At 33.4% G+C, this 144179-nt stretch overlaps 6 protein-coding genes and 1 long non-coding RNA gene across 10 annotated transcripts; all 7 read right to left on the bottom strand.

Moving 5' to 3' along the window:
• Positions 1-6288: 6288 nt before the first annotated feature.
• Positions 6289-7877, bottom strand: LOC132743800 (uncharacterized). Its single transcript, XM_060732365.1, has 3 exons — positions 7717-7877; positions 6961-7080; positions 6289-6702 (listed from the first exon to the last, which is right to left on the bottom strand). Exons 1-3 carry the CDS (start codon positions 7766-7768, stop codon positions 6533-6535), a joined length of 342 nt encoding a protein of 113 aa, XP_060588348.1. The 5' UTR covers positions 7769-7877; the 3' UTR covers positions 6289-6532.
• Positions 7878-17247: 9370 nt separating this feature from the next.
• On the bottom strand, positions 17248-19738 carry LOC132743799 (uncharacterized). Its single transcript, XM_060732364.1, has one exon. It carries the CDS (start codon positions 19663-19665, stop codon positions 18529-18531), a length of 1137 nt encoding a protein of 378 aa, XP_060588347.1. The 5' UTR covers positions 19666-19738; the 3' UTR covers positions 17248-18528.
• A 10453-nt stretch (positions 19739-30191) lies between these two features.
• On the bottom strand, positions 30192-41948 carry LOC132743810 (uncharacterized). The gene is made up of 3 exons (XM_060732376.1): positions 41789-41948; positions 31022-31141; positions 30192-30639 (listed from the first exon to the last, which is right to left on the bottom strand). Exons 1-3 carry the CDS (start codon positions 41838-41840, stop codon positions 30470-30472), a joined length of 342 nt encoding a protein of 113 aa, XP_060588359.1. The 5' UTR covers positions 41841-41948; the 3' UTR covers positions 30192-30469.
• An 8400-nt stretch (positions 41949-50348) lies between these two features.
• LOC132743798 (uncharacterized) lies at positions 50349-61295 on the bottom strand. The gene is made up of 8 exons (XM_060732363.1): positions 61142-61295; positions 57050-57122; positions 56453-56630; positions 55755-55867; positions 54980-55178; positions 53840-54049; positions 52816-52947; positions 50349-52484 (listed from the first exon to the last, which is right to left on the bottom strand). Exons 3-8 carry the CDS (start codon positions 56592-56594, stop codon positions 51262-51264), a joined length of 2019 nt encoding a protein of 672 aa, XP_060588346.1. The 5' UTR covers positions 56595-56630; positions 57050-57122; positions 61142-61295; the 3' UTR covers positions 50349-51261.
• An 11144-nt stretch (positions 61296-72439) lies between these two features.
• Positions 72440-139549, bottom strand: LOC132743807 (uncharacterized). 4 transcript variants are annotated; one of them, XM_060732372.1, is made up of 7 exons: positions 139061-139549; positions 85577-85634; positions 83739-83903; positions 79001-79186; positions 77956-78183; positions 73347-76453; positions 72440-73283 (listed from the first exon to the last, which is right to left on the bottom strand). In XM_060732372.1, the coding sequence occupies exons 1-6, from the start codon at positions 139367-139369 to the stop codon at positions 76218-76220; spliced, it is 1182 nt and encodes a 393-aa protein (XP_060588355.1). In that variant the 5' UTR covers positions 139370-139549; the 3' UTR covers positions 72440-73283; positions 73347-76217. The 4 variants fall into 4 exon arrangements, with proteins under 4 accessions (XP_060588355.1, XP_060588354.1, XP_060588357.1 ...); XM_060732371.1 differs by having other exon boundaries at positions 83739-83906; positions 139061-139547; XM_060732374.1 differs by lacking the exon at positions 139061-139549 and adding an exon at positions 87362-88118.
• Positions 89806-92307, bottom strand: LOC132743806 (uncharacterized). Its single transcript, XR_009627622.1, has 3 exons — positions 91412-92307; positions 90784-90966; positions 89806-90555 (listed from the first exon to the last, which is right to left on the bottom strand). It is a non-coding gene; the product is annotated as an uncharacterized LOC132743806 (long non-coding RNA).
• LOC132743797 (uncharacterized) lies at positions 125786-131946 on the bottom strand. The gene is made up of 4 exons (XM_060732362.1): positions 131781-131946; positions 129764-129955; positions 127826-128038; positions 125786-126058 (listed from the first exon to the last, which is right to left on the bottom strand). Exons 1-4 carry the CDS (start codon positions 131899-131901, stop codon positions 125856-125858), a joined length of 729 nt encoding a protein of 242 aa, XP_060588345.1. The 5' UTR covers positions 131902-131946; the 3' UTR covers positions 125786-125855.
• Positions 139550-144179: the final 4630 nt, after the last annotated feature.

Raw genomic sequence — 144179 nt, 5'->3', positions numbered from 1 at the left:
ACTTGTATCCAACTGCTATGGAAAAAGTCTCTCAAGGTATTGACATTTTAAATCACCACCAGAAGTTAATACGTCTTGCTGACTCAAGTGACGCTCGGTAGCGTGTAGTAATGGAGTATGAGGCCCATCCTCTTGCCGAAAACGAAGATGACGAGCAAAAGATTTTCAGGTCACAGAGAGACGCTGAGCGTAAGCTCAGACAAGAGAGAAAAGCGAGAAATACCCGTTATTCTCCGTTTTCACGTTACGGGCGTTATTTCCAAGGAAAAACGTTAACATCTGAAAAGAGGATATTGCCGGCTCATTAACCAGAACCAGACGAATGTATCTGTTGGCCGTAAACCTTGCACTTGGTTCCAGTGCGGATATCCCGGTTATTGGCGGAACAACTGCAGGGCTGGTTTGAAAAAACGACGGAGGAATTGTGAACAAGGATATACAGTTTTTAAATGTTGCTTCGAAGACCAGTCTGTGGCAAAAAAAATATGTTTGAAAAGGGAGATTACATTTTTTTTTCATTTGGAATTAGAAGTGCATACCGTCATAATAATGATCTCTCCTTAACACAGAACTTATTTAGGGTTTTCATTGGAAGTTAATAATGTGCTTCATTTTTACGTTTTTTACGTGCTTCCTTTCGGAATTTCGACTGCAGGTTTGATTTTCACGAAGGTATTGAGAGTTTTAGTTAGTAAATGGCGTTCCCTTGGATACAGAATCATTTTGTTCTTAGAAGATTGTTTTGCAGGTGATAGTTCGTATGAAAGTGCTTTAAACTTGTCAGATTATGTGCACAATGATTTATTAAATTTTGGTTTCATACTCGCAGAAGATAAATGCCATTGGATTCCATGGCAAAGGTTAGTATGGTTAGGTTATGTTTGGGAAACGGTTATTTCAAAGGAACCGACGAACGCATATCTAGTACAGAGCTCTTGTTGCAAAAATTCATTGACGAAACTGGTCAAGTGAAGACAATAGTTCCAGTACGTATGGTAGCCAGGTTAGTTGGTCAGTTGATTTTCATGATGACTGCTGTGGGTCAGAAAGTACGATTACGAACCAGGTCGTTATATGTCTGTGTGGTACGTCGGGCAAGTTGGGAGGCCCTGGTTATGATTAGTGCAAAAGCATTGATGAAATTTTATTTTTGAACGAAAATTTGAAAATATTAAACAAATTTGTTCTAAAGGAGGCTGGAAGTGCTAAAGTGAAAATTGTTGTAAATTTCATATTTTGTGACGCCAGTGTAGCTTGTTTTGCATGTTTTATTGTAGGCGTTATAACTAGTCATGTGATAGGTTGTTGGTCTGAATCCGAAACGGGTATGCGCTCAACATGGAGAGAGCTATACAGAGTAACAAATACTTCATTTAAAAGCCTGGAAGGGCGAGATGTTATTGTAAATACTGACAACAAAAATGTGGTTTCAATTTTGAAATCCCGTAGCAGAAAGCAGTATTTGCACGACGTTGTGGTTAACGATACATGTTCGCAGCAAAGTATAAATATATTACCGAAATGGGTTTCAAGAGATGATAACAAGGAAGCAGATTTTTATATTGATGTACTGATAGTGACGATTGGTCCGTTTAAAGTCACGTGTTTGAGACACTAGATAAAAATGGGGTCCTCATACATTTGATTTGTTTGCATGCAGTACAACACACATATAGAAAGTTTTTCTCAAAGTACTGGTGCCCAGGGACTTCCGGCATTAATGCATTAGAACATAAATGGATCAATGAAAACTTTTGGCTTGTACCGTCTCATAGATTAGAAGTTAATTGTTTACATAACATATTTTCAGGCAAACGCACATGCACACTTGTAAATCCAATATGGATGTCGGCGCCGCCATTTTGGCCTATTCTCTTCCCCGAAAGAGTATTGACAAACGGAAGTGTTTTTGAGCATTTAATCTTTCCCACAGAAAAAGCTGACAAAGCGAGTTTGGGGAAAAATGGCATTTTTGACGGCAGAAATTTAGAATTCGGCTTAATTGCTGTCAGATTCGTGTAGTACATTGATTTTTATATTTTTGCAAGCCTGAATATAAAGAGTTGTATAGATGCAAAAGTACATGAAAGTTGGTAGCGTCATGGAAGATTCAATGAACTGTCGACTAAGATGTCTTTACTGTTGGTTAAGTCGAAGAGTGACAGCACAGTTTTAAAGTATTATTCGTATTTTTAAAAAAAATGGGAGGATTTCATTACATCTAAGGGCGGTGTAGCAATACCCGCTGAGCCAACTCATGTTGCCTTATATCTTACAGAATTAATTGACAATCATCCAGTTCTATTGTTTCAAATGTTGTTTATAGTTAAGAGTGGGCTTATTCTTTGAGAAATTAACACGATCCTATTGATAACTTGTTTGTGAAAATTTACTTGAAGCTTTAAAAAGACTGTTTTCAAAACCTAAGACAAAGAAGGGTGTTGTAACAACTGACAATTTAATAATGTTGTGTGATAAATACATTCAAAGTTACGATATTCTTGTGTTCTTGTGATTTAGCTATGATTCTAATAGCATTCGCAGGTTTTATGAATTAAGTAGCCTTAGGTGTAATGACGTTCTTTTCCAAAGGCGAGTATGTAGTTTGTCCATATACAATGTTACAACGTTACATGCGTGTTCCAGGTTTATCTGTGACAGATGATACATGTTTATTCAATAAAATAGATAAATACAGAATCCCTAAAGAAAGCCCAACACGCCATGTTATCGGTCAAAAAACATCTGTAGACTAATTTTCAAAGATAAGCCACTTAGTTACACGCGAGCTAGAAAATGTCTTATTTTGCGTTTAAAAAAAAGTTATTCAAGATTTGAACATAAGTATTCATTCACTTCTAGCGGGAGGTACTATTGCGGCCACTAACGCTGGTATAAATGATCTGCTGGAAAAAACACGGTCGATGGAATTGTGAAAATATTAAAGACGGATACATTGGTGATTCTTTAGAAAAATGATTGTTAATCACAAAACCATTGCATTTGTAAAGCACGTTTCCATTTTCCAGCCCGCTCTTTTTGTAATTCTAATTTACTCGTCTGGTATTAGTTTTGTTTTGTATTTGAAACGTCTTTAGTCAAGAAAAGACTGTTTCCTTTATCTGATACCATGTAGTTTGGTTTGTACATGTAATTTTCGATCTTATGCAAATTCACTGACCCGTCGGGACTTCTTATCAGAATTTTGTTTTTGTAGATGTGTTTTGAAGGAAAAATGAGATATATGAAATACGAGTTTCATTTCGATTTTATAGCATTTAAGGTCCGGGTAATGAGCAAAATCAAAAAGTGTGAAACATCATTTTTGCATGTCTTACCTTAAAAAACATATACGATACCTTCTGATCACTTTTCCTAGGCTTCAGCACCTTGCCTTCAGCGGTTACATCTTTTAATTGTGTTATTGGGCTAGCGACGTGGGCATCTGTGACCGTGCCATTTAGCCACGTCCATCAAATTTGTATTTGCTTTTTAAAGCAGTTTTGCACAAACTAATTTAATGGCTAATGCCTTTTAGTCACTAGTAGATAGTTGAAGAATCAGTATCTAATATGTACGATTTGTACATACCGTTTTAATGCCGCATGTTTTCGAGGCTGTGGTCCGTTCGATCTTAGTTATTTGTTCTTAACATAATCTCATATTCTTTACGTTTATCGTTTATGAAGAAAAAATATCTAGTTATCTCTTTGGAGAAAAATTGATGAATTCTTGAGCTATGCTTCATTGCTAAGATGTGGCTCCCTCATTTTTTTTAAGATGATGCAGGCGAGTTATAGTGCAATTTAGTTAATTAAGTACGAGTTAATTAGCTAACTGGTGGTTATGTTCGTTTGTCGTTTGTTGTTTAAACAAATACATCTCGTCTTTTACAGATTTGTGGAACAAAGTTATATGAACATGACATCAGTATCACGTTGACATAATTCAGAAATAATTCATCATTCAATTGAATCTATTTTTGCAACGTTTAAGGGTATCAAAAATAGATACATGACTCTATATTTGAAAATAACTGCCGTAAACACGCTTTTATCCGATACTATCAATTGAGATTGTACCGAAATTAGTCCAATATACATTTCAGGGGAAAGATGAAATCAACAGCACTTGAACAAAAACTCGTTGATTCATGTGCGGTTCAAAGATAGCATGAGATTTTACTGATAAACGCTGTAGAACGTGGAAATTTGGTTAATATCTAACTAGATTTTATTAAAACACTAAAATGCCTTTTTTAAAAATGAAAAATGGATGCTCATTCCCCTTCTTTCTCCGGTTCCTACTGGGTAATACTTACATGACAAAGAAAAAATAAGAAGAATAGCTCATTTCCAAATTGTACACATAAAGTACCTCGTTGTTACAAAAAATAATATAATAAAATCAATACTGTCACAATGTTTGGAAGCTAATATGTAAATTATGTCAACTAATATACTCGTAACATAATACTGTAATAACGAAGAGTGACCATTGTATAGAATGTATACAATATAGAAATTATTTTTACAATTATTAACAATTTATCGAAATCTCCATTTATATTAACAAGAGCTGTAATCATCGCAATTTACAAGGAGCCAAAGTAAATTTGACCATATTGCTTAAATTTACTGACAATGCTAAATAGACTCATTATTGTAGTTAGTAATAAACAGATTGATTAACCTACACCTTTTAAGGCACGTGATTGGAGAAAGGGAAAAACAATACAAAAACTGTGTTCTATCAATTCAATTTCGTCCACGAGATGGTTCTGTGTGCCTTGATGCATGTAACAGCGTTTATTGATCGTAGTAATTCCTTCGATGTTATTCACAACATTTGACAGATATTTCACATAATAAGTTGTTTTTATTTTTTTAAAGACACATGTGGTGTAATATTGTTCGCGTCGTACTTACTAAAGAAATTAAATGCTTTTCTATCGCCAATCGTCTAAATTCGATAGACCTAGTGCTGGATTACACACACACTTGCCAACATTTGTGGGCTAATTGCACCAAAGCATTTGATCACGCTTAATAAACCTTTTAGGTCTTGTAGGAAAAAATAACTTTAAATTGTTGAATCTTTGTGTAAAAGAAAATAAAGTCTAAAACGGCAAAATTGAAAATGTTTAGTCGTTGGGATAGATGTCTGTAACATTTTCCATTTCGCTGTTTCAATTGTTCTTTGCAGATTCCGTTTCTCTCCTTTTTAGTATTGAAACATAATGTCACATTCATGTTTAAGTGTTAGGAGTTGCTGAGAGTTGGCGAGAGGGGAGCAGGAAAGTTAAAGTATGTGACCTCAAAATAGCTATGGCATTTATCCATTCAAACATTTTTGGTTAATATGTAAAGCACTGATTTTCTCTAATATGACGATTGCAGGGTTTCGAAAGGAGAGAACATATATAAGTCAATAAATTAATGATGAATATTTTCTGTCATAATTAGTAAAATAAACATACAATATCTACAACACATATTTGAATCATTAACGTTAAAGCCGATCTCTTAGTTTGGAATATTTTGTAATCGATACATTGATCTTGCCTTAATATTTTTAGGAGCGTGTTCGACATAGTGGTGTTATCAAATCTATTTTATGCTAAGAATTCATAAAGGAACGTGTTTAGTTTTATATGTAACCGAAACAACAACCAGAACTTAAAATCCATCGATCGTTTAATATATGTAAAGTTGTGATATGCCTGCACCTGACTAAAAGTATTTGCAATTTTGAAAACTTTGAGTTTCGATCTCCAAACTGGCTTGAAAATCAACTTCAAAAACTATAAATTTTCTATTTCAATTTTTAAAAGAATTTTAATTTTTGATCTTTCAGACGGATTAGCTGGTTCGAAAATACAAAAAAAAAATCAGCTAATGAAAATCTTGTTTTACGATCTTCGATCAGGCATTCAAGTACACTTATGGGTTTATAATTTTGACCTTCAAGCTAAATCAAATTGATTATGAATAATATCGATTTTAAGTTGCTCGAAGTTCAAAACTTCCTCGAAATTTGATTTGAAATTGATTTCGGAATATCGATCTTCGTTATCAGTGCTAAAACCTTGTTACTTTAAAATCTTCATCCCGATATTGTAATCATAATTCAAAAAAATCGAGTCGAGCATCCATTTATGACAACAACAATCAATCAATCAATAACAATGAAAGGGAGAGTGACGTTCCCTTAACGCAGCCCCAACAACACCCACAGCACACAGGAACATTGGTATGGACCAAGCAGGGTAAGAAACAAGAAAGAGGGTACAAAAACATTTTCTTTTATTGGTGCACACTATAATGTAAATATTGATCTTGTTGGTTCCAAACTTAAAAATATTACTGAATTGACATATGATAGCCTAGGTATCTAACATTGCAAATACTTTCTTAATGAATGTCCTTGCTCAATCACTTGTGATTTAACGAGAAGACACAAAAGTGTGATAGTAAAAAGTCCGTCAACAATACTAAGAAAATATTATGTTTTCATGTAAATCGTTCGTCGTTTAGAAAAACCCTAGAAACATGATGAGAGCGGATATGCAGACGACAGGAAACGAGACGCTGAATCCAGAGGCACTGTTACACAAGTCAGACGTACACGAACATGCTTGAGCGCTATCCTTTTCTTCACACGTGTCGCCTTCACTGATATCTGAACAGCCCCTTCCCACAACTGTTTAATGATAAAAAAGTCATGAAACGTTTCGTTTGTAAATTGAAAAAGTTGGACGTACACAATTTTAATAACCCGATTGTTCTGATAGGTATGATTGTCGTTTAAGCACACTTTAAGACCAATTGTATCAAATTGTACAGCAAATGAAGTACAAAAATTAATCTTTATCATTTTTCGTACACGATTATGCAAATACCTGTTAATTATCGATCAAGGTTTGTGTTTGATAGTTTACATAGTTAATTCACCACTTACCATCACCAAGTTTACCCTTTATACATGATCCCGAGCATGATACGGTCGAAGCTGCGCTTTCGTCGAAAGGGTCGTTACAACCTGAACACTGGTAACACTTTAAAGACTGCACGCTTAATACTGAAAAAAAAAGAGGAAAAATCTTTATAAAAAATATCGTGAGTTTTTAGCGTCAAAGGTTAATTTAAGTCAATAAAGAAAATTTAATTCAGTCATTTTATCATTGTTAGTTATTACACTGCGCAAGGGTTTGTCAGTGCGTCAATGCGGGACGGGGGAGGTTTATTGATGTCATTAAAAGGCAATTAGTGCTGTCGAACTTGTATCTAGGGAATTAGGAAGCGGCAAAAGGCATGTTATCTTACGAAAGAGAAGATATCATATGATATCTTACTTTAAAGCTCCAAGGAGTTTTGATATTATAAATAAAAAAGAGTTTCATGTAAACGAATGGGATGTATCTTTACTTTTGAAGCCAAGTGAATACTGACAACAAAAGCTATTAAAATACACTATGAAGACTACGACAGAAGGCAACCGTGACAATAAGTAATATAGAAATTAAAATTCTTATCAAATCAAACTATTGAAAAAATAGTTTGTGTGCAAAGAATTGCATAGATAAACGTTGTCGTTTTTGTTTTAAAGGTAAGAAACATTGTCCAATTATTAACGATGAATAAATTTTATATATTTATCAAACCAATATCTATCATATTATAAATTAAATATATTGTGTATATAATAAGTACTTACCAGTCAGAAGAAAAATCAAAATGCCAAACAACAATGTATTTGCGCTGTTCATATTGAAATGATAAATAACTCGTTCTTGCAACCTTAGTTCAACGCCGCCCAGACCACAACTGAACCAAACCTTGATGTCAATCTTGTCGCACTACTTTTTTTTGATGTTGGCGGTAAACTGCCTGTTAAGATTATTTCGACATGAAACTGTATCTTTTAAAGCGGGAATTTTCATGTTATTGTAGGATACCGAAAGAAAAACTTTTTTTTAAAAAACATTTTCTAAATCTGACATTTACATGAACGCGATTTTGCATTATTCAAAGATTTATAATCAATCAATCAATCGATCGATCGATCGATCGATCAACCAACCAACCAATTCATCAGTCTGTCATTTAGTCAAAATATTTATCAATTAATCATTCAGTCAATAAATTCACCAATCAATATTAACTTATCAACCAGTCAATAAATTCGCCAATCATCAATCAATCAGTTCATTAATCCCTCAATTAAATGAGCAATCAATTAATGTATTTAGCAATTTATCTACCAATCAATCAGAATATTAATCAATTCATATGAAAGTACACATGTTAATTGAAAAAGTACTTTCGTGTTTCACTTAAATGTTTGCATAGGTAAAATACTGTTTTAAATGCATTCAAAAGCCTTTTCGATAACTTCGTTTTTACCAAGTTCTGCTTTAATATCTATGAATTAATTGTGGAGGATCTCCTTTAAAATGGACTTTATTGCATATAATTTTTCTTATTATGGATATAGATTATGGGCTTTTTTTTTAAAGAGTAATTATATTTAGAACGCGTAGGAATGTATCGTGGCGTTTTTCAACAAACAACCGAACTTTATTATTTTCATGGTCGCAAAATTGATTTAAACCATTTTCGAAAAATGCATCCCGTGAAGTTAAAACTTAAAGATAACATATTTGTTAGAGACGCTATCAAACCGTTTAAAAGATTTATTGATTTAATACAAATGTAGATAAATTAAAAGAAATGCCTTTTTTGAAAATGTTTCACTTAGATTGTTTTAACAAAAAAGGACCAATCAATACTGAAATGCAGATACGACAAGACATGTCACAAACATGCATAAATTATGCAGAAGTTGCACTATATTTCTTTAAAGTACTTGAAAGTACTGATGGAAAGCTAATGTATATATATTTGGGAATGGAATTTTCAAAACATATAAAAAAAATATCATACCTATATTTAGTTTGCACTCGAGAAAACATTTTTAGGCATGTGTGGGCGGGGGTTGTGACAGAGTAGGATGATAGGCCCGAACAATTAATGCGATAAAGATCATTGTATCACAGTTTTTCACGGGATTTTTTTGTTGAAAATGTGTCAGAGCTAAATCGTATACATACATGTATACATACACAGTGCGTTAACTGGAGTGCCGGTATTAGTCATCCGCACTCCAGAGCATGCTTAATGATTAGCTCATTTTTTTCTGGGGTTTACTTCTTGTGACGACAGAGAAAGGGAATATTATAGAACTATCATATTCAGATAATCGTTCATTGGTTAATTTTGTCATACGCTGCTGTTCATGGAATAGAACTAACGTCTCACATTGATGACTGCCGTATATTGAACTTAGTCAAATTGCATCATGTTTACATGCTGAATTATGTTAAGGTGCGTGGACGGTAGCTTGCTTTTACCACTACCGTTTATGAACAGACTCAATCAATCGAGATTGTAATATTTCCAATTTTGTCGTTTCGGCGTTATTAAGGAATTGCCACGGTACAGTTTCCTGATCTCAACAATGCTACAGGCGATATAGAGTTAGCTCTGCCGACTTTTGCCGTCGTGTTCCCTCATGTGTTTGTTTTGTGTTCTGCATGGATCCTTGCATGTCGTCATGTGTTAGTGTATTTTGTTGGGAGATGCGTTCATCGGTTGCCGCCCTTCTTTAGCGAACTTTATTTTCGTACTTTGTGAGCTCACTCTTTATTCAGTTTTTTTTTAATAAAAAATACTTATTGTACGGAAGAGCAAAAAACGTTATAAGAGCATGCCATAATAAATCAATATTAATCTATTAACATAATTAAATAATAATTTGAATATTCAAATATGATAAACCAGATCGAAAAAGAAAGGTGGTTTCAATGAACGCAACCCGCAAACGACCCGTCAACAAAACAAGCGGCAAGGAATCATTTATTATTGGTATTCATGTAGAATGAAAGGATATAAAATTTGAAGAAGAAAAAAACAGTTAAATCTTTTAATGCTTTTATGACTGTAAGTTGTCGGTCGAGATCTATCGAAAGAAGTCCATAAAAAAGAAAATATCCTTTTGCGGAAGAATTTTTTAACCGAAATCAATGATTGAAAAAAGAAAACACGTTGATTCATGCGCAGGTCAAAGATAACAAACGTTTTGGTAGATTAAAGCAGCAGGACATGGGAAATTATTAATAAAAAACCATTTCCATAACACTTGAAAAATATCCTTTGATATGAAAAGAAGAATGCTCCGCTTTTTTATTCCTGCTCTTGTCTATCGCATTTCTATCAGTTTTGATATGACTGGATGCTTATAAACTGCATTCTCATTTTATTGCCATATCAGCGTTGTTTGTGACGTGTGGAGGCTGTAAAAAGTCGCCCCGTACATTAAATCAGAGACGTTTTATTTCCCATCATTAAAGATCGTTCAATACGACATTATTGTTGTGTTTGTGGTATTTTTACTGTCAAATATTTGGCTTTTTTGATTTGGGTGGTTCCAATATTTCTACTTGAATAATGTCGAATCACCTCAAGGATATGTTGCTTGCCTTTTAAATTTGCCTTTGCCTTTTGACGTCTTGTCTTTAAAATGCAGGCTTCCTAAACTAATATTCCCTTTCAAATTACCATTTTATTTAGTTTCGTCAATTGCTTTTTCGTTGAGAACACACACATTCTTTTACTTGAGGACCATACGCCTTTTTTCATGGAGTGGAGCGAAGTGTCACTTTGAAGGTTTCATAATAACCGCCTTATGAACACATCTGCGTATGTATCTGAATTCAAAATGTTGCCATTACAGGTTTAAATGTTGAATTCTGCTTAAGCCGGTGCTAGGGGGCGTGGACGGTAGTTTGCAGTACTGTCCATATACAGACTCAATCAAACCGATCCTGTAGCATTTTTAATTTTGCCGTTTTGGACTTTCTTTAGGGATTTCTATTTTGTCTCGAGAAGGAAATTAAAGAAAACGATAAGTTAATAAGACGAGTGAAGGGGAAGGGGGTCAATATTAAAATAATGAGAAAAAACTATGGGCGAAGGGAATATACTTACCGTAGACGATAATTCTGCTTTAGCTGGTACATGTACAAAGGATCTTGCATTTTTCAATAATGCCAATGAACAAACTCACACTAACGGATTTTGCAGCATTTTCAGTTGTCCACTAAAGCTCTTATTTTCCTATTTGATGAAACACTACGCCTATTTGCAGTACTTACCGTTCTGGGGGGGGGGGCAGAAAAAATGCTAGGCATTACATGCTTGACACTTGTTGTTCACTCCATAAAACCTTAAACTATCCCGGACTATTGTCCATCCTGTAAGTTTTGAATTCACACATGTTACATTATAAACTTTGCAAAACATATAATAATACTACGTGTTACCTCATTTCCTCATTTTCACAAGTTCATTAAGTATGTGTACAAGATCATGAGGGGGAAGGCAGCCTCGGCAATATCCAACCACGGAGGAACACCAGAAAGGCATTAGGAGGGTACCGTTATCTTCAAATGGATTTCATCAATAAAAAATAAATGTGTGTTATTTAAATTCACCTATCGACTGAAAATATTACACTGTTACACAAATTAGAGTTTCACTCATTAATGCAGTCCTACGCAATTTTCGGAAACAACAAGAAGGGGAAAAATGAAAAAAAAAAAGATAATTTAAAATTAATTTATTAATCAATCAATCAATCAATAAACCAATTAATTAACCAATTAATTAATTACGGCTTGCAATGAAACAGCAATTTTGCATATGAAATGTTTCGCTGCATTTACAGATTTTGAATGTATGTTCGTTTCCTCAGGACTGAAAAGTATTTGCATTGTATTTATTTATAATATGCATCACAACGCATGCCTGTAATAGAAATCCAAGACTTGCCAAATTGTACAATATATTTGAACAGTTTAAAACATTATGTGACCTTGTGTTTAATTTAACTAAAATTCATTTTTTGTTACATATTAAGATGAGGTAGCAGGTCAGTATGATAAGGGCAATCTTAAGAGCCCTTTGCTATGGGGAAAAGGATTAAAGTCCTAACATTTAGACTGTGACCTATTTAATCGTTATTAATGCAAGATTAAGCAGGTTCAAAATTCATTTTCTGAAAATACAGAATTTCATGTAGGATTAAACAGATAAGATAAATAAATAGAAATATTAAAATAAGGCCAAATATTTGCATTTCCGTGTGCAAGGAATCGCCGTTCAGTCCGGTATTCGATTTCTTTCCTTAATGAACAATAGAGCTTTTTTTTAAAACATTGCAGTGAAAAAACGAAAAATGAGAATACGCATAATAGATAGTGATATGTTAATGTGTACTCTTATTAATGAGATATTTTAAGGTTGTGTAAAAATACAAAATTACAAAAAATACAAAAAAAGCAAACAACGAAAACAAAACAAAAAACAGTCAACCGATAACGATAACGGTCCCGGAATTCATTCGTATGAAAAAACCAAAAGACCAGTACCATTTCTGGTATTATCGGTAGATTTTGGTATTTCCATTTGTGCCTTTCACACTGTTAATATATTGATAAATTACTTTTGGAAACTAGAACTATCGCTGAATGCGATTCATACCCCCACCAATGTCCTTGACAGAAGACAATTTGGAAAGGTGGTTAAGGGAATAACTTAAGTGACACAAATACATAAAAAGAAATTATCTCTGGTGAAAAAAGACTAATTGTACAGGTAATAGTAAAAATATCTATTATCAAATCATGTTCGAAACAGTTACAAATAACCTTTCATTTTCCCAATATACTAAACTTTTTATAAGTCAATTTTTGACCTTCAAGTGTGGCCTTGACCTTCAGCTGGCACAAGGGTAAGATGGGTTCTGCACATCGCCCAATTGGAGTGAACATTTGAGTAAAGTTTGAAGAAAATCCTTCCATTAGTATAGAATTTATAGAGCGGACACAACATATTGTCTAGTATTGATTGTATGTATATTTAAAGACTTAAAAGGGCATAACTTTGTCAAAATCCAATACAGAGTTATGAAACTTGACCTGCATATCGTAATTGTGACACCTCATATATCTTTTAAGTTTCAAGCAAATACCTATGCTAGTTTCCGAAATATTCAAGAACATGTTTTAATCTAAGAACATTTTCTAAGTCAATTTTTGACCTTCAAGTCTGACCTTGACCTTTAGCCTGCACAAAGGTGATATGGATTCTGCACATAACCTTGTTTAAGTGAACATTTGAGAAAAGTTTGAAGAAAATTCTTCCATTAGTATAGGATTTATAGAGCGGACACAACATATTGTCTAATATGCGATTGTATGTATATTTGAAGATTAAAAAGGGGCATAACTTTGTTAAAATGCAATACAGAGTTATGAAACTTGACCAGCATATCTTAATTGTGACACTTCGTTTATATTTTAAGTTTCAAGCAAATACCTTTCCTAGATTCAGAAATATTCAGATATATGTTAAAATTAAAGAACATTTTCTTAGTCAATTTTTTACCTTCAAGTGTGACCTTGACCTTAAGCCGGCAAAAGAGTGACATGGGTTCTGCACATAACCTTGTTGAGGTGAACATTTGAGCCAAGTTTGAAGAAAATCTTTCAATAAGTGTAGGACTTACAGAGCGGACACGACATACTGTGTAATATTTGATTGTTTGATATTTGACCTTCAATTGTGACCTTGACCTTGAGCTGACACATGGGCAACATGGGTTCTGCACATCCCATTGTTGAAATGAACATTTGAGCCAAGTTTGAAAAAAATCTTTCAATTAGTGTAGGACTTACAGAGCGGACACGACATATTCTGTAAAATTTGATTGTTTGATATTTGACCTTCAATTATGACCTTGACCTTAAAATGACACATGGACAACATGCGTTATGCACATCCCCTTGTTGAGGTGAACATGTTAGCCAAGTTTGAAGAAAATCTTTCAATTATTGTAGGACCTACAGAGCGGACACGACATACTGTCTAATATATGATTGTGTTTGATATTTGACATTCAATTGTGACCTTGACCTTGAGCTGACACATGGGCAACATGGGTTCTGCACATCCCCTTGCTGAGGTGAACATTTGAGCCAAGTTTGAAGAAAATCCTTCAAGTGGTATAGGAGGTATAGAGCGGACACGAAAATGGAGACGGACGGACCGACCGACCGACTGACTGACCGATCGACCGACCGGCGCGACAAAGCGAATCCATTATAGCCCCCCCCCCCCACATTTTGTGGTGGGGGTATAATAATTGTCTGAGGTTTTTGTTTCATTTGATGAAGGTCTAGATCAACTTTTTTTTGCAAAATTTCAGATCATTCGCTCACTCCATTTTCTTATTGTGAAAAATATCCCCAAAATTGCGGGAAAAAAAACAACGTGCAACGCTTTTCATTCAAATTGGACTGAAAATAGCACAAAATACGTTTTCTATTGATTTTTTTTTGTATTTTTTCTATAGCTATGATTTGCTTATCTTTCTATTTCAAGTAGAAGCTGATCTATGTAAGAAATTAAAATTTTATGTTTTTTTAGGCTTTTGGACTCAAGTGGAGTTCATTATAAATCATTCATTATTCAAAAACAATATACTGGTAATATGAATTGAAGCAAAAACATTGACTACGTAACAAATGACTGTACTTAATTCTTGCCGGCCTCTTCCTGCTCCGCTACACGGGATTTTGTTTATGAAATTTTATGGAATTTCGGATAAATTTAATTTCTGTTACCTATATTTGGGTTCAAAACAAAAGAAAAACAAACAACATATATTAATAGTGAATCACTTTTATTTTACATTAATATATCCGTTTAGAACTACAACTGTTAAGTTTACTTTAAAAGGTAAAACATTATATTATTTAAAGAAATTAAATAATTACAAGGCAGCATAAAGATACATGTATCTATGGATGTAGATATTATATGGTGATATATACCCAGATATGACGTCATTGACTCTTGAGATGCACACCCTACTAAAAGTCCAGACTTTGATTAAATTAAAGATAACATTTTTATTTATTTAAGTTGTTTGATGAATGATCATAGATACATTTCGTTATCATTTTATCAGTATTTGAACAAAATAATTTGATTGTATCCATAAAATTGTCAACATATGCATACAAACTTTTAAGGTCGTACGTAAAAACAAAAAACTAGGCTCTCGTTCAAAATTACTGTAAAGAATGGAATAAAATTTTATCAGAAGAGACATTAATATTTTGTTTAACTATTCAATTTCCAAGTCTTCAAAATAGATTTTCATCAACCGAAAACCTGTACAAGTGATTACTGTCGTTGTTTTGCAAGTACCGCTAACATTTCAAAACACTCTTGTATCATAGTTTGGTGACTTTTCCGTTGATAATGTGCCAGATTGTCATCATATAAATGATATACACGCACAGTGCGTTAACTGCCGTGCAGGTATTTGTTACCCGCACATTGATTGGCTCTTTTATTTAGGTTTACTCCTTGTGACGGCAGAGAAAGAGAAAGCGGTAGAAATATCATATTCAGATGCTCGACCATTGATTACTTTTTTCCGTGCTTTCATATTGTGACAACGGGGACCGTGCTTTTTTATTTTTGCCCTTGATACAGAAGAGAAGAAACATCGAAACACGAGGATATCTGTTTTTAACGAGTAGGCGTTGTAAAAATCAGATTGCCGAGTTTTTTTTTGTTTGTTTGTTTGTTGTTTTTTTCCAGAAGGTCTATTTAGATGCAAGTTAACCAGGTTTTCCTCGGCTATGTATATATGTATTTTCAAATATACTTCTTGTTTCTATATGTAATAGTTTCGGTTAATATTATCAATCTTACACACCGTGTGAAAAGAATTTTAGAAGGAAACTTTCTTGTTTGCTTATGATATGATGTTACGGATACATTTTTATTTTTATCTTGAACGACACTTCTTAAATATGATAACAAATGTGATTACTTTGGGTCTGAATTTGAAGTGCTAAACATGTTTGAATCACAGGCGACATGTTAGGTATTGAACAATGTTAAAAATAATTAACAAGAAAAGCATTGATGCAAAGCATCAAAGGGCGTCCAAGCAAGAAATACAGCAAGTGAAGATGAACTAGTACACATATGATGACAAGATATTCTTATAAACTACCAGAAATGTATATCACTTATGAATGAACGGACGAAAAACATTGTTCATTATGAACTTTGATCGGCATGCTAGAGATTAGAATATTACTTGTTATTTCTTTATGATCGTGGTTATTAATAGCAACGGATATACATGTATGCAATCATTTAAAATCCATATGTGTAACGCATGATCAACACGTACCACACCTTTGTAATTGTCCCTTATTATGTTATCGCTATTAGCGTAGACCACCTCTTAAGGTATCTGTTCACACTTAAGTTAGTAAAAATATGACACTGGTTATATTACCATGTTGATCATGTTGAGCATAATTGTTTATTGTACATTAATTGTAATATCTATTAATTTTAATAAAAAAAATACAAATTTTATGAATATTGTTTTCTTTTCTTTTTAATTTTATGTGCTATTTTAATACTGAGTTTTTTACTACTCTTTTTTTATTAAAATTGTAAAATAAATTTTAAGAATTCAATTGTCGTATTGACCGACGATTATAAGTCAAAGCTTATCTGGTAAAAGTCAGTAAATTATGGTTTATCTTTCAATATATAATATTGTTTATTCTTAAACCATGTACATGTACTTTTGTATTTTTCTTTATAATTTTTTAAATTATCAATCAATTGAATAGTTCATAAAATCTAATTTGTAACTTTGAATAATTCCTCGGCATCTTTACTAAACACGGATAACAAATTAAATAAAATGTTTCACAGTTGATAATGTCATTTTAATACCATAAAAATGTAGCTTTTCTCAATTATTGTACATATCACGGATTTATATTACATATAAATCCGTGTACATATTTATTGTTTTTATCTCATATAGATAAAATGAAACATGCTATTGTTGTTGTTTTTTCTAATTGTAACGATATCAAACATCTACTCCAAAACCGGGAGAGACCGGACAATAAACGTGTGGTACTATTCGCCGGTCACTAGTAAATCCCGGTCAAAATAGACCGGGAGAGACCGGTAATGATAGGAGTGATAAATAGATATATCTATAAATAGATTTTTGGAATATTTAGGTCATCAGCTGATCATTCTAGGTAAATGTATAAACAATAACATACCATGATAACCCACTGTGTACTACAAAATGATAAATAAAAAACCCCGAAGAGCGCGATTTATTGACGGAAAAGGTTATTTCATTTGAAAATGTTTGCATTGCGAAATTCTCCAGTTTGCTATTCATTGTAACATATCGCGACATTTCATTCTTAATTAATAATCAAGCACTCTCATACCGATCGGAATGATCGGCTTTTATTATGACCGACTAAAAGGCTCGAGAAGTTGCTGTCGCCCTTTCACAAAATCTGATTTCATTCCATAAGGGCGCCGCGCTTCGGCGCGGACGCCAAATAGTGCAGACATATGAAATCACTCCGTTAAAAATAACCATAAACGTCACCACGACTCATCCAATCATATCGTCAGATGCCCATTTTCAATTCAATTTCCTGATGGCCTTGTGTTCAAGTTAAATTTTAATACAACTACTGTTACATATAATTAAATTCATCGTGTTTTTTGTACATCAGCAAACTTCCAACGAAAAATAAAGAGAAGACATTCGATAATTGAGTAGGTTTTAAACTTTATTCTCCTTTTTCACAATATGATAAAATTTGACCAATTACCTAAACCATCATTTGCTTGTTGTTTTTTGACAATAAGTGAAAATAGCATGACTTAGTGTTTTGTATGTAGTCAAAATACTACTTTGTTTACATTTTGCTACTTTATGACACATTATTTCACGTGAGCGTTACATTTTCTAGCTGGTAAACATCTTAATTGCTCTAAACGCGTCATATAAACGTTATAAAACTCATGTTTTCCTTTCTACAGAATAAAAAAATCATTTCTGGGGCATAATGTGTCCTTAATAAACCCCTTTACGCTTTGATTTCATCAAACTGGAACGTTCTTGTTTTAAGAAATACATAAGTTTACGGTACGTCGGAGCTGATTTGCGTTCATTTGAGTACATCTTGTATTTTTGCAGACGACAAAAGATCAGTCATGTGGTATTGCCAGATTATATTCACATATTTCACCGTCATAACACGGTATGATTTCATTTAAATATGTTTATTACATATATGTATTTTTTGTCATAAAAAATAACTTTTCATTATTTTTGGGCGCAAATTACTGTTTAGAAATGGCTTTTAATATTGTATTAGAACATTCCGTTACTAGAATTTATCATGAAATTTAGCCCGATATTACAAAAAAAGAACCAGATAACTTTTCAATATTTTTGGGCGCAAGATACTGTTTAGAAATGGCCTTAAATATCAAAATTACGATATTCCGCTCACAAAATTAAGTAGATGATCAAAATGATCTACAGTTTACCTCCTATTCGCCATGCAAAAGCGCCTTCTACTCGAATACCGTACATTATCGCGCCAAAAGTGACATCTCTTTCAGTATGACTTAATGACGCTGAGCCGTATGTCGTCCATTTAGATTCCAAGTCAATATTAATGACGTTATAATCTCCGTAATGCGGAATTGTAACCAGTGTCACTAACATATTAGAAATTTCTTTCCCATCCAGAAATAGTCCGTATGGGTCATGACACACGCTGATGTAGATTGTGACCCCAACTCTCATAAAGTAGTCCGGAATAACAAAGCTGTAGCCAGAGGCGAATGAATTCAGCGCAGAAACCATTGATGGATCACCTAGACCAAGGTCATCGCTTACAACGTCAAGGGCGTATTGAGTGACAATGACGCCTTTATTTGCTGCGATAGAAAGTGGTTGTGAATCTAGTTCCATTTTGAAAAATTCAGTTAAAACATCAAGTGTTTCATTTGCTACCAGTTCACCATTTGCATTTCGAACAGTTAACACAATATTGTCCTTAGCGGCTTTAATTCGGTATGAGAACCCTTTCCTTGGATTATGTTGGGCAACAATGTAGGCGTGGCCAAACATTGATCTGGGCGGGACTTGATTAACAAGATGATCACAAGAGGCTGTCATTCCGGATGGAACATAACCGCATTCTGAGCCAGAAATCATGACAACATTGTCAGTAGCTGATATAGATGTCCCTCTAAGATCCTTTTCCTGTAAAAAGTAGGACTCTAAATAACCCAACTTGTAAAATACCCTCCCTCTTTTGTTGGTGATTGTGACGTTGATAGTTGTGTTTTGTGTGCCAATTATGGCGTACTGACTGGTCTTGTAAGTTCGATGGCTCTGTTCCTCAACTAGATATTCAGAGGATAAACAATTTACTGGATACACTATAGTACCGTCGGCGGTTGTATAGGACAGTCCCCGGCTATTTACAGCAATAACCGAAATTGGCGTGTCTGAAGTTATGTGCACGCCTTTTCTCGAGTGCTCTTCAGCCATAACGAGGGTCGTATCTTCAAACTTCCATTTATATGCACCCTGTATTAACAATGATTCTTTGTAGGACAAAAATGGTATGGTCACCGTGACATTATCAACCTCCGATGCCATTATGTACAAAATAGATCTTTCCGGCCCCACATTGTGTAGAAAGCCTGTGATAAATTTTGTACCAGCCAGGTCGCAACCTTCAAAAGTAAAAAAAGTGCGGTTATACATCTACATATCAATACCGCATACTTCAATAGCTTGACTGTTTCAACTCAATGAAAAAGAAATCCCAAAATGTAAAAGAAATCGAGAAAATTCAGAGACGTGTATGTAATTATCTATTGAATAAAGCTTCACTGTAAAACATTTTAAATAAGAGAACACATCACGATAATTTTTCAGTTGAACAGGTAATAGTTTTTGTGTTTTTACCAGTAACTAATGTGAATGCTGAAAACAATTATACATATATATAAACATATAATTTTACCCAGGAACTTTCATCTGCTAATCCGCACGGTCATTTTTCTGTCACAGACTGCACTTCCTGGAATACAGGTTCCATTCGAGCATCTAAACTCCGAATCTGTGTAAATTCTAATCATCGGTCAAGGACCTAAAGTGCAAATGATTTGTAAAGTCTGGTTGTTTCAGTATCCGTTCTTAACACATGACGTTACTTGTTTTGTACGTAATTTAACAACAAAGTAAGTTTTTAAACGCTATTGCAACGTAAAGACTTGATTGCACGGCTGTGCATATATTTTGGCGTGACGTTATTTGCGTAATACAAACATAGCCCTAACCTAAGCGTTACTATTAAAGCGCGTCAATGTGATTCTTCTGTAAGCAGCCCATGTGACAATAATACATGTATATTCGTGTAGTTTTATCACTGAAGTTATTGAACTCCTATGGCGTTGAATAGAATACATGTTATAATCAAAACTTTCAATTAATTAAGTATTGAACTAGCATAATATTATATAAAATATCCTTTAGATATTTTCATAAGTGTAATGTAACATCTTTGTGACATCATTTTTGTCTGTACTTTTTATTAGAACGACGTTGTACACAAGCGTGCATAAAACGTAAAAAAATATTTTATTAACTTCAATGCGTTTAGTCATATGCTTAAAAGAATCTCCCCTTCGTTGTCATAAAAATGATTATTAAACGTTAACAAGTCAAATGCTGATGCTGCACATCAAAGACGCCGCCGAATGATTTGAACAGTCAATCATCATTGAAAATCGTTCTCTATTACAGTTGAATATCCGAAGTACAAATCAATTTTTTCTCTATGTTCTTGGTATGTGCTCGTTGTTTAATAATAAAGTTGGATATTTTTTATGAAAAAGTAGAACCTAATGCATGAATTCATAAAGTGATGCCATGTCTGAAATTCTAAAATGTCTGTTGAAAAAAAAAGATTAAAACGTCTGGTTGAAGCAAAATAGATTGGATAACAACTAAAATTGAAATGACTGGTATACTTAAAATGAATTCAAGACAATATGTGCCGAGAATATATCCATTTAAATATTGGTACGAATTGCATAATGTCCGAATGATTTTAAAGACGAACTGTTCTGCAGTGATCTCCCCTAACTGGCCGTAGCGTTACAAGTTTACAGCTGCAGGAGAACCGCCTCTCTGATAACTTGGGCGTGGTTTCGGCTTTGTGACTTCGACAAGTAATATTGATTAAAGTTGTCTTGGTTCCCTTCTGCCCCGTCAACGAACACTAAATGCTAGCATACGGAGCATCATTTTAAATGTTCGCGACAATTAAAGGCGGAGCCGAATTTCAACAGATGCGGAGCAAATGAAGTAAGTGATTCTGCATTAGTCGTAACCTCTTTCAACGATTAAGTTTTAGAACGATCGACTATAGACTGGCTCATTGGCACGTTATTTATTAAGTAGATAAAAAAAGATACTGATTGAAAGAATATGATATTTAAACATGGTACTATAATTTCAGTAAGACGTTAATTCTTATACCTTAAAGCTCTGTTTCATGTTGTACATCAGAAAAGCTATAATTTTTATTAGAAAATATGAGAACAATGTGATTTTGTTAAAACAAAAGAAAAATAATTACACAAAATTAAGTCTAAAATTTCCCCCATTGCCGTATGGACAAATGCATATCTACAAGACGCCGCTTGCAATGGGACGTCTAATGATTTGAAATTATTTCAAATAACAATTTCCATTCGTATATAATTGCCCGTTGTTGTAGTATCATTATTACCACTGTCGATTGTTCCATTGCCGCTATTGATTGTTCCATTACCGTCGTCGATTGTTCCTTTGCCACTTCCGTTCTTTGTTAGATTACCGCCTTCAATGGTTGTTCCGTTAGTTGTTTTATTCCCATCTATCCCAAACTATTTAGAAGTAAACGAAATTAAATATACATTTAAATATATCCTTTCAAATGAAATAATATAAAAATATTTAATTTTTGGCAAAACATTATATAGGTACAATTATTAAGAGATTTGTGGCCCATCGGTAGCTTTGTCTTGATTAATATATCAAAAAACTATATTCACTCGTTCATTTGTTAGTCCGTCCAGACTTAAAAAATGAAAGGAACCACAACGAACTGGCTGGTTTATGTTGACACTTAACTTATTTATGTGGGAAAATGCCACATAAAGATAAAAAATATGTAGATCACAAATGTTGACATGTCTATCATTCAGTCCGTACCTGTCCAGAAGACATGAGAAAGTTTGCTTTTGTGAATTTATGAGGAATACGAATTTTTAACACACTGCCTTTGTCTTATTTCGTTTTATAGGGATTGACGAAAACGAAATGTGAGGTTTAAAAAGATCGAATGTTGATCAAAGAACTAGTCACATTTTGTAGCTTTGATAAACAGAACAGCCAGTTTTTTGTTTGATCTATTCATTTGTTTATGTATTTATTCATTATTTATTTATTTATTTATTTACATGTATTCATTTATTTATTTCAAAATCGCAGCAATTTTGGATTTTGACCATTTACGAAATCAATACAATATATGATTGCGACATATGAACATTTTAATTATAATTTGTAATATACGGGTATATGTATATCAAGTTTAAAGGATACAAACCCACATAAGGTAATATACATAAAATAAAATAATGTACAAACTAACAATTTTTCCATCGAGGAAATACAAAAGCGTCTGAAACACAATTGTGTTTTATTTATAATATTATTTTAAAACTAATCGTATATTCGTTCATATTTTTCATGATTAGCCTTTGCAATAAAGATATTAGTAAACAGATGTAGTTTAACACTAGAAGTTTTCTTGTCGTCATTACTATGCCAAAGATATATTACCTGTTCCGCCATTTTCACCGGTCTTAAGTTTTCTCATAATGGCGTTCTCTTTTGATGGTTTACGCAACCAGGACCTGAATCTTGACAATCGTGTCGCCACCATAACATTATTGGAACAGCCGCTGTTATCTATATGTATACCAATCTGAACACTCGCCCCGCCATTTAAAGTGCAGACGATAGGATTACCATGTCCCGTCTGTAAATAATGTTTATCGTTTGTATAAATCAATATTTGAGCGAAACCTACATTGTTAAAAATTCTGGAAAAGTGATATCCCTGTGGCGCAATTAAAAATAACAACAATAAAACAACTTTTGAAAATTGCATTCGTGGTTTTATTGAGTTCATGCCTTATGTTTACAATGTTTACAAGTTGTTCGCACATGTCATCATATAACTTTGATAAGTTAACATGTGCTTTGCACATGTCATCACGAAACTTTGAGAAGTTAACATGTTGTCTGCAAATGTTATCATAATAATTTGACATAAACGCACGGTGTTTGCACAAGTTATCATGATAATTTGACAAGTTAACAGTACGTTTTGACATGTGAGCACGATTCAATATATATTTGTTACTTTATTATAGTCTGATCTATACATACATATACAATTACAATAATATACATACAGTAAATTGTATAGTCATTCTTTTAAAAATCATAACAGACTGTTTTAGTTTATAAGAGGGGCAACTCAACAGTCCATATGACAGAGATCTATAATATCTACTGTAGATTAACCTCCCTTATTTACATAATTATACACATTTACTGTTACATGTCAAGATAAGCACATCATAATTAATATCTCTATGACATTTACAAGTAAAACAGCATATTCCAACCATTGAATGTTATACTTAAAATAATTAAATTGTACTAATATTTATATCTACGACATAACTATATGAGTAATATCCTTAGGGTTGTTAATATTAAAATGAAAGAATGAAATCTCATTACTGTACTAAACCCTAAATGGTTGTCTCCCTATAAATGTACTAAAATCATCTATACATATTTCTTATATTTTGTCTTTATACATTCTAAAAATTTTATAACAACCACTGACCTCAACTAAAAAGATAACATGTCCTTTGCACAAGTCATCACAATCAAATTACAAGTTAACATGTTGTCTGCACAAGTCATTATAATAATTTGACAAGTTAACAAGGCATTTGCAAAAGTCATCACGATAATTTGACAAGTTAACATGCTGCTTGGACAAGTCAGCATGATCCTTTGAAAAGACATAATGTGAATTTCACATGTTAACATGCTGAAATGACATAATAATATCATCGTTTCACAAGACAGCAAAAACACTGATCCCATAAGACAGTACAGTCACGGCGTTCCATATTATCAGTTCCTACTGAAAGTGAAGGCAACTAGAACGACAATCTGCACAGGAACGATGCGGTGGTTAAACTGTGCTCTGGTAAATTCAATGTGGCTTACTGCCGTGATCCGGAGTGAAAACTACAAACACCAACATCACATTTTGCTGTGATAAGGAAACACTTCAAAGCTACATGCTCTACGCATTGGACATAGAAAAATAGAGAGAAAAAATAATAACCGGGCATTTGTTTTTATTTCCCGCCTTTCTTACAAAGCATATTTGTTCCTTTCTCGTCTTTCCAGAATTGTATTGTTAGCATTGAGAGTAAGTTAGAAGATGAATAGCAGTATCTGCAAATATATATATCTTTCTCAGGTATATAATTATGCTACTTAAATACAATTTTTTATAATATTATATAGAATTTTTTCTGTATATTTTGTAAGTGGAATAGGTTGCGCGTTAGGGCGAGGGGTAATTTCTCCATGACAACTGATCTCGGACACTACGTTTTATGATCATTTGATTCAGGAACCATGTTGGATTAGTAGTCGATCACTTGCACTCGCAGTGATATAAATAGTTAATGGTCAGTTATCCGGGAAAGCATGTTAGGTGGATCAAGCGCCGAGATTTTGACAAACCATAGTGTTAAAACAGACGCAAAATCCGCTTATCTTTTGTTGTCAAGCGAATTTCATTTCGTTTAAACGAACGATTATTTCGTTTAACGAAATATTATTTAATTTCGTTTAAACACAATATGAATTCGTTTTATCGAAACAAAATAAAACATAATTATAAGTGACCAAAAGGATGTAAAGTAAAACTGATTCGGCTCTTTTAATACGGAACTTTCATGTTTTGTGGTCTTTAGAAGATTATACCAAAGTATATTTGTTCGTATCGATGTTCAAAATACCCTTTGTCCGTACTTTTAATTTGAAAGGATCAATTATCACACAATCTGGATACATATCCTGTTATACCTTTAAATTCAAAGAATCTAGTTGAGAATCGACCCTTTATCTTTTTTGTTTTACCGTTTCGTGTAGTTGTTTCTGCCGAATACACCATCGCTGTACCATTTACTTTACCTTTTTTCTAGGCATGCTGAAGTCAATAACATATAGTGACATTATGGTCATTTTTGTACCGTCAAATATGAAAGAAAATCAAGATCAACAAGAAAGGGATGTACTCAATGAACTCATTCCTAACACAAGCGCAGTTGAGCTTAATTGGCTATACATGTATAATTCAAAAGACTGACTATAATAAAGTAAATTTATTTAATTAATAATGTTATGTATGCAACATATTACATGTATATAATTTATATCTGACCAGTTGGTATTTCCAATATTATCATTGTTCTATTTTTAGAACATAAACTACATGTATGTACTAGAACTTTCTTAACTGTTGTAGAAAATTCTAGATTATAATTCGTGCATTATATTTAGATAGAAATTTCCAGATTATTCTTTGATTGTTGATAGTGCTAGATTATGATAGAACATAATAGACTTTTCTGGAATGTTCCTAGTTTATATATATATTACGGGATATTTTTCATTTGGGTACCCTTTTAAGTCATCAGTGATCTTTTAAGTCATCAGTTACCTTTTAAGAAATCAGTGTATTTGGAGTATTATTCAACTTGGATATAAAGTGATTTATTGGAGCTTGGATTATTTTAAAATAGTTTAAATTATTCTTGTGGATTTTATTGTGGGAATTTATTCTAAAGTGTTTTTGGATTTTACTTGGATTTAACTGTGTTATCCAAAAAGGGATCATTCCAGGATCAGACTAGACATTTAAGATTTCATTTTTATTTGGACTTCAGGTATTTGTAAACATAATTTGTTATTTTATTTTCTTTAATAATTTTTCTGTAATAAATTTGTTATTGTTACAAGTTTGTTGCTGGCTTTTCTTTCTCGTTACGCCTGGTTCGTAACAATAGTGACAAACTTTTCGGATAAAAATGAAAATTGCCTAAAGTATAAAAAGGCATATACATGTATATATATATATCGTTATCCAAACAAACAAGATGGCAACCGAAAAGAAAGTTTTTTCTTTTGTTTTCATTCTAAAATCCGTGATGTTCTAGTATAAATCGTCTCCTCAATTTTCTGGACACACAGGATTTTATTTCATGATACTTCGTCCCGTACTTTATCTGAAATGTGTGTCACAAGATTCGAAGCGAGAGCATTTTCCGCCGGTTTGATCGTGATAACGTTTCATTCACATTATGTATATTAACTGAAACTACTGACATTAAAAAGTTGTAATATGTCGTCATCTAAGCATTCATGTCCATTCTGACTAGAATAACCACTGTAAATATTAATATTGTAGCATTTTCCGAAAATGATAACGTATGGCGCACAGAATATCAGTGAAAGCGTATGCATATTGAAAAGTCTGAAATTATATTTAAAAAATTGATTATTTTCACTGTGAGATTTTCAAATTTAATTTTCACGGATAAATCAGTATTCCACTCAAAAGCAATACATAAATCAATATAATCTCAGTTTTATGTTAAAAATGGAAGAATAAAAATATTTTATTGGTGTCATAACAATAACCAGGTAAGTAATTTTACTGAAATACTAAATGGACAGAAGTTAATATTTTGGCTAATTATACAAATTAGTTGATCTACTCTCTTTGTGAATAAAGAATGAATAGTTTCTGATCATTTTAGCAACAAGTAGAATACTATTGAAGATATTTGTTTGTTTAATGCAAGATGAAATTTTATTTCATCGAACAGTATTCTCAGGAGTGACGTAGCCACGAGTAAGAAAACTGTTTTTAAAGCCCACGAGATGAAATAAAATAAATTACATCTTACACAACAAACAAACACATTTTCTTTTTATTTTATGCTTAGAAGTAAGTTTAAATGAATTTCCGCAATATTAACTTTAATTTTAAAATCAATATTCCCCACTGGTAGCCTCTTTTGTAGCCTTTTGTCGACTTGCAAGAAGTATTTAGCTGAAAATAAGTTCAAAAATCAACGTTAAATGGCGATGATATTTTTTATTTTATTCCAAAAACATGACTGATCCCTTGTTTTAAACAAGAGGGCCAAGATGGCCCTAGATCGCTCACCTGACCCATCGAACTCATCCGAACAATTTCCTAAACAAGCATTCTGACCAAGTTTCATGACAGGTGAGTCAAAAATTTGACCACTAGAGTGTAAACAAGGATTATCCATATTTGAGCATTGTGACCTAGTTTTTGACCCCAGGTGACCCATAGTTGAACTTGACCTAAAACTCATCAAAACAAAGTTTCAGACCAATTTCCAGGATTCTGGCAAAAACATTAGCCACTAGAGTATTAACAATTTTTTTCTATTTTCAGCTCATGTGTCCTTGATTTTCATCCGAGATAACCCATGTTCAAAGTTATCTGAGCAATTACCTAGACCAGATCCTAACCAAGTTTGGTGATACTTAAGTCAAAAATGTGACCACTAGAGTATTAACAAGGTTTATCTATATTTGGGAGGTGTGACCCCCGGTAATCCATATTCAAACTTGACCTAGAAATCATGAAAACAAACTTTCAGACTTATTTCCAGGATATTTGGATCAAAACAGTACCCACTAGAGTGTTAACAAGATTTTTCTATTGTTAGCTCCTGTGACCTTGCTTTTCATTCGAGATGACCCATGTTTAAACTCATCCGAGCAATGACCTAGACAAGTATCCTGACTAAGTTTGATGACAATTAAGTTCAAGATGTGACCACAAGAGTGTAAACAAGGTTTTTCTATATTTAGCTCCTGTGACCCAGTTTTTCATCCGAGATGACCCATGTTCAAACTCATTTGAGCAATTACCTAGAAAAGCATCTTGACAAAAATTAATGATGACTGAGGCAAAAATGTGACCGCTAGAGTGTTAACGAACAAGTGTGGACGGACGACAGACGACGGACATTCAACGATCCTAAAAGCTCACCATGAGCCAGCTTATGTGAGCTAAAAATACAAACAATTCTCGTGGAAGGAAAAATCACACAATTCGACTTTATTTCCGTTACATATGGCTAATTAATATTAGACCAGGCTTTGAGTAATTAAAGCGGCCGCCATTTTTAAAAGTTGTGTATTTCACGGGGTTTGATTCAGAGGGATATCATTTGGATTTGTTAGTCATACATCTTTTTATAAGAAAGGAAACTTATTTGAGGATTGTTACAGACAATAAATAATTGTTGACAGATGTGTAAACATTCAAAAAGCGGCTAGGAATTAGGAAAACATGGAATTGTTGAAAGGCTGTCTTACGAACGCTGGGTTGTTTACTTGTTCTTCAGGCTGATGACTGTCATTGCTTTTCAAGTTTTCATATTGCATTAGGATTTTTTACTCGTAGGATACTTAAATATTGCCAAATGTCACCACTAGCAGTTTTGCATATAGAAGGAGGTGTTTTTTTCTGACTGCAAAAATGAAACAAAAATTTAGAGACGATATTTGGTGATTGGTAATTTGAATGAATTTAGGTAAGTTATTTTCTTTTTATTACTTTTAAAATGAAAGTTTATTTATCAATTCCAACTTTGCTTTTCTGTAAACAGCCCTGACAGTGTCAGCATTGTCAGCAAAAATAAAATTGAGGTACCACATGGCGAAAATCTAAAAAAAAGGTAGTCTGTCGACGTCATTGTAATTGTGAAATTATTTTTTGATAATTTTCACTGTGAAATTATCAAATATAATTTTATCGGATAAATCAGTAATCCACTCAAAAGCATAAAAAACTTTATTTTTCGATTTGAAGATCCTGCAACACATTTTTTTATCATATATCATAAACATAATGATCAAATCACGGTTTATCAATATTGTAAGTTCCAATAAGCATGTTTTTGTAAAGATATTACCGAATTTACATTTTATGTTAATAAAGGGAGGTAATTAAAAATGTATTTTCTATAAAGTCTAAGTCAATTTTTTCAATAAGAAATGAATGCATATATCTTAATGCTTACATAAAATGTGGATAAATATTTGCAGTACATATGTTACATAGTTTTCTATGTTTGAAAATTGTTTTAAAAGCATAATTATATTTAAGATTTCACTTAAGTGTGGTAACAACCTTAATTACAAAAGGAATATCTTGTTATCGCATAAAATCGTTTTAGGAGTATTTTCGACATGACGTACTGGAGTGATTCAGATCTATTGCATGCTAAAAATTCATAAAGGAACGTATTTAATTTAATATGTTATCAAAACAAGAACCAGAACTTAACAAATATGTCGATAGTTTTATATATGTAAAGTGGTGCTATGCCTGCACCTAAAAGTATATAAAATTTTGAAAACTTTGAATTTCGATCTTCGAACTGGCTCGAAAATCAACTTCAGCACGAAATTCAAAAATATTATTTTTCAACTTCAATTTTTAAAAGAATTTTAATGTTTGATCTTTCAGCTCGTTTCGCTGGTTAGAAAATACAGAAAATTCAGCTAATGAAACTTTTGAATTTCGGTCTTGGACCACGCTCAACATTCAATTACATCTATGTGTTTTTAATTTTGACCTTTCGAGCTGAATCAAAGTTCAAAGTAAACTCGAAAATGATTAATATCGATCTTAAGTGGCTCGAAATTCACAACTTCCTCGAAATTTGATATGTAATTGATTTTGGTTTTCGATCTTCACTGTCAGTGCTAAAACTTCGCTACTTTATAATCTTCATCTAGATATGGTGATCATAATTCCGAAAATCGAGAATTCCTTAAAAAACAACAACAGCAATCAATGAAAATGAAAATGGAGAGTGACATTACCTTATCGCAGCCCGAACAACACCCACATACACACAGAAACATCGGTAAGGGACTCAGCAGGGTAAGAAACAAACAAAGAGGGTACATAAACATTTTCTTTTATTGATGAACACTATAATTTAAAGAATGATCTGATTTGTTCCAAGCTTAATAACATTACTGAATTGAAATATGACAGTCCAGGTATCATCTTACATTGCAAATACTTTCTTCATCAATGTCCTTGTTGAAACACTAATGATTTAATGCTCAGAAAATACCTGAAAATGACAGGAAAAAAAGACACAAACGTTTATAAGAAAAAAGTCCGTCAACAATACTAAATGCATATTAAAAAATTGTTTTATATAAATCGTTTGTTCGTTTAGAACAACCGTAGTAACAAGATGAGAGCAGATATGCAGACGACAGGAAATGAGACGCTGAATCCAGACGCACTGTTACACAAGTCAGACGTACACGAACATCCTTTAATACCGTCTTTTTCGTCACACGTGTCGCCTATATTTGTATCTGAACAGCTTCTTACCACAACTGTTAAATGATAAAATAAAATTATGAAAGGATATATTTATAAACAAAGAAGTTGGACGCACTAAATATATCTCAATCACTTATCTCTTATAAAATACTTTAAGATCGCCCGAGAAAGAAAATGTGGTTGTGATCGTTTATAAGCGGCTATTTCAAATACGGTTATTTCGTGGTAAAGCCATTTATAATATTAAGGCTTTAGGTTTGAATTTTCGTTCCTTTTTTACAATTTTTTTTCTATACAATTTTTTCGTTTTGACACATTGTACTGTTGAATTAAAGTTTACAGTAAATGACATAATATTAATTAATTTTCTATGAATTTGTGTATTTATTTATATATTTTATAAATAGATCTGGTGTTTACTTCTTCGTCACTTACAATCACCAACTTTGGCCTTTAAACATGATCCTGAGCACGAAACCGTTGATGCTGCGTTTTCATCGAAAGGGTCGTTACAAACTTCACACATGTAACATTTTAAAGACTGCACGCTTATCACTGAAAATAATGAAAAAATCTTTATTAAACTAGAAATGTGTCGTCCCGCCACGGATGCCCCCGCATGCAGCCAAAATTTCAACTGATAATAATTAAATTTTGTTTATTTCATTCCAAGTTCAAATTCAGCCCTTAAATTATTCAATGTTAACTAAAATATGAAAAACAAGATCAACAAGGAAAGGCGGCGTTCAATGAACGCAACCCCCATATGACCCAGCAACAAGAACCAATGGCAAGGAGCCCAGGTGGACCCCAAACATAAAAAGGACAGGGCAACGACACGTTAATCATTAAATGATAAATAATTTGTAACTGATTAGGAATTCAAAGAAAAATAATAATAGGCCCACAAAGGGGAAGGGGACAGGAGACCGGGGGAAGGGGGGGGGGGGGGGTAATCAAAGAAATAAAAACTAGAGGCAATGGGGAAGATACTTACCGTAGACGAGAAAACAACAAGGGACACAAGCAAAAGTGTCACCAAAACAGTATGAAACAACATAGACATACATCTGAGGAACACAGTGGGGCGCCGCCTTGGAACGGTCAGCAGCATAATAATGACTGCTGGGGAGTTTAAACCGGTTAATGGTGCACCAAACCTCGCTCTTAGCCCCACCATGTTCCTATAAACGAGACAGTGTAAATAAAATGAATCCCGCCAAGTGAAATTCTAACAGTTGTCATGGTTACAAAAGGTTAAATAAGTAAAACACTAAAATGATCATGTAGAAACATATAAAAGTAAACCCAATGACCATGACAAAATTACTCAATGTCCTAAAGGAAGACAGAGCAACAAGAAAATCACCTACAAGGGCCCGACGAAGCAAGGCAGAAGACGAACATTAAGACAATTCAGTCCCAAAGGGCTTTACGAACTATCCATCATAGAGTCTCCCACTTGGTCCGTCAGATGCAATCAAAAGAGGAAAGCGTAGTGTCCAACTGTAAAAGGGTTGAACACTAAACATGCAGTATGTCTTAAAATAGTAGGGTCATAACCTCTTTAAAGGGAAAGACAAGGTTAGAATAAAAACTTGATTGCAGAAAAAGAATACTATGAATAATAAGTCTGCAAATTTTCTGCCGCCAAATAATAATATTAAACAAATGATAACAAAATTTAAATTCCTAAATCACCGATTTCTACAAGTCAGTAAGCGCGGCCATGTTTGTGTATTGACCGTATAAAAACAGGTGCGCGTGATGTCATTTCCCCACATCTTTAGATTCATGATAAATCTAGTTGAATCGTAAGGAAATATTAATTAATGACCAGACAATTTAATTTTCACAGGAGGTGTAGAGGAGATTTTTTATGGTTCAAAATACGTAACAATATAAAAAAAAAATAAATAAAAAATAAAGAAACGTACGGCTAGCCAAAAGTTCTAGCCATACGTGAGTCACGAACGACTAGCCAGGATGCACTGTACGTATTGTCTAGCCGTACGGCACTTTTCAAAATTATATGGAAGTCAAACGTTATAAAATTGTTGATTTTCATGCTTATCATTTGTTGTTTTATTTGTATGAATTATTAAATCATTTTTGTTAATTTTAAGCACATGGATCGAATAAAAAATGATCGGAGTGGAATAAATAAATAAAAAGAACATTGAATGAAAAAAAAACGGTGAAATGCAAAAATAATTATATAATTTTCAAAACAGTAGATAAATATCGAACATAAAAGCACAGTCAATCAATTAATTAGCCTTGATTAAAACCTATCCAGGGACTGACAATAGAATTTTAGAATGCCTTTCACGGAACATGCAAACTTTCCTTGATGGACAAACTTCTATACAGTACCGTCGGTAATTGTCGCAATTATCAAGAGCCTAACAACAATCATTTTCAGTGTTTGTTGTTTTTTTTTCATATAAAAGGTGTCGAAAATTAAACTTAATGAAACAAAAAAGGATTATTATCAAAATTTTGTAAACTATTTCAATTGGTGTAAATGCAAGCAAAGGCTATTTTTTTTTCTCGACATCTTGCGATGACAAAGATCGATATATATATAGCGATCAAGGCGATTAATCTCTAAAAAGCTAACATCCAAAGACAATTAATGCTGTTTCTTGGTTAAAATCCTCGCTTAAAGTCATAAAATAACATATGCATTTTCGACGTCCATAAAATTTTGAAAAGTGCCGTACGGCTAGCCAATACAGCGTGTCCTTGCTAGTCGTACGTGACTCACGAACGGCTAAAACTTTTGGCTAGCCGTACGGGCCCGTACGCTAGCCACTTCCATTATAAAAACCCTACTAAAACGTGTTCTTAATAGTACATATAATTAAATTTTTGCAGTTTGATTCTGACTTTCAAATTTAAAGGTGTGAACATATGTTATAATTGATGTACACATTTCAAAAATATAAGCAACTCTTTTGAAAAGTAAATTTTTAACATGTCTGTCAACGTATGATGCTGCGCATCGTAATCGTAGCCTAATATTAACTGCAGGCAAATCATTTTAATTGGCTGCTCAAAAGTCTAATTTGCATAATTTATTCACACAGTTGCTGGTTCTTACTACTTATGTCTATTACTGCGCATTGTCCATTTTAATTGTTCCTAATTTGCACCAAATGCTCCTGTCACACTGTGTACTGACGATTTTTATTGCTCCTTGTATGCCTCTGTGCCGACAGACCTTTTCATCATGCACAATGTTGCCCTGATTGGTTAATCACCCTTGTCAAATATTCTAATGACGAAATAGACATCTATTTTTTTACGCTTCATCAGTGAACTGAATGACCTTAGGAGGAATTAGGTACCACACCTATCAAATTATACTGTAGTAAATTACAGCACGTCATAAAATAGCAACACATTTTTTTCAGTTACCAATAATCATTTTAAATATTAAGTAGATTTATGATTTTTTTGTTTTATTGGATTAAATTTACGGTAGTAGAAATGCGTATCTGTCGGGGAAAGGAATTTGGTATGTAGATATATATTGGATTTAGTTGATATTTTACCTGAAAAAAAGATACATGACCGGCGATATACCCTATTTGGACAGCTTGTCTAGCGAAAATTAAGTACAAAATAAAAGGATATATCGTCAATTTGAAGAAGTTTCTCATAGTACCCAAATTAAATTTATGGTTTATCTTTGAAAATTAAGCAGTCATTGCTTAAACCATGTGGTGGGATCATCAGCAAGCTTGAATATCGGAGAAATAATAATTAATGTCGCGGCGTCTTCAATTAATTAATTAAAGCAATTCAGTTCCATATGATGTTTTCATAAATAATAGATAATGTACGCAATAAAATTAATAAGTTCTTCATCAAGATATATTTCAGTTGTACCAGCGTGTACACCTATACCGGAAGTGGGTATTACACGTCACAATCTCGGTCTCGTCTGTCTCGCGAGAATGACAGAACGCCAAAATGGCGGCGCCTATGAACTTATTTCTCAAGTAAAAAATAGTGTCTTAAAACACGAATTTCTCTCTTATAGGGTTGATTTCAATAGGAAAACTGTCATGGTTCCTCTTTTTAAATGATGAATATTTATATTAGACAGACATCAATCATTCCATTCCTATTCCTTTAAATAAAACGTTTAATGATTTTAGTAAAAACAGCAGAAAAATTACCATGACCCAAAATCTTACGAAGTTTGTAAACCACATCGCCATAAAAACCAGGCTGGCTAATCCCTTGTCGCAGAAGAGTTTTTAAATCACTATTGAATTTAGAAATTAAATCAAAGTTACGATTGTAAAATTTAGTAAAATATTTCCGTAATTTATGATAGCGTTAGCCCTGTTTTAGAAGCTTGCTGGTAATAAAAATATTCCGATCGTTGAAATCCTTTACGTTGTTACAAGCTCTAGCAAATCTAATTAACTGAGAAACATAAACCCCGTAGGATGTTGCATGGGGTACGTCTCCATCCAAAATGTGGATAATTAACTATACAAAAGTCAAAGTCATCTCTTTTATCATAAATTTTCGTGTGAATAGAATTGTTATTGATAGTAATATGAAGATCCAAAAATGATGTACTAAAATTTCAAGAGTTCGTTTCATTAAGTTGTAGTTCATGCGGATAAATGTCAGACACCATTTGATCAAAATAAGGATTATCTAAATTAAAAATATCATCAAGGTATCTGGCCATATTTATATAAAGTTCGAGGCCATGAAAGTATTCAGTGTTAACCTTTTGCAATTTGCATATTTGTAGCCGAAATGATGACTAAATATATTTCCACAAAAGTAAGAAATCCAACGTTCAAGAGAGATAACTTTGGCCAAAATCATTGAAAAATGACTAAATTAAATCTTGACCTGCTTAGTCCTAAGACGTATCTTTATGTCAAATTTGAGTTTAAAGTGTATAACTCATGGGGAAATAATGTACGGAAACTAAACATTTCTAATTTTTCAAGTTCAAGTTCAAGAAGGATTACTCTGTGAGAAATCATCAAAACATGATGAAATTCGAACTTGACCAGCATATTTCTTTGACATATCCATATATTAAATTTAAGTTGAATATGTACAACTGTTGGGGAGAAAATGAACGGAAACTGAAAATTCCGCTTTTTACAAAATAACAGGGGCATAACTCAGCCAAAATTAAATAAACCATGACCAAATTCGAACTTGACCTGCGCATTCCTTTGTTGTATCCATATGTCAAATTTGCGTTGAATGTGTCAAGTTGTTGGGGGAGATAATGAATGGAAACTAACAATTTCTTCTTTTTTGTTAAATTTAAGGGGGATAACTATCTCAAAAATCATAGAACCTTGACCAAATTCGTACTTCGAACTTGACCTGCACATTTCCATGGCATATTCATATTTTAAATTTGAGTTGAATGTTGAACTGTTGGGGGATACTGAACGGAAACTGAAGATATCTTATTTTTTCAAAGTGGAAGGGGCTTTACTCTTCCAAAAATTATCAAACCGTTACAAAATTGAAAATAGACATGCCAAAAATCGTTGAATGATAACAAAATTGGAGCTTAACCTCTGCATTCCTTGGAGGTATCCATATGTCAAATTTGAGTTGAATGTGTACTACCGTTGGAGAAATAATGAACTGAAACTGAAAAATTCTTATTTTTCTCACAGTGAAAGGGAATAACTCTGCATGACCAAATTCTAACGATCTTCGCATTCCATTTGACATATGCCAAATTTAAGTTGAATGTGTACAGTTGTTGGAGAGATAATGAATGGAAACTAAAAAAGAAATTTATTAGGGGTATATCTGTGTCAAAAATCAATGAACCATATCCGAATTCGAACTTGATCTGCACATTTTTATCTTAAATTTGAGTTGAATGTGCATAACTGTTTGGGAGATAATGAACGGAAAATGAAAAATTCTTTTTTTTTTCAAAGTGAAAAGGGCGTTACTCTTCCAAAAATTATTAAACCGTGACAAAATTGAAAATAGACATGCGCATTCCTTTGACGTATCCATATGTCAAATCTGAGTTGAAAGTTTTCGTTGTTCGAGATTTTTTACTGAAACTAAAAATTGTTATATGTCTCAAATTGAAGGTGCATAACTCTGCCAAAAATCATCGAACCATGACCAAATTCGAACTTCACTAGCGCATTCCTTTGATGTATCCATATCAATGTCAAAATTGATCCGAATATGTACCACCGTTGGAGAGAAAATGAACAGAAACTGAAAATTTCTTATTTTTCTCAAAGTGAAAGGGGCATAACTCTGCCAAAATTAATTGAACCATGACCAAATTCGAACTTGACCTGCGCATTCCTTTGATGTATCCATATCTCAAAATTGAGTTGAATGTGTACTACTGTTGGGGGAGATAATGAACAGAAACTGAAAACGACATAAAGGGGCATAACTGTGCCAAAAATAATCAGACCATGACCAAATTCGAACTTTACCTGCATTTTCTTCATTTTTATGATACATTCATACGTCAAAAGTTAGTTGAAGGTGTGCAATTGTTACCAAGAAAATGAACGGAAACGTTACCAAGATAATGAACGGAAACTGACGATAACGGAAGGACGGAATAGCCGGACGGGGTTACAGTATATGCCCAAGCCATTTTATGGCTAGGGCATAAAAATCCTTGGTCGTGATAAAGCTTTTTTAACGTCAAAGGTTAATTTTGGGTAAAAAAAAATTAATTCAGTTATTATAGCAATGCTTAGTTATAACACCGTGCAAGAGTTTATCAATGTTATATGAACTGGGGGAGGGGGTTGATGGCAATAAAAAAATAGTGATGTCGAACTCGTATCTAGGAAACTAGGAAGCGACAAAAGGCATCTTATCTTACCTAGCAAATTATTTCGATTACAACAAGAGCCATGTCACCATGGCCATCCCCCGCCGAATGTGTTTGCTCATTGGAAAAATGTATATGTAGTAGAGCAAAATAATTCAATTCTAAGAGGTATTTTGGTAATGAAAACTGATGGCTGAAGTGATTACAGATTTGAAACCTACGTGAATTCCGATGCTGAAAATAACAAAGGGCAATAACTAAAAGATAATGCAGGGTAGGTTATCATTCTTGTGTGCTGCACTCCGCCTCAATGAGTTCAATCCACCTAGAAGTTTCAAGTTTCAAGTTGATACCTCTTACACTTTTGAGATGATCTCTGGACAAAAAGTATGAAAAATAGCAATGGGCAATAACTCAGAAATTATAAAGGGTAGAGTTATCCTTCTTGCGCACAGCATTCCTCCTCAATAAGATTAATCCACGTATGAAGTTTCATGTTGACATCTCAAACACTTTTTGAGTTATGCTCCACTCAGGTGAAAAATTAAGTATGAGCTAGATATATCCACGTTTCATATTGATATCTCAAAGGCGTTTTTAGTTACGATCTGGACAAAATTTAAGTTGAAAAATAACAAAAGGCAATAACCGAAAAATTATAAAGGGTAAGGATATCATTTATGTGCACTGCACTCCTCCTCAATATGATCTATCCACCTAGGAAGTTTAAAGTTGATACCTTAAATACTTTTTGAGATATGCTCCAGACAAAAATGTCAGACGGAAGGACGGACAGACGAATGGATGGAAGGACAGACGAACGGACAGAGACTTAGTTATATTTTGAGTTTCAAGTGCATACCTTTTATAGTAAATACTTAATGAGTTACTGTCTGGACAAAAAATAAACATGGAAATTAACCAAGGGCAATAGACATCTCAAAGATTTTTTGAGTTATTTTTTTCCGCTCAGGAATAAAATAAGTATGAAAAATTACAAAGGGCAATAACTAAAAAAATATGGAAGGGTAGAGTTAACATTCTTGTGCACTGCACACCTTCTGAGTGAAATTCATCCACCTATGAAGTTTCATGTTGATATCTCAAAGGATTTTTAAGTTATGCTCTGGAATAAATTGAGCAAAGGACAGTTACTGAAAAATAATGCATGTCAGGTTATCCTTCTTGTGCGCTGCACTCCTCTTCAATGAGATCTATCCACCTATGAAGTTTCAAGTTGATCCCTCTTACATATTTTGATATAATCTCCGGACAAAATGGGTATGAAAAAGAACAAAGGGCAATTACTCAAAAATTATATAGGGAAGAATTATCATTTTTGCACGAAGCATTTATCCTCGATAAGATCTATCCACCTATGAAGTTTCATGTTGACATCTCAAAGCCTTTTTGAGTGATGCTCCACTCAGGTGAAAAATTAAGTATGAAAAATAACAAAGAGTTATAACTCAAATATTATGAAAGTTAGAGTTATCGTTCTTGTACAATGCATACCTCCTAAGTGAGATCTATCCACCTATGAAGTTTCATGTTGATATCTTAAAGGCTTTTTGAGTTATGCTCTGGACAAAAAAAATAATTTTGAAAAATAACAAAGGACGATAACTCAAATGTTATGCAAGGTAGAGTTATCATTCTTGTGCACTACACTCTTCCTAAATGAGATCTATCCATGTAAGTTAATACCTCAAATACTTTTTGAGATATGCTCCAGACTAAAATGTCGGACGGAAGGACGGATGGACGGACGGAAGGACGGACGGCGAAGACTTTTTCTAAAACCCCCGCCGCCTTTCGGTGGGGGATAATGAACAACCTTTAAATACATAATTTAACGGAATGAAATTTTTAACATACCTCCATCTTAACAAGTATGTAATTTAAAGCGAGCAGTATGTTTCAGTTCTAATTTGGTTTTAATATTCATCATATTTTCAAATATTAAGCACAGCACATGGTTTACTCCCGGGAAAATAATGAAACATTTTCTAACGAACATACACAACAATAAACAAGAGGGCCATAATGACACTGTGTCGCTCACCAGAAACAACTGCTTTTCAGTGGTGGAATGAACTTGATGAAAGGCAAGTCCAACTCTTTCGGCAAGTTCAGCTCAACTTTAACTTGCCCCTGTCACGGTTCAGAACTGTTTACTATTTAGGGAGATGATGTGTAAGCGGCCGGATAGCTCAGTCGGTAGAGCCGCGGTACGGTATACCGAGGGTCCCGGGTTCGAGTCTCGGTCAGGCTGCACATTTTTCTCACCCTGTGACACCCCTCTAGTAATATACTTTCACAACACTGATTGTCTTAATGTTGGTTTTTCTTCATACTAAACAATAGGGCCACTAAGGTGGCACTAGATCACTCATCTAACCCATCATTTCATTATTCACTATATAGATTGAAATATTTTGCCCTAATATCTTGGAAAGGCTTTGTGCAAAATATCTATGTTGCAAGTGTGTACCTATGAGACTATGTAGAATAAATGCAGAATAAATGACCACTAGAGCAGGGTTAATTTTGATGGGCCATTTTTGTTTAACTTATGGGATGAATACACAAACTTTCACATGCAAAATATGTAAGGTGTAGATGTTTGAAGTTAACAGTTTGGGACAACAGTTTTTTTAATTCAATACGCGCCCTGCTCCAAATTTCAAATGTACATCAAAAAAAATCTGTACATCAAAAAAAAAAAAAAAAAAAAAAAGCAACAACAACAAAAGTCGGTAAAATGGTTTCAAAAAAATCCATAACAGCTCAACTGAAACTAAAATTCAATTTTTCACATGAAACTTCAGGTTCAACAGTATATCCAGAAACACCTGAAATAAATTGTTTTTCTATACAGTCAATTGAACTTTGCCTCAGATTCTATTCTAGCATGTCAAATGAACGACAAAGTACAGATATATTTACTGTTCAGATACAAAGCACATGACTTCAAATCATTTCTTAAGCAAACATGTCATAACATTAAGACTTTGTCTTTGACTTTGGAAAAATTGCATAACAGGTACACACTTCGATATAATATGCTCAACCTAGATTAAAACATTTTTATCATAGAAATTTATTGAAATCTATGAAATTCTTATTGAATATGTCTAATTTGGATAAAATAATGACTAAACTATGTATGGGAAGCTGCATTCCCAATTATAGGCAAAGTAAAGTAGGTTTTTTTCTAACAAGCCAGTTTTTTTTAATGAAACTATAAACTCATACTATGACCACATATAGTATGAAGAGTTTAAAACATAACATATCAACTTTGCGTGAAGTCAAAACACGTTTATTTTATATTTATAAAGAGACTGTGTATCAATTTTCAATATTTTCTAATATCAAATGTGAGTGGTAATCATCCATCAATTAGTTCTGCAGAAGCACACGTTTAAAGGTATTTCCATGTTTAGCTTTAGCGGCCCCTTTAAGTGGTCAATCAAATTAATATGAGCACACTTGATAAAACACTACCTAAGAATGCTACGACAAAATTTGGTGATTATCCATCAACTTCTTCTGTAGAAGGAAACATCAAGACACCCTAAGAATGCTTCAAACAAATTTTGGTGATCATCCATCATTTAATTTAGTATGAGGCGCTGTTTAAAGGTTTTTCTTTTGTTAGCTTTATTGACTCCTAAAAGGAGCCAATTGAAATGACATGATAAAATTTAAGTGTGACTGTCACAAGGATGCTACAGACCAAATTTGAGGTAAATCTGCCAATCAGTTTCAGAGGAGAAGATGATTGTTGAACCATGACGACGGACGCCGGAGTAACCCCCTTTGATAATAATAGCTCACCCTGAACCTTCCGTTCTGGTGAGCGAATAAATAATTAAATAAAATTAGACAAATAAAATAAAATTACTCCTTCCCCGCTAAAAATATAAATAAATAAAAGTGTTTTTTTTACTAAAATTGTATTCCTTGGCAGAAGAGAAGAAATGGTTTAACATTCTGCTTATGGAGGTGCCAGGATTATTGAAATTATTACTTTAAAAAAAATGAGTCATTAAATACAATGTGCAGACGACGACAGAGGGCAGCAGTGACGATACGTAATATCATAGATATTCAAATATCAATCAAATCAAACTATTTAATAAATCGTTTAACCAAATATTTCGGCAAGTAATTGCATCAATAGAAGTGGAATAAACACCATACTGGAAATCAATTATGTTTGAACTGTTTAACAAAGATAAACGTTGTCTTTTTTGTGTCTTGAAATTTAGAAACATTGTCAAATTATTAACGATGAATAACTTTTATATATTTATCAAATCAATATCAATCATATTATAAATTTAATGTATATTACAAGTACTCACCAGTCACAAGAAAAATCAAAATGCCAAACAACAATGTATTTGCGCTGTTCATAATGAAATGATAAATTACTCGTTGTTGAAACCTTTCTTCAACGCTGCCCAGACCTCAACTGAACCAAACCTTGATGTCAATCTTGTCGCACTACTTTTTTGAAGTTGGCGGTTAAATGCCCGCTTAGATTATTTCGACACGAAGCTGTATATTTTAAAGCGGGAATTTTCATGTCATTGTAGGATACCGAAAAAGAAACGATTATCTCTGTCTGTAGTAGCTTATTTTTATAATTTTCTAAATCTGACATTAACATTAACATGAACATGAATTATACAAAGATTTATAAACACTCAATCCATCAACCAAACAATTCATCAATCAGTCAATAATTCAATTTATTAATTAATTAAACAATCAATCAATCAATTCACCAATCAATAAATAGATCAATCAAGCAATCAGTTATTTAATCCCTCAATTATATCAACAACAATTAATTTATTTAGCAATTGGGTCAATTAATTAATGAAACAATCGGATTAATATTCCTATCAATCAAAATATCAATCAATTTATATCAGAGTACACATGTTTGTTGAAAAAGTATTTTCATATTTCACTTTAATTTTGCATGGATAAAATATTGTTTTAAATTTGGACTTACAGAGCAGTTTAGCAAGTACTGTTTTAGAATATATAAATAAATGGTGGAGGATTTCTTTTTAAAATGGACATTATTGCATTATTTTTCAAATTAATGATATAAATCATGTTGTTTTTTCCTTGTGCTTTGTGATCAAGTTAAAGAGTGTTTTATACTTAGGACGCGTAGTAATGAATCGCGGCGTTCCTCAACAAACAACCGAACTAAATTATTGCCATGGTCGCAAGATTAATTTAAAACCACTTTCGAAAAAGGCATCCAGTGAAGTTAAAAACACAAAGATATCATATGAGTTAGAGGCGCTATTAAACCCTTAAAATGATTTATTAGTTTAATTCAAATATAGATAAATCAAAAGTAATGCAATTTTTTGAAATGTTTCACTTAGATGTTTTTGACAAAAAAGGACCAATCAATACTGAAATGCAAATAAGGCAAGACATGTATCAAACATTCATAAATTATGCTGAAATTGCACCATGTTTCATCAAAGTACTTGAAATAACTAATGGAAATGAGAAGTATATATATGGGAAGCAATATAAAAAAAATCATGTATTTTAGTTTGCATTCTTTAAGTAGGTGTGTTTGCTGGGACGGGGTTGGATCAAGTTTGATAGGCCCGAACAGCTAAATACAATAAGCTTCATAATTCTACCATCTGGCCTCACGGTACTTAGGTAATTCTACGCCACTGTACTTACTTGTTTGTTTGGTTTTACGGCTCATCAACACAGTATAAGTCATATGACAAGAAAAAAACTTTTCCAGGATTCAAACCAGAATCTCTACTCTTCGAAAGAGAAAACTCTACCTCTCTATTACGCTGTGGAATACTGAATGAGCATTAATGAGCAATGGTCCAGATTGTAAAAAGATTTAAAAAGTATATATTACATTTGTAAATTGTCGACACCCCTTAATGTCAATATTGATGTAAACAGATAATGAAAGGAATAGCAAATTTGAGCTATATTTAATTTGTGTGTGCGTGTGTTTGTGTATTTGTTCATTACAACCAGTCAAGATAAATTGTTATGCGCATGCTCTGCTTCAATAAACAAAAAAATAACATCGAGGTGAAGTGTATACACATTTTTCCTGGATTTATAATTGTGACGGAGGCTTTTTGTTTTTGGTTTGTTAAAAGTAAGCAGTAAAATAAGTCGCGATAAGTAAGTTTTTGTTCATTATGTATAAAAAGGGCACAGTGGTGTTGTATTTTTGTTGTTGTTGTTTTCACTCCGGATCACAGCAGCCGGCCACATTAAATTTACTAGAGCCCAGTTCAGCAACCGCATTATTCCTGTGCAGGCTGTAGTTTACCAGTACCAGTTGCCTTCACTTTTGCAAGGAACTGATAACGTCTTTACATGACAAAGCAGGTGTACAGTGCGGATGACCGTAGAAAGGATTTCAAAATCAATCACAACAAGTGACCTGAACCGTTTGGTAATCAACCCGGATCGCCCAATTTACAGTCCAACGCTCTATCTATTGAACTAACCGGACGACAAAAGGGCGCAGTCTCACAACTTACTGTTACATGTGGACACATATAGAATTTACCTGGTAATAACAATAAACTATAATCAACATAAATAAGGGGGAAAATGAGAACAATGAGTATCTAGGCTAGGCGACGTTCACAGAACACAGCCCAGACACAGCTTAAATATGAAAAACAAGATCAACAGGGAAAGGCGGCGTTTAATGAACGCAAAACAACAATGTCAAGTCAAACAGAAGGCACCGAAACAAAATTAGGAGAGATCATAAGGGCAGGGATAGGAGGCAGAGGACATGTAAAAAATATTACAATAATCAGTTTAATAACAAAAATGATAATATGTTTAAAAAGGTTGAAACAGGAATTAAATTGACACTTTCCAGAGGTGGAAGGAAAATAGTGGATGGGGTGGAAGTTCACAATATGTGGCGTGTTCAGGCACACCAAATCTCACTCACTCCCAAATTGTACCAATATGACAAGACAGGGTGTATATAATGAATCCCCTCCAAGTGAAATTCTTTCAATTGACACATTACATTAGACGGAGTAATTATTTAAACTGTTGCAGACTCGTTTTGGGCATGCTCATGGGTGGTAGAGAAAAGTGAAGGTTACACATCTGTGGATGTTTATAAATTCAAACTTTTACCACTTTTGGGTTTATATGTTGACTAATGTTTACTTTCCATTACCGTCCATGAACAGGCTAAATCAAACCGAGTCTGCAATTTTGTCGTTTTGTGAGTTCTTTAGGAATTCCGTTTTTCACTATTCTGTAACGTTCAAAAATATTGGTTTGCTATTTGCAATATTTTATCATCTGCCCTCTTAGTGTATGCTTCCCTACGAAGCAAATAGCTGTTATTATTTCTGAGAAAATGAATCTTAATGAAAGGTTAACGAACGCCGACTAGAGTGGGGCTACAATGAAAAAAATGATGAAAATAATATGACAAAGTAAATATTATCAACCTCGGTTTGTCTCATTTTTTGTCACAAGTTGCCGTATTGAGGTCATTAAAAGTCGCCCTATACATATATATAATCAAAGATGTTTTATTTTTGATTCTTGAAAATCGTATAGCACGACATTATTGTTGTGTGTAATTTATCTTTGGACGCCCAGGCTTCATAATCTGTGATCTCCCTTTCAAAATTCCCCTTTTATTTAGTTTCGTCTTTTGTTTTCTCTTTTAGGGCAAACGCATTCTTCTATTTAGGGACCATACACAGCTTTTCATGGAATATAACTAACGTGCAACATTGAAAATTCCATGATAACCGCCGTATGAAAAAATCTGCTGACGTTTCTAAATTCAAATCGCATGATGTTGAAATGTTAAATTCTGCTTAAGTCGGTGCTAGCGCGCGTGGACGGTAGCTTGCAATTACCACTATCGTTACAAACAGACTCAATCAATCGAGAATGCCAATTATTCCAAATTTTCCAATTTTGTCGATTTGGACGTTATTTAGGAATTGCCATGACATAGTTACCTGATCTCTGAAATGCTACAGGCGACATAGCGTAATCTTATGCTGACATTTGCCCTTGTGTTCCCTTGTGTGTTCGATTTGTGTCCTGCTGGTATCCTTGCAGGTCGTCATGTGTTAATGTGTTCTGTTGGGGGACGCGTTCATCGATTGCCGCCCTTCCTTGGCGAATTTTATTTTCATAATTTGTGGGCTCACTCTTTATTTTGTTTGTTTCATAAAAAAACTTATTGTACGAAAAAGCCATAAACGTTATAAAATCATTTTCATAATAAATCAATATTAAATTTATAAGTTAACATAATTAAGTAATTATTTGAATGCTTCATATATGATAAACAAGATTAAGAAGGAAAGGTGGCGTTAAATGAACGCAACCCGCAAACGACCGGGCAACAGCACCAGCGACCAGGAATCATTTATTACTGGTATTCACTTTAATTATTTGTTAGCGTGAACGGATATCAAATAAAAAAAAGACGCGCATATAAATTACTGCCACTTAATACGAGTATCTTTAAATACTTTTATGACTTTAAGTTGCCGGTCGAGATCGTACCGAAAGTAGTCCGTATACTAGGAAATTTCCCTTTGCAGAAGATTTTTTAAACCGAAACCAATAATTGAAAAAAGAAAAAACGTTGATTTATGTGTAGGTCAAAAATAACAATCTTTTTGGTAGATTAAAGATTTCTGAAGCAGAACATGGAAAATTATTGACAAGAGGGCCATGATGGCCCCGAGTCGCTCACCAGAAAAAAACTGCTTTTCAGTGTTGGAAATTATCCATAGTCAATATTTTCTAATATTAAATTTGAGCATAGAATATGTACTCGTATAAACAATAATTTGAAGAAATGCCATGACCTGGGTATTAATCTTTAGCTTAAACGGGGACATTCAAATAAATATGAGCAAACTTGATAAAAGGCAACCTAAGAATGCTACAAATGTTGGTGATAATCTATCAATTATTTCAGTAGGAAATGATGTTCAAGGGTTTTTCTATTTTTGGTTTGGTGTCCCCTAAAAAGGGCTTATCACATGTATATGAGCAAACTTGATTAAAGACTACCCAAGAATGCTACAGGCAAAGTTTGGTGATCATCCATCAATAAGTTCTGTAGGAGTAGATGTTTAAAGGTTTTTCTATTTTTAGCTCTGTTGACCCCTTAAAAGGGGCCAATTGAAATGACACGTGCAAATTCAAATGTGACTGTAACAAGGATGCTACTTACAAAATTTGAAGTCAATCTGACCGTCAGTTTCAGAGAAAAAGACGATTGTTGACGCATGACGACGGACGCCGGAGCATCCCCCTTTGATACAAATAGGTCACCCTGAACCTTTGGTGAGCTAATAAAGAAACACTCCATAACACTTAAAAATATCCTTTGATATGAAAAAAAGAATGCTCCGTTCTTTGTGTCCTGCTCGGGTCTATCGCATTTTTAATTTTAAGTTGATCCTATGTGGCTGGCTGCTTATAAACTGTATTGTCCTGTAAAATATTCTATTCTAAAAGTTTCCATTTTCAGTTTTGATAATATCAATACTAGGACATAATAGAAATCGACAAGGAAATTAAAGAGAAAGATTAATCAATAAGCCTATAAAAGTTAAGGGGTGTAGGGGTAGGGGACAACTTGATGGTTGGGTAAGGGGGCCAATATTAAAATAACAAAACTATTGGCGAAGGAAAGATACACAACGTAAACGAGAATTCTGCTTTAGCTGGTACACGTACAAAGGATCTTGCTTTTTTCAATACTGTCAATGAACAGACTAACGCTAACGGATTCTGCAGCATTTTCAGTTGTCCACTTAAGCTACTATTTTTTGTTCCCCGCCATTTCGAAGAAAAAAAGGGGGATATAGAAATAGGCACCGTCCGTCTGTCTGTCCGTCCGCACTCACAGGACAGTAATTATGTGACTAGAGGGACAATAGGTAATGTTCTTTCCCTTTTATGTCATTCATTCCGTAAAGCTTTTATGTGGCTATTTTTTCTTTTGTTTGGCAAACAAAAAGCAATAGAGAGAACAATAGAGTAGCCACATTTTAACTCTCCTGTTGGAACTTCCGTCTTCCCGTCCGTCACATTTTCCTGTCCGGTCCATAACTTTGTAATTTATCAAAGGAATTTGAAATCACTTGGCACAAATGTTTGTTATAATAAGACAATGTGTCATACGCAACAACTAAACCCCTACCTCCAGGGTCAAGGGCGCACTTGCTCATTCAAGGTCAACATTGTCTATTTGAGGGTATATGTCGTGTCCGGTCCATATCTTTCTTAATTTTGAAGGATTTTGTAAATACTTGCCACAATTGTTCACAATAATGAGACGATGTGCCATGCGCAACAACTGGTCACGGTACAGGGTACATTTTCTGTCCGATCTATAACTTCTTATTAGTTCAAAGGATTTTGAAATAACTTGGCACAAATAGTCACAATAATAAGACAATATGTCAAGTACAACACCTGTCCCCTACCTCAAGGTCAATGTCACACTAAGAGGTCAAAGGTTAACAGAGTCTGTTATAAGGTTTATTTTGTGTCCGGCCCATAACTCTTCATAGATCAAGGGATTTTAAAAATACATGGCACAAATAATCACAGTAGTAAGACGATATGTCAGGCAAAAAACATGGGTCCCTACATCCAAGGTCACACTTAGAGGTCAAAGATTAACAGTCTGTTATAGGGTATATTTTGTGTCCGATCTAGAACTTCTTCATAGTTTAAGGGATTTTGAAAATACTTGGCACAAATGGTTAAAATAATAAGACGATATGTCATGCACAACACTTGCACCCCTACCTCTAAGGTCAAGGTCAAACTTCGAGGTCAAAGCTTAGCATGATAGATTTTTAAATTCGTGTTTCATTTCATTTCTATAATAAATTTGTTGTTGTATTTGCGGATCTAGCATTGGTCATAATTTTGGACTGAAAGCCCTGAGATCCATACCTCAATCTTTTGAAATAGCACAATTTTATGCTTCATATAACTTCAATTTAACATTTTAACTGTGGAATTCGAAGGGGTATTCATAATCAAGCAATCCAAATATTTAATTTTGAATAATTAATTCTATAATCAAGAAATCCAAACAGATTAATTATCAGTTTTGTGTCCCTTCTTCCATCTTGAGGGTCTCTCCTAGTCGGTTATTTCTTCAAGTTTTTGCAAGGTCAGACTGATAAAGGGCAATGTTAAGAGCCCATAAAAAATAAAACTGTAACCTTTTGTTTTTATGCAGCTATTTAATCTTACGATAAATGTCCGCTATTTACACAATTTCGATATTCATTTTCTGAAAATGCGTAGGTATATCATAATTTCTTATGTTATATCATCAATGTCTTCTTTATAAAAAGCAATTAATATAATATTAAATTGTCGAAGTCGTCCTCCCAAACAAGGAACCTCTTAGCTGTCCACATGTTCATCGTGCACGCAAGCACACAAGCATAGACATGTCACACCGGTCTGGGATTTTCGATTATTTTTATCTTGCTTAGTATTATTGAGGAGCTAAAGTTCGCAAAGTGTGTTATCTAAATTCACCAATTGACTGAAAATATTACACTGTTACAAAAATTAGAGTTACACTCATGAAATGCAGTCCTACGCAATTTTCGGACACAACAAGAATGGGAAAAAGCGAAAATGAAATAAATAAAAAATAAAAATTAATTAACTAATTAATTAACTAACTAATTAATTACGGCTTGCAATGAAACGGAGATTTTAGCTATTGTATAAAAAGGTATTTCGCTGCATATACAGATTTTGAATGTATGTTTGTTTAATAAGTATTTATTCATTTATAACATGCGTCACAACACGTGCCTATAAATAGCTTGCCAATACATGCCAAATTGTGCAATATATTAGAACAGTTTAAAACATGAGGTGATCTGGTATTAGCTAAAAATTCATTTATTGTTACATATTAAGATGCGTTAGCAGGTCAAAATGATAAGGGTAAACTTAAGAGCCCTTTGTAAATGGGGAAAAAAAGATTAAAATCCGAACATTTTGACTGTGGCCCATTTTACGCGTTATAAATGCAAGATTGAATAGATTTAATATTCATTTTCTGAAAATACGGAATTACATGCATGTTTAAGCGTAGAAATATTTAAATTAGGACAATTATTAGCATTCCAATGTGCAAGGAATCGCCGTTCAGTCGGGTATTCGATTCGATTCTTTTCGTGAATAAACTCCTTCCTGATGATGGGGGTAATGCGTAGCGTAGTTTAATTCAGATTGCCAAGTTTGTTTGGTTTTTTTCTTTCTTTTTTTTCTATTTCAAAAAGGTCTATATAGATGCAAGTCAACCAGGTTTTCCTCGGCGATGTATCTATTTCAAATTTACTTCTTGTTTCTATATGTTAAAGTTTCGGTTTATATGGTTAATCTTACATTCGTGTGAAAAGATTTTAGAAGGAAGCTTTCTTGTTTGCTTATGATATGGTGTTACGTATACATTTTTATTTTCTTATTTTTATCTTTAACGACACTCTGATAAAAAAGATGATTAATTTGGGTCTGAATTTGAAGTGCTAAACATTTTTGAATCACAGACGACACGTTAGATATTGAACAATGTGAAAGTCTATCTTTGAAACTAATTAAATAGTGCCGACCACTAAAATCACTTAGTTAAAAATAACCATAAACGTCCCCACGACTTAACCAATCATATTATCAGATTCAAATTCCCAATTCAATTTCCCGATGGCCAAGTATTCAAGTTTCCACATTAATTTTAATACAAGTACTGTGGCATATAATTGTACTAAACGTGTTTGTTTGTATATCAGCAAACTTACAATAAACTTCTTACTTTACAAATAAAATGAAGACATTCAATAATTGAATTTTTTCAAACTTTATTCTCCTTTTTCATGATATGATAAAATTTGTTGTGTTAATTAAATAATAATCAACGATCTAAAGTTGGAAGGTTAACGTTAAAAATGAAAACAAAACATACAAGAACACGATAACTTTTTGCTAACCATAGTTGAAATTTTTAAGTAAACAATTTTGCTTCGAATCTTTTAAATATGACATTACCACGTGACTTAAGTCGAGACAAACTGTAGAGTAACCGTATTTGGATTAATTTAAATCAATGCAAGGTAATATAGTATGTGACACTACTAATATATTAAAAATTAAAGGCCCATTATGCCCAAGAAATGCATTTATTTTTATCTATTTCAAAAGCCTTATATTTTAAATGCCATGTTAAAGTTTCCAAAAGTGACTCATTGACCAATTACCTCAACCATCATTTGCTTGTTGTTTTTTGACAACAAGTAAAAATAGCATCACTATGTGTTTTGTTAAAATACTACTCTGTTAACATTGTGCTACTTTATGACACATCTACATTGCTCTAAACGTATTACATAAACTTTATAAAACTCGTGTTCACCCTTTTTACAAAATAAAAAAACGTCCAGGTTTTATGAATTGGTACGTCGAAACTGATTTAAATCAGATTGTGCGTTCATTTGAGTACATCTTGAAATTTTGCAGACGACAATCGATAAGTCATATGGTATTTCCACATTATATTCCATGTATTACCGTTGTAACACGTTACGATTTTATTTTAAGATGTTTATTACATAATTATATGTATTTTTTTGTCATGTAATTTAGCACGATATAAGATAAGAAGAACCAGATAATTTTTCATTATCTTTGGGCACAAGATACTGTTTAGAAATGGCCTTTAATATTGAATTAACAAAATTAACTAGATGATCAAAATTATCTACAGTTTCCCGCCTAATCGCCAAGCAAAAGCGCCTTCTATTCGAATACCGTACATTATCGCGCCAAAAGTGATATCTCGTTCTGTATGACTTAATAACGCTGAGCTGTATGTCGTCCATTTAGATTCTAAGTCAAATTTGATGACGTTATAATCTCCGTAATTCGGAATTGTAACTAGTGTCACTATAGTATTAGAAAGTTCTTTTCCATCCAGATGTAGTCCGTATGGGTCATGGCATGCATTGATGTAGATTGTGACGCCGATTCTTAAAAAGTAGTCCGGAATAACAAAGCTGTAGCTAGAGGCGAATGAAGTCAGCGCAGGAAGTGTTACCATTGATGGATCACCTAGACCAAGGTCATCGATTACAGCGTCCAGGGCGTATTGAGTGACCATGATGCCTTTATTTGCTGTGATAGAAAGTGGTTGTGAATCTAGTTCCATTTTGAAAAATTCAGTTAAAACATCAAGAGTTTCATTTGCTACCAGTTCACCATTTACATTTCGAACGGTTACCACAGTATTGTCTTCAGCAGCTTTAATTCGGTATGAAAACCCTTTCCTTGGATTCTGTTGGGCAACAATGTAGGCGTGGCCAAACATTGATCTTGGCGGGACTTGATTAACAAGATGATCACAAGAGGCTGTCATTCCGGATGGAACATAACCGCATTCTGAGCCAGAAATCACGACAACATTGTCTGTAGCTGATATCGATGTCCCCCTAAGATCCTTTTCCTGTAAAAAGTAGGACTCTAAATAGCCCAACTGCTTGTAAAATACCCTCCCTCTTTTGTTGGTGATTGTGACGTTGGTCGTTGTGTTTTGTGTGCCAATAATAGCGTACTGACTGGTCTTGTAAGTTCGATGGCTCTGTACCTCAACTAGATATTCAGAAGATAAACAATTTAACGGATACACTATAGTACCGTCGACAGTCGTATATGACAGTTCTCGGCTATTTACGGCAATAACCGTAATGGGCGTGTCTGATTTTATGTGCACGCCTTTTCTCGAGTGCTCTTCAGCCATTACCAGGGTCGTATCTTCAAACTTCCATTTATATGCACCCTGTATTAACAATGATTCTTTGTAGGACAAAAATGGTATAGTCACCGTGACATTAGCAACTTCCGGTGCCATTATGTACAAAATAGATACTTCCGGTCCCACATTGTGTAGAAAGCCTGTGATAAATTCTGTACCAGCCAGGTCGCAACCTTCAAAAGTAAACAAAAGTGTGGTTATACATCTAAATATCAATACTGCATATTGCACTAGCTTGACTGTATCCACTTAATGAAAAAGAAATCCCAAAATGTAAAAGAAGTTGTGCAATTGGGCATAAGAAGCAAATATACATATGAGAAAATTCAGAGACGTGTATGTAATTTTCTATTGAATAAAGCTTCACTAGCAAAGTAAAACATTTTAAATAAGAGAACACATCACGGCTATTTTTCAGTTGAACGGGTAATAGTATTTGTGTTTACAATTAACTAATGTGAATGCTGAAAACAATTATACATTTATATAAACATATAATTTTACCACAAGAACTTTCATCTGCTAGTCCGCACGGACAATCATTTTTTCCGTCACAAACTGCACTTCCTGGAATACAAGTTCCATCCGGGCATCTAAACTCCGAATCTGTGCAAATTCTAATCATCGGTCCAGGACCTAAAGTGTAAATGTTTTGTAAAGTCTGGTTGTTTTAGTATCCGTTCTCAACACATGACGTTACTTGGTTTGTAGTAATATAACAACAAAGTAAGTCTTTTAACTCTAATGCAACTCTGTAAAATCGTAATTGAACGGCCGTGCATATATTTTGTCGTTATTTGCGTAATACAAACATAGCCTTAATGTTTGCGTTTCTTTAAAAGCGCGTCAATATGATTCTTCTGTAAGCAGCTCTTAGAGCGTGTGTATGTGATAATAATACATGTATATCCGTGTAGCTTCATCACTGAAGTTATTGAACTGCAATGTTTTTGAATAAAATACATGTAATATTCAAATCGTTCAATAAATCCAGTATTGAACCAACACTTATAAAATATCCTTTTAATATTTACACAAGTGTAATATTAATAATATCTGTCATATGTTTGCGGTTCGGACCGGAATATCCGCCCGAGGGGACCCCGCCCATTGGTGGTAACGAGGCTTTCCGAGTTACCGCCCATGGGCGTGTTCCCGAGGGACGGATATTCCGATCTGAACCGCAAACATATTTCAGATATTTTTTTTTTCTTGCATATTCTGCCATAATAGTTCATATTTAAAATGGTTTGCCTCAATATGATATATGTTTATGGGTAAAACTCATGGAAACGCCAGTATGCTGTGCAAAAACATCTTTGTGACATCTTTTTTGTCTGTACTTGTTTTAGAACGACGTTGTACACAAGCGTGCATAAAAATATAAAAAAATATTTTCATTAACTTAAATGCGTTAGTCAGTTGATAATAAAAAAAACTCCCATTCGTTGTCGTAAAAATGATTACTAAACGTTTATATACGAAATCGTTCAGAAGAACAAATGTCATCATATAATTATATAGTTACCCGTTGTAGTTCCATTATTACCACCGTCGATTGTTCCATTACCGCCATCGGTCGTTCCATTACCACCGTCGATTGTTCCATTGCCGCCATCGGTCGTTCCATTACCACCATGGATTGTTCCATTTCCACCCTCAGTTGTTCCATTAATACTTCCGTTCTTTGTTAGATTACCGCTTTCAATGGTTGTTCCGTTAGTTGTTTTATTCCCATCTGTCCAAATACATTTAGAATTCGAAATTAAATAATTTTACAATTAAATATATCCCTTCAAATAAAATTATACAAAATTTTTAAACATTTAAACATTATATATGTACTTTTATTAAGAGATTTATGGCCCATCGGCAGCTTTTTCTTGATAATATATTAAAAAAGACCTATTCACTCGTTCATTTGCTAGTTCTTATGGTTAAAAAAAAGAACCCCACAAAAAATGACCCGTTTATGTTGTTATTTAACTTGTTTATGCATGTATGTGGGAAAATGCCACATATAAAGATACAAAACATAGACCACAAATGTTGACATGTCCATCCGTCAGTCTGTTCCAGATTTTTTTAGAACTTGTGTGCAATGTGAATTTATGAGGCGAATCTCTTATAAACTTGCCATTGTTTTCGTTTTATTGGATGGACAAAAACGAAAGGTGACGTTTAAAAAGATCGAAGGAGACTTATCACATATTGTGGCTTTGATAAACAAAACATCCATTTGTTTGGTTTGTCCTCCTTATTTATTTATTTATTTATTTATTTATTTACGTGTGATTATTTCGACTCTTCAGCAATTTTAAATTTTGACTATTTACAAAATTAATACAATACAATATTGCTACAATTGAATATTTTAATGAAAATTTGTATATACATGTACGTGTATATCAAGTTTAGAAGATAAAAAAAAACAAAATAAGATTATATAAATAAGATAAATAAAATAACGTTCAAACCAACCACTTCCATGGAGGAAAATTTTTTTAAAGCAAGTGTTATGTTTTATATTATTGTTTTAAAATTCTTCGTTCTTTCATATTGTTTGCTGATAACACTTTGCAATAAAAATGTTAGTAAACAAATGTAGTTTAATTCTAGCAGTTTTCCATTTTTCGTCATTACCACAATTATGCCATAGGTATATTACCTGTTCCGCCATTTTCACCGGTCTTAAGTTTTCTGATAATGGCGTTCTCTTTTGATGGTTTACGCAGCCAGGAACGAAATCTTGACAATCGTGTCGCCGCCATAACATTATTGGAACAGCCGCTGTTATCTATGTGTATACCGATCTGAACGCTCGCCCCGCCATTTAAAGTGCATACGATGGGATTACCCTGTCCTGTCTGTAAATAATATTGTATTGTTTGTGTAAATAAATATTTGAGCGATACCTACATTGTTAAAAATTCTGGAAAAGTGATATCCCTGTGGCGCAATTAAAAAAAAACAACAGCAAACAAACTTTTGAAAATTGCAGTCGCGGTTTTATTTAGTCTGTTCATAACGGAAAAGGAAACAGATCTCTCATGTCCTTGTCCTCCTTATGACATCACCATTTTCTTTGTGGTTCAGTTCTGACGCGGCTGTGTTCTGTGAACGTCGCATAGCCTAGTTAATCTTTGTTTTCATTTTTCCTGTTAATTGTTTTGATTATATTTTACGGTCATTCGCACTGTACCTCTGCTCTGTCGCTATCAGTTCCTTGCGAAAGTGAATGTAACTATCACTGACAAACTGCTTAACAGCCTGCACAGGAACGATGCGGTGGCTGAACTGTGCTCTGGTGAATTCAATGTGGCTTACTGCCGTGATCCGGAGTGAAAACTACCACCACCTTTTGCTTTGATAAAGGAAACACTTCAATGCTACATGCACTACGCATTGGACGGACGTAGAAAAATAGAGAAAAACATAATTACCGGGCACTTGTTTTTATTTCCCGCCTTTCTTACGAAGCATATTTGTTCCTTTCTCGTCTTTCCAGAATTGTATCGAGAGCAATCAGAGGTAGGTAGAAGATGAATAGCAGTATCTGCAAAAAACATATATCTTTCTAAGGCATATAATTATATTGCTTACATTGAATTTATATCATATTATATAGTAATTGTCTGTCTATTTTGTAAGAGCCATGGGACGCTAGTTTAGGGCGAGGGGTAAATTCTCCATGACAACTGATCTCGGATTTTAAGTCTTATGATAGAATGATTTAGAAACCATGTTGGATAAGTAGTCAGTCACTTGCACTTGGGGAGATGTAATAAATTACTTGTTAGTTATCCGGGAAAGCCTGTTAGGTGGATCAAACGCCGAGATATGGCCAAACATTGTAATAAAACAGGCGTAAATAGGCGTAAATTCCGTTAATCTTTTGTTGTCAAGTGAATTTCATTTCGTTTAAACGGACAATTATTTCATTCGAACGAAATATTTTATGATTTCGTTTAAACAAAATGTGAATTCGTTTTATCGAAACAAAATAAAACATACACTTGACAAAAAGGGTATAACGTAAAACTTTTTTTGTCTCGTTATATACATACGGTGCATTCATGTTTTGTGGTCTGTAGAAGAAGAATTTGTTCGTACTGATGTACAAAATATCATTTATTCGTACCTTTTAATTTGATAGGATCGATTATCACACAATCTGGATACATGTCCTGTTGTACTTTCAAATCAAACAATCTAGTTGAGAATCGACCTTTGATCTTTTTTGTTTTACCGTTTCGTGTTACTGTTTCTGCCAAATACAGCATCGCTATGTCATTTACTTTACCTTTATTCTTGGCATGCTGAAGTCATGTAAACAATAAACATATCATATAGTGCCATTATGCTTGTTTTTGTTTGTTCTTGTATCGTCAAAAATGAAAAAGAAAAGATCAACAAGGAATGATGAACACATCCCCAAACAATTCACAATCGGCAAGGAACCCAGTTGAGCTGAAATTTAACTATATACTTTTTGAAAGATTGACCTTTATAATGTAAAGCTATCAATAATTGAAAGTGATAAGCGTATCGAATAAAAATTAAAACTGCTTAAAAAGGGCTTCTCCAATCTTTTAGCACTTGAACATAACCGCTAAACTTACCAAGGATATTGATAGAAATTGCAATGTGTCACAACGGTAATGGCTATTTTTGAGGAGTATTATAATAAAACCTAAAAAAAAATACTTTTTTTATTTTAAAAATTTTATCGACATACCGTAACTATAGATTTAACACTTATTGGTTCTTTAGATATGTCTTCAAAGGCAATTTTGTATTCTGCCACTTCCCTGTAATATAGGAAAACACGTGCAAAACAAGCGTCATAAAATTTAAAATAGTTAAAATTACATTTTATATATTTTTTCATTTCTGGGTTAAAATATATCAGCATTATATAATGACATTGTTATCAAATTACGTATTGTTTCATGTTTTTCAGTCACAAATGTTTAAGTATGTTTTGTAAGTATGTGAGAAGTTAGCAGTTAACAGTGAGCTAAGCAAAAAGGCATTACGATTTATATAGGGAAATCAATGATCTGCTGTTATGCTCAGCTGGGTAAGCAATCTAGCAGGCCATTACTAAATATAGTGTAAAAATGCTCTGCTGGTATGCTCAGCTGACTAGGCAATCTAGCGGGGCGGTCCAAAATATAGCGTAAAAATGCTCTGCTGGTATGCTCAGCTGGCTAGGCAATCTAGCAGGGCATTCCTAAATATAGTGTAAAAAACTCTGCTGTTATACTCAGCTGGCTAAGCAATCTAGCGGGGCATTCCAAAATATAGTGTAAAAAGCTCTGCTGTTATGCTCAGCTGGCTAAACAATCTAGCGGGGAATTCCAAAATATAGTGTAAAAATGCTCTGCTGTTATGCTCAGCTGGCTAAGCAATCTAGCGGGGCATTCCAAAATATAGTGTAAAAATGCTCTGTTATTATGCTCAGCTGGCTAAGCAATCTAGCGGGGCATTCCAAAATATAGTATAAAAATGTTCTGCTGTTATGCTCAGCTGGCTAAGCAATCTAGCGGGGCATTCCAAAATATAGTGTAAAAATACTCTGCTGTTATGCTCAGCTGGCTAAGCAATCTAGCGGGGCATTCCAAAATATAGTGTAAAAATGTTCTGCTGTTATGCTCAGCTGGCTAAGCAATCTAGCGGGGTATTCAAAAATATAGTATAAAAATGCTCTGCTGTTATGTTCAGCAGGCTAAGCAATCTATCGGGACATTTCAAAATATAGTGTAAAAATGCTCTGCTGTTATGCTCAGCTTGGTAAGCAATCTAGCGGGACATTCCAAAATATAGTGTAAACATGATCTGCTCGTAGGCTCAGCTGGCTAGGCAATCTAGCAGGGCATTCCTAAATATAGTGTAAAAATGCTTAGCTGTCATGCTCAGCTGGCTAAGCAATCTAGCGGGACATTCCAAAATATAGTGTAAATGCTCTGCTGAATTGCTCAGCTGGCTAGTCAATCTAGAAGGGCATTCCTAAATATAGTGTTAAAATGCTCAGTTGGCTAGGCAATCCAGCAGAGCATTCCTAAATATAGTGTAAAAATGCTCTTCTGGCAAGCTCAGCTGGCTAAGCAATCTAGCAGAGCGTTCCAAAATATAGGGCGAAAAATGCTCTACTGGTATGCTAAGCTAGCTAAGCAATCTAGCAGGGCATTCCTAAATATAGTGTTAAAAATGTTCAGCTGGCTAGGCAAAGCATTCTGAAAATTAGTGTAAAAATGTTCTGCCGGAATGCTGAGCTGTCTAGGCAAACTAGCAGGGCATTCTTAAATAAAGTATAAATTTCGTTGGTCTGCAACTGATTATTTGGCACCCGTAGACTTTCTGAAATATTTAGTGCCAATGCAGATAATGACATTTTTGACTTCAACGGGACCCTCAAGTGTCTATTTCTTTGGTCTCCGACTGATTCTTGGACGATCGCAGGCTTTCAGGAATTTTGGTGTTAATGCAGATAATAACATTTGTGAATTTATAGGACCACCCAGAGTCCATTTCGTTGGTCTGCAAATGTTTCTGGAACACTCGCAGACTTTCAGAAATGTTCGGTGCCACTGGAGATAATGACATTTTTACTTCAAAAGGACCCTCCTGAGTCTATTTCGTTGGTCTGCGACTGATTCTGAGTCACTCGCAGACTTTCAGGAATTTTGGTGTCAATGCAGAAAATGACCTTTCTGAATCCATTTTTTGGTCTGCGACTGAATCTGAGGCACTCACAAACTTTCAGGAATTTTTGATGTCAAGGCAGATAATGACATTTTTTACTTCTTAGGACCATCTAGGGTCCATTTTTTTGGTCTGCGACTTAATCTTGGACAGTCACAGACTTTCAGAAATTGTTGGTGCCAATAGAGATAATTACAATTTATGACATTTTTGACCATCCAGAGTCTTTTTCGCAGACCCAAGAAATGTACTCTGGCGGTTCCCTAAAAGTCAGAAATGTCATTATCTCCATTGGCATCAAAATTCCTGAAAGTCTGCAAGTGTCTCAGATTCAGTTGCAGACCATAAAAATGGACTCTGGCGGGTCCCTAGAAGTAAAAATTGCCATCATCTTTATTGGCACCAAACTTTCCTGAAAGTCTGCGAGTGTCCAACAATACGCAGCAGGCCAATGAAATGGACTCTTAAAGGTCCCTAGAAGTCAAAAATATGAATATTTCCATTGGCACCAACCATTCCTGAAAGTCTTCGAGTGTCCAAGAATCAATCGCAGACGACCAAAATGGACTCTTGAGGGTCCCTAGAAGTCTTAATTGTCAATATCAGCATTGGCACCAAAATTCCTGAAAGTCTGCGAGATTCCTTCAAAAAGTCGCGGGACAATGAAATAGTCTCTTAAAGGTCCTTAGAAGTCAAAAATACCATTATTTCTATTTGCACCGAAAATTCCTTAAAGTCTGCGAGTGCCTCAGAATTGCCTAGAAGTCGAAAATGTCAATAAAACTTTGGCAACAATAAATCCTGGAACTCAGAATCAGTCTGCCAAGTCAGCATTCCATCAGAGCATTTTTACATTATATTTCGGAATGCCCTGCTAGATTACCTAGCCAGCTTAGCATTCACCCAGAGCATTTTTACACCATATTCAGTAATGCCCTGCTAGATTGACTAGCCAGCTGAGCATTCCACCAGAGCATTTTTTCACTATATTAAGGAATGCTCTGCTATAGTGCCTAGCCAGCTGAGCATTCCTGCAGAGCATTTTAACACTTTATTTAGTAATGCTCTGCTAGATTGCCTAGCCAGCTTAGCATTCCAGCAGAGCATTTTTACACTATATTTCGTAATGCTCTGCTAGATTGCCTAGCAGCTTAGCATTCCACCAGAGCATTTTTACACTATATTTAGGAATGCCCTGCTAGATTGCATAGCCAGCTTAGCATGCCAGCAGAGCATTTTTACACTATATCTAGTAATGCCCTGCTAGATTGCCTAGCCAGCTTAGCATTCCAGAAAAGCATTTGTTCAATATATTAAGTAATGCTCTGCTAGATTGCTTAGCCAGCTTAGCATTCCATTAGAGCATTTTTACACTGTATTTAGTAATGTCCTGCTAGATTGCCTACCCAGCTTAGCATTCCAGCAGAGCATTTTACACTATATTTAGTAATGCTCTGCTAGATTGCCTAGCCAGCTTAGCATTCCAGCAGAGCATTTTAACACTATATTTAGTAATGCCCTGCTAGATTGCCTAGCCAGCTTAGCATTCCAGAATAGCATTTGTACACTATATTTAGTAATGTCCTGCTAGATTGCCTAGCCAGCTTAGCATTCCAGAAAAGCATTTGTTTAATATATTTAGTTATGCTCTGCTAGATTGCCTAGCCAGCTGAGCGTTCCAGCAGAGCATTTTTTCACTAAAGCTAGGAATGCTCTGCTAGATTGCCAAGACAGCTGAGTATTGCAGTAGAGCATTTTTACACTATATTTAGGAATGCCCTGCTAGATGCCCAAAACAGCTGAGCATTTCAGCAGATCATTACCTTCCCTATATAAATTGAAATGCCTTTTTGCTTAGCTCACTGTTCACTGCTAACTTCTCACATACGTTTTGTAATAACACTTTTTAAAGGCTAATTATGCATCAGAAAAGTTTTTGTTTTATATTATTGGTGTCATGTGAAATTTCCCCAAACGTAAACAAAAATTATATATAATCAAGCCATTCATTTTGCTCATTTTTTAAAAAAAAGAGAAAATATATATCGACCCCTCTTCTTTTTCCCACTCTTTTACAAAAAGTCATAAATCCTGCACTGTAAAATTTAAAATATTCACGTACCCTTCCGAAACACAGCTAGCTGCCGTCACGATTATTTCCGGGTTTTTATATGATCCGGAACATACCCGTTTCCCATTTCTCTTTATTATCACTGTAGAAAATTTTGTGGCGTCAATACATAAGTTGATACAGATGATATAAAGTATAATGAATTTTGTAGCTGAAATAGAAATAAAAGAAAAATATCAATTAATCAATCCATCAATAAATGAATCAATCAATCAATCAAATAATTATTCAATGAATCAATCAATCAATGACAGAGTGATCGAGTTAGCACATCCTCAGGTGATAAATGAAGTGATTGATTGCACAAATAAGCTAGTGATTGATTCATTGAATGCGTGAATGATTATTGTTTGTTTGTTTGTTTGTGAGTGAGTGAGTGAGTGAGTGAGTGTGTGAGTGAGTGTGTGAGTTGGTGAGTGAGTGAGTGAGTGACATTAAACTTAAAAAAAAATTTGGTACGTTATCTTATGGATCAATAACATATTCGATAGCTGACAGTATTTCGCCAATACTTTTGTTTTGGTAATGAGATATGTTATGCAGATGTATATCTTTTGATGTGACCTGGAAGGCGATTTTGTATTCTGCCACTTCCATGTAATATCAGCTATATAATCTAGCATCTGTTTACACGAGAAACACGTACTAAAGAAACATCATATAATTTAGAATAGCATTTGATATCTATCTTACTATATCATTAGTGACATCAAATTGGCAAATCTAAAATGTTAAAAAAAGTTTTTCGGTCTTGCATTGCTTTTATATATCAAACCTTGTTTATATCCGAAATTGGTATTCATTTTTAGAACACTGAAAATAAACATTCAACTATCCGAAATTCGTATTCTTTATAAAAAAAAATGTTGTCAAATATCTAATAATAAGTAAACAAATCTTTGTTCTTCGGAATATTTTCATTGAAAGTACATTAATTGTAGTTGAAATTTTGCCTCAAGAAAGACAACGTACATTGTACCTTTAATGAAATTGAATTTTTCGATTTTGATCAAAGATAAAGCGTATGATGTACATGTAAGTTATCCGCCGGCTTATTTATGAAAATAATTAACTTCTACATTGATAAAACCGATAAACAAACAACTTGCGTTTATTGTTTATTACTGGTCAATTTGTAGTAACTTATTTACTTTTCTCTAAAAATTGTTGGAATATTTCGTGGCACCACACTGGTTGTCGAAAGTTCATTAAAATGTCATAATGGTTTTCTTATATAAGAATTTATAAACTTTAATGAAATCCCGCGTCATGAAACGTCAGTATGTCTCATTAGTGACGTTATGTGTGGTCTTCAGTTTTTGCGGAGTCATAAAACATATTTTTGTTGCTGGATCAGTTGTAAAATATTTAGCGTTATTTCCATATTTCGTCTTCGACGCTGAAAACTGACCCCCACTAACGTTTGTCTATAAAAATGTATTCAGAAGTTATTGCGATATTCATGTATAATAAAAATATTATTTATAGACTTAGTAATATTTTGGAGCTCAAAAATGGTGTCTGCCATTTTGGTGATTAGAACATATATTATTCAATACCCAAGGATGCAAGCGTTGCGCTTAGGTGATATTTCTTAGAATGACTATACAAGCTTAAATAAAGAGCGTGTCAACCAATGGAAATTTAAGCAATTCATTTGATGAAAATCCTTATTATATTAATCCATTATTTCAAAACACTTGTCCCTTAATGATGCGGGTTCGAATTTCATAAGGAACTTTGGATTATTTCATGAGATTTATCTATGAAGCTAGTTTACGGAAGGTGAATACTTCTGCATAGGTGCTTGCGCTTCCCTAAAATAATTTATAATGGGACAATGGGGGTCTTTCCACAACAGTAAAACTAGAAAGTCGTCATATGACCTTAACAGTGCCGACGTGACTTGAAATCCAACCAATAAAAACAGTATTTCTATTTTCGCATTGGAACATCATATTAACTTTTCAAGTATCCCATAAACAATGCAAAATCTTTAAGCGGTGTATGGTCCCAAGTACTGTCTTGATCGAAAATTCAATGGGCGGAATTAAATACATGTTTTAAATACCGATTCTCATTAGTTTCATTGGAGGTACAATGATCACAGCCGTGCGGACACACATGCGGTTGTTTCTTCATTACAAAAATCACAACTTTCGTGTTTTATGTTGATTTCGGCTAAAGCCGGTGCAAGGGTTATGGTGTAGCTGGCACCTACCATAAACGTCCATGAACAGGCACAATCAACCGAGACTATAACATTTCTAAATTTTGTCGCTTTGGGTGTTTGTTAAGAAATCCATTGTTTTTTTTTTTCTTTTTTGATATGTGACTGATATATGACTTATAACTAACAGACTCAATAAATCATAGTCTGCATATGTCGAATTCGCTTATTGCAAACAACAATAAGTATCAAATGCTTTTTGTGTCAACTGTAAAAAGTTGTTCCGTACTTTGTTTCAGTATTGCTAAATTTCATTTGTCCTTCTTAGATTTTTAATTCCAATACATTTATGTTGATGACTGAACATCGCTTTAGCCAATCTACTGGACGTGAGAATGAATTGCGTCATCATTTCATTGCTTCTCAAAGCAGATTCAACTAAACCGAGTCTGCAGTTGTCAACTTTTTGCTTTCTTTTCACTGCTCTCTTAAAAAAACATTTTAATGTACAGTTTATTAGTACAATTGTAGTGAAACTTTTTGTATGGAAGTCAAAATGCTACCTTGTTTACATTTTGCTATTTTTATGCATATTATCATTTTACATATATATCACTACTTTTTTCAAGTAATAAGCATATAACATTCTTTAAAATCATTGTTATATCATTATAAAATTCATGTCTTTTCTTTCTAAAGAAGTAAAAAGGCATACTGTGCCTTTAACAATACATGACCATACACGTTTCTTATAATAAGACGATGACTCTCCTCTCCAAAGCAATGAAAAAAGAAAATAATTAGAAACCGCACACTTAATCTGATAAACCTTGTTATTGAGAAATGATGGAAATTGTAACATATCTCAAGCACCCTAGCACCGGTTTAAGCTGTATTCACTCTATGAAATTAAAAGTACTAGAAAAACAATGATCCTGAAATACCAAAAACATATAACACCCATAAGACCTCTTGTAACTATAATGGTAGCATTTTATCACTTTTTCATTTTCAATTTTTACATGTAATCATACAATGGAAGTAATGACATTCAGATGATGAACTTATGTAGATAAATACTTACAAGAAGGAATTAATCTTCCGAAAATATCCATGTTCCTTCTTCTCGAAATCGACACTCTTAACAATGAGTTTAATATTTATTTTATCTTTTAATAATCTCTTTATTACAAAGGCTTATATATACAGATATTTCTAAAGATACATACATATGTATATACTAAATAATTACTTTTACATGCCTCCGAGGTACGAAATAATACGTAGTTTCATTAACATGGTATTTAAACCAATAGCGTTTGCTTATATTTATGTACGTATATCAAAGACGATTCATGACTGACTTTTTAACCAATGGAAACTGATAACAAAATTTTACTGCAGTAAACCTTTTTTAAATTTTTATAACCAATCTCATTTTATTGATTTCAAACCAACATTAATTATGTCACACTAAAAATGACCGCGTCGCAATCGAAACTGTGATGATGAGTTCATTGAATACCGTCCTTCGTTGTTGATCTTGTTTTTCATATTTTAAAATCGCATACCTGAGATGCATGTATTTCACATTCAACATATACAAATGTATCTCTCAACAAACAATGATATATTTCAAACTTTTACATCTGTATTTGAAGGTCTTGTTTTTCATTGTTTTGTCGCGAAAACATATGACAGAATATAATGTAACAATTGAAACCTACAACAATTTAGAGCTGAAATCCTACAATAATTTAAGGCCAATTTAAGCACCATACACTGCATTACTGTTTCTCCAAATCTTAAATCAACACCACAAGGGGATGTTCTTCATCTCAATTTCTTCAGCATTCGCTTGCTTCTTCATATCCTTTCGATTGGACAGCAAGTTTGCAAGTTATTTTCATAAACTGTACGTACGCGGCGACAGTTGCTCCCTTGAAATAAACTTGTTAAGAAATATAATTAAAAATCAATTAGGGACACGTATCACAGACCCCAAAACCACCCCTCTCCCCACAAAATATAATAGCAATGCACACAAATGGTTACCAGGTATACCGCCAAGACCATTTTTCAAGTAAATGAGAAATAATATTAGCATTTTGAATTTCGAAAATATAAGAAATTATAAAAAACATACAAGCATAAATACCGTTTTAACTTTAATTCAAAAGTCATACTACTATGCTCATCCTTGAGTGAAATATTTTTATCACAGAAATTTATTGAAATTCATGAAATTTAACTGAATATGTCTAATTCGTATAAAAGAATTTATAAACTAAGTGTGAGAAGCTGCGTTCCCTGTTACAGGTCAAGTAATGTTGATATTTTCTTGAAAAAAATGCAAGTTTTTTACTGACACTTTATATTCATATTGTGACCATCTAAAGTGTGTTGATTTTTAAATACAACTTTTCTACTTTGTGTGCTGTCAAAACATGTTAATTTTTATACAAAGACGATGTGTAGCAATTACTTATATTTTCTAATATCCAATTTGAGCATAGTATATTTGTAACAAAACTATTGAAACTATATTCTGATTCAGCAACGTCAAGTTTTTATCTGAAAATACCTGATTTAATATAATGAAGATTATGCATTTTTTTTTAAAAAGTAATAGTTCATATGAAGAAATCAAAAGAGAAGAAAACATCCAATATTTTACAACCTAATGGATCAGCTATCTAATAAAATGATGTCACAAATAGTGTAATAACGAGGACCACACCTTATGGCATAAATTAGAAATATTTCTATTGTAATTTGATAGTTGAATAACATGACTTATAGTGGTATTATCCTTACAACTCGGACTTGACCATCCTTCAATTTGGATAAACCATTTACCATTATTAGGTAAATTTCCAAATATGTATTGATTGAACAGCAAATAGTGCATGTGCCCGAGGATCTTGTCCTGCTCAGGTCGCATGTAGTATGAAATAGCATTAACTCTGATTTATTTGAGGGGTGGGCGAATGTTTTGTTGTATCAAAGGCAAAATGACAACACGTTCCCTGTTGTCACAATATCAAAAAATAGATAAATACAGAATCCCTAAAGAAAGCCCAACACGGCAAAATTGAAAATGTTGCAGGCTCGGTTTGATTGAGCCTGTTCATGGACGGTACTGCAAACCCCAGAAAAAAAGTAACAAATTAACGAGAGTCTGAATATGACATTTCTATTGTTATCCCTTTTCTGACGTCACAATAAAAACGCGAGAAAAAATGAGGCAATCAAACCAGTTAACACACTGTGCATGTTTATGTAAACAATTTAACTGTGACACATTTCAACAGAAAGGTCCTCAAACTATGATACAAATGATGGTTAGAAATAAATAAGTTTACAAATTAAAACGTGATATTGTGGCCGTAACTTTAAATATAGATAAGATCTGTTACAAGCAATTAGATGAATGTAAATAATGTAGGAATAGATAAGTAATACATGTATCTTGTGTTTACTTTTAATGTGTACAGTTAAAATTAATTAAATTGGGCATTCTAATTATGGATTCTAAGAGATCACAGATAATTGGTAAAGTATCTAAATCGAAAAGAGGGTCTTCATTGATTGCATCCCTTCCTTGTTGACTTTTGTAATCATGTTTAACTCCATACCTATTTGATCTATGTAATGGATTTCTTTAAAATAAAACAAAAATGACATCTAAAAAAATTTGAATATCAAACACAAAAATTGGGCTTTTTATGGTGAAGAGGAACCCGGGTAGAATGCATGGATGTAAAGTTGGTTTTTAGGCTTCTCTAGAGAAAAAGGATATTCAACTTAGGTTCCAGACAGAAATGGCAGATATTTGTCATGTGGTACAGAATTAAAACGTTTACCTAATTGGCCGAAGGCTATTCATTTCCATCGAATGTCAATCTAAACGTCATCGTTAATGGTTACTAATGAGTATGCATATATAGTAAAAATGATCAACAAGGAAATGTGGTCATTTCGATTTTAATTTTATAAATATAGAAATTCATTTAAACTACGAAGTAGACGCTATCTCAAAGTCCTCTTTGTGTTCTGCGACCTTCAGCCCATTTTTATACTACGGTAAATGAAGTTTATAAGACAATTCTAATAATGATTTTTACAATTTATTTCCATTTACATGATTTACAAGGTTCTCATTTCATATTTTGCTTAAGCGATTTTCACACGGTGAATGCACTTACATGTATATTATTCCACAGTCTTCAATGAACTGGCTCAATAAAACCAAGCTAGGAGGCGAAAGGGATGTTGCACTTTTTCATTATCCCTCTTGTATAGACTCAATCAAACCGAGCCTATAATTTTAATTTTATGTTATTGTGCTTGATCACTCTTTTTCCAGATTTATTGCAACATTATCAATTTTGCCGTCTTGGGCGTCCTTTAGATTCCGTTTTATTTTTTTTTTTTATTAATCAATTTATTTTAATCAACTTCTTTTTTTATTCTTTCACGATATATTTGATTATTTATTTGCAGGTATTGTCGTTATTCTTCTGTGCCTTATGACACAGTTAGTAGTAACAGTTTCAGACGGTCACGAGTTCGATTCTGACATAAAAGGTAGGTTTCTTCTATTGTTATAGCTTCATTTATCATTAAGGTTTTCTGACATAAAGGGTAGGTTTCATCTATTGTTATAGCTTCCTTTATCATTATGGTTTTCTGACATAAAGGGTAGGTTTCTTCTATTGTTATAGCTTCCTTTATCATTAAGGTTTTCTGACATAAAGGGTAGGTTTCTTCTATTGTTATAGCTTCCTTTATCATAAAGGTTCTCTGACATAAAGGGTAGGTTTCTTCTATTGTTATAGCTTCCTTTATCATAAAGGTTTTCTGACATAAAGGGTCGGTTTCTTCTATTTTTACAGCTTCCTTTATCATTAAGGTTTTTTGACATAAAGGGTAGGTTTCTTCTATTGTTATAGCTTCCTTTATCATTAAGGTTTTCTGACATAAAGGGTAGGTTTCTTCTATTGTTATAGCTTCCTTTATCATTAAGGTTTTCTGACATAAAGGGTAGGTTTCTTCTATTGTTAAAGCTTCCTTTATCATTAAGGTTTTGCATTTGTCAATAGATCAACATAACCAATATTGTATATCTAAGACAATTGTTTTTTTTTTTAGAGATATTAACAAATGGTCCCTGCTCCATGGGTTGTACAGGCTAATATCTTGAAGTGTCAGCGGCTAGGTGTATGAGAGATAGTGCACGTTTTATAATCAGCCCTGTAATCAATATAGGAACACATTGAATCCCCAAAAAACGCGAGCAACAGGCTCAATTTAACCGGGCCTGCAACATTTTGAATGTTGTCGTTTTTGGCAGTTTTATGGATTTCTTTATTTATCTCTATTTTACAATATTGTTATCTCGTTTCAGGTGTAAAACGTGTTGTATATAGGCGGGCTTTGACTGATCAAACGGTTACAACCTCAAAGCCAGATGGATCACATAATGATCTTCTACATGAACTTCTTCTTTTCTGGAAAGGAAAATAACGCCGAACTAAACAATGACTTTTGAATATCTTTGCTTGTATTTTGAAAAGATAATACATGTTTAAGATGTATAAAATATTCACAGAACAAGTGTCTAAGTTACTAATTGAGATAAAAGTGAATGGCATGAACATTTTAACTTGTCTTCTGGTCTTGAAACTTGAACCTCGATCCTGTTGCAGTGGACAGGGGCCGTGGACGGTAGTAAGTACTTTAGTACTTTACAATACCGTCCTTTAACAGACTAAATCAAACCGAGTTTGTAACATTTTCAATTTTGTCGTTTTGAACGTTCTTTAGGGATTCTAATTTTCTCTTATTTACAATAAAATAAAGTTAGAATCTCTAAAGAAGCCTGATTTCTATGGATTACAGGATCAAATTTATGTGATTGAGGTTCGGTGCACCATTGACCGGTTGAAACTGCTCAAAATTGGATTTGCTATAAACTGCTCAAAGGTGGGGACACTCTGTTGGCACTTTTTATGGCTCTGTGTCTTATGTAAGCAACCGCAAACATATAACGTTCCTATCAAACCCCACATCTGTGCATGAATGCAGTCAAAGGCACTTACTTCTGATTCCACGCCAAATGCCTTTGATGTGTCAATATATACATGAAAAGATCTTAACAGAGCAGATATATGAAAATAACGCATATAAATTCAGTTATATTTACCATAAAAAGCAATCATCAGTCATATTAGATTTGTTTCAATAGTATGGACTTTAATGTCGGCTTCACTTGAAACAGGTTCAATGTATCTGAGAAATCTGTATTGTTTTTCCAATGTTTCAGTGAATGCTTCACCAAACGAAAAAAAGGATCACAAAGTATTTTTGATACTTTTAAAATGTCCTCCACGTATGTGGAATTTCATTGGTACCATGTTATTTCAAATTTCATTTAATTCACTTTCGCCCATCTTTTTATCGTTTAGGGCACACGCATTTATTTACTTTCGGACCATATGACGCTTTTCATCGATTGACACTAACGTGTCACATTGAATGTTCCATGATAAACGCCATACGAACACATCAATTCAAAAGCTTACGGGTTTATGTTAAATGTTGAATTCTGCATAAGCCAGTACAAGGGGATGTGTATGGTAGTTTGCAGCAACCACTACCAGAGCATGCAACATTTTTAATTTTGCCGTTTTTGCCAATCTTTAGGAATTATTGGTGTTTTTCTTTGTTCCAGAGACTGATAGTGCTCTTATGAGTAAATTCATTGTATAAATAAAAATCCTATATAGCCAAAAAACGACACATATTGTGTAAGACCTTTTGTCAATTTAAAATTATATTTAAAAAAGAAGACTTCCATTTTTTTGTTTCGTTTATTTTCATTTTCACGCTTTCTTCATTACGTTCAATCATCGATTTTTTTAATAACTTCTGCGTTATACAGTCAGAGTGTAGCTGTATTTGAAATTTTTGAGGTCATGTGTGGGATTGAAACTATGAATTTTTGTCGTAAGAGTCCAAATTTGACAGTAAAATTAACTGGAAACTTGGTCTAAACCTGACTGAAGTAAAATAAAAGCATTCAGAAATAAAACGATATATTTAATTATTAAACACTATTCAAACCGGTGTGTATGTAGAGGTCAGCCATAACAAAGGAAACTGATATCTTATAATTGTCAGTTTGAAGAATTACGTATCTCGAATAAGAACACTTTGATTAAACGAAATGGTGAAGGTAACGCCTTGTTTTTTTGTTGTTGTTTTTTTTTTTTGTCAATAAAAAAGAAATGGATATCTAAATTGCACAAAACTTTGAAAAGATTTAACACAAAGAAATTCCGATGGAATTAAATAAATTTTATGCTCCATACATGATTTTTACAACAAAAATCTTATAAGATATTTTCAAAATATTTGAAAGGAAACGGTTACAACGCTTATAAGGTAATCAAAAATGTTGCAACTTTAATAATTCAACAACAAAAAACAAGATATAAACAAAAACGAAAAGGTGTGCACATGCTTTATCAAAGAAACTACACTTTCAGTAGTTTTCTAAAGCAGTATAAACAAATTCAACTAACCGAGGGATACTGCCTTAATACCAATAATTGAACTTCCAATAATCAATTTTGAATTTTACATTTACATAACATCATGGGATAGGTCCGTTATATGATTTAATATTCCCCAAGGCATTGAAACATGTTCTAATCAAATGAGCAAACAATTTAGTGTATAATTTAACTGTTTTCAATCAATCAGGGGATAAACAGAAATGCATTTTACTCATATAATATTTATAGTTAACTTTTGCATGTACTTGTGCGTTTATTGTCAATAATTAGAAAGGGAGATGAGATAAAAACTCGTGCTGGAAACGCAGATTTGTGAACAATAGCAATAATTTCTATAACATCCGTGTTCGTTTACCTAAATCAGCAAATATATAACAAAAGGAATCAACAGGGAAGGGCAGCGTTCAATTAATACGACTCCTATTTCAATTTATATTAGATGAGCTGGGATAATGTTTTCACAGTAAAATCTGCTGCTGAAATGTTAGAAATGTATATGTGAGTTCACCGTACTTCATTTCAATGATGCTATATTTTTCTGGTTTTTCTGGATCATTGATTACGGCACTTTACGTGTTGAAAATTGAGTACCACTCGAGCCGGTGCTAAGGGGTATGAGGGATGTTGCACATTTTCATTATCCTTTATGTACAGAATCAATCAAACCAAGTCAGCAATTTTCATGTGATTTATGCTTCTGAGGGATTACACTTTATCTACATTGGTATGAGTTAATTTATTCTTCTAAGGGATCACATTTTATCTAGATTTGTATGAGTTAATTTATACTGGACGTCAGAATCAACAATATGGGCCGGAGTATCTGCGCACGTGCTTAGCCGGTCGCCGTAACCTCATCAACGGCGTCTTTTCAAGCATTAATACTTCTAAGACATCAAGTTTCTAACAAAACGGCACTTGTTAGAGTCAACCTCCCGACTTAGTCACGAATGGTCAACCAATGATACCTGGTAGTTAGGTTGACTTTATTTGTCATGTGCCTTCTCCGAGACGTGCACGCCGGAAATGAAGAAGTAACAAAACTTGGACAGATTCTCAGATTTAATACTTCAGACTAGTCCACACTTTGTTAAAACATTTATGTGTTTATTCATTGGCATTAATTTATTCCTTTTCGGATTGATTACCATTATTGCTTGTTTGTTATTTACGCTTTTTGAACACCTTATTGTCTTTTTATTGCTTGTATTATATTGCTTTGTATTGTATTGTATTGTATTGTATCGATCAATGTTTTGTGTTATTGTGTATGATTATGTTCAATGTACAAAACAAAAAGTAAAATTATGTTCCGTGAAATGGCTAGTTTAATAATGGCTGCATTTTAATAGTGAATTTTACGTTTTCACAATTTGAAGTTGTATTAGAAGACGCGATATGATAAAATGGAAAACGAAAAATGTTGGCATTTGACAAATGTTGCCTATAAGCATGAAAATACATTCAAGTCAAAATGGTACTGTGTGTCTTGATGTAAACTGTAAATAAAAAAAATGAATAACAATTGAACTCCAGTTATGATAGTGGCACTTTATTTGCAACAGTTTCTAAAGTTGACATTAATAAGATGTCGCTTGATTATTACAAAAATAGAATATACAAACATTTCCAAGATTTGATTTTGAACATGTCTTAACACTCAAATTAGTATTCAGGATGTTATTATTGCAAATGGCGGACATGCCACTTTTATATAGGGGATTGTGGTTAATGCACAAACTTTAAATTAACCATTTAGCACAAAATCTAATGCAAAACATATCTTACACCCCTTGTTTTTATAATGCTCAAGTCGATACAAAAAAAATTGAATACAGTTCAAACGACGTGATGCCATCCTCTTTTACACTAACCCGACTTTTTAACGGAAAAAACAAGTTCAATTTGTTATCGAAACAATGCCTTCTATGATTTAATTGTAAAACAATGGCATTTAATGAAAATATTATAAAAAGATTTTAAAACAAAAACACACAAAAACACGGTCTCTTGCATGTGTTTTATATGTGAACTTGGTTATGCTTTAATGCAATCGTCCTGAAACCATAAACACGTGCTTGCAATATAAATTCCTTTTAAATTCGCATTTTACTAGCTTTTTCATATCGTACCAACACTGTCAAGGTCATATGGCGACTTTCCAGCGTGACCGGTGGAAGAAGATCCTTCGTGCATTATTTCAGGCATGAACGGGCACGAGTGAAACCACTTACGTTCTATAATTAGCTAAATAGCTTTATAGCATGAGACATGTTAAGTCACCGGCTAGATTCGAACCCACAACGGTGAAGTCAACGACTTTCTCACAAAAAAATACAAATTAAATAATAAACAACTTTATATAAACAGCACACATTACCTAGATAAACTAATATATAATAAATTAAATAATTAACAACTTTATATAAACAGCACACGTTACCTAGATAAACTAATATATAATACAAATACTATGATCATACAATACATAAACAAGAAACAGAAGCACCTATACATAATACTTATACAAGTTGGTAATTACTTTTAAAGGTGGTTCATTAATCAATGTTTTTTTATTCCTGTTCTTGTACACATTCATGAACCTTTAAATTAACGGTATTACCTACTCGGACGTTTGAAAGCAATTTTCAGTTTTGTTTAATTTTAGCCAGATTTAAGTTAAAACGTTTAAAAGTTTTTACTTTGTATGCTATTTTGCAAAATTAAAATGATTATATTGAAAATCTGAAGTGAGCAAAAAATCTAAAATTGTGGTCTGGATTTGTATCAGGTGATACGAAGATCTTATAAAAATATTTTGAATTCCATTAATATTAAATCGAAATTTTTAACATATAACAATGAATACATGTATGTTGGTTCTGGATTACATTGCTGCAAAAATGTTTTAACACTTTTCAAGATACAGAACAACACTTGACTAGTACTAGTTTAACATGCAGGGATAAATAAGCTAAAACCTAGAATGTTACAAGGAACCTCATAACGTGAATAATTGAAAGTTCTTAATTAAAATATCCTTCAGACTGTAAGAGTAACGGTGAATTGACAAAAGAACGGGAAAGTTTTGTTTATACTCTAGGCATTCTTATTTCTTATTCTTATTATTCATTATTTATTTAACATGTTTAAATTCATCAAGTTTTGGTCACTGATCATTTCAATAAACACTTTTGATTAAAAAAAACAACTAAGTAAGCTTGACTTGACAACAACAAAAATTAGCATAATGTCACTGTTACAGTGAATTACAACATAAAATGTTTTTTATAATTATCACAAACTTCGTTGCATTACATTATAGTTTGAAGTGTTTACCCTTTCCTATAATACAAATGTATGTTCCCCTGCGAGTCGACAGATATTTTAGAATAGATGGTCCAATAGGGAGCATTCAGCAGTTCAGCGATCACTTACCACTGATTTCGAATGGCATAAAATCATAAATTCTATGATTAAAATAAAGGGATTTATTATGTACTTGTAGATGAAATATTGATGAAATAAAAAGCGTATTTTTATTTTCAGTATTTTTACTGTAAAAATTTATTTTTCACTGCAGAGAAACATATTTCCGTATTTACACTGGTGTCTTGTCGGACTACGTTCTTCTAAATTCTGCCAGAACACAAACTTTCAGGGAAAGTCTGTCAAGTGGCAATGCAAAAAATGAGAAAAATAGAATATAATAAACATGATTTATTTTCATCTCCTTATACAAAAATTTTCATATTTCACTCGTTGCTGTCGCCACTCATTAAGAAAATATTGTTTTCATACAAGTCGATGAAAATAAATCCTTTATACATAGACAAAACATAAATATCCTCTGTATAATAAATATATACGCAAAACTTATCTGTCACAATTAAATCATAAAAAACAACATTTTTAGAATTATTATCTAATAAAATCATGTAGTCACGCACCCACACGCACGCACATTACATTTATGTAAAAAAATAACAGTAAAATAAAGATATACACTCATATATTTTAATTCCATGATAAAAGTTTCAAAAATAATGACGAATAAAATGACAAATGACTAAAAGACTTTCTATAATTGTGATATTCAATTCAAAATGATAAACTTGTGATTTTGAATAACAAATGATTAGTGCTCAATCGAAGTCTTCGTATAAAGAAACATGCGGTAACTTGCGCCTTAAACTGTAAGTTATTGAGTTGACTTCATATTAAATCTGTGCGAGCAGCATATTTCGATAAACCTTCTAAAATTTTTTCGGTTTGCAGTTTCCAATATGTTCAACATGAACATTGCACAAACACTTTTTATGTATTTAAGATGGAGTGTCACATTCTATTGTAAATATATTTTTTATTATTCAAAGTCAAGTTTTATTTTATGTTGGGTTATATTTCGTTAATAAGATGCAACGATCCTGACAATTACAACATGCATGGAATCTAAGGTGAATACGGTCTTAGTTTGTTATTTTGCACAGGCGGTACAATAGAGTAAGTGACTAAATTCACTGACATCATGTTAAGATCTTGAGGCCTTATGAAACCCAATCTATTAACGAAATGCTTGTTTTTATGAAATTTATCAAATGCAGCTTTAATCATTTGCATTTTTTCATGTTTGATTTTCCTATATTTTTCAGTGTCGATTCATCAACATTTTTTGTTTAAGAAGCAATCGTACAGAAATCTAAACCTATACAAAATTAGAACATACCAATATTAGACCCTCTACATCAAGTCACGGCCGGGATTAGTGAGTGGAAAAAAACTTATTGGTGACATGCCAAACCTTATGAAATGCCGTTCAAGATTACTGTAATGTTTAGCACAAAACATAGTAGCGAAAGATATGTAACATACATGTCGTATACGTATAATGACAAAATAACAATAAGATGACATAATTGTAAAGTTTGTGTGATTTTAGTAAAATGTTTTAAGTGCAAAACAGAAGTCTTGTTTATGTAAACGCATACTGTAAACTAAATTATAAATAAAACTTTTCTAACTCTTTATCACTTCCGTATTGTTCCCTACAACTTTTGATTTCATTTTGTTGATGGTTCTTGGCGACCATCTCTCTCCTTGGCAGCACTGGTGATGCAATCTTGGAACTTGTTATAATTGGTATTGGAATATACCGTGTTGTAATCTAAAGCATGCTATGAGAATAGTCAAACCAGCGGAAGCATACGGGTCTTTGAAGCAAATGTATTACTTATCACTATAAAAATCTGTCCGCTGATGATAGGAACTGAATTACGAGTTGACTCCTGAAAACATGCATTTAAATATAATAGCGTTATTTCACGTAAACGCCTACTTCGCATAGGGCAAGATTATCTTCCCTATCATGTCCCTCGCTATTTAACTTATTTATTCTGACGTAACGACCAGAACTTGTGGGGATACAATTTATTTTGACTATGCTGCCTTTTGTTGTTACACCTGTATGATTAAAGCAACGAGTATTTGGAGGACTGTGATTTCCAACCAAAACATCAAAATTGTGGAGTCGTGATTTCGTGTCCAAATCGTCTGAAAAGATTAAAAGCGGAATCAGAGCTGAAATTATTACAACTAATCTCATATTGACATTTTAACTATCATGTTTTAAAATTAACAAGCATGTATCTAGCTATAGATAAAAAAAAACCACTTCCGAGATCGATATTTATTTATATATTTTATTCTATTTTTATTCATTGGCAAAATTTAGAGAAGTCTGAGAAATCCATTTAATGACCGAATAGCCAGCTAGCATTGAACAAAGAAATAGCTATGATACCGACGTTTAATTTCTTTTCTTAAATGAACAAATATCAAACTAGCATAGAATCAAGAGCTGGCTCTGAGATGGATTCTAAAAATTCCTTTAGCGATCAAATTTCCTGCTAGTATTTAGAACAGAGCTAGCTCTGATATCAATATACAAGTTCGTTTGAATAGCAAATACCCAGCTAGCATTGATTACAGAACCAGCTCTGGGATTTATATTTGAAATTTCTTTATTTAGTGAATATTGCGCTAGCACTGAACTCAAAGCTGACTATGAGATCGGCGTTTAAAATGTCTTTAAAAAAGCGGATATTGTGCTAGCATTGAACCAAGAGCCAAGTCTCAGATCGATGTTTAATTACTTTTTAAAAGCGAAAGATAAAATATAAGGGACAACCCTTCCAAGAAATTGCACAATCGCAGATTTCCAGGAATTTCGGTGCAATTCATATATAATTTCTTTTATTTCACTTCTGCGGACACTCCAAAGACTATTGCACTGATCAGCAAACGTTTCACTGATTATCGCAGAACTTAAGGGACCGCCACGCAAACTGATAGTATGACATTTTGAGTTATAAGAACTCTGCCGAATCCAGTGCATAAGTCTTCGACTATAAGTTTTAAATTCTTGCAGACTTTCAATAACCCCGTTGACATTTGCCGCGTGTATTTTCCATTTCATATTTATCCTTTCCAAACATTGAATAAAGATCTAATATTATGCTAGCACGATATTTGCTTGTTTAAAATATCTAATTCAAGCTGATACTTTTGATAAATTTTGAATATAGATGTCAAAACAAAATGCTAGCACAATGTAGCTAGCTGGATATTAACTCGTCTAATATACTTGAATATAAATCTCAGAGTTTCTGTGTTATTACTGCTAAAATAATATTCGCTTTTTAAAAGAAAAATTATTATCGACCTCAGGGTAAGCTCGCATTTTGAATGCTAGCTCGATATTCACTCGTTTAATAAATATTGCATATCGATCTCAGCACTAGCTCTGACTTTAATGTTAGCACCACAATATCCAAAGCGATCCCAGAGCTAGCTTGAAATTCCAAGCAAGCTAGTAATTGTCTGCTTTTAACTGACAAACTGTATATGAGCGTACAAAGCTGAAAATTACATTTTGATCTACGATTTAAGATCTCAGGACCAACTTCGGAGCTTGTATTATCATGTAAGCATGTGCACGTATACGAATTTAAACCTTGACCCAATTTTAGTTTCAACATAGCATAGAAACCTACCTCTTGTTAAGATGAAGATCGTCTGTATGGAATACTCTTTTTCTAAATCAACCTCCCACCAAGTTTGGATCTCTTTGGGACTTGTCAAATAAAGGGGTTTTGTATGAGAACAGGACTTGCTTGCGGTCATGTTAGAATCCCATATTCCATCTGTAGCTCTGGTAGCAGTTCTATTATTACTTGTTGACCTTTGAGTGGCGTTCTTGTGCAGGGCAATATTCAAAATATCTGTAAATATATTATGGAGATGTGTTCATATTACTATACACATTGTATCATAGTTTGGGGACCTATTTTTCTGTTGAAAATGTGTCAGACATATACATGCACAGTGCGTTAACTGGAGTGGAGGTATTAGTTACCCGCACTCCATAGCTTGCTTATTGATTGGCTCATTTTTTTTTCATATTTTTCCACATTGTGGCGAAAGAAAAAAGGATAACGATAGAAAGGTCATATTTAGATGTTCGGTCGTTGGTTAATTTTTTTCTGGGGTTTCATATTTTTGCCTATGATACGCCCCATCGTACAAATGAGATAGCCTCGTGTTTCGATCCTCTTTCTGTTTCTTAGTGAATATTGATTACTAGACTAGTATATCTCACTTAAAATGTTTTTCAAGATTTCTTATACATTTGTATTTAGTTAAAAGACAGCTGACAAGATATGGTACAAAATGACACAAATAATCATTTAATATGCTAATCAGTGAAATACTGGATTTCATCCGTGTATAATTCCGTGTATGATAAACAAAAGCCGTGTTTGCTTAGTCAGCAAATGCTGACGGTGTATGCTGTTGTATGGTATTGTACTGTCCTGTATAAAATTGTACTGTTTTGTATTGTATACGACATTAATGAACAGTCCGTACCAGACAAATTTCGAAAAATGAAATTTGAATTATAATAATGGAACATAATCGTCACATTAGTGCAGTTACGGGTTATCTTCTATTCTATTATTTCAGGAGTTTATATGTTTATACACTAAGGTAACGTATATATTTGTAATATATGCTTATGAAATACATGTGGATACCTACTGTTATAGTGAGTACATTCCACATTTGGAGACCAGTTTCCTTGTTTGTCACATGTGAATGTTTCTGTCGTTATGTTTTGGTTGTAATCTTCCGTCTTGTTGGATACAAAGTCCGTATAACACGTCATATCAGCATGCGTTGTATTCCAGGTCACATTAGCAAAAGGTATCTTCAACTCCGTACATTCTTTGAACAAACAAAAAAAACAAAAATAAGTTGATAAGAGATTTAAATTCCCTCAGTATCGTCAATTTCATCTACCCTAAATAAAAATCACCTTTAACGTCAGGAAAATTTAAATGTATAGATTCATAACATAAAGATGAAGTTCAGCTTCATAAATCCAGAAATTTTACATTTTCCTGTAGGCCGTTACATGTCTGTATTGCGTAACTTGTTGTCAGTAAGCCGTAACATGTCTTTACGCCATGTCGCCAGTTTGATTGTTACTTTTCAGTATGTCATAAAATATCGTCCGAATGCCGTAATTTGCCTATATGCCGTAACATATCGTGAAAAAGTTGTAACTTTTCTGTATGCCATAATATTGCGTTAAAGTGGCATAACTTGTATGTATGCCGTAACATTTCATTTTTTTTTAAAGAATATGACCAGGGATTTGATTTGATTTATCAATTATAAGATTCAAATGTAATGAAGCATAACAATTTATGCTTAAATTCAATCAGGATAGAACATAATGTTAATACAAAAATATATGCAACTTGTAAATAAATTATAGATATAACAAGAGTATTATTATAACGTGCTTTTGCACGGGATATGGGGATCTGCAATCCAAATATAAAAATTCTAAATTTAAATAATTTTTAAATAACAACTTTATTACTTGTATAATAGTCTGATGGTGAATGTTCACCATGAAAAGCTCTGGGTTACTTATATACAGAATCTGCGATTTAGTGCTTAAAAGCCGTGAAATACGAGCAGGATATCTTGTCACTCAAATTTGAAAGCATAAATTATCAGTTATCACCTTTGTATTTGATCTTTTCTGGCATGTCCGTAAACTTATCACCTCAGGCTTCCTGTACAGGATTTATTACTTATTAATTTTGGCCAAGAGCTTTTTTAAGATTAATTATCACCAATCAGTGTCACCTTAGAGTAACACTGACAAGCTGTAAGAAATCTTATCACTTTATCTACCTTTTTAGATTCTAATTTTGTTTTTATAATTCTTAAAATAATAATTTGGAATTGCAGTTGAAAATTTAAAAATTGTATAGTGAAAAAAATATAATTATCTCTACTTTAAAGAAGTAATATTAATTAGACCAGTATAATATAATTATCTGTACTATAAAGCAGTTGAAATGATAAAAACACAAATACAATGTTTCATTTAAAATAAACAATTACATAATATACATATTTTTATAAATTACATGATATACATGAGAAACGAAATGCATAATATTACATCCAGAATAATAAACATTATAATAGTATTTCATAGAATAAATATTAAGATACTAAAATCTAAAACATAACATTTACATATACTTGGTAGTTATGCATACATTTGAAAATAAAAGAAGATTTCAGTTGTGTGGTACAAATTTGAGATGTACTAAAATAACAAACATTCTTGATTATCGAACAACACACCAGTAGTTTATTATACTATGCCAACATAAACATGTTTCATTTATTACATTAAGTTCAATATCGGACTCCTCTATATGTGAATATAAGTGTATGTCTTGGCTTGTTCTAAATCATAAGGGACCATAACCAAATTTACAAATAACTCAAATACATGTACTTTTATCATGTGAATCAATCTCATTTTTTTCTGGGGTTAACATAATGTGACGACAAAAAAGGATAACATGTCTGAATGCCGTAACTTGTTGTCAGTAAGCCGTAACATGTCTTTAAGCCATGTCGCCAGTCTGATTGTTACTTTTCAGTATGTCGTTAAATATCGTCCGAATGCCGTAATTTGCCTATATGCCGTAACACATCGTGAAACAGTTGTAACTTTTCTGTGTGCCGTAATAAAGCTTCAAAGTGACATAACTTGTTTGTATGCCGTAACATGTCAATATGATTAGGAATTTGATTTGATATATCAATTATGGGATTCAAATGTAATGAAGCATAAAAATTTATGCTTAAATTCAATCAGGATAAAACATAATGTTAATACAAAAATATATACAACTTGTAAATAAATTAGAGATATAACAAGAGTATTTCATAGAATAAATATTAAGATACTAAAATTTAAAACAATACATTAACATATATCCAAAGTCCCTGTCGGGATCCGAACCCTCAGCGGTGAGGGAGGGGCAAGTGGTTTGAGGTCAGATTGTACGTATTTAAGATAAAAATCATTCTCAGACTCAACTCCACCCTTAAGTAAAATGTTTTTTTACTTTTTAAAATGTCACTTGTCTTCTTTTATACGTAATTGGTTGTAAGGAAATTGCAACAAACTAACTTCGTCAAAACTACTCTTGTCTCAGAAAGAAGTTGTAAGTTATGCATGTATTATAAAGAGTGATGCGGCAAAAAGTGCAAAATATGTGTTGTTGCTGACAATGTAAATGTGCTTATACTACATAATAATTGATCTGTAAACGTATATTTTGCAATGAAATGTATTATTGTAGAATGGAAAGGAATATAAAATCATATATGTTCTCTGAATTAAACCACTACATACATGCATATATCCTTATTTACGTGAATTTTCGTCTTTTAAAGCCTTTTAGTATGATAAATTGTAATCATCGTTACTGCGTTTTTGCCCTACGCAGAATGCATAGGTTACTATGGAAAAATCGTATTGTTAAAAATTCTATAAACATAATACTGCCTCCAGTATTAATACTTAGGCATAAAGGTTGCAAATAAATCAAACATGATTATTTTGCTAAATCAGCTGATATAAATAATTCAATCATGAATAATTCAATCATGAATTGTTAAATTGCTTAACAGAATGGAGTCACACATGCACAAACACTATTCAACTGAGCCATTCAACAAAACAATCATAAAATCATCGTCAATAAAACCACTAGAGAAAACAATGATCAATATTACAGGTAAGTTATTTTTCAAAAGTTTTAACGATAACGAAAAAAGGAAAATAAATGTTTTGGAAATGTAGTAATATATTAAAAAGAATGATGTATACGGAAGGGTTGTTATTTAATAAATCCCCAACCAAACAACACAGGACCCCTGACAACGAACCCAGCATGACACCAAAAGAAAACAAAACCAAGAGATGGTACAAAGACTCGTAGTTGCATTATTTTTCTTTCGACAGTTTCGTAATTACACATATATTTTGAATGAGCATGTTTACAATTATGGCGCCATTACTTGAGAGAATATTTACTAGTATATGGCAGCTTTAATTCGTCATCCTTAAAAGAAATTCGAGCAATTTAGTGTTAAATTGATTGGGAGAAAACATGCAAGCCATGTATTTAATACCACTTCCCGCTACCTAGATGATATCCTTAACATGAATACTTCTTATTTCGATCAAATGGTTACTGAAATAAATCCCAGTGAACATAAACTGAATTAGACTCTTCAGACATTGTTACATCTTTTTTAGATTTAAACATTTCTATCATTAACAATAATAAAGAAACTAAAATATATGATAAAAGAGATAATTGTTAACTATCCACATATAAATGGAAATGTTTCTCATGCTACATCATATGGGGTATACATGTACATATGTATATTTCTCAATTAATCAAATTTGTTAACGTACGGTCGTGTTGATGATTTTAATGAACGCAATTTATTTATTTCTGACAAACGTCTAAAAACAAGGCTATCGCTATCATAAATGGCGTAAATATTATACTTAGTTTTACCATCGCATTTCAGATTTAGTTTTAAATTTTAAATGTCATTTAAAAATTCTATTACGACTAGGTATAAGTAGGCCTGATTTCTATGGAGATGTGGTTAACAAACTTCGTAGGATCATGGGTCATAATAATTTTTCTGCTGTCTTCACTAAAATTATCAAACGGTTTATTTAAAGAGGTTATGACCCAATTAATTTAAGGCATACTGCATGGTTCGACCCTTTTACAGTTGGATGCTACGCTTTCTATTTTTGATTTCATCTAACGGACTAAGTGGGAGACTCTATGGTGGACAGTTCTTAAAGCCCTTTGGGACTGAATCATCTTAATGAACAGGCTCAATCAAACCGAGCCTGCAACATTTTCAATTTTGCCGTGTTTGGCTTTCTTTAGGGATTCTTATTTTCTCTATTTTAATGTTTGTCATCCGTGTTGCTTCGTCGGGCCCTTGTGGGTGATTTCTTGTTGCTCTGCCTTCCTTGAAGGCATCGAGTTCTTTGGTAATGGCAATGGGTTGTACCTTTTTGTATATATTTACACGATGTGTTTTATTTAATTCGTTTAATGTAAGCATGGCCATTGTTTGAATTTTACCCGGCGTGGATTAATTTTATTTGCACTGTCTGGTCATATAGGAAGATATTGGGGCTGTTAATGACGTTTGGCGCGCCTAAAACCGGTTTTACTAGCTTGGCTACTGGCTACCAGCCTTTTAAACCTTGCTGCCTGACAAGAACAATACTTTCCAAAATGAACTTTTGTAGTTCAATAAAACCACTTAAAATGGAAATAGACAATTAAGAATTTAAAAATGGGTAAATTCATTGTAATGTATAAATTTTGCAATAAAAGGAGGGTCTTACCTTTCCAACATTCTGGCAATGAATTCCATATTCCGTTCTCCATACATTTAATTGTGTCATTGCCATGGATAACGTAACCAGTGTCACATTTAATTATTTGTGTACTTCCAACTGAAAACATGTTCCCCTCTGGTTTCCCATTCTGAATCTCTGGGTACTGGCATCCTGCTATTTAATAAAGAAGTGAAATCACTATATACGTCTTATAAGTATATCATTTTAATTATGTATATGGTCATTGAGCGCAGCTACCACTATATCCCGTTGTACAGGGCATCAGCTTAGGTATCAAAGAAGAACGGAAAAGAAACTTAACCAAACTAAAGAAAGATGAGGTGAATTGAAATCTTGAATTACAATCAAAAAGTGCATGAAGGATGTTACGAAAAAAGTGATGAAAGTTGGAAGGGTGGATCATTGGAAGATTGACAATAACAATGCTTTCTAGACTTTATATACTCACAACAGCAGAAGTAAGTGTTGTGCGGCAGATAAAATGTGTCCCCCAGAAGATTTTTTTAATATTCTGGTCCTTTTGAATATGCATTCAAAACTTTTAGAAAAGAGAATTGAAAATCCTTTTAATTTTGAATTTTATAGCTTTTGTTTCATTGTTTAACAGTTTATTAAGTTTGAAGCTGGCGGTAAATGTATGAGTGAATAATTAATAAGAACTTGATATTTGTTAGGACCGACATCAAATTATTGAACAATCGTGCTTATATATTTTCATATTCAAACATGATATGGGAAAGAGTCCCCTTGGAATACTGCTGCAAATTGCAGAGGCATAATAAATGTAATAATTCATGATCCTTTTTGTTATATCTAGAAATCATTGTCTATTTGAATTTTGTAATATAAGTGCATCGATGCATATAGATGATTATTTAACTATCGCATAATATGGTTTCATATTATAAGATAGGCAATGAGTTGATAAATTGTTTTAACTATCATTAATTAATTCAAACATTTTATTCACTACGCTTCTTCAACAACAAAAACGTGTTATAAATTTCAATGAATGTGTATCATAAATACATAACCATAAATAAACATAAATACACATTTAAAAATTCAACATAACAAAGGCGTTTTTTTTCTTTTTTATTTAATTTTATTATTTCATATTGATTATTTTCAATACTTCTATTTGATCATTTTATATACACTGTAGAATAGAAAATAGTATTTCAGTTATACATGTAATTCTTTCAAGTATCACCTACTTTTTGAGGGTTTGTTAGTGGTAGATTTTACGCACAGTATGATATAACTCTCCACGCATGCGCGGACACCTGTAAAATGTGTTATGTATATCATTCCGCCTTTTCAAGTTGAGCTCCAAACGTAACAGAACTTTGTTCTTTTAGAGATAGTGTACTCTTATATAGATTTTTTTTAAATAAGATATAATTTGAAGTAGACATAACAATATCCGAAATGGCTGAAACCGGATACAGTTCTTACCAATAATGTTTCAATTAAATGCTTGAAAGACACATGAAATATCAAAATGTGAATATTGGCTGAGCATCAGTCCTTGGTTACCAAGATCTTTATTCCCTCAGGAAGATTTGGGGATTTGGCTTTCTGCATGTTAGGTTTTTCGCACTGCTGGGCGAATGTAAATGTTTTGTTTTCGCACCAAAAAAATATAGAAAATATGGTAAAAGCGATTAGCAGCACAGTAAGCACGATTTTTATCTGGTTTTCAGTCCATCCTCACTAATTCCGGTAGACTTAGTAGCTGGTTCAAAGCTTTTCTACAGGATAGGACAGTGTTTGCAAACGACTGGTGCATTAAGTGTAATTCAAATAATGAAAAAACGTACCAATATTTGAGCAGGCAGTATCTCCGTTTGCAGCACACTGTTGTCCATTACCATTCACCTAAATCATAGAAACAAAAAATGTAAAACTTGTGGTTAATAACGAATAATGTTCACCGGACACGCGCTGATAAAAAAGAATAGTGTAGATAAAGTATATTCATGATAATATTGAAAATAATAGGCGCTCCACTAAGGTCAAAAAGCCTGAAACTTTAAAATATTTACTTACATAAAGTGAAACGTAAAGAATAATATTTAATTTAATATTTTATTTATTTTTCAATTTTGTTTAATACATTTTCGAGATGTAACATGAATATTGTACGTAAAAATAAAAAGAAACTAGAACTGTGTCCAAAGGACACGGATGCCCCCACTGTGCAGATGTGCTCGTAAACAAGAGCATGCATATCTGTATGTAAGATTTTTATACGGTACTTTTTATTAAAATCTGCCATCCGGTTTAAGAGGAGTTGCGTTCACAAAATTTCTATATGGTATATAGTGAAAAAATCCACAAAGGGCCATAATTCTGTTAAATTTGGTCTTCCTTTACTTCCATCTACACATTAAGGTTGTTCATCCCTGGACGTTTAAGCAAATCTGCCATCCGGTTGAAGAGGAGTTGCGTTCACAAGATTTCGGGAGGTACGGACAGACGTACGGACGGAAGGACGTATGGACGGACAGACAAGTGCAACGCTATATGCTCCCCACTTTGTGGGGGCATAAAAAAGTTTTGAAACAAAATATAATGCTACTCTTAATCGTTTTAAAGAAAACTCAAAATCAAAGATGAAATTTACTCTACAGGTGATAAACTTTTGACGTGTACTTTGACATGTCTCTCCTTTACTCATAGTTGTGTAAAATGTAAATTTTTATTTTATTCACTTTACGTCAAAGCATGTTATCGACATTTTCAAGCTTATGATCAATAGTTTCTAAAGCCAACAAAACTGTGATCTTTAATTGTTATAATTTTCAAACATTACCAAAATGAAAGCTATTACTCTGATGATTGATTATATTATACGAGGGGTGTTCAAATATGAATTCATCTACGTATGTAAAACTTGATTCTTCATAGGTGTTTTTTTCACTGATTTTTTTTATATTTTGCTTCTTCATATTATTAACCTCCAACAGATAAACAAAGTCCCTGTCCCCGAATCTAATCTTTTAACATAAAGGCGGCATTTTTAGTCTTGTTTAGGTATACAATGAAGGCCCTGTAATATTGCAGAACTATGGTGTTTGCGCTGAAAACATTCGCGAATAGAAAGGTACATTTTAGCTTTGGAAACAAAGAAATAGACACAAGTGCCAAGGTGTGGTGAATACTGAGTATGGGGAGCACAAGGCTATTTGACTGTACGATGCCCAGACGCAGCCCTATAGTATAAATCAGATTGCCGAGTTTTGCTGTTCTGTCTCTTTTGTATAATTAGCAAAAATAAAAACACCTTCCCTGTTGTCACAACATGTAATCCCAGAAAAAAGTAGCCAATAAACGAGCATCTGAATATGATATTTCCATCGCTATCCCTTTCTCTGCCGTATCAATCAGTAAACCCCAGAAAAAAACACGAACCAATTCATGGGTACGATCTGGAGTACAGGTAACTGCACTGTGCATATATATGTATACGATTTAACTCTGACACATTTTCAACAGAAAGGTCCCCAAACTATGCTACAATAATAAATTCAGAAATATTCAATGATTAGTAAATGAAAAGAAATATTCTCTTTTTTAACGAATGTAATTATGAGAAAACTTACGTCATGGATGTCCTCACGTTTTATCTGTACGCAATTTCCAGGCTTTTCAACTAACATCGCCTTTGTAAAGCTCACACAGTGGAAATCGTCTTTTGAAAACAAGACCTTGGCAATTCCAAGTAACCGCGCAATTAAACACACAGTCATTTAAAGGAACGCTCGTTATGGACAGCTTCGACATTTCCGGAATATCTACGCATGTTTTAAAACTTGTTACTTTATAGTTTATTTCTACGTTGTCTTTTTGAAAATAAAAACAATCAACTGTTGTCATTAAGTAAAATAAAAAGTAAATCGTCGCCATCTTACTTTGCTTATAAAATCTTTATCAAATCTTTATTTCCATTATAATATTTTACTTTTAAAATTCACGAATATCTAAACCATGCTTTCATTCAAATAGCAATTATAACGATACATCGGAAAACATAAATGAGGAGTCTTTGACAAACATCATGTTGCTTTGTTATGGGCCGCTATTGCGCACGCACCTTACCATGCCAAAGCATTTTAGTAGTGTTAAAATATTTATATATTCCAATATTACCATATTTTAAACATGTCGTTAATTTCAATAATCAGTGTAATACAGTTTAACCCCTGCAGAATAACCACTGTATACATTTTAAACAGTATTATCTCTACCTAAAAATAGTTAAAGTAAGCATTAGATTTGTTTATTTGTTTGATTTGGATTTTACGTCATACCGACACAGTATAGGTCATATTGCAACATTTGGAGGAAGATCTCATGTTTTCAGGCACGAACGGAAACAAGGTCAATAAATTAATTGGTAATAGATGAAACATCTCTACAGCACAACTTCTTAGAAACGGTCCGATCCTTTGCCTCACATTTATTACGCCAATTTTTACCCATTGATTACTAATTTCTCCGTGATGAAGTACCCCCTTGAGGTTGAAGGGTTAGACACCAGAATTGCAGCCACCGTTTATCCCTGTGTCCTCGTTAGAAGCGACTAAACGGGTTAGAATCACTTGAATATAAGCGTATCTTAGCTCCAGCAGGTAAAGTGTTTTTACCCCTGGTGTTGCTTTTAAGTTTGCAACATCCAAATTTAACTAAATCGTCTTTTCTTCTTCAGTCCCATATGACCTCTATTGTGTTTGTGCCGCCGTAAAACCAAACAATGAAACTTTAAGAAACTTAAGAATGTCTCAATACCAAGATCAGTACACGACAGAAGTCTTTAAAGTGGCGGGCAGAATTCTAAAGCAAGGTATTTTTCCATGTACAAGAAAACAGATTTAAAAGGTGATATTATCAAAGTTTATTTAACACTTACGAACTTCAAAAGGTGAACAAAGACGAAAATAGTTTATGGTTCATTGAGCGTATATTAAGAAAAAGAAAAAGGAAAAAGAACCTGAAATATTTCGTCGAATAGCAGGGGTTCCCAAAACTTTTAATAGCTGGGTAGATGCCGATGAAATCAAAGCCGTATCTGAAAATTAAACCATAGACATTTAATATTATTATGGAGCGATTGCGGGTGTCTCGCGAACTGACCTTATTGTTTACTTTAGGAAATGCTAGAGGGAGTGCTTCTCGACGTTTAATTCCACAAATAACCGCTGGGCAGGTAGATGCTATGAGCGAAATGATGAGGAGATTAACAGCTCGATCAATTATCATTTACCAATTCGCCGCTTATATCTTTGAAGATCATTCTAGACATGTAAACAAACGAAGGGAAAAGAACGCATCACTTAGGCATCATTATCTGTTAGCTAGAGTAATACGATCTCAATACATTTATCAAACCATAGCTGCTGAAATAAGCGACACGATATATATGGCAGATGAATTAAGACCAGTTCACAAAAAATTAAAATAGATACAGGAAACTTCCAAGACGTATTGGGAAGTGCGCCATAAACATCATGGATTATTTTTTGTATTACAAAAGTGATGAAAATGATGTTTACTTTTCAGATAATCATGTGTATCGATTTAAATTGGATTTAAATATGCCATTGACTAAAAATGATAAATGGATAGTGGCACTCATAGATTTTAATGTGGTAGACGCTTCCAAGTCTAGAACTAAAACGGCGGACGGACTGTACATTTACACGGACCTTTGCAAGGAGAGTGTTGTTCACGGTGCAGAACAACCACTCTTGAGACAAAAGATAGGTTGGAATTATATGTTCAACAAGCCTTACTATCTTCCTGTGAAAAAGAAAGGACTGCAAGAGTTTCAGATATATATAAAGCTAGGAGATGGTAGTTACCCAGTCACCGCAATTAGACGCATCGAGTTTAACAGAATCCAAAATAGTGTTTTAGACACTAGGAACTTACCAATCTAAAAACAATAAAGACACTGTTTGACGACGGACTAAAGGAAGACTTATGTGAAATTGTAATTCTAAATGTAGAATCATGCGTATCAATCAGTGCAGAAGAAAAGTCTCCCGTCCCTAGATTTGCCACTAAAATGCCACCCTTTTCAATGGTGGAGTATTTAGACAATTTTCCACCAATAATGCCACCAAAACGCCACCCAAATCATGAAAATGGTGAAAAATTTGAGCAGGACTGATGTTATATAATTTTCCAGTTAATTCCACCTTTTTTACACTAAATGCCACCAATGAGTGGAAAATTGGTGGAGTATTTAGACAAACTTTCACCATAATGCCACCATTATGCCACCTTATGGTGGCAAACTCATTTTCCACTAGATGCCACTTGCTTCCACTTATTGCCACCATAATGGTGGAAAATTGGTGGAGTATTTAGACAAATTTCCACCATTATGCCACCATTGAGTGGCAAACTTATTTTCCACCAAATGCCACTTATTTCCACCTTTTGCCACCATAAGGGTGGAAAATTGGTGGAGTATTTAGACACTTTTCCACCATTTTGCCACCAGATAGTGGCAAATTCAGTTTCCACTAAATGCCACCTATTTTCACCCTTTCAGAAATTTTCCACCTTGTGGGTGGCAATAGCTGGAAACTGCTTGAAAGTCACCCTGTACCCTAAATTGGAAACAAACAAATTTTAAAAATAATCCTTTTTAATGTTTCCATATGAAATTATATATTGTCTCAAAAAATAGCAAAACATTAGTCCATTTATTATCTTCAGTTTGTCTTTCTATTCCTGGACGGTTTGAGTTCAATCCTTTAGGTTGTCGGCAACTTTTCGAGCGCACAATCTAAAACAAAATAAATTATGAATGATTAATACAATAATTAAAAACATAAGCTTACATTTTTATATGACTATTGGATATTTCTATATTCAATTTGAGTGCATAGATATGATTAAAACACTTTAAAAAACAGCACTGCAGACGTGGAAGAATCAGACTTTTCTTATTTACTCCAAGGCAGAAAATATACGCAGAATCAAAAATGATATTTTCATTCAGTTCATTAGTTACCTTCCAAGAACTTAAGTTTTGCCTTGTCTGCACAAGAAGGTCTGGCGTCAGACTCTCTGTTCCCTTTCCTCATACCAAACAATGAGCGGCCCCTAATCTCTTCTATATTGAATAGCATTCTGAAGAGCTTTGCTGTACCTTTCTCTTTTGAGGTTATGGCTTCAGTTCTGCCATCACTTGGTCCTAAAATATGATTAACAATATCAAATAAGTAAAGACAGAAAATGATTATCAATATCTAATATGTAAAGACAGAAAGTGAAACACTTTTGTAAGACCTTGGTATATGTATACAACTCTAAAATTTTAAAATAAGAAAGAAATAAAGAAATACAACACATCAACACCAGTGCAGGTTGAGTAATTAATAATCTTCCAGTTTCAGTTCTTAACCAACCTTCATCAGGATAAATATTTGATAAAATTTTCAAGCTAAAATGTACAAAAACTCTAAAATTTGTAAAACAAAATGTAAATGCAAATTAAAGTGTCATAAAGAGTTTGAATTAAAGTAGGTTTGTAAATAGTGACTAATAGCTATATTTATCAAGAACTGAAAAGTGTCTTATTGGGTACTGTGACACTTCTTTCCTATTAATTCTAAAATAACTTTGAATTAAAAAGATACCTTTGTAAAGCCACTGAAGATCAAATGTGTTGCTCCAGGCTGCTCCTCATTGCTTTGTGTCTGCAAAATAATAATTCTTATTTAATGCTGTTTCTGTTATGAACTGTCATTCTCCTAATAGCATGTTACTCTAGACTGTCTAGTTATGGTTATATAATTATCTACTGCACCATGAAAGCTGAATTACAACAATGAAGGAATAAAACTTACTAATAAATCAATTACTGTTAATCTGCTCCACATGTGACACACAAGGAAAATTGTTTTTAGCATGAAAGTTGTAGTAATAGGTACCTCAAGTTATCTATAGTTTGAATGATGTAATATTGTACATAATGATATTGTACTTACTGATTAATTTCTATAATTTTTTTTCTCAAACTTAAAATTTCTAACATATTGTATTTAAGAAATGATGAAGATCTTCCTACATTCTTTATATTCCTACATTCTTTATATGTACATTGTACATGCAGCTTTCTTTTTAGTCAAGTTACAAACAAAACAAATATAAAACACAATTTTATACAATACCACTTCATATTTTTACTGTCAAAAAACTAAACAGTTTCTGCATAAATAACAATAATTATTGTATGTAAAAGTTGTTTACCTGAAACTTTGACTGGGAATGATTCTGCTGTTTATCTTCTTGTCTACACATTCACACTTCAGTTAAAACTTCTCATTTCTATTCACCACACTAATAAGACTTTAAATGTTTTCTTTGAGAAAATCAAAAATATGCACCCTTACATTTTAAACAAAATATCTCCAGAATTGCTACAATATCAATAATTTCCTTTGTGTTTGCAAGCTTTAACTGACCTCAATTCCTTTGAATTCAAACTTTACAACGGTGTAACTGCATGGACAGTCCATTATAATTTTAAATTGTGAGGATTTTCCAAAAACCATAGCACCATCATTTTATTTTTTACATTCATTTGAATGTATAACTATATCTAATACCTAAATAGATTGAGTAGAAATAAGCTTTTGAAAGATAATTTAGCATGCTATTTTAAGACAAATTCTACATAAAAACATGTATAATGTTGCCTCTCCCAAAATAATCAAATGGAACATTCTGGTCAGCATGAGTAAACTATTAACCCCCATTCATAGATTACTAGATAAGAGGGCAGTAGTTTTATCAGATCTGAGATGTATGCTGTGTTGTTAAATCTTAGAGGATGCAGTATTTACTAGCTAGTATTTACTTATCCTGATTGTAAGAAATTTATCAGACACTATGACTTATTTACTTTTCACACATTAATTTTTACAATAGATTTAAAGCCTCTGAAAGCATAGCACAAAAGATGTTAGAGACAATAATTTTAAACTCCACATATAACTAAATCTCATTTATGAGATTAAGTTACAATGCCAAGGAACCATAACTTTTTATTGCATGATTTGGGGTTTATTGCCATTTTTTACTTCTCTATGCTTAATTTTTGTCTTGATCATTAAGCTTAAAAAGTACTGGAGATATTAATTTGAAACTTCACAGATATAGATCTTTTTGAGTAATGTGCTGTGTTTAAGAACCATAACTCTTTGCATACTTTTGGAGTTATTGCCCTTTACATTTTTCACTTTAATTATTGTTAGCATTACATGAAAAGTGTTAGTACTCACCAGATATCAGTTTAATATTGAAGAGACAATTTATTATGTTAGTTAGAAGAAAAAACAAAAGTCAAACTTTTTTCAAGATTGACATTAAATATCATAGAAGAAGCAACAAACTTTATGCAGAGATATGCATTTTCTGGGCATAGAAGAACATTTCAACTATTTAATTAATGTACAGATTATAACTAAAGAACAAAGTACACTTTAAAAGCCGTAATTTTATTTTACAAGCATAGAATGGAACATAAACATTTTGACTTGATGTCAAATTTTACATCCCTAAAGAAAAGTACTGCCATAAAAAATGGGAAGTTAAGTAACCCCATACTTTTCTAATTTTTCCTGATCATAATTATATGTGTTTAATGCCTGGAAAAGTGATTTTACGTCCAATTTCTGTGTCTTTTCCTGCTACTTTACAGCTGGAATTATCATACCGTTACTGTGAGGCAGTGACTTTGTATCAGAATTGTGTTCATGGCATTCTAGTATGTTTAAGAAATATGAGTTTCTGATAAAATTTTCTAACTGTTCAACTTCAATAAATTATATTTTTGATAAAAAGTTCACTTGATGCTTTGGTAGAGTACAAACTATAAACAGACTTATTTCAGTTTGGAGCTTTGACTTAAATAAATCTTAAACCCTGCAATGCACAATTATTAGATTTCTCAGTTTTTATGCCCCCACAATGTGGGAGCATATAGCGTTGCACTTGTCCATCCGTCCGTCCGTCAGTCCGTCAATACGTCAGTCCGCACTCACAGGAGAGTAATTATGTGGCTAGAGGGACAATAGGTAACTGTTCTTTCTCTTTGATGTCATTCATTCCGTAATGCTTTTATGTGGCTATTTTCTTTTGTGTGGCTAAAAAGAACAATAGAGAGAACAATAGAGTAGCCACATAATTACTGTCCTGTGAGAACAGTCCGTCAGTTCGTCCGTCCGTACGTCCCGAAATCTTGTGAACGCAACTCCTCTAAAACCGGATGGCAGATTTTCCTTAAACTTACAGGGATGAACAACCTTAATGTGTAGATGGTAGTAAAGGAAGGAATTTTTGCTGTGACCAAATTTAACAGAATTATGGCCCTTTGTTGATTTTTTCCCTAGATACTATGTAGAAATTTTGTGAACGCAACTCCTCTTAAACCGGATGGCAGATTTTGCTTAAACTTACAGGGATGAACAACCTTAATGTGTAGATGGTAGTAAAGGAAGGAATTTTTGCTGCGACCAAATTTAACAGAATTATGGCCCTTTGTTGATTTTTTCAATATATACTATGTAGAAATTTTGTGAACGCAACTCCTCTTAAACCGGATGGCAGATTTTGCTTAAACTTACAGGGATGAACAACCTTAAGGTGTAGATGGTAGTAAAGGAAGGAATTTTTGCTGCGACCAAATTTTACAGAATTATGGCCCTTTGTTGATTTTTTCACTATATACTATGTAGAAATTTTGTGAACGCAACTCCTCTTAAACCGGATGGCAGATTTTGCTTAAACTTCCAAGGATGAACAACCTTAATGTGTAGATGGTAGTAAAGGAAGGAATTTTTGCTGCGACCAAATTTAACAGAATTATGGCCCTTTGTTGATTTTTAGTTTTCAACTTGTGGCACATGTAGTCCAAAAAATATTTGACCTAGAGTCATAAGATTGACAGAACAGTGGCGTGTGGGGGCATCCGTGTCCTATGGACACATTTCTAGTTTCCACCAATTTTTATACAACCCAGAAAATAGTTAAGAGTTTCCCTTTTCGACTAAAAGTTATTCACAAAATTTTCTAAGTTTTTTTCCACTATTTTGCCACCCAGAAAATAGTTAGAGTTTCACTTTTTCACTAAAAGCCACTCATTTTCCACCTTCAAAATAAACTAAGTTTCATTTTTCACCAATTTCCACCCTTTCGCCACCATAAAAAAAGTCTATGTTCAAATTTCCACTCAATGCCACCTAAATGCCACCAAAGGATAGTGGCATTTGGTGGCAATTTTGCCACTTCAGTGGAAAAAGAGTGGAATTTTGTCATTTTCCAGTTAATGCCACCTTTTTTACACTTAATGCCACCCTTTTCAGTGGAAATAGCTGGCAAGTAGTGGCAAATCTAGGGACGGGCTGTTCGCTGCTGCTTGGTAAATGATTTCTATCTTCCAATGATGTCAAACCCCTTGCGGGAATGTAGACGTTTTGACGATTTGTTGTCATTCAATAAATTTAGTTTAGAGCAAAGCTTTCTTTGTTTTTCTGTGCTTTCAAATGGTATTCTTTTCACATTAATTTTATATACACAGGTTGATATTTAGTTGAATAAAATTAAACAAATATTTTAACAAAATCAGAGAGAATTCTTCTACTAACTCGGATTATTAGATGCTGAAGTCAAGTTAATAATTTTTTTATGTAAGCTGTAGTGTATATATTATGTATTTCACTATCTTATACCCGCATTAAAGTTGAGTGTTCTTTTTTCAGACTTTCACAACTAGAAGCGCATATGTGGATGGCGCAAATAGAAGCAAATATGTGGATGACACAACTACAGCTTCTTCAAAACACATTGACATTCCAAATTCGTACAACCAGATTGACATTTCATCTTCAAAAACACAGATGGACATTTCAACCCCAAATATCCACACGTCCACCCAAAACCCTGAATCCAAATTACCTGATAGCACCATGTCTACCAATACTGATAATGACATTACGTATTATCCTGCTCCTTCCTGGTCTACACTAAATGATACAAATATTTATATAATATTTTTTGCAGTTTGGCTGTATTTTTTTTTTTTTACAATTGTTTTAGTAATTTTAAAATATTGCAAAAACAATCAACATTATTCCCCAGCTTTACAATTGGAAACATTTTGTATTACACAGGATGAAACAATATTCCAACAACAACCATGTCCTGCTTCTACTATAACCTATATTAATTCAAATTTAAATGCAGATTTAAGACCGCTTCCCCCCTCAACTGCAACAGTTACAAGTTCAAATTCAAATTGCTGTCAAACTATAAAAAACTTATTCAATACTAATCAAACTTGAGACAGATGTTGACTGGACCATTTCCTTTTTAACAACATGCTCAGTCTTAAATTTCCTGTTACCATGCCAACGAGGGGACATCTCAAAATTGCCAAAAATCACTGTTTTGCATTGATTTTTTTCTCTCAAAATTGATTTCAAAGTGCTGTAACTTCTCAATGGATTCAGATAGAGTCAAACGCTTTTCAACGTTGGTTACACATTGCCTTGGGTCATTTTTAGCTATTCGCAATTCCAAAATTTCTTGGCGATGAGGGGGAGTGCCGCCCCCTTCAAACCCCCGAAACAGAAGGGAGCACATCCCCTTGGCAACCCCCTGATATACATTTTGTTTGGGGGCGGCGCCAAAACAGTGCTAATTTTTTTATCAACATTTCTCATGTAATGTTCAGTTTGCTTGTATAGGAAAATGTTGGATATATATTTTCATTTGTAATCCTTTCAATTGTTGACGTGCTGCTTAATTAGCAATCCTTTTTTAAAAGTTTTTTTCAATATGAAAATTACATCAAACATTAATAAGTTTCGAATTTTATAGCCTTTTCTAAACCCTCACGCATCAAGAATTAGTCTTTTTTTGTTCTTCTTCTATTGCTACTACTCTGAAATTAAGTTATCTATCTAATATTCTAGTAAGATTCAGTTTTTTTTTATATTTTGCTTGAGAAATTAATGTTGGAACCTATTTATTTAAAAGGCGATCACGTAGTATACTGCCGTAGCTTCTATTTTTGATTTTATGATTACACTCACTTTAGTTATTTTTCTGTTTTATTCTATAAGAAAATATCTGCTCATTGGAACCATTGTATGTATTCTTCTTATGATACTTGTATCCAACTGCTTTGGTAGCATACATCTTTTGTCACTGACAGCTTAATGTCTAATACTTCTTTCTTTACATATAATGTAAATGGATTATCCAGTAAAACTAAACGAACGAGCGTTTTTCATTGGTTAAGATCAGAAAAAGTTGATATATGTTTACTTCAAGAGGTACATTTTAAAGAAACTTGTAAAGATGAATGGGAAAATGACTGGGATGGTACAATTATATGTAGTGGCAATTCGAATAATCAAAAAGGTGTTGCTATCTTGTTCAGAAATGATTTGAAAATACAAATTCTAGAAAAATATGAAATTGAAATTGGTAGATTGTTGGCAATTAAAGTAAATATTGAAAATAAAGAAATAATAATAATAAATATATACGGTCCAAACAAGGATGATGTAGACCTCTTTCAAAAATTAGAGTTATTTTTAAAAGACAAAATACAACATGTTTTTATAATAGGAGGAGATTTTAACACAATTATTGATCCTAATATCGACAAACAGGGAGGAAATGCTTTTACTCATTTAAAATGTCGTCAAAAAATTACAAACATTATACAAACATACCAGCTTTTAGATATTTACAGGATCCAAAATCCACAAAGCAAACGATTTACATGGCGATCGAAAACACATGCAAATATAGCATGCAGGTTGGATTATTTTCTTGTTTCAAATGACTTAGTAAATTTTGTTAAAACTACAGGAATGAAAACTAGCTTTAGATCAGATCATTCAATTGCATTTTTCAATATCAGTTTTGATTTAGTTAAAAGAGGCCCAGGGGTTTTTAAATTAAACAATAGTCTTCTCTTTGATAAAGAATATCAAGAAAAAATAAAAAAATCCATTACTGAAACACGACAATTAAATATACTAGCAAATCCACAAACCAGATGGGAAGTAATTAAAAGTACTATTCGAAATGAAACAATTAAATATTCAAAGTATAAAAAGAAAATCGAAAGAGAAAAACTAACCAAACTTGTCAAAGAAATTGATGAAATAGAAACTAAATTAGAAAATTTTAATGACAATTTAAAAAAAGAACTAGATATCAAAAAAGCAGAGTTGGATAACTTATATACTGAAAATATTAATGGTGTTATTACTAGAATAAAAAGTTACAAAATAAATAATGGCGAAAGAAATATAAAATTACTAAAAGGATTAGAAAAAAAATGCGGAAAGTAAACTTATAAAATGTTTAAATGCAAATGGTAATATTTTAACAAATCAGACAGACATTTTAAATGAACAGAAAAAATACTATGAGAATCTATATACCATTCAAGACGAAACTCCCTCAAATTACAATTTTTTCAATGGCGAAACAACACCAAAACTAAATGAAAACGAAAAACAATCTTGTGAAGGAATTATTACGCAAACTGAATGCGAAACTGCCATCAAAGATATGAAAAATGGAAAAAGTCCAGGTTCAGATGGTTTAAGTATAGAATTTTATAAAATATTTTGGAATTATTTAAAAGATGATTTGATAAGTGCTCTGAATTTTTCTTTTGAAATTAATTGTCTTAGTCAGCTACAAGCACAAGGTTTAATAACTCTTATTCCAAAACCAAATAAAGATTTATCAATATTGTCAAACTGGCGACCAATAAGTTTACTGAATGTAGATTATAAAATACTTACTAAGGTTATCGCTAATAGAATTAAACGGGTATTAAATACACTCATTGATGATAGTCAAACAGGTTTCATTAAAGGGCGATACATAGGTGAAAATATAAGATTGCTTTATGATGTGATAGAGTATGCAGAAAAGAATGATAAACCGGGACTTCTATTTTTTGCTGATTTTGAAAAGGCATTCGATAGCATAAGCTACAAATACGTATTTAAAACATTAGATCTTTTTAACTTTGGACCAAATTTAAAAGCATGGATTGAACTTATTTACAAAAGACCCACGAGTTGCATACTTTACAATGGTTTTTTGTCTGAGTCATTCTCTATAAAAAGAGGAGTACGACAAGGATGTCCATTGTCTCCTTATATATTTATCCTAGCAATTGAACTATTGTCAATAGCTATAAGACAAAATAGGAATATTGAAGGTTTTAAAATTTTTGATGTAGAAGTTAAAAATAGCATGTTTGCAGACGATGCAACTATAATATTAAATGGTAAATCAAGCAGCTTTGAAGAAACTTTGAACATATTTGAACAATTTTCCTTTATTTCTGGTCTTAAACTTAATTACAAAAAATGTACAGTTCTCAGAATAGGTTCACTTAGAAATCAACATGATTTAATCTATTGTAGAAAAAAATATTCAAATATAATTTGGACCTCAGAATGTGCAAAAACATTAGGCATAACTTTCCATTCAAAATGTGACTTAATAACCAAAATAAATTACGAGAATAAATTAAACCAATTTAAAGCAGACATTAATAGATGGAGAGCAAGACATTTAACAACAATTGGCAATATATCAATTTTAAAATCCTTAATTATTTCAAAACTAACCTTAATAATATCTGTTCTTCCGAGTCCACCAGAAGAAATTATAAAAACAATTACACAAAATTGTTTTGAATTTATATGGCACTCAAAAAGAGACAAAGTTAAAAGGGATGTAATTATACAAGACTTTAAATATGGAGGCTTAAATATGATAGACTTGCCGATTTTTATGAACTCGATTAAATCAAGCTGGATCAAAAGAATATTTGATGAAAATAACCATGGATTGTGGAAAGAGATAATAAAGAAAAATTTACAAAAAATAGGTGGAATCGACATATTTAAAAGTAATTTAAACACATATGATATACAGAAACTTAAAATCGAAAATACTTTCTTAAAAGAATTACTACTGTCATGGAGTAAAATAAATTTTAATAAAAATCCACAAAATCTATTAGACCAAATAATATGGCAGAATTCACACATAAAAAATAATGGATCTTTAATTCTTTTTCCAAAATGGAAATGTCGAAATATCAATAAAATAAAGGATATTTTTAACACTGAAACAAAACAATTTAAAACCTTTGACCAGCTGAAACTTACTTTTGACATTCCTGATACAGAAATATTTAACTTTTATAAATTAATTTCATCAATACCCAAAGAATGGAAACGTAAACTACAACAAATTAATCAAACTTCAACGCCTAAAGAAATAAGCACTTTTGATATCATAGAAAAAACAAGCACGTCCAATATTAGTAACAAGTTAACACAGATTCAAAAACAAATAAGACTCTGTAAAAATAAAAAAACTAAATCTCAAATAAAATGGGAAGAACGATTTCCTCAAAAGAATTTCAATAGCAAAATATTTACGAAAACGTTTTTGTTTATTGCAAAGATAACATTTTACAAAACTTTCAATATAATTTTTTTACACAGGAATATTGCAACAAACAAATTTCTCCTTCAATGTAAATTAACCGAATCTAGTCTCTGTGATTTTTGCTGTATGGATGTTGAAAGTATAGAACACCTATTTTGGGACTGCCAAACAGTACAAATTTTCTGGAATAATTTATTCAAATGGCTTAATGAAATAGCAATAAATGTTACGTATGATAATTTTACATCTTTCTTTCATGCTAAAGATAAGAAAACATCGTATATTTTTCTCTTTTCAAAATATTACATTTATACCAGTAAATTAAAAAAACAAACTCCAGATATAAGTATCTTCAAAAGAAAATTTTTAAACAGATTAAAAATTGAAAGATTTGTTGCTTTACAAAATGATGCATTAGAAGAATTTGAAAATTGCTGGATAAATCTAATTGAATTGTTTGATTTCTAAATAGTACATGCAGAAAAAATGCTACCAAAGCAGTTTATTTACTTTTTATTTACTTTTCAACCTTTTGCCCCTTTTCTTGTGTAATTGTATAAATGAATGAACCTCTTAACTTTTTAAAATGTCTTATATATTCTAACTAAAAACATAACAAAATAAATTTATTTTTAATTATCTACATATCAATGAAAATGCTTAAGTTATCATGGTTTGTATTCTTGTATTGTATTATTTTTTTCTTAAATAAACGGGCCTTAAACGTGGTTCCAAAAAAAAAAAAAAAAAAAAAAAAAGATTTCAAAAAAAAAAAATTAAAAAAAAAAAAAAAAAAAAAAAAACATTTCTCAAACAAAAACATGTGTTTGGGACCAAAACAGGACATTTATTCACTATTTGAGGCCTAAAAGAGGGGGTGTCGAAAGTGCGTTGTTTCACGTTTATATGAGGTAAAGGGTTGAGGGATGTAGTTAATGAAGGGGGAAAACCCATATGTCTCAAAAGTGACTAGCTTGTTCTTCTGTAACTTCCTAGTATTTTGTAAAGAGTAAAACAAACAACAAAACAATTGCCATTAACTTTAATAGCAAAACGATACAGTGTTTTTGAGTAAAGGCATACATCATAAGTAAAAAAAATATTATTGTCTTTATTACTAGCTGAACATTCTATCACCATCATCGTTTTAATCATCAGTAGTTGTGCATTAATTATCGTCATCATGACAATCATTTTGCATCTGTAAGAAATGCAAAACGGAACGGATGTCAGCAGTTGAGAAAATTGAAATGGGAAACTTTCCACAATTTGACTATAATAATTCTCAGTCGTGCAGTACAGAAAATGAATTATTCTCTGATCAAACCACTGTAAAAGGACCAGTTGGTATCATTGTTGGAAAACCGTTAAACAAATATGACTGACTTAAATGCTTTACAATTGTTTCATTTGAGATGACCATCTTTATTCATTCCTGAGCAGTGTGCTTGTAGTAATAACCATCATTTTCCTTTATTGTTTGAAAGACCTTATTAATACCATCACAGATGCAGTGATAGAGAAAATTATATTAACATAAAATATAGTCATTCAGCATGTTTTAAACATACTACATGCTTGAAATGTGAAGATTAGACGGACATTCCAACGAAATACACAAAGAAGATATCCAATGAGAAGGAGGGGACAACGCATAAGTCTAATGTACTAATGTACCAGTCAGATTACTACAGTGACTCATTTAGATTTGTCCATACTGTTTAGTGTACAAAATTTAATGTGAGTAAATGGTGTTCAATATTTGATACTCATCTGTCAAGGTGTATCTACCTCAGAACTTTAGTTTAAAGTGCTCAATATTTGATACTCATCTGTCAAGGTGTATCTACCTCAGAAACTTAGTTTAAAGTGCTCAATATTTGATACTCATCTGTCAAGGTGAATCCACCTCAGAACCTTAGTTTAAAGTGCTCAATATTTGATACTCACCTGTCAAGGTGAATCTACCTCAGAACCTTAGTTTAAAGTGCTCAATATTTGATACTCATCTGTCAAGGTGAATCTACCTCAGAACCTTAGTTTAAAGTGCTCAATATTTGATACTCATCTGTCAAGGTGAGTCTACCTCAGAACTAAAGTTTAAAGTGCTCAATATTTGATACTCCTCAATGAATATAGTTCATTATTACATATTACCTAATTACCTAAGAAAAGGTTGCAAATAATATTTTGATATGTACATCATATATACCTCATTACATATATCTTTAGGAAAGATTGTAATTAATATTTTAATATTACTACTTCAAAACTTACATTTTCAGGAAGGTGCTTTATCATATTTTATTAATCAATTTTGTTAAGATACAGGTCATGTAATAATCCTGGTTAAATCATGCTTTATTCCTTGATATTAAAATTTTACATTCTGTAAAAAACAGATAAGGGGCGAAACATCCAGTGACAGATGGGTACTCGGCTGATGACGTCTACGTTAAGCAGTATATCTGTATTTTCACATCATTGATGCTGGTTTACCAGTGACTTCCAGGAAAGGCTGGATGACAACCAGGAAAGAATGGTGACGCTGGAGAGACAGACGACATCTAGGAAAGACTAGAAACCGGTGTATAATGGGTCGGCACCCCGTTATGCAGTCTCTGCGAGGAGGCAACCATACAGTACGCTACAACAGAACAAAAGAGTAAATACCCCCAGGGCCATCCGAGAGGGGGGGAGGATGAAAGGCCCAACAGGACGGATACTATGGCAACGAACAGAAACGTACAACGGACTTTGACTGGAGAAACCACATCAGTGGTGTGTCAATGTGGAAAGATTTGTAAGAATCATCGAGGACTGAAGATCCATCAGACGAAGAGCGGTTGTCAGTCACAGCGAAAACATCAGCAACGCACAGGTTTACCTGGTGAGACGGGGGAGATATCTGGTCAGGTTTCCAACCACAGTACTAGAAGTCTCCTAGCTCCTGTTTTTTCGATGGCTGGTAGCAGGTTGACGGGGGAGGTAACACAGTCCATAGATGACCTCTTGAGTGTGCAGGAAAATATACATGTTATTGTTCCTGAGGAGCAAGATAATGATGTACGAGATGAAGAAGAGGACTCACCAATATTCAGGCTGAATAATACAAGGAAGGACTCGCCTATATTTGGGCCAAGTTTAACCCAATCCAGTGAGAGAGTCTCAGCCACAGGAAATAGCACCGAAGATCTACTTACCTTCCCAGAGTCATGGCGAACATCACCACTTGCAGGAAGTACCAGGGAGACACACGACCTAGTCAATGAAAGGCAGCAGCCAACTTCTAGTGAGAGGAAACAGAAGATTGCTTGGCCAAAGATGAACGACAAAGGCTGGGCACTGTTTGACGAAGACTTACACTTAGTCCTACAGTCAACACTCATCGGAGCAGTGGGAAGGAAATTGGAGGCACTTACTTCACTTATATACACACTTGGGAAGGAAAGATTTGGCTTAGAAAATAAACCCAATCTACCGCAACCACCTCCAGTCCCTAACAGACGACTGTGTGAAATAAAGAAGATCCGACTAGAACTGCGGTCTCTCAGGAAGCAGTACAAGCAATCAAGTACGGTTGAGAAGGAAGGGATTAAGCAACTCAGAGAGCAGATACGATCAAGACTCAAGTCGCTGACCAATGCTGAAAGACTTAGACGAAAAAGGAGGGAAAAGACAAAGAAAAGAACAGCTTTCATATCAAACCCATATAAATTTACGAAAGAACTATTGGGCGAGGAGAAATGTGGTAAGCTGGAGAGTAGTCGAAAGGAGGTGGAAGAGTACCTTAAGGAAACCCATTCTGACCCACACCGAAACGAATCATTGGGAGAATGCGGAAGAATCCAACCAGTAGACAAGCCTGCCATTCCACTAAACATGAAGGAGCCCACATGGAAAGAAATAAACGATGTGGTCAAGAAAGCACGCTCTTGCTCTGCCCCAGGCCCTAGTGGCATCCCATACAAGGTGTATAAGAAATGCCCAAAGCTTTTAAGAACACTATGGTCACTTTTACGGGTGGTATGGAGGAAAGGAAGCATTCCAAATTGCTGGCAGACAGCAGAGGGCTGTCTTGTCCCAAAGGAGAAGAACTCGAAGAATATAACACAGTTCCGAACCATATCATTGTTGAGTGTGGAAGGAAAGATTTTCTTCTCCATCCTAGCCAAGAGAATGACAACTTACATGATAGAAAATAAGTATATCGACACGTCTGTACAGAAAGGTGGAATCCCAGGATTCTCTGGCTGCGTGGAGCACACTAGTGCGCTCACACAACTGCTACACGAGGCAAGAATCAACCAAAAAGACCTTACAGTAGTATGGCTTGACCTTGCAAATGCTTATGGCTCCATACCCCACCAACTTATTCTTGAGGCACTACAGCACTACCATGTTCCAGAACAAGCAAGAAATTTGGTCACAAGCTACTTCAATAACATCCATTTGAGGTTCTCATGCAGTAGATTTACCACAGATTGGGTTCCACTGGAGAAAGGCATTGTCACAGGATGCACCATCTCTGTCATATTGTTTGTTATGGGTATGAACATGATCATCCGAGCAGCAGAGAGGGAATCAAGAGGTCCACAGACAAATGCCGGCATTCGTCTCCCATCCAATAGGGGTTTCATGGATGACATGACTATCACCACAGAAACCCACATCCAGGCGAGATGGATTCTGCACGCACTTGATGAAACAGTGTCATGGGCAAGGATGTTATTTAAGCCAAGAAAGTCAAGGTGTTTGGTAGTGAGGAAGGGGAAAGTAACAGACAGATTCAAACTAACTATACAGAAAGAAGAGATTCCTTCGTTAGTCAACAACCCAGTAAAGTGTTTGGGAAAGTGGTTTGATTCTACACTCAAGGACACCAAAAGCCAAGGACGACTAAAACAGCAAGTTGAAGAAGGGCTAAAGAGAATAGACAAGTCAGAACTCCCTGGAAAGTACAAAGCATGGATCTTCCAGCACGGTCTTTTAGCTAGACTTATCTGGCCATTGATGGTCAATGAAATCCCCATCAGTTTAGTCGAGAAGCTGGAGCAGTCAGTTAGCAAGCATCTAAGGAGATGGCTAGGCCTCCCTCCATCATTCACCAGTTTAGGTTTATATAGCCGGTCATCAAAACTACAGATGCCATTCAACTCACTGGTCGAAGAATACAAAGTTGCTAAGGCACGTCTGCTGCTTACACTTAGGGACTCGTCTGATGAGAAGATCAGTGGAGCAGGAATTGAAGTAAGAACTGGGAGGAAATGGTCAGTTAAGCAGGCAGTAGACCAAGCTGAAAGTAGTTTAAAGCTCCAGGATATTGTAGGAACAACAAACAAGGGCAGAGAAGGACTAGGTATCAGGTTCAAACAGAGATGGAGCGATTCTGATAAAGTGGAGAGAAGATCAATGGTGCAGACAGAACTAAGGAGAGCAGAAGATGAAACACGGTCATCAAGATCAGTCCAACTTGGTTCTCAGGGAAGCTGGATGAAGTGGAACTTGCCAGAGAGGCAGTTAACCTGGCAGGAGCTGTGGAGTTATGAGCCACTTCAATTGAGTTTTCTCCTTAGATCTGTTTACGACCTACTACCCTCCCCAACAAATCTTAAACTTTGGAAGTTGTCAGAAGATCCCAGCTGTCCACTTTGCGGGAATGTAGGATCATTACGCCATATCATGTCATCATGTAATACTGCACTGTCCCAGGGACGATACAGATGGCGCCACGACCAAGTTCTTCGTGAAATGGCGGACATCCTGGAGAAAGAGAGAAAGAAAGATAGACCGTTGAAAAAGACTGGACCACACTTTATCAACTTTGTTAAAGAGGGGGAGAAGAAGTCTGCAAAATCAACAGGTACTGGCATTTTACATGATTCAAAGAACTGGGAAATGCTGGTAGACCTTGGGAAGAAGTTAAAGTTCCCAGAGGAAGTGACTCACACATCCCTCCGGCCAGATATAGTAATGTGGTCAAGGTCTCCGAAGTTGATGGTGATGGTAGAACTCACTGTTCCTTGGGAAGAGAGAGTAGAAGAGTCCCATGAGATCAAGAAGGGGAAATACCAAGACTTGGCAGACACGTGTAAAGAAAGAGGATGGAAGACATGGGTCTTCCCAGTAGAAGTTGGTTGCAGAGGCTTTCCATCACAGTCAGTTTGGAAAATGCTGGGAGCAGTGGGCATTAAAGGAGGAGCCCGGAATACAGCAGCACATGCTCTTGGCAAAGCTGCAGAGAGAGCGTCCAGTTGGCTCTGGCTAAGACGCAATGAACCAACCTGGCAGCCATCGTAGACGAGGTAGTACCTGATCAACACTACCTGCCCCACCATCTTGAGGATGTTCCGAGATAAGGGGCGAAACATCCAGTGACAGATGGGTACTCGGCTGATGACGTCTACGTTAAGCAGTATATCTGTATTTTCACATCATTTCATTGCATTTCTACATTCTGTAACCGATCCAGCTTCACTACTGGTTGTAAAAACTGAAAAAAAAAATTAAACAGCTGCGATCAATACAAAGGGATTGTTTAGATATACTCTCACTGTAGAAAGATAATTAGTTTGAATAATTGTTAAACATTTTTTCCGTCACTTAGTATAAAGTGTGTTCTAAGGTCTTAATTTTTGAGTTAGTATAAAACTAATTTAAGGTAAACAAGTCACTTTAGACTACTTACAGGTTCTCTTAGAATTTGATTGTCATCAGTGCTAGAGCGCTCTTTGTCTGTGGGATAATCATCTCTGTAATTCAAAATTACTATAAATTTATATTCATATTGAATACTACCTCATTATAGAGCTCAGGGTTGATGGTCGTTAAAAAAATGTTTTTATTACAAGTTCTATCTGTTAGTTTTGTTTGTTTTATTGTTTTACGACTACGTTATGTTAGTGCATTAAAATAAGAATACTTCAATTTTTGTTGTCGTTAATTTAACAGCCCATACTATGTACAAGTACTGCAGATAAGTCTCCCCTGAACTACACGCATAACAAAAAAATAAATGAATGAATTTAAATGAATACAACATAGTGTAACAATTTTTTCGATAATAATTACGGAAGACCGATAAAAGTAATTTCCAGGAATCGTGCTAATGCAACTGATGATATGAATCTGTGAATGGAAATACTTACTTTTCTCCTAATTTTAATATCATCTCTTCTATGGCGTTGTGACTCTTTCAGTATTTCGCATTTGCCGATCTTCAATCAGTATATTTAGCAGAGCTTCTTGCTACAAAACAGAATTCAAATACAAGATTGTTTCAAGAGTGTAAAACTATTGTAAATCTAGATACAAGAGGTTTGATGAGAGAAGTGGTTCAATTCCTGACTGGGTGATAATCTAGGACATTTGATAAAAGGTAGTACAGACGTTAACTCGATACACTTGTTCATTAATCTAGGTATTCTACGAGAAAAGGCGTATCAGATGCGGGTATAACGCATGATTGCAAGTGCTTGAAAAATCTAATTCAAAAGGAGGTATAATTCTGAAAGAAGTTTCAGTCTCACTATACAAATGCGCTTCTTCTTTATTAATAACTATTCCAAGTTGGAAATAAATATTTAATAATGTTAAAGATACTTAAAACGATACACTTGTTTATTAATCTAGGTATTCTACGAGAAAAGGCGTATCAGTTGCGGGTGTAATAACAATGATTGCAAGTGCTTGAAAGAAGGTATAATTCTGAAAGGAATTTCAGTCTTATTATACTAATGCGCTTCTTCTTTATTATAAACTATTAAATTAAATATTTAATAATGTTAAAGATACTTTAAATGTTTGAGTTTCTAGCCGAGGGCGACAACGACAATGTCTAACTTTTCTTTGAAAACAGCAAAGATAAAAAGGAAGGGTATTTACACTATCACATAGGTTAACAGTGAGGGAATGCGTTACCTGATTTGAAATGGTTTCAAGGTTCGAGTTCAACCCCTCAAACTTGCTGTTGACGTTGTCAAACAAAGCGCGAAGGTCCCCATAGCTTTTTTCAAGTTAGAAACTTCTGACCGCAATGTGGTCAGAATAATTATGAACTTGGACTGTTATAAACCATTAAAATTACAGAATTAAACTTTCATAAATGCAATTTGAAATCGATATATTTTAAAAGTTGTTAGGCAGTTTACTTTATGGAAGATAAAACTTTTAAACATATCTGCATTTCAAGCTGTCTTTTTCTATCACTAATAGCCTTAATAATTGCCATTTTATTCATAATAGTAAAAATTAGTTACCTTAGCTGCAGGGGATGGGTGTCAACGTCAACAAGATTTTTTATTTGCAAAATAAAGGAAATTGGAGTCTGTGGATAGTTATAGAAAGCCAGATATATTTGAATACTATCATCAAATTACGAAATTAATCATACTGATATCATATCTTTCGAATAAATTCAGTCAGAATTTTAAAATAAAACGGCGTGATGTATTAAATAAATATTTATGAGTTCTTTAATTAAATATTCACATATAACAGCTTTCAATTAAATTAAATTAAGCATAAGTGAGTGAACTTTTACAAAATTGAATAACAAAGTTCAATCACCGTAGATTTTACTATCTGATTATCTTAGTTTCCACAAACATGTTTTCTCAAATGTTTCCACAAAAATGATTCCTCAAAATGTTTCCCAACTCTGGTAGCGTCCTCACTTTTACTCTACTCATAACAACGCATTTTGGGTTCCAGAGGTCTAAAGGTGTCATCTGAGTTCTGTTTAAATACTGAGTACTGACATATTTCCTATCTGCGAAATTGAAATATATATATATTAAAATGTGTAAATAAAAAAACCGGGAAAATGGCACAACAATGGAGTTAATAATAGGTGTACATTCTTTTAAAATAAATGAAATATTTGAGAAAAATATATTTTGAGCAATTGATACAAATTCTTTATTTGATGAAAGTTCTTCACTTACTGATCAAGACCATTTTAATCCCTATTTATTCTACTAAAATTCAGGGCCTATATTTAAATTTTTCACCATTATTGTAAAAGGCTTGTGCTTTTTTCAGATTCACAGTCCGTTTTAAACTGTATTAAAATGGAAAAGCCGATAATATTTTGATAAAGACACTCCTGTTGCGAGTTGAACTGAAAACATTTGTGGATGTTAAATTTAAAAAAATGCCATTTCATGTAAAATGTTCTGATAATGCCGATGCTAGGGGCTAGGGCGGTCAGTACCGTCCTAGAACAGGCTCAATCAAACCGAGCCTGTAACATGTTCAATTTTGCCGTTTTATGCGTTCTTTTGGGATTCCGTTTTTGTTCATTTTTATATCAAATTGCAGCAGCTTTACGTTTGCTCGTTATGACATGAATCTGTGAAATAATGTATGGAATGACACCTGTGCATTTTATTATCTCATAGCGTGAAATGGAAAACAATTAGTAGAAATTGTGGTTCAAGTATTCCTTCTTGAATTAGGATATGTTGCCTGCTTTTTAAATTTGTCTTTTGAAGTCTTATCTGTGATATGCAAGCTCCATAACCTCAGATCCCCTTTCAAAATTCAATTTTATTTAGTTACGCCCATTGTTTTTTCGTTTAGGGCAAAAGCATTCATTAACTTGGGGACCATACGCCGCTTTGCATGGAATGGCACTACTGTGTCACATTGAAGGTTCCATAATAACCGCCGTATGAACACATCTGTGGATGTTTTTAATTTCAAAATTTCACCATTTTCGTGTTTAAATATTGAAGTATGCTTAAGCCAGTGCTAGGGGGCGTGGCCGGTAACTTGCACTTTCCAGTACCGTCCATGAACAGGCTCAATCAAACCGAGCCTGCAACATTTTCAATTTTGTTGTGTTGGACTTTCTTTAGGGGTTCTTTTTTCTCTATTTTGATATATATGTATATAATTGCCGTTATGAAATATAAGATATGAAAACAAATATCAATAACGAAATGCGATATTAAATGAACGCAGCCCGACGCAGCATTGCACCGTTGCATTTATGTAAAATAACGAGATATTTATTTATTTTAATTATTTAAAAGCTATATAATGGTATACTTTTAAAATAAACATTAAGTTTGCTTTTGCAAACACTTATTTTCAAATTGTTGAAAATTATTTTAAATATTCATTTTTAATTAAGATATGGCAAGATGTTATCTGAATATTAAGCATAGACCAAAATAAACTTGGGACCTTTTCTAAAATTGCTCGTAGTTTTCAAATAAAATCAAAGTAGTGGCTTTATTTTTAGATAATATCCCGAAAAGAACAGTTCTGACAAATTGTATTTTAAATAATTTAAAAATTGAAAACGTGGCGACATGTCGAACTTTTTTCTCTCATTTCATATCTATAGAGATCTTTATGGGATACGTTCGCACTATTTTAATATTCTCCAACATTAAAACATGATTTATTTATGATGAGCAGATGTTGAATACTTTTTATTTCAATAAAATATATTCCATCAACCAGTCAATTAACGGAAATGTTAAATATTTTCAATTACATTTTTATGTCTGATGTTTGTGAAATGTCATTTGCGTTCATTGACATAATGTAGAAATAGACATGAGGTATGAGGTTAGAAAAACGAGTCCTAGAAAACCATGGTCTAAAGAAGAACAATGCATTAAAGTAGGCTCATTAGACCTCAGAAAAGATTTTATTTTTATTTCACAAAAGCTTTTGATTTTTATGTACTTCTATAGTTTCTAAAAACTTACTCATTGGCCAAATACCTGAACCACATTTTACCAATGTTGCGTTTAGGAATTTTTTGTTATAGTGATATAGAATTTTGTATTGAAGTCAAAATACTACTTTGTTTAGATTTTGCTAGTTGTATGACACAATTTTCACATTTAATGTCCCCGTGAAACAATCGTCTGATATGCTCTATGTTTGTACTTCTGAAAATAAAAAAATACTCGTTTCTAAGGTGCCTTTTAAAAAGCGTTTATAATGCTGGTGTTAAATGTGTGTACAAAATCTGCTGTTGAAATATGATGCTTAGTACTAACTTTTTATTACTACTATTGTTCATGGTCAATCAATTACTGATCAAGATAAAGATTTAGCCTGGAACCAGGAAACTTCCTGAAACCAGTAATTAGACGCTTTCATTTTGAGTTAATTTTATTGTGTATGGAAGCGGTTTATTTAAATATATTTATTCTAGAATGTAAATGCATGTGTGCCAAGTCTAGACTGACATAGTAAAGAATTATTTAAGAGTGGGGATTAATTAGAACCAAAAGTGATACTGAAATATCATACATTGTATTTCTCATTCCCAATATTTGTTACAAGTAACTTGTCTTGAAAGTTCTTTCTGAAAAATAACGTAAATAAGAATTCCGGATGGTTGTCAAAATGTTATATATACTGATTGTGTTACATATTCCATAAGCCAGTGTTCCTTTTAGTCTATCATCCACACATTCGTAACGTTGTGTTGTCAAAAACGTTTTGTAAACCGTGTGCTAGGGGGCGCAGTAACAGTAACTTGCACTTGACAGTACGGTCCATGAGAACAGACTAAATCAAACCGAGCCCGCAACATTTTCAGTTTTGTCGTTTTGGGCGTTCTTTAGGGATTCTGTTTTACTCTACATGTATTTTATTGCCACATCAGTGTTTTGTGTGCCGTGTGAAGGCTGTAAAAAGTCGCCCCGTACTTTGTTTGTTTTATTTGTACGCCTTTTCCCAACAGTATTTCAGTCATATAGGCGGGTAGATTCCTAACCATCCTTCCTGGAGAGTTTCACTAGACTACCTTCCTCCGTGCTAAACTACCAAAGCATCTCCCGGGGATCGAACCCACGCCAGAGAGGTAACTGGATTAGAAGTCATCGACTCTAACCCCTCGACCACGGAGGCGGTCCCGTATATATAATCAATGATGTTATTTTTTCGATCCTTGAGGATCGTTCAACAAGACAATATTGTTGTGTATGCATGTGATCTGGTTTTTTTAGCTCACCAGAGCCGAAGGCTCAGGGTGAACTATTAGTATCAAAGGGGGATACTCCGGCGTCCGTCGTCCGTCGTCATGCGTCAACAATCGTCTTCTTCTCTGAAACCGCTGGGTAGATTTACTTCAAATTTGGTCTGTAGTATCCTTGTGACAGTCACACTTGAATTTGCTCATGTCATTTCAATTGGCCCCTTTTAGGGGTCAACACAGCTAAAAATAGAAAAACCTTTAAACATCTTCTACTACAGAACTAATCGATGGATAATCACCAAACTTTGTCTGTAGCATTCTTGGGGGGGGGGGGGGGTAGTTTTTTTTATCAAAATTGCTCATATTCATGTGATTGGCCCCTTTGAGGGGTCTCTAGGGCTAAAAATAGTAATACCTTTAGACATTTCTTCTGGATGGATGATCACTAAACTTTGTCTGTAGCATTCTTGGGTAGTCTTTTATCAAGTTTGCTCATATTAATTTAATGGGCCCCTTTTAGGGACCGCTAAAGCTAAAAATAGAAATACCTTTAAACATCTACATCTAGAGAACTAATTGATTGATGATCACCAAACTTTGTTCGTAGCATTCTTTGGTAGTCTTTTATCAAATTTGTTCATAATTATTAATTTGATTGGCCCCTTTTAGGGGTCTCTAGGGCTAAAAATAGAAAAACCTTTAAATGTCTTCAACTACAGAACTAAGTGATGGATGATCACCAAACTTTGTCTGTAGCATTCTTGTGTAGTCTGATATCACGTTTGCTCATATTAATGTGATTGGCCCCTTTTAGGGGCAGCTAAAGCTAAAAATAGAAATACATTTAAACCTCTATTTCTACAGAACTTATTGATGGATGATCACCAAATTTGTCTGTAGCATTCTTGGGTAGTCTTTTATCAAATTTGCTCATATTAATTGGATTGGCCCGTTTTAGCGGCCGCTAAAGCTAAAAATAGAAATACCTTTAAACATCTATATCTAGAGAACTAATTGATGGATGAATACCAAATTTATCTGTAGCATTATAGGTACGCTTTCATCAATTTTGCTCATATTTATTTGATTTGCCCCTTTTAGGGGCCACTGAAGCCAAAAATAGAAAAACTTTTGAACATTTCCTACTAAAATAATTGATAGATGATCACCAAACTTTGTAGCATTCTTGGATAGTCTTTTATCAAGCTTGCTCATATTAATTGGATTGGCGCCGTTTAAGCTAAAGCTTAAATGCCCCAGGTCATGGCATTTCTTCAAATTATTGTTTAAACATATTCTATGCTCAAATTAAATATCAGAAAATATTGACAATGGATAATTTCTAACTCTGAAAAGCAGTTGTTTCTGGTGAGCGACTCAGGCCATCACGGCCCTCTTGTTATATTCTTCTATTTGGCCTATTTTAGCTTGGGTGGTTCAAGTATTACTACTTGAGTACTGTAAATCACCCTTGTATATGTTGCTTGCTTCTTAAAGTTTTCTTTTGACGTCTTATCTGTGATATGCAGGCTTCATAACCTCAGATCTCCTTTAGAATTTCCATTTTATTTAGTTCCGCCTGTTGTTTTCTCGTTTAGGGCACACGCATTTTATTAATTGGGGACCATACTAGCGTGTCACATTAAAGGTTCCATTATAACCGTCGTATGAACAGATCTGCGGATGTTTCTAAATTCAAAATTTTACCATTTCCATGTTAAAATGTTGAAATTTGCTTAAGGCGGTGCTAGGGGCGTGGACGGTAAAATTATACTTGACAGTACCGTCCATAATCAGGCTCAATGCAACATTTTCAGTTTTGTCGTTTTAGGCGTTCTTTAGGGATTCCGTTTTTCTCTATTTTTGTAAGCGATCGGGGTATTTTTGTTAGTTCGGTTTTACGGCGCACAAAATCAACGTTATATTGCGCCAACACAGGAAAGATGATTTCGGCTAACTTCGGGTGCTATCAATTAAAGCAACGCCAGAGGATCAAAACCACCTCACCTGCTGATTCTTAGTGATGTATAGACTCCAGTAATTCGAACCCATTTAGTCGACTCTTACAATCACACATAAATGGTGGCTGCATTTTTCTTAAAGGCAACTCGACAGCCACAAGGGGAAAGAGGAGTTAGGACTTTTGTAATGCTCATGTAGCTGAGAATGAAATCACCTTAAATAGTTTAAAGGTCATAATAAGGACAAATGAATAACATACAAAGAATACAATATATATATCTACAACATTTATTCCATAATTTTCCCACTTAAAATTTTAGTCATATTACAAATGAATGTTTTTAATTTCATTTTTGTTTAGCTTACAAGACATAGTTTCTATTTCAACAGTGTATTCAAAATATTTAAAACCGTTTTCTTACTTGATATTTTATGTCAGTTCAACGTACATATACACAACAGCAAGCTACAAGACACAAAAATAAAATACAAACAAAATAAATTCAAATTTCAATGAATCTCAACTACAACGAAATATTCCTGTCACTGCCAACAACCACGGTGTATCCATCACTAGACAAGTATAAATGATGTTCGGTTTTTATTCACATTTTTATGCTGACACGCACAATAGTATTAACATGTAAGTTACATAGAACTTATTCATACGAAAGACCGGTGGGGACACTCAACTTCATAAATTCACGATTTCAACTTCGTGAATTCACGATTTCAACTTTATGAATTCACGATTTCACCTTCATGAATTTCACGAATTAACGATTTCAACTTCATGAAGTTGAAATCGAAAATTCGTGAAGTTGATACCGTGAATTCATGAAGTTGAAATCATGAAGTTGAAATCGTGATATCATGAAGCAGAAATTGTAAATTCAAGAAGTTGAAAAGCGAATTCATGACGTTGAAGTCGTGAAGTTGAAGTCGTGAATTCATGAAGTTTGAAATAATGAATTCGTCAAGTTGAAATCGTGAATTCGTTTATTAGATTCGAGAATTCGTTAAGTTGAAATCAGGAATTCTTGAAGCTGAAATCGTGAATTCATGAATTCTGTATGTTGAAAACTGGAATTCACGAAGTTTAAATTGTGATTTCATGAAGATGAAATCGGAAAATCATGAAGTTGCAATGGCCCTATCGGTCTTTCGTACGTTCACAATACCGCTAAAGTTTACTCCGGAATGAAGAATATATTCCGAGTTCCGTTAAACGTCTATTAATTTATGTTTAGATTAACATTTTGAAAACATAAAATTAAAAAATAATCTACTAATTGTCAAGCATATACGGCGGATAATATACTTTTTACCCCGTGCTATTTATAGCTTGAAAATTATTTTAAAGCGACACTTTGTCCATCCAGTGTCCTATTTGAAAGAAACTGATCCATCTTAGTAAAAGTAAGTTGACATTTTGCCATATTTCATTTCAATTTTATTCTTTACTTCCTATGACCGATAAATAACTCACGTGACCCAATTACCTGTGACGTTCAATTTATACAAAGAGTGGGCGAATCCTTTTATATTTAAGGCGGGTTCATATTCCAAACAGTTTACAATATCAACTGTTGGACAGTCACCGTTATAGCGACCGATCTATTCAAAAATATAGACAATTTAGATCATCTATACAGTAAAACAATAAGCATAATGTCACTGTAACTTCATTTAGCAAGAGCCATCGTGCCACTTTGAAGAATTTACATATATACATGCACATACATACACGAAAACAGACTTTAGATGTTTATAAAGCAATACTAATTTAGGGACTTGAAAGTGCACCCCTTTTTATGTATTAGGAGGTATTCGACATATTAAATAATAATGTTTCTCTCCAAGACAAGTAATATCTTCTACGTTGGCATAGAGGGGGAAATCAACGTGAGCATGCGATAACTTCTACGTGCTCACGCGATAGCTACTACGTGCTTACGCGATAGCCTCTATTTTGGTCAATCATTACTTGCGCACGTAAGAGCTATCGCGCGCGCACGTAATAGCTTGTACGTGAGTCCATGGTAGAAAAAAAATATTTCTGATGTCCCCTTTAATATGCCACGGTAGTCTTCACAATATGTAATATGAATAGGTTTCACAATATGTAATGTTAATAAACTTCACAAAATGTAATGTAAATTAACTTCCTTTTTTGAAAATCTACCAATTTCAACTTCTTGTCTATGGAACGTTTCGCCAATTTAAGCAACTGCATGTCTAGCAGAAAAAGTGTTACAATATAAAACAATACAAATACCAGTACAAATACAATACAATACAGTTTCTTTATTGACAAAATCATTCTTTCTTCAGCTCACAAACCGCGTACGCGCAAAATATACAAAAAGACACAATTTCATTTGTATTTTTTCCCTTGTTTTGTCAAGATTTATATAAAACATCAAGCCCTTTCTGTCAATCAGCTTAATAACCTCACACCTACTATCAGAACAGCCAGCATCACAATCATAAGCAACAACAACAACAACAGTAAACAAGAGCGATCAGTGATCACATGCGTCGCCTCATGATGGCCAATTTCATGTTGGGACAAGTTTTGTGACAGACGGACAAACAGACGGACAGTGAACAACTAGAATTGGTACTGATCATTTCTGTAAAGTTTGGGTGAAATTGCACCAGTAGTTTATGAGGGGTAGTCCGGACAAGCTTTTGTGTATCTGGCAACACACAGAAAAAAAACACCTATTTATCAAAGGTTCATAACTCTGCAAAAAATCATTCAACCGGAAAACCTGTGCAATATACGCAAGGACTTGAGCTACGGATCAATCCTGTAAAGTTTCATTGAAATTGCATTAGTGGTATAAGAGAAGTAGTCCGGACAAACTTTAATAATAAAAATTATTAAAGGGCCATAATTCTGACAAAAATCATTGAACCGGAAAATTCTGACAATATGCACAACTAGACTTGGTACTGATCATTTCTGTAAAATTTGGATGAAATTGCACCAGTAGTTTATAAGAAGTAGTCCGGACAAGCTTTTGTGTATCTGGCAACACACAGAAAAACCACCTTTTTTATCAAAGGGCCATAACTCGGCCAAAAATCATTCAACCGAAAAACCCGTGCAATATGCGCAAGGACTTGAGCTACAGATTAATCCTGTAAAGTTTCATTGAAATTACATTAGTGGTATAAGAGAAGTAGTCCGGACAAACTTTAAAAATAAAAATTATTAAAGGGCCATAACTCTGACAAAAATCATTGAACCGGAAAATTCTGAGAATATGCACAACTAGACTTGGTACTGATCATTCCTGTAAAGTTTGGATGAAATTGCACCAGTTGTTTATGAGGAGTAGTTCGGACAAGTTTGTGACGGACAGACAGACGGACAGACAGACGACGGAGAAGTGATCCCTATATGTCGCCACTACTCCGTAGAGGCGACACAAAAATGTATTCTTTAAAATTATGCAGGAATGAAAAAAAAATCAAACTTAAGGAAAAACAAAATTTACGTTTATTCTCTTTATCCGTCAGAACCTTTATAGACTGGATGAATTTATTTAATAATTTCGACCCCTGGATGATACTGAAGGAGTTAGGTCTTTTTTACTTTGTCCTAACATTTTGACACAATTATCAATTAAATTATGTGGACTATAAGTACTTTTAACTTCAGCTTAACTTACAATAACATGACATAGTTTACATTTAATTGTTCATGTTATTTTGGCAAAATATGAACTGAAGATACAATTCTGAGAAATTTTCATCAAATTTTTAAACAATCATGTTGTATTTTGAGGAGAACCCTAGAAATTGCAACCAGACTAGGAACTTATTTAATACATGTTTAGGAAAGCATCTTAACTTAAACTTTATCTTTTGATACCTTTTTAATCAATGGTAAACAACATTGATGCCAAATAAAGTGTCAGTAATCGTTACTTAAAGAAGGATGCATTAGAATGTTACAAATATATAGGCATGAACTACAACAATTTTTACCGAGCTGGTATAATGGTAGATTTGAATATGTAAATTTTTGTAATTCAAAGCAGTGTTCTGATGATTATGGAATAAGATCCGAAAATAAGTTGCATTTTTTGTACCACATGCGATTATCAAACATGAAATGTATGCAACCTTAAACATATGATATTATATTGTATATATTGTATTTTGAGCCGAAGGCCTTGTATTTACAAATAAAATTTGAATTTAAATTACATGTACATGTAGCTGTAAAAATAAAGAAATACAGCGTCTATTTTAGGAGGGAGATGGGGGGATTCACTCATATTTTTGAGAATTCCCCCCTATTTTTAGAGGGGAAAATTTTACATAGAGAAAGAAGGAAAAAGATCAACACTAGAACTCCGCGAGTCGGATGTGTCGCCTTGTGAACAATATAGTTTAAGAGAAATGGCCAGGACAAAAATAAAATTTGAAAATCAACAAAGGGCAATAACTCAAAAAATAAGAAATGCAGATCAACAGTTTCTGTGCACTGCACTTCTTATCAATAAGATCTATCATCCTATTAAGTTTTAAGTCTAAAGCTTTTTATAATTTATGAGAAATGGTCTGGACAAAAATAAAGTATGAAAATTAACAAAGGGCAATAACTCAAAAAATAAGAAATGCAGAGTACCAGTTCTTAGGTACTGCATTTCTTCTTAATGAGATCTATCATCCTATGAAGTTTCAAGTCCATAGCTTTTATACATTAGGAGAAATGGCCTGGACAAAAATAAAGTATGAAAATTAACAAAGGGCAATAACTCAAAAAATAAGAAATGCAGAGTACCAGTTCTTAGACACTGCATTTCTTCTTAATGAGATCTATCATCCTATGAAGTTTTATGTCCATAGCTTTTATACATTAGGAGAAATGGCCTGGACAAAAATAAAGTATGAAAATTACCAAAGGGCAATAACTCAAAAAATAAGAAATGCAGAGTACCAGTTCTTGTGCACTGCACTTCTTCTTAATGAGATCTATCATCATATCAAGTTTAAAGTCCATAGCTTTTATACTTTAGGAGAAATGGCCTGGACAAAAATAAAGTATGAAAATAAACAAAGGGCAATAACTCAAAAAATAAGAAGTGCAGAGTACCGGTTCTTGTGCACTGCACTTCGGGTCATATAAGAAGCATGCATACCAAAGTTTGAAGTTAATCCGACTTATAATGACTGACTTATGCTCCGGACAAGCTTTAGGGGACGCCGACGCCGACAACGACAACGACGACGACAACGAGCCGACACCGCCGACAAAAGTAACCCCTATATGTCGCCTTTTTCAAGGCGACACAAAAACAACAACATTTTCATTACAGCCATCATTCTCAACAACAGCACAAAATATTTTGATTACGGCCATCATTATCAACAGCAAAAAAACACATTTTCATTACGACCATCATTGTCATAATAACAACAACATCAACAACAACAACGAAATTTTTCATAATGGCCATCATTATCAAAAACAAAAACACAGCATTTTCATTACGACCATCATTATTAACAACAAGAAGCAACATTTTCATTACGACCATCTTTATCAACAACAAAAAACAACAATTTCATTACGGCCATCATTATCATCCGTAGGACACAAGTGCCCCCACACTCAACTGTTTACGACATACAGCAGGACAGTATGGCATAGGGACAGACAAAGGGAAATTCTATTTGACTCTCCCTACCCCTAGGTGGTTGGGGCATAAAACCAACATCCAGTTTTTCTAATGATGACATACTGATTTTTGCCCAACTACACATGATGACCAACAGTGCTGTAAACGTAATTTCTTTTTGAGATACGTGTCACACAATTTGAAAATTGCAAATTTATACTAAATCAGCGCCAATACCTCTTTCAATGCTGAAATTATCAACATTCAAAAACCAAGGTGCAAAACCAATAGATGCCCAACTACACATGCTGAACAACACTTATGTAAAGTTTTAAAACTCTATGTCAATTACTTTTTGAAGCTTTGTGCGACACAAGTTGAAAATTGCAAATGTTTACTCACTTAAGAACAATAACTCCCCAGGTGCACAACTACAAATGCTGACCAACATTTCTGTAAAGTTTCATGACCCTAGGTCAAACATCTTTAGAGTTACGTGCGACAGAAGTTGAAAATTTAAAATTTTACATTGTCAAGGGCAATAACTCATGACTCTTCATCCAATACTTTATTGCTGCGCACGACACAAGTTGAAAATGCAAATTTAAATTAAGTCAAGGGCAATAATTTTGATAAAACTGAATTAATCCAAAAGCAAACCCCCAGATGCACAACTACATATGCTAATCAACATTCCTGTGAAGTGACATGACACTAGGTTAAATACTTTTTGAACTACATACGACACACATTGAAAATAGCTTAATTTTACTGAGTCAAGGGCAATTACTGACGAAACTGACTAAATCTTCATGCGAAACCCCAGATGCACAACTTCACATGCTTATTGATATTCCTGTAAATTTTGTTGACTCTAGCTCAAGCAGCACTTTAAGAGCTACACGTGACACAACAGGAGAACGAATAGACGGACGGACAAGGGCAACTCTAAATGTCACGCCCCCCCCCCCACCCACCCCTTGTGGGGAACTAAAATAACTGTTTCATTACCACCACCTTTATCAACAGCAAAAACAACACAACATTTTTATTACGGTCACCATATTCCACAATAAAACAACAACATTAACCTTATGGCCATCATTATTAACAAAAACAACAACAAAAACATTTTATATTACGACCATCATTATCAACAACAACAACAAAAATCAACAACAACATTTTCATTACAACCATCATTATCAACAACAACATCATTGTGTTCTTTGTCATTAAAACCATATTATTTTTTTATCTTTCTTGTGTCTTTTCTTCATCGGTGAAAGTGACCGTTGGATTTTGACACTCCAGAGGTAAAGGGTGTCTGGCTTAAGACCTGTAACAAATAAATAAAATATTGATATACTTCTCGCGATTATGATGATGATGATGATAATTACAGTGACGGTGTTGGTGATGATGGTCGTTTAAAGCTATCGTGACAATAGTGATGATGATGATGATATTGGTGATGACAATGATGATGTTGAAGATCGCGATTATGATGATGATGATTATAATGGCGGGGTTGGTGATGATAGTCGTTAAAAGCTATCGTGACGATGTTGATTGTTGTGATAATGATGATGATGATGATGGTGGTGGTTGATGTCGTTTTAATAATGATAGTGACGTTAAAGAAAGTGTTGGTGATGATAATAATGATGGTGATGGTAACATGGCTTGTTGTAATGATTATGGTGATTATGGTAGTGGTGCTGGTAGCTTTGATGATGACGTTGGTTATGATGACTGTAGCGAGAACCAAAAGAACTCTTCCGGAATCAATGACAACATTGATTGAGTCTGTTCATTAGGGATCATAGAGGATGTATTCAATTTTAAAAACTTAATGTGCGCATCATTAAAGGCCCTGTATGTTGTAATTAAGGATGTAACAACACTTTAAGGCCCTGTATGATGTAATTAAGGATGTAACAACACTTAAAGGCCCTGTATGTTGTAATTAAGGATGTAACAACATTTAAGTGAAATTTTACATATATATGTAATTATTCTTCTAAAACAATTTCCAAACATCCAAGAATATGTTAAATATGTACTGCAAATGTTTGTTCGCATTATAAGCAATTATTAAAATATTAAGACTTTATCGAGAGAAAAAAATATTTCTAATAACCTCACTTTATTTACATGAAATGTAAATTCGGTAATATCTTTACAAGAAATGCTTTTTTGGAACTATCTTCATTTGAAACCATCATACTATAAAAAATTGAGTTACAGGGTCTTTCAGGGAAATTTTATACATGTATGAAATTATTATTCTTAAACAATTTCTAAACATCCAAGAATATGTTAAATATGTACTGCAAATGTTTATTCGCATTATAATGCAATTATTTCTAATTGAAACATTTGGCTTAAATTTCATCGAAAAAAAATCTAAGTACCTCCCTTTCTTTTACATGAAATGTAAATTTGGTAATATCTTTACAAACAAGTACAAATGTTGCTGCAATGCAGCAATTGAGAAGCTCCGCGCAAAAAATGTGCTCATTACAAATATATACCAAATTATTCCTATGCACAGGTCATGTTATATTCAGATTGAGTACTATTGTAGATTTTTTCCGAATGTTTTGTAAACCATTTTTTGCATAATTATACTTATCTTATGCACTGTCCATAATTTAAAAGAGGGGAAAGATATTTAATATAAGAAAAATGCTTTCACTGATGCCTACCTGGTAAGGAAAGTAATTCCATTGAATACAAACAAGACTTGTAAATGTTATGTGACATGACTGTACTATGTTCTGTTTGTGTCACTACTGTAGTCAGTAACATAAGATGATAAAAAATATCAAAGTCTGTTTTTTTATTATTATAATTGTAACAAAAATTAAAATAGTAACAAAAGGGACTAATATTATAATATACTAATATAACATGCACTTTTTTCTTGTCTTATTAGAAAAAAATGGTTTCTTTCAATACTGAAAGTAGAACACACTCTGGAATGAAAAAAAATGGGATGAATTTCAAAAATAAAAATAGTAACAAAAGGGACTAATATTATAATATACTAATATAACATGCACTTTTTTCTTGTCAAATTAGAAAAAAATGGTTTCTTTCAATACTGAAAGTAGAACACACTCTGGAATGAAAAAAAATGGGATGAATTTCAAAAAGAGCAAATTCAGGATTTTTTTGTTTGTTATACACGCGTTACATGGTGATAAGTATTTATTAATATAATAGAAGACTGTTACCTGAATTTTAGGCAGGCTAACATCATGTTCGTGCGAGTCAAAGATATAGAAGCTATTTGACATTGGTGATATATATATATATAAAAAATCTTTTGTTAATTGATTTATTTAGAGATCAATATACTTTATTGTTGAATTGCTTTAAAACCATTCATAAAAAACATTACATTTCATGTTCAAAATGCAGATCAAATCAATGATGCTATCTATCTATAGCCTATGCTTAATGAGGGTCCATCCGCTCGTAAGGCCACAAAATACAGGTTTCGCTGTGGCATACCCTTCGCAGGATGAGCTATTTTTTTACGGACGCGGACAGTCACGGACAGGTCGCGTCAGGACAATATGCCTCGAACGAAAGTAAATACTTTATCGATTTCGAAAGAAAATACTAAAAAGCTCACCAAAATAGTGTTGGAGAACCCATAAGTTTATGATGCACCAATGACAGATTAAAATAACAACATCTGGTCTTCGGTTGCTAAAGAGATGTTATTCAAAAACCTAACTGGTATTCAATCTTTTTCCTTTTTCTCAAACCTAATTCTTTGATGTTACAACTGGTTTTGGTATTTGAATGAAACTATATCATTTGTACAAATAATCATCCTCTGTTCGCTATACTATAAGTATATAACGTACACACGGAATAATATTCATGGACATGCACCGGACACGGATCACGGACACGGGTCTCGTACCATTGGATTAGCGGGCTCATGAGATTACTTTGAAGCACTAAGTGGTGTGCTGTATCACTGACGCATGTATGTATGTAGTTAAAGCTTAATGAGGGTCCATCCGCCCTCTCGGGCACAAAATGCAGCTTTCGCTGTCGAGTACGGACCCCGGACATGTCACCAGTCATGTCCTTAAAGAGTTAATTTTGAAGCACAAAATGGTGATAATTTACCTCCATGCAATTTCCACGGAGTATTAGCCAAAGATATGAATTTTGAGCCAAAAAGTAGGTCACTGTACGGCGGTCAATGAGAACCTAAATGTACAGTAACCTGTGACAATAGGAAGTGTTTTTAGCCCTGAAAAGGGCTGTTGGTGCCAGCTATAAGCCTGCCTTACAAGCCGCCAATCTGTACGAGGGGCTCACGCACCCTAGTACACCATCCTCGTCGTCTCAGCCTACTTTGTAGGGCCACTCCCCTCGGCATTAGTCAGGACACCGGCAGCTAACTCCTTAAACGATTATAACTCGAATCTTCCATCATCTGCCGATGCCCTGTTCCTTCTCAGCGACGTGCACGCTCCGAGGGGAAGTGAGAAGTATCACTGACGCCAATGAAATGTAACTTTATATACTAAAGTTTAATTATTTCAAAACAACCAATATATCAACATGTTATTATCAAACATTTAATTTCATAAATATAAATTAAGAATAATTATCAAAAGCAAAATTATTAAAGTTTTATTCATGAAATCTTCTTTATATTGACAAATTCAATCATTAATAGTATACTTGATATGCTGTGTGTAAATTAATTCAAAATGTAACAAATTATAATTTCATGTACTACTAAAAAAGGGAAATAACAAATGTATAACCTAAGTGTCAAAAATCAGAACATTTAGAGCTATTTATAGCTTTCGAATTCATGTACAGCAGAACTGCTTACCTGTTCTGATTTATTAATCTGACATGTTGCGAATCACCGAAGGGGAAACCAATATAGAAATCGAAAGGAGTTCTTGAATGCGGATTTACTTTCAAATCCGGGCCCATGGACAAAAAAAATAGTAAACACAAATAGCTCCGCGCCTGTGGGCGCGGAGCAATACTTACAATATTGATAAATCTTAATTTTGTGCATCATATTATGACATAAAACCATTAAATAATTGAGTAGCAGGATGATAGGTTTCAAAAATCTTGTATGAGGCTATGGCTTTCTTCGCTAGCCAAATTTAAAGGGATATTCAGGCAAAATAATGACAAAAATATCAAAATGATCAAATCACGCTAAAATGACTTCTCTTCAAGATTCAGCTTGAATTTCTGTTTAAATTTTATATATTTTGGGTTTGAAGCGTAAATATATCTATATATGTTGAACAAAATTTAGACGCCAATAGAAACACCCAATAGTTTTTAATCAAGTCAGGTGACTTGAACAAACCCTTGAAGTTGCAATAACAAATATTGTGGATATTGTATGATTGAAACAAGCATAAGTCATTCATTTGACACGTTCTTTAAAAAAAAACGTTCCAGAGTTCACATTGACAACTATTGTGAAATGCTAGCGCTCTAACATGACCCAAGCGGGTCAAGTTAGGAAACCACCATTTTATTCTTTATATGGAGAAAAGCTTTGTTCCTTTGACTGTATAAGGTATTCATTTTGAGGGCATTTACAGAATAATGAATGAAAATTCAAAACTAAGAAATGAAAACTTTGCCTGTGTCTCCCTTTAAATAGTTATGTACTTATTATTTTGAAACTGTCGTTGTTATTATGATGAAAACTATTTTTGGCTCATTCATTAATTAATCTATAAATTCATTTTTAATAAGTACTTTTAGTCTATTATTATTATTATTATTTTTATTATTATTATTATTATTTCTATTATAATTAAATATTATCACAATAATTATTATTATTATTATTATTATTATTATTATTATATTATATTATATTATTATTATATTATTATTATATTATATTATATTATATTATATTGCCGATAAAACACATTCTTTAGAACTCTTTTTTATTTTTCTCAAAATATACCTTCAGTTTCATTATCAGTTTCCATTGTGTTAGTCTTCATAAACACCAACTTCACATAGGGTGAGGTGACGATTATTTTGATTTTCTACTTTGACGTTTCGTCCTACAATAGAATTGCAGGTGCATGAAATAGTATCGCCATGCACTTCCATCGGGTATTTGCAAGGTATCATAGGATTTGTTTTGTTTCCAACAAAGACCTTATAGGAGCCTGGTGTCCCGAACTGATCGTCTGTAAATACAGAATTAAAATGAGATCAAATATACGAAATATGTATCAGACTCTATGCTTCCAGTTATTATGCACAAACACGCACGCACACGCACACACACACACACACCCACACAAACACACACACACACACATACGAATACGCACGCACGCAAACAAGCAAACAAACGAACAAAAAGTAGTAACCAGCATGCCTTCGGATCTATATAGTCAATTTAGTCAATAAAAAAAATGTTTGATATAGATATATATAGAGAAAGTCATGAGCGAGAAAATATACATAGAAAAATCGCACGAAAAATATATATATATTTGCTCTGATGATCATAAGAGAACCCGGTTGGCAAATAATTAAATAAGTTAACTCATGGACTGTTTTTTGTTTTATTTATATGACATTGTGACTTTTTTCCGGCACTTGTTTTAATTATTTGTAGATAAGCATATATAGATGGTTGTCTAATGAAGATTTTCTGGGAATCGGCTTATCTTAATGGCATGTAAAACAGGCACGACTAGCAACTGTTTTGCAGCCTGACGACCTAGCGCTTGAATATGCCTGTCTAGCAGCCTGACGACCAAGCGGCTTGAAGCTAAGGTGGCGCGATAGCTCAGTTGGTTAGACCACTGACTGTCACTCCTCAGGTTCCGGGTTCGATCCTGGGTAACACCCTTGGGATTTTCAGATACACTTTCAGTGTTTCCCACCTAACTAGAGGTTTACTGGTACGAAACCCAGGTAATCCTCGCATGTATCAGTGCTATACACTGGGCATGTAAAAGAACCAAGGAATCTATTCAATAAGAGCTAGGACCTGGTTCCCGGATTTCTTTGTATCTCATAGCTGTCTCTAGTGTCTGCTGAGGTAAGGACCCTACTGGAAATAAGTGCTTGCACTTTCGTAGGTTATTCTTGACCGGTCGGTCTAAAGAAAATCAATCAATCAATCAATGCAGCCTGATGACCTAGCGCTTGAAGTTGCCTGTCTAGCAGCCGGACGACCTAGCGCTTGAAGTTGCCTGTCTAGCAGCCTGACGATCTAGCGGCTTGAAGTTTCCTGTCTAGCAGCCTGATAACCAAGCGGCTTGAAGTTAGCGGCCTTGCAGCCTGACGACCTAGCGCTTGAAGTTAGCGGCTTTGCAGCCTGACGACCTAGCGCTTGAAGTTGCCTGTCTAGCAGCCTGACGATCTAGCGCTTGAAGTTGCCTGTCTAGCAGCCTGACGATCTAGCGGCTTGAAAGTGCCTGTCTAGCAGCCTGACGACCTAGCGGCTTGAAGTTGCCTGTCTTGCAGGCTGACGACCTGGCGCTTGAAGTTGCCTGTCTAGCAGTCTGACGACCAAGCGGCTTGAAGTTAGCGGCCTTGCAGCCTGGCAGCCTAGTGGCTTGAAGTTGGCGGCCTGGCGGTCCAAAGACCCAAATTAAACTTGTTGATATTTTGTATGAAAAAGTGAAACGGCCATAATAACAGAGTATCGCTATTTAGGAGTGTTATGGACTGTTTGTTTGCTTTTTACAAACGGTTTTATCTAGCCGGTTTCATTGTGGATAGATTAAAATGGTACAGACTATCATCTAATGAAAACTGGAATCTAATAATAAATATAGATACATTTTTGCGCAATTATCGTCAAATTCATGAGATATATTTATTTGTTCTGACTTCAGAATTTACATCTTTTGTTTGTAGAGATTTTTTTCTTTTTAAAGCTAAAATTATTTCCTTTGTCCAGTTTTTTATCTACACATCTTTTAAAAATAGCTTACCTTTATCTAATATGGAAACCCTTTTGACAGAATAAAAATTACATAAATCGACTTCCCACCAAGCGTTGTACGTTTTTATTGGTGATCTTTGAGAGCAGTGATCGCCACGGTACTTTTTACAATCCCATTTCCCATCTGTAGCAATTCCGGCATCTTTACATTCAAATGTTGAATTGTGTGTAACGTTTTTGTGCAAGGCAACATTCTTTATATCTGTAGATATATAAGGAAATTTGTGCAGGGCAACATTCTTTTTATATGTAGATATATAAAAATATTTGTACAGGGTAACGTTCTTTATATCTGTAGATATATAGAGGATATTTGTACAGGGCGACATTCTTTATATCTGTAGATATAAAGAGGATATTTGTGCAGGGCAATATTCTTTATATCTGTAGATATAAAGAGGATTTTTGTGCAGGGCAATATTCTTTATATCTGTAGATATATAGAGGATATTTGTGCAGGGCAACATTCTTTATATTTTTTGTTGTTATTGATTTTTCCCCCTTTTAAGCTAACCAGAGCCGAAGGCTCAGTGTGAGCTATTAGTATCAAAGGGGGATGCTCCGGCGTCCGTCGTCATGCGTCGACAATCGTCTTCTTCTCTGAAACTACTAAGCAGGTTTACTTCAAATTTGGTCGGTAGCATTCTTGTGACAGTCACACTTGAATTTGCTTATGTCATTCCAATTGGCCCCTTATGGGGTCAGCAGAGCTAAAAATAGAAAAACATCTTCTTCTACAGAACTAATGGATGGATGATCACCAAACTTTGTCTGTAGCATTCTTGATTAGTCTTTTATCAAGTTTGCTCATATTTATTTGATTGGCCCCTTTTATGGGTCTCTAGGGCTAAAAATAGAAAAACCTTTAAACACCTTCTTCTACTGAACTAATGGATGGATTATCACCAAACTTTGTCCGTAGCATTCTTGGGTAATCTTTTATCAAGTTTGCTCATATGAATTTGATTGGCCTCTTTAAGGGGCCGCTAAAGATAAAAATAGAAAAAACCTTTAAACATCTTCTACTTTTGAACAAATTGACGGATGATCAGCAAACTTAAAAATAGAAAAAAACCTTCGAACATTATTTCCTACTGAAAATAATTGATAGATGATCACTAAACTTTGTAGCATACTTAGGTAGTCTTCTATCAAGTTTGCTCATATTAATTTGATTAGCCCCGTTTAAGCTAAAGCTTAAATGCCCCAGGTCAAGGCATTTCTTCAAATAATTGTTTAAACATATTCTATGCTCAAATGTAAAATTAGAATATATTGACATCCCAACACTGAAAAGCAGTTGTTTCTGGTGAGCGACTCAGGGATATCACGGCCCTCTTGTTTAATGTACTCAATACATGACAATCATTTCAGTTTTGATTTTGATTTTGTTACTTGTGATTTTTTAGCTTATCTGTAGTACATGTAGTTTGCTTTCTAGCTTCCGCTTTGCAGCTTCTGTTATAAAATATTTTAATCATTAATGCTTTTACTTTAAAGCATACATGCTGATTATGTAAAATATGAAAAAAATCAAGATCATCAAGGAAGGGCGGCACTCAATGAATGCACCCCCTCCACCAATACAGGACCATCAGCAAGGAGCCCAGCAGGACACCGCCCAACAGGACACCTAGCACGACAGGGCGCATAGTCAATATTATTTTCAATTGCTTAATAAAACGCGTCTAAGTAGCAATGATTAAAACAGAAAGACAAATGCCTGTTTATGAAATCGAGGACGGTTTGGTGGGTGAAAATTGTTACTGTTTTTATAACATTGATATAGGCAGGCAGGCTAATGTTAGTTTATGAAAATTAAAATTAAATAAATTTGATTTATTACAATTAGGACCTGTCAAAATCTGTACAGCTAATTCTATAATATATACCACAATAAGTTCTTTCATATATCATACATACGTACTGTTATAGTGAGTACATTCCATATTTGGAGACCAGTTTCCTTGTTCGTCACATTTAAATGTTTCTGTCGTTATGATTTGGTTGAAGTCTTTCGTCTTGTTGGATACAAAGCCGGTAACACACGTCACACTAGCATGCGTTGTATTCACCGTTACAGTAGCATTAGGTATCTTCAACTCCGTACATTCTCGTACTATGAACAAAAATAATTTTAATGCAGGATTTTGTATGTTGATTAAGTTCATATAAAAGAATATAATTAACGTTCAAATAGAAATTTTTAAGACAGTATCTCTAATTTAAAGAGTATATTAAAGTTATCTCTGCTATCTGCAGTTTACAAATACTTTATTTATTCATCCATCCATCCATCCATACATACATCCATACATTCAATCATTCATTCATTCATTCATTCATTCATTTATCCATCCATCTATTTATCCATTTATTTATTTATATATTCATTCATTCATTCATTCATTCATTTTATTCTTATCTTGAAAAAGATTTATTCCAAAGTACCTGTATCGTTGTAATTCATTAAAAGCAAAATGGCGTATTCACAACATAATTGCAAAAAATAACTGCCGGTTTTTTTTTCATGGCAGTTTTTGCAAATTCAATCCATATTGTGTACGCGCTTTAAAAAAAGAAAACTATCTAAAATTGTTACATTATTTAATATATTTAATACATTAAAAGTTAATGTGTTTCGTTTTTCTTTTCTATCTTTCCTAGCTTTTTATAAAAATGCATGCAAAGCTTGTATTTGCCGTGTACTTTACCATGGCAAACTGGTACTTTGCCATGGCATTTTTCGTTCTTTTTATAAAAACGCATTCAACTTATTGAATTTAATTTTAAAATGTATACAAGCCCACTGTGATGTTTTCTTGTGTTTTTGTTTTTGTTTTGTTGTTGTTTTTTTTTTTAATCTCGAAATTAAAACTAAACGGTTAAAACCCTACCTTCTCAAAACTGCATTATATTATTTTGTACAATATTTATGTGTGTTAAAACAAAGAACTTTTTTCTTGAAACTTCAAAGAACTTCTTTCAAAGAACTTCTAAAAGCTTATGGAAATAAAATAATTTCGCCGCTTTTAGATTTTTAGTTAGAATATTTAATTAGATATATCTTTATTCCTTTCAAGCATATTTTAAATTACCCAATGTTTTAGTCTCATTATTTTTCCATGATAATCAATTTGCATGATTTATCATTTATCACACAAAACATATAAATCATTACTTGCATCTTGAATCTATCTACTGTCTTAAAATCTTAGTACATGTACGTTTATCTCAATTTTGTTTTCCTTGAAATAGTTTGTCTCATTTGATGGCATGATATTTCACATTTGTCAGTATGCTATAATATGCCTTATGATGTACTAACATGCATAATGATAAAATAATGTAAAAAAACAAAACAAAATCTTGACAGGCGGAGTTACTTCAAGAGCATTGAAAACATTGTTTAAGCCGGTGCTGAGGGGCTTGGACGGTAACTGAAATTTTCCAGTATCGTCCAGGAACAGGCTCAATCAAACCGAGCAAGCAACAATTTCAATTTAGCCGGTTTGGACGTTCTTTGGGAGAACTATTTCTTTCTTTTTTTTCTATTTTTAAAATTTTTAAAATTGAAATTTGCAAACTCGTTTTGATTCAGTGCCTACTCGAGATGCCATTTTGCCGTTTTACTAGATTCTTTCTTTCTCTATATTTAATATACCATTAAAATCGGCAAAGATAAAAGCTTGGACATGGAATATGTTTATCATTCAAATAATGAAAAATATAACGAACAATTAGCAAATACAATTAGTGATGACCCTATGTTACCGTAAACATATGTCACCTGTACATGATATTTACAAATTGTCACGTGCTTTACGTAAACAAGCACATTTTACTTACAATAATGAGACTTACTGATGATACCCCAGGCACATCTATTGTATGTATCAATTAATTAAATTTAGTGTTTAAAGGGGGGTATATTAAGGTCTTACCTTTCAAACATTTTGGCAATGAAAACCATGTTCCGTTCTCCATACATTTAATTGTATCATTGCCATGGATAACGAAACCAGTGTCACAATTAATTGTTTGTGTACTTCCAATTGAAAACATGTTCCCCACTAGGGTCCCATTCGGAATTTTAGGGTACTGGCATCCTGCCAATTAAAACAGATTCAGCATCAGTATATATCAAGTGACTAAGCGTATTCAAATACTTTGACTAATAAAATTTAGTTCAAATGAAAACGAATAATTTAATTTGCAGAAATTGATAAACCCGTATTAAAAATATTTTAAAGATCAAAATTAAAAGCATTTCTGGGGAATAACGGGCATTTAACAATTAGCGTCACTTTGGTAAGTAGGTAAGTAGTTGGTAGTTGGATATTCGAATAACGAACTACATATATAGTTTCCCAACTATTTTACAGCTGGAAGTTGGTAATTCAAGTCACTATTACCAGCATATAATGTTCGAACACATGCATTTTTGACAGACAGTCTGATCAGGATCCATGCTGTTCGCTATCTGTTTCTCTACTTGTTATAGGGTTTGTAAGCGAACAACATGGATCCTGATCAGACCGCGCGTAAGGAGACTTACTGATGATACCCCAGGGTAAATCGATTGTATGTATCACTTAATTCAATTTAGTGATTAAAGGAGGGTATATTAAGGTCTTACCTTCCCGGCATTCTGGCAATGAAGTCCAGTTTCCGTTCTCCATACATTTAATTGTGTCGTTGCCATGGATTACGTAACCAGTGTCACAATTAATTGTTTGTGTACTTCCAATTGAAAACATGTTCCCCTCTGCTTTCCCATTCGGAATTTTAGGGTACTGGCATCCTGCTATTTAAAACAGATTCAGCATCATTATATGTCAAGTGAGTGAGCATATTCAAAGCAGATCAATACTGAAAACAATGTTATGATATGTTCATGAAGTTGGCAGCCTGGCAGCCTTGCAGCCTAAAGAAAACGAAGAATAGTACAAACATGAAAACGGTTGGAAATGCATCAGTAGTACTTCTTTAGATCATTCCACGCCTTTTTTCAATATCGTGATTTTTATTTTTTAAGAAATTGAACTTTCTTTTTTTATTCTAACGCTTCGAAATTTGTGAAGTTAGCAGCCTAACAGCCTAAGGAAAACTAAGGATAGTACAAACATGAAAACCGCCGGAAATGAATCGGAAGCACATACTTAGACTATTCCACGTCTAATTTCAATATCATGATATAAAAATACTTTGGATAATAAATTTAGTCCGCATAAAAAGAAACAGAGACTAATTATTCAATTTTGCCAAAATTGATGATCTCTTTAATCCGAGTTTATTTCAACGAATGAAATTTGCCTTTAAGGCACAATTAAGCGTCAGAAACAAGTAAGTTTTTACTTCTTTAGAAAGGGCAAACATGAATTAAATAATGTTTAAATAATGATTTTTGAGAATAAAAAGCCCTTTGTGAGCTCGGAAAATTCTGGTTAAGGCTTAGTATGTAACATCAATTTATACAGAAAAACAGAAGGCATTAATTTGAAACCAAATATAAATGTATATGGTTTAGGGATCAAAATTGGAGATCTAACATATATTACACTGAATAAATTGCCTTTTGTAAAGAGTTAGAAACATCTCAGTTATAGTTTTGCAAGCAACATCAAGCTTCAGAACGACATGTATGTACTGGTGGTATTTATTTGATACTTTAACATACATGTATGACATCAGCTTCCGAAAAATTAAACTGAAAATATTTACATGAAACCATATACTTGTCTTAAAACCATAATTGGAAGTCACTATCCAAGCCCTATAAAACACCGGCATAGAATATTACAGCCCTTTGTAAATTGAGAAAAATCTTGATGCAACATGACCGATGTTTGGCCATGTGTGACAATATTTACTTAATTTCCGTTTCATATCGTCCCATCCAGTGCTTCCAGCACTTTGATTTATTCCAGGTTTCTTTGACCGATAAAAATAAGAGAAAATTTAACAGAACCAAGGATTTTACTGACCTGGGTGTCGCCTCATTCCTAACCCATCATCGTTTTAACCAGCTAGCCCCATACTTAACTTCTGCATGGGGCCGGAAAAAAGGTTGACGCATAAAATGCAATTAAAAATACAAAAAAACGTACCTATTGTTGAGCATGCCGAATCATTTTTCGCACACGTCTGTCCATTATCATCCAGCTAGAATAAAATAAAATGTTTTGCAAAATGTTTATTCTAATCTAGCATACGTAAAAAATTAGTTAATTAAAGCGGCGTTTTCTAAAGGTTAAATATGTTATTTTTAAAATAAATCGTTTCATTTTATTGTTAAAATAAATCAAAAGAATTAAGGTAGAGACGATAAAATACATAAACAATGAGGACACTCATCGATACCGCTTTGTAACACCGCACTTCGGGGTCCAACGCACTTTGGGGTTCAACCCCAAAGTACGTTACTTACTTTGGGGTCCGCCCAAGAGTGCGTTAGGCACTTTGGGGTCCAATTTTGACCCCAAAGTGCGTTACACAGGTACATATGCATTTTTTTACATCAGACAAACGACCACACTTTGGGGTCATAAAAATTCAATCAATAAAAATGAATTTTCATGATGTTTTAAATAATATATGGTATTCAAAGCCAATGGTAAACAAAAATCAAGCAAAACATGCGCACTGAAGTATAGTAAAATATTAAATGGATTTTTAAATTTTTTAATGGGATTTTAACTGATCTTTATCAGTTAGTAAAGAACTTTCATCAAATAAAGAATTTGTATCAATCAATAGGCTCAAAATATTTTTTTCTCACATTTTTCATTTATTTTAAAAGAGTGTACACCTTTTACGTACTCCATTGCTTTTAGCTATTTGCATCATTTTCCTGTTTTTTAGCTCACCAGAACCGAAGGTTTAGGTTGAGCTATAAGCATCAAAGGGGGATAGTCCGGCGTCCGTCGTCATGTGTCAACAATCATCTTCTTCTCTGAAATTACTGGCCAGATTCATCTCAAATTTGGTATGTAGCATCCTTATGAAAGTCACACTTAAATTTGCTCATGCCATTTCAATTGGCCCCTTTTAGGGGTCAACAGAGCAAAAAAAAAAAACTTTAAACATCTTCTACTACTAAATTAAATGATAGATAATCCCCAAAAACTGTCTGTAGCATTATTAGGTAGTATTGTATCAAATTTGCTCATTTTAATTTAATTGGCCCCTTTTAGGGGTCTCTAGAGCTAAAAATAGAAAAATCTTTAAACATCTTTTTCTACAGAACTAAGTGATGGATTATCACCAAATTTTGTCTGTAGCATTCTTGGGTAGTCTTTATGAAGTTTGCTCATATTCATTTTATTTACATATTTTATAGAAATATGATAGTCTTAACAGAGACAAAGGTATATATTCTGGGAAATCTTAATAAGAGATTTCAGTAAAAATGTGCCTGATAATATGTTGAAAGGGCCATTTACTTAGCTTATTTAAATATGATATTTAAGAAACTTGACTAGATGTAGATGCGGCCTTAAGAAGTAGTCCGTATATAGGCAGTACTCAAAAATATCATAAACTTTTTAAGTAGTCACATATTAAGAGCGGAACTTCATAATAATGTAAAGTTCTCACTGGGGGGATATAGAGGGAATGGTGGAGTTTCGACCCCACGAGATTATAAAAATAACGTTATAAAGGCCCAATATGCTTTTACTTGTGTTTCTTAAAAGCTTTTAAATTTTGGTGTACTTCTATAGTATCCAAAGAGTTAAGGGGCCTCAACAGACGGTATGACTTTAAAGTACAACATCAATTAAAACTCAGATGTACAAGGAAATCTTACTGTGTGAAGGCTACTATTTCTTGAATACTAGATAAACAGAATAGGACATGTTCTATCTCTTAATACTTTTGGTATAGACCTCCGACAGATTACATATTTCCCAATTATCCCCTGATTATTTGTTTAATGAATGAAATTCCAGAAGAATTAACTTGAAACTTAAACATAACTTTACATGTAGTACAATGGGATAAAAATGGTGTTGAAGATCTCTTCAGGAGACCCAAAGTTTTGGTATGTTCGAATCCCAAATTATTAAGAAAAAAAATGATTGTGTCACAGTATTGAACTGTTCACTAATCAGTAAAGGTAGTTTGTAAGCGGCTGGATAGCTCAGTCAGTAGAGGCGCAGTACGGTATTCCGAGGGTCCCAGGTTCGAGTCTCGGTCAGGCTGCACATTAATCTCGCCCTGTGACAATTATAGACTTTTTTTTAGAAAATGGAAGTGTTTCAATCATTACTCATGGAGAAAAATATATTTTTAGTAAAGTATGTAAGGAATCAATTGGGATGGAACTGTTTTTATGGGAAACCTGATGATTCCTACAATGCAGAATTCCTGTCTGAATGAAAGTGTTGTATTGTACATCATATCTCTAATTAGTGTTGTACATATAAATCTTACCGTCTGTTGAGGCCTTAACTCATTGACCAATTACCTGAACCTGATCTTTTCATCTGTTCATATGTTCAATGAGTACAGTTATAGTGAATTAGTATTTTAGATGGATGTCTACATTATGCTACTTTTATGACAAATTATTTCAAATTTATTGCTTCTTTATTCAGGTAACAAGCATCTTACATTTCTCTGATACCATTATTTAAGCATTATAAAATTCGTGTTTGCCCTACCTAAAGAAGTATGTAAGATTTCCCATAAAAAATCCTCTGCCGAACGGTTGTACGGAACTTACAAAAAAACTTAAGTGTGTTGATAAGCTTAATAATGTATTTGTAAAAATCACTATTTAAAGTCTGATCGAGAAACTTGATATATCACCGGAACATTGTAATGGAGTATATTTATAGTTCTTGGAAAAAAAATAACTGCATTTTATTTCATCCTCATCATATTCAAAATGGGGCTCAATATGGCACCAACAGTTATCAAGTATATTACTGACAAAGGATATTTTTCACAGCATCTTTTAATTCTAGGAATACATTCACAATTTATGTAATAGAGTACTTTGTTATATGGACACAATTTTTACATATTTCAAATGGTTCAATTAATGAAACTTTTATCACTTAAGCATCAAACATGGTATCGACCGTCATCTTGAACTCCACCTCAAATATTTCAATGTCGAAGATCGAAAATAAGTCAGTACTCGGTACTTAATAGAACTCAGTTGACACCTTCAGAGCTCTGGAACCCAAAGTGCGTTGATATGTAGCATATTAACGCAATTTGGGGTCAATTTCGCGATTTTGACCTCAAAGTGCGTTGGACCCCAAAGTGCGGTGTTACACCGCTTAACTCTGTAATTATTTTCTTACAATAGGGCATGGATTTACAACTTTAATAACAACGGCGAAATGTGTCATCATAAGCATAGTTCCCTTCTAAAATAACGTCATTTTTAACGCGGTTTATTCATAAAATGCGCTAAAATAACGTTTTTGTATGGCAAGCGACTCATCTGATCCCCGCCCACACCCCCCCCCCCCCCCCCAATGTCAGATGAAATTTCCAGCATGCAAACGCCAGTCTGCTATGCAAAAAAGTATTTTCGATGATGTCTATTATGTGAAACTTGCTAATTGTCTAACAGATAATCAAGCTGATATTTTTATACGTATTGTACCTTTATTCACACTTGAGGGTTTAAAACTATAGTTTGTAAAAAATTTCTGATAACAGGAAAGGGTTAGGTGAGTCACTATGACCAAGTTTTCCTATGTATTTAAGTAATCTCTTGTGTCGCATGCTGTTGAGTTGATAGATGAGGGTTGGTTATTCGTTATATTTTAAGGCAATGTGAAATGCCATTGAATTGATGGATTGCGGCCGATTTGACTGTGTGTCATTAAAAGTGTTTCTTTGATGCACCTATCGCATTGATAACTTTCCAATCTTGAGGAAATATAACAAATGAAAGTTTAAAGGCATATGGTACAGTTACGTAGATATAAAGGTAGACTGAAAAATGTATAATAGAATTAGTTTAACTTTGAATTAACTTAGATCAAAAGTAATTGTGTAAATATGGCCACTGCTAATAACACTGCACCTTTACGAAATGATTTTACCTGTATAGGTATATAAGTATGCCAGGTTGCACATCCTTGCAGATCCGAATCTGTACTTATAGCTGACTAACTTAAAAAATGTCTATCTTAAAATACCAAGATTGACAGACGCTTCTATAAAAAATTAAAAATGGAACCTTGTAAAGCGGATTTTACAAATTCAGCATGTAAGATAAGACTTGCAAATATGTACAGTCTACTGGCAGCTGCTAAAGCTTTATCTATTTTTTCTTGCAGTCCGTCACATTACCTTTTCTATTTTTCTATTTCCTTTTCTATTACAAGTAGAATAAGTCAAATATGGAGATGCAATGCGTATTTTGGCAACAATGCCCCCAAGGTAAATATTTGAAAACAAAGAGTGAAATATATCTCCAATATTGAATGCTTATAAAACGTTTATGAAACGTTGAAGTTTTGCAAAATTAAAATAATTCTGTTATATACATAGAATGAAAAGTTGAAAACCGTCTATGTTCTTTAAAAGTCGTAAAACCTAATAACGGCTTAATTACTTCTGTTTAGGAGCTTTAAAAGCCTAAAAAGACTACTACACTTTAAATTAAAAGCAATAAAAGCCTAATGAGAACTAAACCTTATTACAATTTGTAACTCAATATTTACTCATACTTTGGAGAAATAAACCTAATAACAAATTTAAAACTCTTAATATTTTTTTAAAGTCTAATGAGGAGAAATAAAAAAACATAATTAGAAGTTGAGAATTAAAATCTTAATTAGAAGCTTGCTTTGCCGGGTATCACATGAATTAAATTCCTGTCGTATGATGTATGATTTGTGCCATTCGTGTTTTCGCTCCGCGAACCAGCCAAGCGAAAAGCCGAGAATAGACAAGTTCAAATGTCGAGGGCGCAAAAACACGATCATTATCGGGGTGTGTTTTAATTAAAAAAAAAACTTCTTTCTTCCCGGGGGGAGGGGCGCAGTGCGGGATTTAAGAAATAAACGGCGGGGCGCGGAGCGAAAGCACGCTAATTAGCTATCTCTCTAAAATGTGTTGATTTTTAGACATTGCGACAAGCTCCAAAATGAGTGAAGAAGATTTAAATATTCTCACTTAGATGTAAGATAAACATTTACTGAAACAAAGAAAAAATCTCTTCTTGTTATTTAATTGTAAAGAAAAAACTTACGTCACGTATGTCCTCACGTTTTATGTGTACGCAATTTCCGGTTCTTTCGAGTTCATTGACAGGGCCTTTGTAAAGCTCACACAGTGGAAATTGTCTTTTGAAAACAAGACCGTCGCAATTCCGGGTAACCGCGCAATTAAACACACAGTCATTTAAAGGAACGCTCGTTATGGACAGCTTCGAGATTTCCGGAATATCTACGCATGTTTTAAAATTTGACACTTTATATTTTATATCTACGCCGTCTTTTTGAAAATTAAAACAATCAATTGTTGTCACAAAGTAAAATAAAAACAAAAAGATAACCATCGTATTTAAGTTTCGTTTCTACCACTTTTGATTAAAATCTCAAATCTTTTATAACATTTGACTTTTAGAAATGTTGGGATATCCAAAGCAAATTTTTGTTCAACTCGCGATGCCTGAAACGCTTGAAACCACTTCGAACAATGACACATTTGAAAATATTTATTATTTTTATATTTGTTGATGATTTATTTATTGCAACTCCTGCGCGACTGATAGTGATAATTATCATGTTGTTGAAATAAATAAATTATATTAGTTTTAATAAATTGTTTACAATTAATTAGTGTAGTACAGTGCACTCTCTGCACAGCGTCCGCCTTTAGAACCATAACTTCATTACATCAACAACATCATTAATTTTATTCATAAAAAAACATTTGGCAAGATTTTATAGTTTCCATGCATGTTCAGCGTTTCTTTCTGAAAACCAATTATCAAAACATTACCAAACGCATGCTTGGCCCTTCTAAAGAATAAAAGAAAAATCATTGATTTCTGAGGCATTTCTTGTGCCTTTAATTAAAGTTACATTAAGCCCATCCAAATGTATGTAAATGGTTTTGCCATAATTGTGTTCAATATGATATGTCACTATGTAAAAATAATCAATAATTCACACAAGGATATTTCTAAAATATCGTTCGAAATGTATCATATAGTTTTGAATACTTGTATGTATACCAATTCATGCACAGTGCGTGAGTTGGAGTGTAAGTTTGTAGTTACCCGCACTCACTGTCTGTGAAGAGCATGCTCTCTGATTGACTCATTGTTTGTTGGGTTTACTTATTGTGATGGCAGAGAAAGAGAAAGCGATAGAAATATCAATGAGCAGTCTCATTTAAAACGAGTATAATTCAATTTTACATTTACAATGTTTTATCGTCAACTTCCATGTCTTAACCTTATTTTAGAAATATGTGTGAGAATGGAACCTTATTTTAGCAATATCTTTGTCGGGTAACTGTATACTAAAGGAGTGAGTACGATTATGAACGATTGTGAATCGTAGGCTATCCGATTTCAAAATGATGCACGCACGCATTTACAAATGATAATAATAATAATAATAATAATAATAATAATAATAATAATAATAATAATTAATAATAATAATAATAATAATAATAATCATTATTATTATAATGATAATAATAATAATAATAATAATGAAATCTTGTATCATGGGGACCTTTCAGTTGAAAATGTGTCAGAATTAAATCATATACATACACGCACAATGCGTTAATGCAGGTATTAGTTATCCGCACTCCAGAGCATGCCCGTTGATTGACTCATTTTTGCTGGAGTTTACTTATTGTGACGCCAGAGAAAGGGAAAGCGTTAGAAATAACATATCCAGATGCACGTTCATTGGTTACTTTTTTCTGTGGCTTCATATTATGACAATAGGGAACGTGTTTTTATGTTTAACTATGATACAAAAGAGAAAGAAAATCAAACACTCGGCAATCTGGTCGCCCCTTATATAAATCAGATAGCCTCGTGTTCCGATGCTCTTTCTATTACATATTGTCTAAATAGGAACAAGCTTTCAAAGTAGGTAAGCAGGTAAGCAATATATATATATTTAATGGCCACGTGTGTACCAACTGTCGGAGTAACGCTGTAGATCAATGTTTAATGTAAGGCTGTGAGGTTCCTAACTGAACTTTAATGAGTTACTCTGTATGTATCTTACAATGTAATAAACGTATTCGTGTCTTTTGTAAGGTTTTTATTTCTTGTTAAGGTTATAAATGCGTTTTATTTGTTTCATATTTCATTCGTTTTAAATATGATTTTATCTCATGTTATTAATAAATGTAATTTATGATGAAAATATCATTTTATCGCATTGTATTTATTAAATCCCTTGCTTTCTGTGGTATTTCATTATCGGAACAGCAAATATATTATTCTAAATTCAGTCTGGTGACTTAGAGTCTGTCAACTCCCCCATTCATAACCATCCTTCCCCCCCCACGCCCCCACCCGTGTAAGATAATACAACAAACGTACCCGTGTATGACAATTTATTTGAGCCTGAAGTAACAGAAATAAATAAGACATCTTATGAGGGCTCGAGTCCGTGATAAACGATTCGATATCGTGTTTTCCCTATACAAACTCCGCCATCCAGAAACATTATCAAACCCATGTTAAAAGTGGGTGGGATAGGGTAACATCTTTACACATATTTCATAAATTTTGAGTAGAAACAATACTTTGACTTATATGGATTGTTAGCTGAATGGTACTATTTGTTTGTTACCAAAAATTAATGAAAAAACATTTTTCATAAGGATGATATTGTAGATTATTTATTGGTTCCTTACATCGGAAAAAAGGGCCGTTCTAACATCCTAGGTAGTTCCAGTTCAGAAAAGTGGCCCTTACTTGATTTCCGTATGGTACAGTTTGTTTAAATTTTGCATACAAGTGTCCTTAAAGGTATATAATTATCTGACCTATATGTTGTCAATTTTTCAGTTCCATATAATGCCCGTTAGGGTGGTCACATAATTTCAATTATTTAGATGATGATTGTAAACTTATGTGTACACTTAAAACGAAACGTCATTACCACGGCACAGTACTCATAAAATCTCGTTACCATTTAATGATTTGTAAAAATAAAAATTTAATGTATTGATCAAAAAGAATCTTAATTACATTTGAGTTTAGTAATAAATAAAACATATTTTATTTATGTCGATTAGAATCAAGTTTGTACAATTTATATGATGATGTCTGGTTCTTTCAAATAGCAATAAACCCTTAGCTTGAATCAATATACGTGTATTTTGGGAAAATAATCAGCGTTAGATTTTTGTAAGGATTGTTGGTCTTTAAATATAAAGTTCGAATCCATACATCTAAAGTGACATTATGTTTATATGTTCGTTGTCAAGTTGAGCTTAAAAAGTTATATACTTCAAGATTGACCATCATAAAGGTCAATGACAAAAAAATAATTATAAGAAATGGTTAGACTCTAGAAATCTAAATTATTAAATTTACAAAATGAAAAACAATTATTTCATCTTCACATTAAAGTCTAACAAGGGAGAAAATCAGTATTACCATGAGCAATTCAATTTCAACATAGTTGTCTCCCTTAGTAACTAAAACATAGATTCGCTTTATCGTAGGTTTATTTGTGTTTTATTAATAGCTCTTCAATACCTTGTTATACTTTCTGGTTTACGCTCGTTGTTCATTGTATCATTTATTGTCTGATTTTTTCACAGCTTAATACAAGGTCTTTATGCAATGTTTTAACTCTAAGTAAATGTTGCAGTGTTGTGGAGAAGTGTCGCAAATTCCTGGAAGTTTTCAACACTCTTCTTACGTTTAAGGCTGCATTGTTAAAGCCATGTGCCTCCATATGAGCAAACAAAGTTTAAGAAAATTAAAACTTTTGTAAAATACATTTATATCCATTTTTGTTGGAATTTTTTACGTAGGACCAATTCTGTAAAGGTCATATAATTACTGATGGAGGAAGACCTCAGGTGCCCCTCTGTGCGATTTTTTTATCAAGCACGAACGGACACCTGATGAGCAGATCCAGTGACGAAACTTAAGCTAGTCGTATATATTACGGACATGTAACAATCCAAAGTACCTGACGGGATTCGACTCCAAGATGGCAAGTTATTTATATTAATCTGGAGTATTTTTTTTTAATGTCGGGTGGTCAGTGAACCGTAAAGTTCTACTTATGACTTTTAATCTTAAAAATTTCGGATATTTTGAATGTCTTTATTTGAAACTTGAGGAATGCCTAGTGTGAAATCTATATGTAACGCTAAAGTAACAATAAGGATTCAGTTACTCTAAAGTTTCTCTTTTAAATATACCGTTAAAGGGGAGCGGTGGTCTAGTGGTTAAGGTGTCAGCCACTCAAACCCAGGAATCATGGGTTCGAACCCTACTTGGTAACGATCATATTTCTTCATATGACACCAGTACTGGTTAGTTCCAGAAAGGGAACTCGAAAGTGATTATTTAAATGTTTCAAGAACTTGTAACGATTAGATTGTTTAAAAATAACAATTATATACCTTAGAAATTTAGAGATTATATGACCCAGATCAAACGGCTGTATACTTAATATATAACCAGATCCTCAAGGAATGGGTTATATTTCTAACAAACGTTTATATTTGCCGAATAAACTTCTTTATTTGTAAACAACACCATAAATTGACAGCAGCAGTGTAAATCGATTATATAAACGTCACAATCATCCAATGAAAAACGACGTAACACACATGTAGTATTATAATCAATACAACGCACAATCAAATACAATCTCAAAAATGTTTGTTTAATATTAGATTTGAATAAAGTCAATCATAGTCTACTATTTGAAGTTAGAAAAAAATCAGCACCAACATATTGTTGACAATTTTACTAAATTATTATGTACTTGAATTTAATATTGTCAAATAAAAACATCAGAAATTGTGTCTTTGTTTTTCACCAACGGAAAGTATACATCCATCTAACGTGACGTAGTGGTATCCGTCGTCTGCTAAAGTCCGCTAATTTAAAATTGAAATCCACAGCTTCAAACAAAATAAATCCGAAGAAATTGGAATATATAATAAAAAGTACAACAAATACACATCAAATACATTGGAATAAGCGTTTAAAAGTATATACATATCATACAAAAATAATAATTGTTCAAACAGCATTCAACTTCATTATTTGTTTCGACTGAATTTAGAATAACCAACAGTAATTTAAATCCATTGGTAAATTCCGACAAATTTCGGATAATATCGTAAAAAAAAAT

The sequence above is a fragment of the Ruditapes philippinarum genome, unplaced genomic scaffold (assembly GCF_026571515.1).
Source record: "Ruditapes philippinarum isolate M1 unplaced genomic scaffold, ASM2657151v2 ctg1852_1_1_1_1, whole genome shotgun sequence".
In the NCBI taxonomy this organism is placed as follows: Eukaryota; Metazoa; Mollusca; class Bivalvia; order Venerida; family Veneridae; genus Ruditapes; species Ruditapes philippinarum.
The sequence above is the reverse complement of the archived record's forward strand: the minus strand, read 5'-3'. Positions and strand labels throughout refer to the sequence as shown.

Bases quoted from the DNA above. Each gene is read 5' to 3' on its own strand.
- LOC132743800 (XM_060732365.1), bottom strand. From the start codon at position 7,768: ATGAACAGCGCAAATACATTGTTGTTTGGCATTTTGATTTTTCTTCTG. The intron at 7,081-7,716 runs GTAAGTACTTAT...TTTTTTTTTCAG, and splicing joins TTTGATTTTTCTTCTGACTG to TATTAAGCGTGCAGTCTTTA. The intron at 6,703-6,960 runs GTAAGTGGTGAA...ATCATTAAACAG, and splicing joins AAAGGGTAAACTTGGTGATG to TTGTGGGAAGGGGCTGTTCA.
- LOC132743799 (XM_060732364.1), bottom strand. From the start codon at position 19,665: ATGGCATCGGAGGTTGATAATGTCACGGTGACCATACCATTTTTGTCC.
- LOC132743810 (XM_060732376.1), bottom strand. From the start codon at position 41,840: ATGAACAGCGCAAATACATTGTTGTTTGGCATTTTGATTTTTCTTGTG. The intron at 31,142-41,788 runs GTGAGTACTTGT...CATTATTTTCAG, and splicing joins TTTGATTTTTCTTGTGACTG to TGATAAGCGTGCAGTCTTTA. The intron at 30,640-31,021 runs GTAAGTGACGAA...ATCATTTAACAG, and splicing joins AAAGGCCAAAGTTGGTGATT to TTGTGGTAAGAAGCTGTTCA.
- LOC132743798 (XM_060732363.1), bottom strand. From the start codon at position 56,594: ATGCTGTATTTGGCAGAAACAGTAACACGAAACGGTAAAACAAAAAAG. The intron at 54,050-54,979 runs GTAATATACCTA...GTATTTGGACAG, and splicing joins CGGTGAAAATGGCGGAACAG to ATGGGAATAAAACAACTAAC. The intron at 52,948-53,839 runs GTAACTATATAA...TTTACACTTTAG, and splicing joins TAATAATGGAACTACAACGG to GTCCTGGACCGATGATTAGA.
- LOC132743797 (XM_060732362.1), bottom strand. From the start codon at position 131,901: ATGTTTTCAATTGGAAGTACACAAACAATTAATTGTGACACTGGTTTC. The intron at 129,956-131,780 runs GTAAGACCTTAA...TTTTGTTCATAG, and splicing joins ATTGCCAAAATGTTTGAAAG to TACGAGAATGTACGGAGTTG. The intron at 126,059-127,825 runs GTAAGCTATTTT...CTGTATTTACAG, and splicing joins GGTTTCCATATTAGATAAAG to ACGATCAGTTCGGGACACCA.
- LOC132743807 (XM_060732371.1), bottom strand. From the start codon at position 139,369: ATGGTTATCTTTTTGTTTTTATTTTACTTTGTGACAACAATTGATTGT. The intron at 83,907-85,576 runs GTACGTTTTTTC...TTTATTAAATAG, and splicing joins TACTGCCTGCTCAAATATTG to CAGGATGCCAGTACCCAGAG. The intron at 78,184-79,000 runs GTAGGTATCCAC...ATATATTTACAG, and splicing joins GGAATGTACTCACTATAACA to ATATTTTGAATATTGCCCTG.